Raw genomic sequence first — 144179 nt, forward strand, 5'->3', positions numbered from 1 at the left:
ATTATTTTAAATATATCTAGTCAATGACAGAGTTCAAGCATATTCATCTAAAATAATTCTGTATTTTCAGCTTCAGAATCATGAATATTGTTATTCTGGTGTCTCTATTGTCCTGTGCTTTGGGTGTCCAGCACCAAGTCCAAGCCTGTTCATTTACACACACAATGAAATACTAAATGTAACATTTTAAATCAACAGTGCATTTTTTGTTAACCTTTAAGTTAACCTGCGATTAAGTATCGTATCGTGAGTTCAGTATCCTGATATGTATCGAATCGTGACATGAGGGTCTCGTTACACCTCTAATATCAACATTAAGAGAATCTTGCCAGAAAGTAAACCAACGTTATCTGTTAGCTAGGATTGTGTCATTCCGGGTTGCAGTGACAGAGAGCGAGTAAACTGGGTTTTTTAGCATTTCATCACCCACATCTGAAGCGAATGCAACCTGAACCCATCCCAACCTCGCATTACATACACAACTGCAGCTAGAGGTTTGCAATCAATTAGCATGTCTGCATCGCGACTCGCAGAGCCAGAAAGCGTGGAGGAGGACGAATATCTGAGGGAAGATCTAATGCTCTGCTAAGCGAAGCTGAAGAAGGATCAGGCAGAAATGGGCCTAGCAATCTCCTCGCATCAGCTTCAGTGTGACGTGACAATCAGAGGATCCTAACGAGAGGATTTCACGCTTGGGCTCCTCGGCCCCGCTCATACACACTCATGCTCTGTTGACGCTCGGGGCATCGGGTGCCATCTTGGGCACAACTCACATCTATTCCATCTGACTGCTCGCCGGGCCACACACTCATGCATATGGACACGCGAAGGCCCGGCGAAACGCTAGCATCCCGACACAGGCCTGCTTAAAACACTCGGGTTAAACAAGAGAAGAGTTGTGAGGAACAAGAGGAGGAAAAGGAGTTTTATGGCCAGTGGCGAGACGTTATCAGATAAGAATGAAAGCAATCGTTCCGGTTTCCAGCGTGGCTTTGTCGTCATCGTGCGAGAACGGTGGATGGAAGACAATAAAGGACGATTTCGCTTCGGAGACACGACTGCAGATTTATCTGAAACATCTGCAATGCAACAGGGAAGAAGAGCAACAATATAAACCCAGGCTGAGCGAGAAAGATCAAATAAACATCCAGTGAGGGAAGCGTTTCAGAGTTACAGTTACAACATGATCGCTGAAAATCTATTTGACTATGTCAGTAACAGATAAGATGGCCGATTTTGACTAATGTTGATTGAGCGTTTCGTTGTAGCAATAGTTTGTCTTTTGACCAAAATTTCAGTCCGATTAAAAGCATTTTAGTTCACGATAATGTTGTCTATAATAATTGAAGTCTCGGCTGCACATGAAGAGCACGAACTCAAAGCAGGTTATGAGATTTTGAGTCGTTTGGAGTCAATAATGTGATCAGGCACAACTAATCATCAGGTGCCAAATCAATATCTGCATCCACAAAGTATTAGCGACTGTTAAGATGCTAAACAGAAGTTCACCAGTAAACTGTGTATGCAAATGAAAACTGGAATACATTTGTTGTGGAAATAGCAGATTAATCTGAACCACTTTTCTAATTAGCTCACTTAAACGCATCATATATATATACTTTTCAGAGCTAATTAGAAAAGTGGTTCAGATCACTAGCTCTTTTAAGTAAATCCTTAATCAATGATTGGTTATTTTTCCAAGTCTCCATTGCTAGCGTATTGTTATCGTCTTGCAATGTTGCTTTTTTCCGGTCTTACTTACAGCATGTAAGAAAAATTATCATCACAATGGAACTTTTTCATCTCAGCTTCGTTACTGAACAAAAAGCCACTAATTAAAGCACGTTATACTGACTAAATTAACCCTGTTCTTTTGTCCATGGTTCTCACCGAGGCTCCGGTAGAACGTCATGCTTTGAGCAAAATCAGACGTTGAAACATTTTAATGAACGTCAGGGCAGATTTTATTCTCTCTCTCGTTTTAAAGTAATTCTGACCATATTTGTCCTCCATTTTGTCCTCCACAACAAATGCTTTATAATTTATTGCTGTATTTCAGTTGGTTAATTTTTTCTCCAATAAATGTGAAACACAGCACTGACAGCGGCAGACATCCGACATCCGACATCCCTGCCTCCGAAACCTCACTTCCTGACACTTTTATTGAGGCAAAATAGCCACACAAGAACTCGGACTATTCTTGTCCTCTCTCTCTCCCTCTCTCTCTCTCTCTCTCTCTCTCTCTCTCTCTTTTTCCCTCTCTCTCTCTCTCTCTTTTTCCCTCACACTCTCTCTCTCTTTCCCCCTCTCTCTCTCTCTTTTTCCCTCTCTCTCTCGCTCTCTTTTTCCCTCACACTCTCTCTCTCTCTCTCTTTCCCCCTCTCTCTCTCTCTCTCTCTTTTTCCCTCTCTCTCTCTCTCTCTCTCTCTCCCTCTCTCTCTCTCTCTCTCTCTCTCAATTCAATTCAGAAAGCTTTAGTGGCATGACAAAAATACATTTTGCATTAAACCAACGCATTGGATGAAAAATTAGGTTGTTACATTTACAGATGTTTTTGTTAATGAACATAAATTTACATTTGCATCCAAACTAAAAATTATTTAGAACATTTAGTACAGAAAATAATAATAATTAAATTAAATAAAGACAATATTATATATATACACACTTTTTTTCTTTTCCTTTAATTTTCATGGCTAGATATAGCAAAAATAATAATGATAACATAAAACAATAAAAAAAGGAAAGAAAAACAATCATCAAAACAATAAAAGAAAAAGAAATCATGTAAAAAAACTAACCTTAGAAATTGAACATTATCTACATGTGTGTAGGTCTGATGGGGTGTGTTTCTGGGCTGTGAGTGAGTGTGTGTTTATTGGATGTTTCTCTCTCTCTCTCTCTCTCTGTGATTAGTGTTAGGACTGACAGAGAGCAGTAGTCCTGCCCCGGCCAGAACAGTAGTCTGGAAAACTGAAAGATTCTTCTTTCAGCAACCTCGAAACCAGCCAATCACAGCGCTCCGGCCCCGGGGCTGGCCTCAACCAGCCAATCAGAAGAGCTTCTGTCTGTCACCTGACAGAATGTGCCTCTGTCCATCAAGCGAGTCATATATAGCCCATTCCAGCAGCCTGAGACAAGGCTGTGAGTGTGTATGTGTGTGTGTGTGTGCGTGTGTGGAACCGGCTGAAGACTCTGTGTACCTACAGTTTGCTTTGTGACCGACTGCGTGTGCTTGTGTGTGGGTTTCGGGAGCAAATGAAGTATGAGAGGGAGAAAAATGTATGCAAGAAAGACTGATTATTCTGGAAGTTAACTCATTCTGGAGGACTGGAGATTTTGGAGGCTACTTTTTGATAAGAAAAAAATCATTTTTGGTCACATTTTTTGATAAAATCGGCGTTCTGGAAACTGTGAGCTGGGCTCTGATGACCTTACAGTGAGTGGTAAGTACTTCAAGCTTATTTCACTTCCCAACCTCTTCTTTTTTCTCAGTTCTGTCCCTTTGTTGTGGCTCAAAAGTCGTTTCGAGTGTGACGCGCCGTGCGCTTTCACTCTGGCAGAGTTCATTCAGTGCATTCCACCGTTGTTTGCTTTTCTGTTATCTGAGTTCTGAATGAGGGCTTATGCTTTTCACACGCAAAGCTCCCGCGTCCAGACGGCCGTCTGAGAGACAAACCGTGATGATCCCTATTAGTTCCACTATAACCGCTGGGAAACACACCAGAGAGGTTTGGGAATGAACAGGATTCACAGTTGGAGAGTCGCGGGACGGTGCGTGTGGACGGTGCGATGTGTCCCGAGTGAGGTGTGTGTGTGCGTGCGTGTGCGTGTGTGAGGTGGGGGTTAAAGGAAGAAATCGAGACAAAAGCGTCCGACCCCCTCCAGACAGACTAGGTCAAGCTTCATCCAGACCCGGGGTCAGGCGTTTGCTGGGAGAGAGAGAGAGAGAGAAACACGGGGCGATCGAGGGGCCCCTGAAGGGTTAGAGGTCACCAGACTCTTGCTCTCGAAATACGAAGAGTTTGATGCCTCGTTTTCTCAGTGTTGTGGTTAGTTGTGGGACGCGAGGCGAAAAAAGGGTGCAGTGAGTTCACTTTAACTGCTAAAACTAGAGGGAGGGAAACGGTCTGTAATTATGACAAGGAGTCATAATTTGTGTTTTTTCTTTGTGCGTGTGAGCGTGGGAGTGTGTGTGCGTGTGCGTGTGGGTCACAAGGGTTGGAATGTATTGAGTGACAGCAAATGCTGTCTACGTATTTTTTTTCCCCTTCACACAATGCTTTTGTCCAAAGGTCTTAATCCATAAAGACTTCTTCTGGCGCATTATTGAGTCCTTAAAACATCACAAACTAGTTAAACGAGCAAATAGAAACAGCAACTTAATTTACACGGCACAATTAAAACAACACAAGTTGACCAATGTGCTTTACAATGTCACACAGGAAAAAGAAGAGAAAAAAAGCATCACGTAGGCAACACATTTATAATGAAATTGTCGCTGATTAAAAGCTATCGAAAACAGAAAGTGTTTTACTTTAAAATCCTGTTCACACAATGCTTTTGTCCAAAGGTCTTAATCCATAAAGACTTCTTCTGGCGCATTATCACATCACTAGTCCTTTAAAACACCACAAACTAGTTAAACGAGCAAATGTCTGAAGATATTTATTCCTGGATAATCACAGAAACCAGCAGCACCGGCGTGATTTTAATCTACAGAGGATCCAGTCTGTCGCAATAAAACGTGTTTATGTCCAAGAATGTCCTGCTCAGGATACAGACAATGTTTATGGCAGACGCTTTGAATTACCCAACATGTAGAGACTTGTTCAGTTACAGGCAGAAACAAACACAAACACACACACCACTCATTCATACGCAGACTATATGACGGATCCCGTCAAAGATCATATCAGCGCTTGACGTTCTTTGAATTAAGAAGAGACCCACGCTTGGGGGGAAAAAAGGATTCAGTCTCCAGCCAGCCGATACGAAGCTCTCGCACACACACACACACACACACACTCTGTGCGTGAGATTATCAGACAGTCGGGGGGATGGGAGTGTGTGGGACAGGATATGGAAGTCTTTGATGGCAGGAAGAGTTTCCTAATCAGACCCACCGACCAACGACTCGACCAGAGCAACATGCTGTAAAAGTGTCTCAGTAATGCACACACACACACACACACACATAAACAACAACCAAAAACGCTTTTTCATTCCCGCTTCTAATACGACGGCCTAATCCATCCGCAGGAATCCTGTCCGTCCCACTGATTAACACACCAGCCTATTGTGCTTCAGTCGACCTGCAGATTACAGGACCCGGTTTAACACACATCTGTTCGACGTTCCACTTCTCCGGGCGAACGTGAGAAAAACGTGCGCTCGCAGAAACGACATGGGGTTTGAAATTAACTTTTCGCACTCACCGGCCAATTTGGCGAATTTTTTAAGTTACCGGCCATTCAGAACTTCTCCTAGCCACAAAAAAGAAAGAGAAATAAACGAGATTAACTACGTCACAGCTATATTATAACATCTGGATTTCATACATTCATTTCTTATTCAAACAAAATCCTGTCAGCCAGCGTCTCCTCGTCTCCTCCCTTCCCATTTCATCCTCGTCACCAAAAATGTGTTTCAGGTGGACAGATCAATACAGTACAACGATCATTAAAAAATGCAGGATGTTGGAAAAATAATGTCTTTTCTGTTAAACAAAAGCTTTTCAATCTTCGCTTTTGCTTCAATGCAAATGAGCAAGCGTGCCGTTATTTGTTGCGCAGTGACGCGTGTGTTCAAGTAAGCCAGATATGAGCAGATTCTGCGCAATACGCCGTATTTAATATATCATGATGAGTCACGAGTTGAGGATTTGCACGAACTTCCCCAGCAAAGCGAGTAAATATAATAAGCAACACGCCAAATTGGCTCGTGATCTGACAACGTTACCCGCCACAGTTGATTTAACTCGCATTTGGTGTGTCGGCGGGTGTTAATTTCAGACCCTGGCTGTAAATACGGCAGAGATTGCGTCGCTCTTTCAAGTGTTACGTCGTTACGTCGCGCTGGAGGTGAAATTACGAGTTCACCATCATCTACGCGCTGTTTCGGTGGCCGTATAAGTCGTGTAATCCTTCAGTAGTTTACGGTCTTCTCACAGCACGGTCCTACACAAGCGTGTGAAGTCGTAAAGAAATACCTGTTCGGCCCTGTCTGAAGTGAGGAACAGTGCTCAGGCTTCCCTTCAGAAGACAAGAATGGTTTTTGTTGTTCAGTGCGACGATCCTCTTTTACGCCAAAGTGGTCTGAGCTGAGATTAATGAAATACACACAAACTGGGATTGTCTGGAAATCTAAACACGCAGATGTTATGGCATCGAGACCGTTACGGATGCAAACGTTTCTTCTGTGGAACAACAAAAGAAGATATTCTGGAAAAATGTCTCGTATTGTAAGGGCAAAAACAGTAACGCAAAGCCATTCTTTAGAAGAAACAAAGTGGACCGACTATACCTTAAAAGGGTTATTGAGTCAAAGTGAAACATTTTATCCAGGTATTTTGTATTTTGTCAGTGCTACAGGTTTACTACAATGAGAAAAGACAAAAGAAATGGATAGAAGTGTCTCAAATCACGGGAAAAATAGTGCCAGTCTGCTTCTAAAATCAATAAAAACAGTAAAAAAAATGGCACCTAGTTTGTTGACTGTTTCTTTGTGTACATCAAGTAGATCAAATCCATTTAGAAAAGACAAGTGATGTATGAAGATATTTTGGGAAAATGTCTCGTATTGTAAGGCCAAAAACAGTAACGCAAAGCCATTCTTTAGAGGAAATAAAGTGGGCCGACTATCTCTTAAAAGGGTTATTGGGGTCGAAGTAAAACATTTTATCCAGGTATTTTGTATTTTGTCAGTGCTACAGCTTTACTACAATGAGAAAAGACAAAAGAAATGGATAGAAGTGTCTCAAATCAGTCTCAATTATGGGAAAAATAGTGCCAGTTATCGCGCTAACTGCATCTCTGCTTCTAAAAATCAATAACAACGGTAAAAAAACGGCACCTAGTTTGTTGACTGTGATTGTGTACATCAAGTAGATCAAATCCATGTATAAAAGACGAGTGATTCAGAGTAAGACTAGGGAAGGGATTGAGTTGTGGAAGAGTGCAGCATCAGCTGTAGATAAGGACAGCCGGGACTGAAGTTTCTCCATAACGCATTACCGGCACACCTCACACTCGCAGAAGAGTGTGTGTGTGTGTGTGTGTGTGTGTGTGTGTGTGTAGACGAGATGAAACAGTGGAGCCGGGAGTGAAGATGCCAGCAGGAGAAGGGGAGTGTGTGTGATAATGCTCTTAACCGGCACAAAGGGAAGAGAGTCGGAGCGGTGGCCCGTCAAGCCGCTCGCTCGCTCTAATCCACTGAGCTTTAGTCGCTCTTTGAAATGTGAATGGAGAAGCCTCCTGATTTCTTTAAGATCAACCCACAGTCGTCGTCAGCATCTTTCCTCTAAACTCCAAACGCAGAGGAAACGCTTAACTTAAGTACTTTACGAGAGCCTCATTAGCAAAGTCGCGTTTATCGAGGTGTGCGTGCAAAAGTAATGTATGCAAACGACTTGAGCCGGGTGACCAGAGGCCTTTCACTAGAACGCAAGTCTGAGCGCGCTTTCATGTTTGATCGACGTCATTTGATAACCCACTTCTAGCCGAGAGATCATTATTGACACAAACGGTGATGTGGAAACACAGTAACTCGCTCACTCTTACAAAGGGATACATCAACGTTTAGTACGCGTTATTGCCCCACGGCTTGAGCGTATCAATTTTACTCTTTTCCACAGGCGCATTAGTGAGACGAGTGTGTGTGTGTGTGGTGATAAAGAGCAATCGGACGCGAGCGATGGAGATTAGCTTCAGTTTGAAGCAAACACTGTGGCAGCGTGGCGTCTATGGAACAGATTAAACCCGGATTAAACATCCAAATCGTGTGTGTGTGTGAAGCTTTTATTTGGCTCCGCACATCTTTGGGCAAACACTAATTTAACGGCGTATCACCTCATCAAGGTTATTTTACGCTTTATTAAACTTCAAATAAGAAGTATGAATGGGAAAAAAAAAAGAGTTTTGATTGAAAAGCGTGAAAAATGTAAGCTGAAATCAATAAGATAGTGTCACTAAAGTACGAAAAGAAATCATATGTGCATTTCCTGAAAGAAACAGCAAAAGTATCGCTTTAGGTTTTATGTACAGATAGCAAGACCAATCACAATTCAGTATGCAAATAGATGCAAAAAGTGCCAAGCGTAATACAGTTCGCCAAAGCTACGAAAAAGACGACCAGTCACATTCCGTATGCAAATGATGCGATGATGCGTTACATTCTAAACATTCTATGAACGTTCTGTACGTCAACGGGAAATGTTTAAACTTTTATCTCTTTTCTTAGAAGAAATAAGGCTGAAATGATATACATAAATTCGGATGTTCTGAACTAAACGTTATATTTAGGTTAATACTGAGGTTAATGTTTATGTTAAATATTAAAGGTTCAGGAGAAAGCCGAATGTTTGAGGAATATCAGTACAGCCTTTTTCGGTGCATTCCTCATTTCAAAGGTGTCTGTTTTTTGACACTTGCAATAAATAGGTCAGTGTCTAAGTCTCTCTCTCTCTCTCTCTGTCTCTGTGTGTGTTTTCTGCAGAACGGCCGTGAGTTTGACGGACGAAGAGATGCGCCGATGGAGGAGTGAAAGTCGTTCGGCTCCGACCCCGAACAATGACGGGAGCAGACAGACGCCATCATGGAAATGTCACGGCCAACATCAGAGACCCGACAGCCTCCTCTTTCATTCCCTTAATCCACAATCCCTCCTCTCCTCCCCATACATATTCAGCAGCTCACCATTCTAATGAGGGCTCGACCAGCGGGCTATGAAAGAGAGGAGAGATACGGGCGGGGGGTTTAAAAGAGAGGAGAGACCGTCTTTGAACTCCCAAAGAAAGAGAGAGATGAGGATGAATGGATGGATGGTGATGAGAAGGATGGAAAGAGTGATCAAATGCTCTTGGTTCTTTGCACAGCAGGGTTAGTTGTGTTCGATTTAAACGTCCGGTTACGTTTCATTTTAAGGCTGAAGTGTCATCTCTGGTTTTTGATGTATTCCGGTTTAAAGGGTTATTAGTTCACTCTAATTGAAAACTCTGCCATCCTTTACTCATGATGTCACCCTGTATGACATCATCTGTTCTAAAAGAAGTTTAGCATGATGTACGTGACCAGAGGTTTGGAACGGCATGAGACTAAAAGATGAGTAACTATTCATTTAATATGCATAGATGTTTTTTTTGTGTGTTTTTTTGGAAACCAGTTACATCATTTTTGCAGTTCTGTTTGGCATGAGTACAAGAAAAACTTAATATAAAATTATTATAGAGGGGAGATATTATAGATATAAATATTCTGAGCTAGAAGAAAAATGACAATTGGTGCTTTTGCCTAAATGTAGAGCAGAAATGAGTTAGTAGGTGACCAACTTTCTCTTTTTAATTACTGGAATCTGTATGATTAGGCAGATTTTATTCTTATTTCTATTCTAATTTTATTGAAATCAATCTAACAAATGCCAGTTACATATTTTCAAATAATTTAGTGAATCGTGAACTTTATTGTGTAAATTTGGTATTCATTTAAATTAACAAACTGTGTACATTTTATTTTCTATAATTAAATTAGTTATATATATATATATATATATATATATATATATATATATATATATATATATATATATATATATATATATATATATATATATCAAGTCACCGTTTGGATTTACATAAGCAAATTAAGAGTCTATAACTAGATCATTATTGCAGTGATTAATATGTTTCTATCATGTTGCAAAATTGATGTTCCTCTTGATGGAAAATAACATCACTATTTATTTTCCACTATAAATATTTATTTCCATCAATAGGTGCATCAGTTTTTGGTCCAGATCTTAAGTATTGATAAAGCAAGAGTCCAGCACTCTGTAAAGTCTCCTCCAGCACAACCCAAACACTCTCAATGAGTTTAAGGACAATTCATGTGTGAAAGTGATTCTTCAAGCTCATTCTTCCACAGTCCGAGCCGGACGAATCTTGACATTGTCTTCCTAGATGATGAGTCTTCCTACATGGTTGTTAAAGCTACACACTCCATCAGTTAGGGTTAGAAGAACTGTTGCCAAACATATAACATGCTAGAAACATAATAATCACTGCAATAATGATCCAGTCATAGACTCTTAAGCATTGGGCTTTTTAAATCCAAACAGTGACTTATTTTTCTAAAGATGGATAAAGGGATATAGATATATATCTGTATTTTATCTGCGATCACATTGGTTATAAATACATTGGTCAACATTTGAAGTGGATCAAAACATCTCATCAAAGTTATACATGAATTTTGAACAATACCCATTCTTGTCTTAGGACAACTTTGATTCGCTGTTTTGATCCACTTCGAAAATGTTGACTACTGTATATGTACTTTTTTTAAATGTATTTTTTCGACAATCAGTATCATCTAAAACGTCTCTATCAGTGGCTCCCCAGTTCAAAGCCACAAAGAGGAGACATCTTTAGCTGCGCCGACAGCAGTCTCAGGGCATATCTGCTCAAGTGAATGCGGCAGTGGTGTGAAATTGGTCATTTCCAGCACTCCTACACTCTTGTAAAAGTAGAAGAAGGTTCCTGAGGTCTATTTTCCCCTGCTCACACACACACACATCTAGCAGCGGGAGACCGGAAGAACAGCCTGAGAAACTCTGAGAGAAGGGGAAGTTCCCATTCCCATTCCCATTCCCGTTCCCATTCCCATTCGCCGCTTTACAAACCAGATGTTTCATGGCCTGGATCTGGTTATTGGAACAGAGCGATAGCGCCAAACGTAGAATGAGGGCACTTCAGTCTGACGCTGTAAGCGTGTTAATGTGTTTGCTTTTTTAATAGGAGACAGAGAGACTTTGAGACATTCGCTCACTCACGCGTGCAAGCAGTCCATTGGTCGTGTGTTCATTGCTGGTGTCAGCAGGTGTGTGTGAAAGGTGATAACTGAGTCTGCTCTGGGGTTCAGCGAGGTTGAGGGTTTCACCTGCTCACACACACACACACACACACACACACACACACACACACACACACACACGTAGGCCACCAGCCGTTAAACCGTTCCACTTAGCTGAAACCAGGTGCAATAACCCAACGCTAGAGCTCTTGGTTTCAGTGAAGATCTATTTGAAGTCAATATCTCAGTTGTATTCATTAACACAGCTTGGGCTGCATAATTAATGAGTGAATGTTTAGCGGGAGCAAGTGACTTTTACTTTTAGTTTCCAGTGAAGGATCCAGCACATTGTAGGCAGTGGCAAAGAATTGCAAACATGGAAAGAAAGATCTTTTTACCACAATACTGTTTAAAGAGTAGATGGACAAAGCACGATATGACGGGAAATGACGTCATATGAAGCAATCGAATCATCCTGAGAATTCTGGTTCCAGCCCTTATGGTTCAAAAGTTATTAGCATAAACATGAGTGAAACTTTGGACAGTTGGTGGCGCTAGAGGGATTGAGTTAGAGACTCCAAATTTGCTACGGTGACAGTTCAGACTGTCCTCTATCAGTGTGCCAAATTTCATAACTTTCCCGCAAGCGGTTCTATGGGCTGCCATACAGAAGAAGAAGAAGAATAACGCCAACGATTTCAATAGATGCACTTTCAGTCATTTTCCTAATAAGGTTCATTAGTTAACATTAGTTAAGAACCATAGTTAGCATGAACTAAGACTGAACAAAACTTCATCAGCATCTTAGTTAAAATGTTAAAATTTACTAACACGTTATTAAAATCAAAGGTTGTATATTTTAACATTAGTTAATGGACCGTGAACTAACATGAACAAACAATGAACAGCTAGATTTGTATTAACTAACATTGACAAAGATTAATAAATACTGTAACCAAATTCAACTAATGAACCTTATTGTAAAGTGTTACCAACATTTCTTTCTTCACTAGTGCCATAACGCTGGTGACGTCTCATGCCCATCATTACAAAAACTGCTTCCAAAAGAACCTTTCCTCTCCTTTCTTTGTCAAACCTCGCATGATATTCTAATCAGGGATTTTTTAAATCCCTCAACATCCTTAGCCCTCTTGATTCATGTGCCAGAAGAGTGTGTGTGTGTGTGTGTGGGGGGGGGGGGGGCATATAGTGCGTTTAAAAGTCGTCGGGATTGGTTGCGTAGTTTGAAGCAGCAGTCAAATGGGAGCGTGTATTAATAATGCATGCCTGCCTCAAAGAGCTCAGGAAACACAGACTGGGGTTCAGATCAGGGTAAAGAGAACGAGAGAGAGAGAGAGAGAGAGAGAGAGAGAGAGAGAGAGAGAGAGAGAGAGAGAGAGAGAGAGAGAGAGAGAGAGAGAGAGAGAGAGAGAGAGAGACACATCACTCAGGTTTAGTGGGTTTTTAACCTCACAGTTGTATTAAATCTCATGCTGTGATGTGTTTTCCTTATTCTAGTATTCAGATTTTTTTGTGTGTGTGATGAAAGCAGTTTTTTGTCATGTGCTGACATATTTTTAATGACTTCCAGGATGTTTGGGGCGAGACGTTAATACTATTAAATGTTTAACTTGCTAGTCAGTTGCAGGCGTGTATTAGGGGGCGGGGCATTCTCATTCTAAAGAGCATTTGATTGGACAAAAATCTGTGCAGTGCAGGATGAGTCATCTTTTTTTTTTTTTTTTTATACTTTTAGGAGTGAACTAGCATATAGATGCCCTTCAAGCTAATAGCTAAAATATATATATATATATATATATATATATATATATATATCATGAGGTCTTTAAAGGCAACATAATTTTTTTATCCAATCCATTTCTTTTTTTTTTTTTTGATGCTGTTGAATATCTTGTTTCTTTTGTTTCTCTATTACATGTTGCCTTTAATTCCATTCCAACGCAAAACTCTTCACCAAAGCGCATCTGGTGCTTCTAAGGAGGTAAATCCACACTAAAACATTCATTGTCCTACAAGATTTTCTGGTCCCTTGGTGAACATTCAACGCTGTCGGTGAGTTTTGAGCTTCTAAAATAAACCATTGACCGTTGACTGTACCCTGAGGGTGGCCAAAAAAAAACACAACGCAAATGAAGCTTCTGGAAAGAGAAGTATGGGTGTATTAGCCCACTAATGACTGCGATAAACATTCATTGCTGTCGGTGGGTTTCCAATGGACACAACTCACTGATCAATGAATGCAAACTGCGGTGCAAGAACCTCAGTCAGAAACTTGCTCGCTTCAGGAGCAGTGGAAGAAAGCCTGGGAAGAGTCATTTGCACGGTGTTATCGGGACAGCAGAAGGGGTCGGGTAAGCACACCACACAATCAATCGACACTATTCATCAGAGATAAAAGATATGCAATTCTAGACTTTAAGCAATATTAGACAAACAACAGTGCTAGTGTATTGAATATCAGCACGGTTGAGTTTCAGCGGTGGACAAGAAGCCAGTGCTTCAGGATCGCTCCAAGCAAACACAGATGCTCCAGTTTTCCAAAAGCCTTGCCTTGGGCAAAATCCCACAAATATGCTCCCGGTTTCACTCAGACTCTGCACCACTCAACATACTCAAAGACTATAGAATAACACAAGACACTCGTATTGTTTTGATTGGGGAAAAGTGCAACGCTCAATATGGCAGAATAAAGAAAACAGTTCGTATGCGTTTGTTTCGTATTGGCTCCGAATCGCGAGAAACGCAGAAAATCAAACCCGATCCGAATTTTTTTCGGAAAAGTTTCGGAGTCAGTGTGTAAACGTCATTGACTACGTTTACATGCAGCCAATAACCCGTTCAAAACCGGGATATTAGCAATAACCCGGTCGCGCACGGCCATGTAAACACCGGCAAAAACCCGGATATGCTCATATCCCGGTTTTTAAAAACCCGGATATTACCCCTGGGGTACCCCTTTTCTAACCCGAATATTTGGTCATGTAAACGCGTATCGGCATATCCCCATCAAAAGGAACATTGATTTGTGTACTGTGCATGTTCTATTCGCAAGGAATCTTGGTCTTTTGAGTAGAGACGGCGCATACAGAAACCCGCGTGCAGTATACCGGAAGTAAACAAGAAGTAGAGGTTAACATGGCGAGACGCAGCATAGCAACACACTTTTGGAGCGAGGAGGAAAGCGCAAACAAATGCGATCGCTATCTGCCCCGAACTATTCATTATCCGCGTGCTGCTGCTGTTGTTGTTGTCTTTGGATACAGGAAGAAGAATCGGAAATGACGCATATTGCGTCTTAAGGTTGTCCGTACGTCCAGACGCTAACCGTGCGTCGCCGTTTACATCGGGATATTCCCAACTGATTACAAATTCCTTGTATACAGGAGTAACTCTCTCTGCTCACGCATGTAAACGGGTTATTCCGAATGTTTCAGAAACCCAAATAGTGACCCTAACCCGACCATAACCCGGATATTGGCTGCATGTAAACGTAGTCATTGACAAAAATTGAGTTTTCTGTTATGAATTGAGCGTTTAGAAACTAAACTTCTGAGACAGTTGTCAGATTTCATTGCGGATTTTAAATATGGAATTTAATCGGAAGCTTGGCGAACGGTTTTGGAGAATTTTATGTTTCCCCATTCAAAGAGAAAGGAGAGATGGATGTCCGAGAGGCGTTTCAAAGATGGCCGCCGAGTGAAATGACTGGTCTTAAAGGGACTCTGACATACTCTGGTCTGGAACGTTGTGAAAATGGATAAATGAAGTGATACAAACGTTAAGGGGTGGGTAACTCTGGCCATCAAGATCCACTTTCCTGCAGAGTTAAGCTTCAACCCTAATCAAACACATCTGAACAAGCTAATCAAGGCTTCAGGATTACTAGGCTGTGTCCCAAATCCCTAAACCCTTAAACAGGGCACTATTTGAGGGAACAGCCGTTTGTAGTGGTGTCCGAAACCATAGTGGACGTTATGAAGTGCACTCATTCAATCCCACAATACACTGCAATAACAAGTGCACAACCGAAGAGAATAACAACCGCTAGAGATTACCCATAATCCATCCATTTTCCAAACCGCTGGTCCAATGTGGGTACAGCGTAATATCATACAGGTATACATTCCTTTTTAACTGATTATTAAATTGTTTAATTAAGGTTTATACATGCTAGTGTCATAAATCTTTACATTTCTAAGGGAGTTGCCAGTTTGCTAAGTTTCAAATGACTATTAATCGGCAAGCACAAACTATACAAAAGCAGGTATAGTTTTCAGTGTCCGAATTCACTCTCTTGTTTTCATTCACTCCTTCAAGTGGACTATATTAATGCAGAATTGTAGGGAATAGTGAATGAGGGTATATGGGGTTATTGTGAACACAGCCCTAGACAGATCCAGGCAGGGAGTTTGATCAGGGTTGCAGAAAAAGTGGATCTCGAGAGCCAGAGTTGCCCAACTATGCCCTAAACCATGGCAATCGCATACCTAGTGCTTAAAATCATTAACAATCACATAGGAACACCCTGGCAACCACCACAAACGTCTAGCAAGCAAGCCTCACATTAGTTTATTCTGAATAAGTTCCTTTCTTCAAGAATCTTCCCAAGATCTAAGAGAATAAATATCAGGATCCGGAAATGTTGCGAGCCAGATTCAAATGTGCTTTTCCAGAATGAGCAGCACGGCTTAACGTGCGCACAAACCTGCTGTTTTTGTAAAGGACTCCTCATGCTTCCCTCGGGTTATTTTGACTCAAAACTCTTTTCTTTTTTTTAAATTGAGTGTTCATCAGCGGGATCCAAGACCCTAGGACTTTTGTCGCACTTGAACCACGAATACAATAAATTAAAAAAAGTAACAAATCTTTCACTCGCGGGTCAATTTGACCCCCTTAGGAATGAATGGAATGCGAGGAATGCTTCAGTACACATAGAAAAACGTAAAAAATGCTCAAAATTCTAACTAAAAATGCTAAAACTTTACCAAAAAAATATTTTAGAATGTCTACATGTGTATCTGAATGCTGAAGAACTGACTTTAGGACCCAGCGGAACACCTCGTTCCTCCATAGAGAGCTATAAGGCCATCTAGAAGCTAGAGTCATGAAATATCATGTTATATATATATATTATTTTAATTTTTTTATTTTGCACAAGAGGTCGGCAAAGACACCCAATGTAAGATATTTTGAGCTGAATTAAAAGGGTTATGCATGAAATTGTGAGTTATTTTGAATTTAAGTTGAAAGAATGTGAGGAATGTGCTTAAATTACTATGAATTTATTATTTATTGATCAAATCTAGTAATTTAAAGGTAAATAAAATAAAATCTCCAAAAAAAATTGCATTAAAAAATAGAAAAAATATTATCAACATGAAATAAAATAAGCTTTCTGAACAAAAAAAACAAAAAAACAAAAATTTAAAAAAGTATAATTTTAGGGGCTTCAGGTCATTTTGACCCGCGAGGGAAAGATGTGTTACAAAGTGCGAGGGAAGGATGACGGTTAAAGACACTGACTTTGTCTGCAACCAAACACAAGACCGATTCAAAACACATGCAACAACGTTCTCAGTGTATTCTGTGTCCTAAACAGCACTATTGTCCGGTTTTGGCTGACCTCTAAATACGGTCCATCGGGCTAAAATAGATCTGGCCTGAAATAGATCGCGAAAACCCACTCCTGCAAAATAAATATATAAACGTAGCCAACAACAGTTCCCACTGAGGAGCAAAGCAACACCTTTTTCACACTCATCTCTGACCTTCCCACGCGAGCGGCGAGAGAATCCATCAGCGCGCTCGCTTCTTAAAAAGCTGGTTTCCCGCTTTTTCAGCAGGAAGAGAGATTGAATCATCTGGAAACAATCCCGACGTAATTGCCCTGTTTAGTTTGCTTTACGTGCTGGGAAATTTCTAACACATTGACATTTTCCAGCCAGCCTAAACCAAGCTTTTGTTTTATTTTTTCTTCTCCTCCCCGGTCTCGCTCTTTCTCTTCTCTATTTGTCTTTTACAGTGGAAAGTGTCTGAGGTGAAGGAGGAGTACGGCTGCGGCCCATATGGAGATTTTACTATGGTGACCAGACCGAACTGTGACTGAGAGAGACCTGACTCACAGGACTATAATAGCATTAAAACCCACAGAGAGAGAGAGAGAGTCTGACCACAGTCTTGGCCTCGCATTTCTTGCACCCTAAATTGGGCTTTTGCTGCAGAAAACTCACTTAGCAATAGTTAAAGTGATCCACAAATTCACCCTTGTGACTTTCTTTTGTGGAACATATTCAGACTGTGATGGTCAGTCTTTTCCATGCAATTATAACGAATGGGCACCGAAGCTTTAAAACAGGACGAAAAAGCATTAGCTTTAGAAATATTCTGAACTTAAGTGAACTTAAATCATAAGGGAAAACGAATGACCACGTTTTAATTTGTTATTCACTGATAATCTTCCCTTCCAGTGAGTCGGTGAGAAGAAAAATCATATTCAATATATCATATTCAAATTCAAAGGAAACATTTATTAACGTTGGTACATTGTAGCATTAGTACGTCTCTACCCTCTACTTTTCAGACACTTAATTGTATATTAATTGCATTCGGAATGAAAATGTATTTGAAAAAGGACCCACTTAAGTACATCTTTTTATGCTTTAAATGTAATATTAAACAACACACTACAGTTAAAATTATAATACAAGTACTTTACATGTTAGTCAACACATCCAAATAAGATGACAAAAGTTTATTAAAACAATGATTTAAAATGTACTTTAAACACCATTACAAAGTGCACTTGTCATGAAGTACACTTAAGTGTTAATATTAAGTCTATTATATTATCGGCAAGTAATTTTATTTAATTTTTTTAATTTATTTAAAAAGACTGAAGTACAATTCAAGTGCACATTCAATAGAATTAAGAACACATGGGTAACAACTTAAATTTCAGTTTCTCAAATCTTTCATATGGCTTCAGAAGACCACTGCACACAACGACCCCCTTTATAATACTTTTATTGCACTTTTGTGTCCATTTCAAAGCTTTTATAGGCATTCATTGTAACCGTATGGAAAAACATCTCTTGTGTTTCTGGAAGAAAGTCTTATGGGTTCATAAATTATGACAATTTTAAGTTTCAGGGTCAACGATTCCGTTAAATGTGAATTTGCAGTCCAGATCACTGAATATGGATGTGAACTACAGATAATCAGCATAACCGTCAAATTTATTTAGCGTTTTATGTAAACCGAACGGTTGAAGCATGCATTTCAAGCATGAAAATCTGTTTAGTGTAATTACAAATTGGGCTTCTGTTTCCAATAACTCGAGTATGATATGGGTTAATGAGATAATCACACGGCGGGATAGGAAATGCAGATCTGTCGCATAAATCCGTGACTCACGCTAGTTACGCCGCTAGTTCTCCCTCGCTGCGCGCGCTGATGCTACATGAAGAGACAGGAGAACAGTCTGACCCACTTCTGGATGACCGGGAAGCAATCCGGCAGTCAGACGCCACAAGACAACAGTGCATCAAGCATGAAGAGAAGAGAACACCGTACACAACAAACCGTCAACTGTTCTGCTAGCTTACGAAGTGAAACAAGGCCAGTAATGTCAAAAGGTTCTCATCTGTTGTCATAGCGACTCATTGTTTAATTGATTGGTTTCACCTGCTTCTTGTTTAGCTGTTTGGTTTCTGTGTATTTATAGCCCTCGGTTTGAGTTGTTCTTGGTTCGTTCTCGTTTATTTTCGGTCGGTTGTGTTTCTCCCGCCTGCCTTTATTCTCCTGTGTGTTTCTTATTTAGTTTGAATTGTTAAATAAAGTGACTGCTGTGATTAGATCCTGCCTCGGCTACTCTTCGTTTCTGAAACCAACTGTGACAGATTTATAAATCCTTTATATTTATAACTATATTTGTATATTTACATTTTATTAATATATAGGCTAGATTATGTCGAGCACCTAAACGCACAATATTAAAAACATAATAAATAAATGACATTTCAGACCCGTTTAATCACCTTTATGTTTACAACAACTTGCTGTAGGCTATTAGTAAATATGTACATTTTGATTAAAAACGAAATACATGCAAATAAAAGCTAGAATTTTCCCTATCGATTTTGGTTGACAATGTATTATTAAAAAGACTTTATTTCCTCATGTATATATGCTAAATAAAAGCTGCAATAATGACATCATTATCCTTTCTTTAACCACATCAGCTCTTGTGCATATTTTAGATTTTTTTTGTGAGAATTAGGCATTTCTGAACATAAGAACGCCCTACATTGGAGTAAATTGATAAAAATGTCTTATTTTACAGAAAACCCTCTCAATTTTAACACAGTGGTGGAATATTGCATATATTTTATTGTATTTTTTCACAATTTTAAGATAAACAAATAAAAAGTCAGAATTTGATTTTTATTTTATTTGTATTAATTTTTAGAACGTTTCCTTTAATTCCACTAGGTGGCAGTGAACAGAAAAAAATTATCTACTTGATATCTCCTACTAAACAAAAGTTACTAAAAATTTAAGCAAACTCTTCGAGGACACATTAAACTCTCCTCTTTTTATCACTTTAGTTAAAGTTTTCTTGCATTTTTTTTAAATACAAACTGCTAATATTTCTAGAAAATCCACTGGCTGGTTTTAAACCATTCAGTGTGACGTGTCTATATGCAGAGATACCACTACACTCCCTCTCTCACACAAGTTTAACGGGTAAAGAAAGCAGCGGCGTATGTGTGTGTGTGTGTGTGTGTGTATGTGTGTGTGTGAGGGGAGAGAGAGGGAAGGTATGTGTTATGTGAGGACAGCAGAGAAGCATGTGTTGGACTGGAGCCAGCTGTCTGCATCTGTGTGTGTGAGTTCACTGAGGGCACATGAGGAGCTCTGCACTGCCCTCTGCTGACACACACACACACACACTCACCTGCTGTCTTTACTGTACAGGGGACAGTGGAGCAAGATGTGTCGCCACTGTTGCAAACTGCTCACAGTTATAGGCAGATGCCCATGCATTTAGAACGAGAGAGATGCAGGTGGTTAGCATCTTTAAAAGGTAATCGTTGCATATCAACATACATTTTTTACAATTGTAAATTCTAACATTTATAATTTATCTTGGTATAAAACAAATAAATACGTAGGCTCTCTCAAGATTACTATAGTCAGATAAAACTAAAACCATAAAAACCTTGACATTCAATTTATTTGAACTCCAATAAAAAAATGTAAAAAAAAAAAATTTATATATATATATATATTTTTTTTTTTACCATTTTATTTAAGCTTTTTGCCAGGGCAACATTTCTCATTTTCATTAAGTTAATTAAAACTGATCAAAAAAGGTATAACAAGTATATAGCATTTATTTTAAATAATACAAATTAAAACAAACTAATATAAAAATTTATTCAAAATAATTCTAAAATAAGTAATATATAATATTTATATAATGAGTTAAAAAGTGTATATATACAGTATATATATAAAATGAGAAATGAAAAAAGTGTATGCAGTACTTGCAGAGTGAGTGAAAGTGTGTGTGTGACTGTGAGAGAGAGTGTGTGTGTGTGTGTGTGTGTGTGTGTGTGTGTGTGTGTGTGTGTGTGTGTGTGTGTGTGTGTGTGTGTGTGTGCGTGTGCGTGTGCGTGTGCTTGTGCGTTTGTGTGGAGTGTGTGTCTGAGTGTTTGTTTGTTTATGTGTGCGTGAGAGTGTCTGAGTGAGTGCGTGTGTGTGTGTGTGTGTGTGTGTTTCTTATCATGCACAGGTCACACAACACAACCCTTGTGTCAGACACATCATCCCGACAGCGACCCGCTCCACAAATCCACACAAAAACACCCGATGCCTCCGCGGCTTTGACACACACCCCGCGCGCTGACTGGCCCCCTTTCCCAATAATCCCATTGGTCACGCCAGCCACACACACTGGGGATTGGACGGGGAGCTGGAGTATCCATGGAAACCAGAGGGATGGATGGGGTAGTTGACAGGTTGCTCAGATTAAGGGCAGTGCGTTTCTTTATTCGGGGTTAAGGCCCTACACAACTCTATTAGCACTGAAACTAATGCTGAACTTACCCTGCACAACACACACACACACTCTCACACACACACAGGGTCAAACTGACTATTTATTTTGCAACTGGATTTGGATTATAGACCCGCCAGAATGAAGGGGGATGTGCAGTGACTAAAGCATCACTTTACACAGCGCTTCCCTAATCCGGGCCTGACGGATATCGGAATATAGTACAGTAATTACAGTTATTATCACTGTGCATTATGTTCGTTATATTGTGGAGAGGAGGCCAAGTTTAGGTGCTCAAAACGATCTATATAATTCTTGATTCTTATATAATAATAATAATAATAATAAAGTGTAAATATACAAATATAGTTATAAATATAAAGGATTCATTAAAAAAAAAACAATGTTTCTTATGCTGTCCATACAAATACTGATTTAGATGTCAGTATATCCATATTGTAAACTGCAACTTTGTCCAAAAATACTAAATGTCACCAGTCCAGGTTATCTTGCAGCAAGTCTTTCTCTACACAAGCTTGATAATATATCGCAGAGCATTATTAGACTTCTCATTACCTTTTATGTGATGCTTTAATTCAATTGAGCCATTAAATTGAAACTTTCTTATAAATGACTTTTTTTCAGAGCAATGCATAAACTATAAAAATGTTTGTAATTTTTTTTACAGGAAAATAACCTTATTCTTCCCTGATTCTCTGGTGCCATTCGGTCCGAGAAATTTTACGGTTTGCTTTTTTCACATTTTTTACTCCATCGGAATGGTACGAAATTTGGTAACGGTTTTGGCACTTATTGTGTATGAACACACAAAAATCATGGACATCATTCGAAAAGCTTAAATGGTCCTGATGAAACTAGTCACACTTGCATTGTTCGCAGTCATTGCAATGCATTGGAAATGAATGGGCAGCGAATTTCCTCTAGTGGAAGCGTTTGGTACTGCACCCGAACAAAAACATTAAACATTATAGTAAAAACATTTTTGGAAAGAATATATTTCATGGAAAATTTATATATATACATTATACATTTTTCATAATAATAATAAACAAACTTCTATAACTTTTTTTTTTCGTTTTCCACTTCAGCAATAATCTGCCAAGTGTCGTCTTTAAAGAGAGACCAAACTTCATTCTGTGCTCCGATTTACAACAGTTTCATTTTCAGGTCTATGCTCAAAAAGTGGTTAACAGGCAATAAATGGATCATAACTCTTGCAGAAATATCATTTAGTACCATAAAATCCCCTAAAAATACAAAATATTAAATAAAAAAGCGTCATCAAATTAAAATATAGCATATTAGTTTCATTAAAATAAAATAACACCACTCGAGCAACACCAGAGGGTTAATTGGTTAACTGTGAGTTACCTTACCATATATGCTGAAAATACTGTAAATGGTTTAACATAGATTTATATGTAATTTTACTGTAAAATAATTAGATTTTTTGTAAGTACAAACTATGAATTACCGTATAATTTACAGTGCAAAAACTGTAAAAGGACATTTCCCAGAAGTCCCTACGTGACAACACGTACAGGTATGATTAGATTTGAATAGTTTTGTTTCTTCTCATTTTTGTAATCAGTAATGTGCACTACGGTGTTTACTGCATTATGTGGCTTTATATGAACATTACATCACTAAATGAAACATATGGCTATAAGTTGTAAAATATACAAACACCAATATGCCATACAATCTTGTTAGTGTATTTTTTACAGTGCATTTCAGCCAATCACAGCTGTCATTTTAGTTGGTTTTAACTGTACTTTTTTTTACATTTTTTCAGTCAAACCAACATGAACGACATGCTGACGAGTTTAAACTACATTTTTTAATGATTTTAAAGTAAATTTGTAAAAGAACTGTTTGGTTATTCTATTATTGTTGACACTCTAATACGTCACTGGTCCAAAACAGAAAAGTAATGATCTATTTCAAAGTGTTATTTTGCTGCACATTGTTCACATTCTCATAAACCGGCCGAGAAAAGGTTCAACATTCAGAATATTTCCATCTTTTTGACCTGAACTGCATGCGGATGCGGATGCGAAGCTCACCATTAGGTAAGCCATTGATTGATTTATATTTTTAGCCCAGGACTAACTGTGGCAAACGCAACAACACACACTTTTCCTCGGAAGCACTTACTGTAAAAGCCTGGGAACTTGTAAACACGACTTTGTTCCCGGAGGACCGGTGAATGCCGGCAAACCCACAACTCTCAGAAACTGCAGAAAGTTTGAGGCTGTGTGAGTTAATCAGTGATGAAACGGACAGATCAGAGTTTTGGCATCTTTTTAGAGGTGGTTTTAGACGTAATATTAATGCGTTACAAATCTTAAGGTGAACATCAAACTGACACGATTTACTTTCTTAATGCACAGTGATCTGATTATAACTCGCTATAGTAACACTAGTTAAACTCACGTTCATTCTGCATCATCAGTGAGAGCGACTCTAGAGTCCTGTCTCTCGTGTTGCTGACGCCTCCGTCCCTCCACAGTTTCCCAGAGGTTTATGGGAAGCGTTCACACTGAGGTCAGCAACAGCTGAACTGAAAATGACCTTTCCCTCTTACAGCGGACAGACAAACAGATGGAGAGAGAGATGGAGAGAGAGAGAGAGAGAGAGATGGAGAGAGAGAGAGAGAGAGATGGAGATGGAGAGAGATGGAGAGAGAGAGAGAGAGAGAGAGAGAGATGGAGAGAGAGAGAGAGAGAGAGAGAGAGAGAGAGAGAGAGAGAGAGAGAGAGAGAGAGAGAGAGAGAGAGAGAGAGAGAGAGAGAGAGAGAGAGAGAGAGAGAGATTTGTATTCTGCAGCCAGGCCAGCAGATGGCGATGTCACTATATATATATATATATATAAAAACTGGCTTCTTCTAACATACAAAACATTCAACCAAAACTTTGTCATTTGAATGAATATGTAAACTCAAATGTAAAGGACAACGTTACAAATAAATCATATCATGTTCATCATCATGTTCAAATCACAGTGATTTCAGAATTAAAATTAAAATTTACATATAGAAACAACCAAGCAAAACTTTATGAAAAATATTAATCCAAGTAGCATGACTGGACAGTAAGTAGATTGTATTAATATTCATGGAGCCAGAAACATGATCACAAAGGTCAGAGTTCAAAAATACACAATCCTGGAATTCAACACAAAAGCTGTGTCTGAAATCGCTCCCTATCCACTATATAGTGCACTATTTAGGGTGTCGGCCATTTTGTAGTGGTGTCCGAATTCTGAGTGAACGACATCATTCCCTACATTCGTTCACTACTTTTACCCACAATCCTCTCTGAATTCGAGTGTACATCCGATGTACACTTGCTGAGACACTATTTCCCACAATCCAACACGATAAGGCGATAGAGCGCGAATGAAAAATAAACAAAAATGTCACCATGGCAACGGCGCACGCGAGATAGAAAACAATCATTTATAAGACCAGACGCCTGGTTATTTATTTATATATATACCGTTATATCTATATTTGAATAAACAAATGTGCTGTGTAGTGTTTTGTTCTCTTTTATTTTCACATATAAATGTAAAAAGTAAATAAATATGATAAGCAAGTGTTTTTATTATCTTTTTTTTATCAAATAACGCAATAAACGTGAAAAATACATACATACAATTGTTACATACAATTCATACAGCCAAAAAAGGAAATATTAAAGATGGGTAGGTAATGTTTATGACGAAATTGTCCGAGCTCTCTGGCGCGTGATAATTATGTCAGCGTCCGAATTCGCTCACTCATTTTCGTTCACTCTTTGCTGATGTAGTGCACTCAACTGCCATTCACTATGTAGGGATTAGTGAATGAGTGAACGAGTGAGCGGTTTCAGACACAGCTAAAGTCACTCTTATGTTCAATAATGTTCTATAGAGCTTCCGTAGCTCCGCCCCTTTCAGCCCTACTCATGTTCTCTCTTCCGGTTTGTAAGATCTTACAGATTTATGAAATCTTCCCGGTCTACTGACATTTGCTATGACAAACATTACAATGCTCATGATAACTTTCCTTAACTCTACAGTAAGTGAATCCACTTCACCAGCTGCTTATACTCTTTGACACGCGATGCCATAGAAATAAACACAGTTCAAGCACAGATGTCTCTCTGGCGCATACGGTTCTATATAGAACTCTAGGGTTCTCGACTCAGTTTTAAAGAACACTTCATGCCAAAAAGGTTCTATATAAGAAGAAACGTCTCAAAAGATTGCATAATACTTTCATGTTTAACGGGTTATTTCAATTTTTTCTAGTGACAAAGTACGTTTACGAGTTAATTCATAATATTTAATTAAAATAAAAAAATTATTAAAACACAATTAATTAAAACTAAATTCCTACAATGATTCCATGATGGAAGTCTCAGAAGGTTCTATATGTGAAGTGTCTGACGGAGCCGGTTCTTCTGAGAGCTGGATCATGCTGACCTCGGGTTACACAGGCGTCGCTCACATCAAATGCTTTCGTACATTCTGTCTGATATGATGCTGGACACGCAATTATATCTCACAATCCTGGTGTGGTTCGACGACTGGAAGAACAAAAACTACCTCTGATGGAGTAACTGAAACTATCGTACTTTTGCCATATATGATTACATTTCAACAGAGAACTGTTTTTAGATCATATATACATACATACATATATAGTTCTTGAAACAATTCTGCTGCCTTTGGTTTCCGACAGAGCAACTGTGTTCAAAGACATTCATTGGATTGCATTCACCTCAGCAACTTCAGTAACTACAAGTACGGCAACCACAGACATTCATCTCTGCACATATATGTGTTAACCGAGGAACAGTGTGTTGCTCGCAGTGGCAGGACGCCCTCTGCTGGACACTTGATGTTCACACACTATCACCTGGATAGTAGACTGAGATTTAGACTCAGAAAGTCTAAAAGGACATTTGAACTCTTTTGTAATGAAACTATGAGCACAGCCAGAGGCTTTTCATTCAGAAGAATAAAAATGAACTACAATTTCTTCATTTTCAAATGAAATTGACCTTACCTATCCCATGCTCCTCTGCATCCAGAAGATCACCACAACAACCTGCATTGAAGAGAAAAATCTTAATATTACATTTAGTTATTAGACACAGACTGTGCCTCACACACACACACACACACTCACATCAAACAGACAAACAGTGTGAAATATCCTAGTGTGAAAAAGCACTGCAACATGAGCGGTCATCAGCATCCACTCCTCTATAGTGGGCTGTGATGTTAAAGGGACCGTTAGCATGGCATTGGCTCTGTATATAACTATATAACTTCTTCAGACAGCAGAGAGTCTCCACAACATGAGCGCTTCTCTATCAGACAGAACAAACAACTGAATATTACAGCTCTAATCTCCCCTAGGCGTGGGTAAGTAACGCGTCCCGTCTCTCACTCACACCGCAGTTGCTGGGTCGTGGGGGGAAACACTCAACCACCCCTTTAAAGGAACAATCACAATTTTTCTTCCACGTTTTAATTTTAACAGTAAAGCTCTGTTGCGCAGCACTTTGATTGACAAAAAAAATGTGTTTTCATATGATTAAAAGATAAATTAAATTAATGTTTTTATGCCTTAATTTGCCACAAAAAAAAAAACATTTCATAGAAATTAAAAAAAAAAAATGAATTCATCAAGTAATTAGACAAGCTTTTTGGTTATTTAAATTTAATTAAACTATTAAAAAAATGAATTCATCAAATAATTAGACAAGCTTTTTGGTTATTTAAATTGAATTAAACCATTAAAATGGAATCCAGAAAAAAAGAGGAGGGAAAAACGTATTTCACTCATAGTGAATAAATTGTTATTTATTGTTAAAATAAATACTCATAATTGTTTTGTCAAGTTAATAAATTGTTGTTAAATTGTAAAAGTTTGAATTTGAGAAAAAATTTACATAATGGCAACCTGTTACACCGAGAACAATTACGTCGCATCCACCTCTAGGCTCTAGATTATGAGTTTATGTACACTTTGTCAAATAATGACTATGAAGATATTTGACAGAGGCCCTAATTAGTAAAGATTGGTTTGAATGGCTGTAGCCCTATTGATTGACTGTTTCAGAACCAGTGACTGTATTTGACATGGAGGGTCTCCTGGGACATGTGATACAGTTACAGCTCAGAAGGAGGACTCTGGGGGTTTGGAGGACAAAGAGAAACCGACTCACAGAATTCACTTCACACAGGCTAGTTTCCCTCTCCAGCACCTTCAGCTTCATTCCCAGAAGAGAAAAGAAAAGAAAAGAAAAGAAAAGAAAAGAAAAGAAAAGAAAAGAAAAGAAAAGAAAAGAAAAGAAAAGAAAAGAAAAAGAAAAAAGAAAAGAAAAGAAAAGAAAAGAGAAAGAAAAGAGAAAGAAAAGAGAAAGAAAAGAAAAGAAAAAGGAAGAAAAGAAAAAAGAAAAAAGAAAAAAGAAAAGAAAAGAGAAAGAAAAGAAAAGAAAAGAAAAGAGAAAGAAAAGAGAAAGAAAAGAAAAGAAAAAGGAAGAAAAGAAAAAAGAAAAAAGAAAGAAAGAAAGAAAGAAAGAAAGAAAGAAAGAAAGAAAGAAAGAAAGAAAGAAAGAAAGAAAGAAAGAAAGAAAGAAAGAAAGAAAAGGTGGCATTCATCTGATGTGCTATTAGGCATATTTTGGAAATCACAGACAAATCTTGATGTAATTTGGCATAACAATATGCAAATGGTTTATTTGAAATCATTAATTATCTAGTCAGGATTGACAAGAAGCCATTGATCAGACTATAATCCAGTAAAAAAACAAAATGACATTAAAGTAATTGATCCATTCTAGCATCATTTATCAGCCTTATGTCTTTCCAAACCCATATGATTTAATACGCGGGACACAAAAGAGCTTCAGCAGAATGTCCACGCTGCTCTTTTCCATATAGCAATACATAATATACCACCATAATATATCCACATAACATCCATAATAATTTGACTTTAGGTTCGATTTTTTGACCGTTTTCAGTGGTTATGAGGAGCAATATGAGAGAGAAATTTGGTAATCATTGTTTAGGTACATTAAACCGCGTCATGTCATATTGTCAACATGGTTTCTGAAGCAGAATAGTGGGTCATATGTCTAATGCTTTTTGAAAACTTAAGGCTTTCTTCTTCATAAAACGAGTCGGACATCATCACATTTTTGTATACATTTTTATTTATTTTCATTAGTAATCTTAGCTACAGGACATCGTATTTCAAACCATGGCCTGCGAAAAAGAGAGAAATAAAATGCGTCGTTGTACCCAGCACTTCTGAAAATGCACTTCCGAATGGGTCTCTGTACCCAGCACATCTCAAACCAAACTGACGCCCATGCAGCTATTGAGTAAAGTAAGGTTAGAGAAGGCTCTGATGATGATGATATCTAACAATGCACGTACTTCAAAAAATATAACGAGTAAAGAAGGCATTACTACTAATTACCACCATAGTGAATGTTTTTCACAGTCAGTAATTCATACTGTAACATTCTTTTTTTCGTTGTTTCAAGTTTCAGTTTGTTTTAAATAACAAACCTTTTCACCCGAAGGAAAACTCGAAGTGCTATTATAAGACATCCTGTCATAGCTTTTTGGTACATAACGGCTACCGTAGATGCAACGCGCATTTGAAAAAGTGAGGCGCTGGAGAGCATTATTCGTTTGAATGCAAAATACAATTTCACCACTAGATGGGAGAAATTCCTACACAGAGTCCCTTTAAAGGGATACTCCACTTTTTTCGGAAATAAGCTCATTTTACATCTCCCCCAGAGTTAAACAGTTGAGTTTTACCGTTTTAGAATCCATTCAGCCGAACTCCGGGTCTGACGGTACCACTTTTAGCATAGCTTAGCACAGATCATTGATTCTGATGAGTCCAGTAGCATTTCTTTCAAAATGACCAAAGAGTTTCAATATTTTTCCTATTTAAAACTTGACTCTTCTGTAGTTAAACCGTGTACTAAGATCGACGGAAAATGAAAAGTTGCGATTTTCTAAGCCTATATGGCTAGGAACTACTCTCATTCCTGCGTAATAATCAAGGAACTGTGCGGCTGTACCATGGGTGCAGCAGGCGTAATGATATGACGCAGCGCCTGAAAATAGTCCCCAGCTCGGTAACTTCTTCCAACGTGACCGGGACTAAGTTTGTCTAACCTATTAGACCTATTTTCAGGCGCTGCGTCATATCATTACGCCTGCTGCACCCATGGTACAGCCGCACAGTTCCTTGATTATTACGCCGGAATGAGAGTAGTTCCTAGTCATATAGGCTTAGAAAATCGCAACTTTTCATTTTCCGTCGATCTTAGTACACGGTTTAACTACAGAAGAGTCAAGTTTTAAATAGGAAAAATATTGAAACTCTTTGGTCATTTTGAAAGAAATGCTACTGGACTCATCAGAATCAATGATCTGTGCTAAGCTATGCTAAAAGTGGTACCGTCAGACCCGGAGTTCGGCTGAATGGATTCTAAAACGGTAAAACTCAACTGTTTAACTCTGGGGGAGTTGTAAAATGAGCATATTTCCGAAAAAAGTGGAGTATCCCTTTAAAGAAACTCTTGACCTTAAATAAAATGTTACAAAATGTGTGCAGTGTCAAAGTGTAAACGTAGAACAATCAAGGTGAACTTTGAGGTAGATCTGTAATAACATCTGTAATAAGTAGCGGTGTAACGGCTCACAAAACACACGGTTCGATACGACACACTGGTTACACTCGCGGTTAGGTACATTTTCGATACAGCAAAAAGAAAGAAATTTCCTTGTTTAAAAAAAAAAAAAAAAGAATTAATGAAAGAAAAATATTTTAAAATAAGTGTGAGTTTTCCTACATCTTGAAACTTTCAGTTTTATAAATGGGGGTAATATATTTGAAGGATGAACAAATAATGTTTTGGTCAACGCATTAAAAAAAACATTTAAATATGATAATATTTGAGTTTTGAATGCTGGAAAAAGATGCATGACATAGCCTCAGTGTTCAGTAAATCCATTGTGAATGTTGCTGATCTGTGGACTTAAAGCCTATAACTAGTTCATGGCACAGTGTTTCTCCTGGCTTTCACGTCAGCGCTGTTTGATCCGTTAATAACAGAAAAAATGTCATGTTTCTCACTAGATCTCGCAGCGATGTTATTACTTCAGTGGAGAACTCAAATGCTTTCTGTACTGGATCTCAGGCGGTGTGTAGTAACAGTGTCGCTTGATCAAGATCGGCTCGCGCTGCACTCACTGACATTGATGGTCCAAACTGATAAACGGTCCATGAAGCACAAAATAATAGCGCAGTTTCGTTCCGCTTTCATTACGCTTGCCATTTGATGTATGGCAACGTTGTGCTGTTCGCGCCTATGGTTCGCGCCAGCGATGCGCGCGCATTTGAATGAAAATATTGAGCGCTATATCGATTTTTTTTTATATCGTGTACCGTCGATAATTATCTAGCTCAACCGTAAGTTTATCAAGCGACGAGAATACTTTGTGCGCAAAATAAATAAATAAATAAATAAATAAATAAATAAACAACTTTATTCAACTATTCATGTTCCTCAGTGTGGGACCCATCTGCCTCATCTTCTCAGGTCTCGCGCATGTGTCGTGACGCTCAGAGGCCCACACAGAGGAAAATGAATAGGGCCTAGTTGAATAAAGTCGTTATTTTGGGGGGGTTTTGCGCACAAAAAGTATTCTCGTCGCTTGATAAACTTATGGTTGAGCCACTGTAGTCATACTATTTTAACAATGTCTTTACTAACTTTTCTGGACCGGCAGATGAAATTACCTAGAAGCTTATGGGGGAGTGCGACAGCTCTCAGATTTCATCAAAAATATCTTAATTTGTGTTTTCCGAAGACGAACGAAAGTCTTACGGGGTTGGAACAACAGGAGGGAGAGTAATTACTGACAGAATTTTTATTTTTGGGTGAAGTAATACCCTGGTAATCCAGAGTTCTCGCGAGAAGACAAGTTGAATTTGCTCAGCGAGTTACTCTGGCGTCGAGTAATGATGCTCATTAAATATGCCCCTCGATCCGAGCTGCACCAATCACATCGGGTTATCTGATATAGGCGGGCCAGAGGCGAGATGACGACAGCGCTGTGACGTCGAAGTCATTAGTAAACATTGCAAGATGGCTATGGATGAACACCAGTTGTTTGAAATGGCTTTGGCCGCTACAATGAACGAGTTAGACTTGGCTTTTTATCTAAAAGAGGAACAGAAGACGGCGCTCGAATCATTCCTTTGCAAGAAGGGCGTTTTTGCTGTTTTGCCGACCGGATACGATAAGAGTCTAATCTACCAGTTAGCTCCGCTGGTAGCTGGGGTTTATTGTTGTGATTGGTCGTAGTGTTATCCAATTGCGTGCAGTGAGATTTTTAAATGCATGCTTGGTGCCGCCCCTCGAGCAAAATGTCCGCTTTGGCGAATATTTACATAATGACAGTCAGTTACGGCTGAAGTGAATAAACAGTTGGGAAAGAAATCGGATGCGTGTCACTATATTAGATCCGTGCATTCAGTCTTAAAGCCTAATGCAAATCCCTGCTGCCGTCTGTCATTAAAGCCCCACTGAAGTGCCTTGGATCGCGCAGCTTTGTTTGATGCGTTGATGTAATCTCCACTGAAACAGGAAGCTAAGGCGGGACATATTGAATGGCTCCTCCCCTTTTTCAAACAGCCAATAGCGTTTAGTTTATATCACAGACTGACAGCACCATGGAAGCAAATCCGAGCACTGATGATACTTTGGATTCAATACTAGAAGTGTGAATAAATTCTAGCCATTTCATTCCTAACCAACGTACAGTTGGAAAACTTCATGAAACTCGAGCGTTTGAGTAACTGAACACACTTCTCAAACCCATATCGCTCCATGATAAGCTTTTTCATAACCGTGAGGCTAACATGTTCACACTAAAAGCTAAAAAAAAAAAAAAAACTTACATTTTGATTTCAGGAGGCCTTTAATGTTCAACTAAAGACAAAATCACTCACTGCTCTTGAGTGAATAACTTTAGTAGTTTTAAGAAGAATCAGAGTAGGCCTATATTTAATTCATACAATGAAGACTATGCAGTGTTTTGAAGTTTAACTCAGTGTTAAATTACGAATTTGACAACTGATTGTTTAATGCAAAACTGTTTTCATTTGTGCAAAAGGGCTGCGCATTGTGTGCAATATATCGAAATTATCGAAATATCGCGATATGCATATCGCAACAGCTTTCAATAACTGGGGTCATGAACTAAAGACAAAGAGAAAATCACTCACTGCTCTCGGCTGAATAACTTTTGTAGCTTTAATAAGAATTATTTAGCCTAATTCATACAGTGAAAACTAAGCAGTGTTTTATTTTTACTTTTGATTATTCAGTTTGTGTTGTTAAATAACCCTAATGTAGGATAACCTGAACCCCGTGGTTTACACTGATGTTAAAATAACACTTCTTATATACTGTATTATGTTCACTGTCAGAAGTTTAGGGATGTTTTCTTGTCACAAAAATAATGTGAAACACATATGTAGGTTAAATAATTTTAAATATATTTTAAAGATAATTTAAGTTTATTTTACACACTTTGAGCATCTCGCATCTCGCATTTTTCTTCAATATCGTGCAGCCCCTAGTGAGTCCATAGGCTTGTTCCAGTCTGGATATTCTTGATAGTACATCTCAAAATTGGGAAGGTCGTGATTCAGATTCATTGTTTGTTATAAGATTGTGATATGAAATTTTGGGAAAATGCCCACCCCTACAGTGAAAGTGAATGGGGAGAGCGTCCTTTCAAAATCGTTCAATCTTTCTGAAGTCATGGCTGAATATAAAATCTTACAAATAATGAGACTTAATAGTTAAAAATTCCCCTCAGCCAAAACTCTCAAATTTCATCCGTGTCCACATATATATTTTTCATATATTTTCTCTTTTGGGCAATATTACTGCAAAGCATAATGGTACAATCCAGTCATGTCCTTTGAATGCAACTTCAATCAAAACAGATGAAAAATTGGTTTCAGGCTTCACTGTGAATCTTCTGGGATGGTGTGGTTCAGATAAGGAGGCTGATTAGATAAAGCTGCACAAATTCCTGATTGATCCTAGAATTTGCTGGATGGGGGTGCAGGTTTCCCCAAGTTCAAAAGTTCACATTTTACAAGCACTTAAAGACCAGTGACCCATGTCCAAATAAAACCTTTCCTGTTGTTGACTCCTCTCCTCCTCAAATCTCTCCTCCAGTATAACATTTCACAGAAAACACATCTACTGTAAATACTGTAAACAGTACTCTGAATAGACAATATCATTGGTAATGGTCATTTTAAATCAAAAGGGAAAAGCACACTTAAAGAATTCTTAAGTTAAGAAATTAAACTGAATTAATCAAATCAAAACAATCAACATGATACTGATACGTTTGATTTAAAAGAAGAACCGTCTCACCATTGTCTGTCGTCCGAGAATGTTTCCTAGACAACTCAATCCCGTGTATTTTGTCCTCCATATCTCTTGGATCCCTTTCCATTTATGCCAGGAATAAAATGAGCAAGTTCACAGCTTGCAGGATCAGGTCAAACTTCCATCATTCTCTGTAAGCGTGCTCGCGCGTGTGGGCGTGGTTATGGGCGTGGTTATCAGTCCTCCGCATCCAATCACCGCCGCCCGTGAGTGACGTACCAGGACCACACGCTGCTTACAGGGATGGGTTCAGAAAATTTCATTAAAAGGAAAACAAATGTTATAATTAAATTAAACAATTTTGATATATGGATGTATTATTCCAATGAAATTAATAATAAAACTTTTATTGTACAACTTTTTATTATTTGGGGAAAATGTCATATAGCCTACACAAGAAGAAATTTGCTCAGGATCCAAGCCAAATTGTATTCATTTTCTTCAGGAGACTAAGGATTACTGCACCAGTCTGGAGAACATTGTCAATAAGCAAGAAACACTTGTCATAAATTTTTATAAATATACAGGTTTTTTATTTTTATTAATTAATCAATTTGTACACTCTGGCATGTTTGTTTGTTTTTTATTTTGTTTTGTTCGTTGGATAATAAAAAAATAAAAAAATAAAAAAATAAAAAACATTCACAGGGTTTGTATACTATATTATATACTACGTTCGTTGGATAAAAAAATAAAATAATTCCAGATAAAACACACACACACACACACACACATTCACAGGGTTTCCGCGGGGCATTAAACAGTAGCCTAGCCAATTAAAAGTCTTTAAATGGATTTTGCAATAATTAAGGCCTTAAATGGCATTAAAAAGCATTAAATTGTAATCCTACAGGCATTAAAAAGTTGTATCGTTTTGAAGAAAAATGTATATTATCAATTTATTTGAATATAGCCTTCATAAGGCTAATCATTTTTTTTTTTTTTTTGCTATAGTGTTATAAACACGCGGAACCAGTTTGGTGATTGCCTCCAGCCTGAGCAAAGTTGCTGACGCGAGTCATTTTGAATAGCAGGAACAACAGGAATAAAACTAGACCAGAAAACTGGGAAAGTGCAAGGAACAATTTAGGACTTGGTTGCAGCCCGTTGGTGGTCAAAATAAAGAAGGATTTTGCAGCGTTCGTAAAAAGGTATTTAAATTGGTATTTAAATTGGGTAGCTACAATGGGAATCAACGCGGTAAAATCTTATGCAGTCTGACAGCCACAAATCGACGGTGTAGTAACTTTCTCTCATCAGCTTGACATCCGCTGTTGAAGCTCACTTTGCGTTTTTTGTGCAGATGATTTGTTGAGATGCAATGTTTTGTCACAGCACTGTCTCTTTTGACTGACGTAAGTGGTATAATTGTTAATTACTGTATGTGTACGTGGCTTAAAAAACGATATATATATATATATATATATATATTAGGGCTGTCAACATTAACGCGTTAATGCATTAGATTGTTTTTTTGTCCAGTTTAACGTGTTAAAATATGAACGCAAAATGCAGCATTCGTCAATTTTTGTCATCCTTTGGGTAGCGTTACATTATATGATCCCGCTCTTATTCATGTAAATGCTTTTAAACGCGCTGCCTGTGAATGTCCTGTCTATGTGACACACACACACACACACAGAGAAAGAGGCGTGCCAGTATTGTGTGCACAGACTGTGTGCCAGAAAACGGTCCTCTTTCGCGCTTGAACGAACAATAACACACAATTATGCCAAAATGTCTGTTTTGTGAGTATCCTCATAACATTAGAGCAGTCTTAAATTATTTAAATAAAGTCCTAAATGAACGTAAAAGAGTTGAGGCGCGTGTTAGATCCGTGTTTCTGTCAGCAGCGGCTGCTCTTAAAGGGACAGCAGCCGATAAAGCTTTCTGTCAGTAAAGTTAATCACAGAACAAAGGCACCAGAGAAAATGACTCACTGCTATTGACTAAAGAACTCTTGTAGCTTTAATAAGTTAGTCTATATTTAATCTATAATTTATGCTGTGCAGACTGTTTGATAACTTTATTCAATTTTTGTATACTTCCTACCCGTTAGACAGGAAGGGCAAAGGTAAATATTACATTTATTATAGGTTTATGTGAGGATTGTTTGTTAAGTTCACTTAAATTAAGTTGTCATATTTTTTTTTAAGCTTAATGTTAAAAAATTGATAGCTTTCAGTTACACTGTAATGTTGGATGGCTATTATTAATGTTTAAAATTAGGGGGGAGAAATAATTTTTATCCAGATATCAATAGCTGTATTAGTATCAGTGAGACTGGCCTTTATGTTGTCTTAACATTCATTTGTAGATTAACTGTGAAATTATTACATTATAATATATAAACTAATATAAACCTTAACAAATTATATATATATATATATAATATCCATGGTTAGTCATGGGTCGTGTATGGCATTAAAAAGGAAAAAAATGGCATTAAAAAGGCATTAAATTTAAATTGAAGATACCTGCAGAAACCCTGCATTCAGATGAAGAGAAAGATTAGGTTACTCCAAGAGGTCAATTCTATTGGGGCGCCTTTGTAATAATATTTAATGTTGGGGCATTCCAGTTGAAGGTTGTGTGTGAAGGTGAGAGATTTCTGGACTGACTTTTGTGATGTCTTGACTAAGATTACTCAAATTTCATTACCTGTTGACCCAGAATTTTGCTTGCTGGGGAACTTTATGAAAATTGATAAACCACTTAAAAAAATTCAAATAAGATTTTTGGAAATAGCCCTGGCAGTGGCCAGGAAGTGTATTGCTGTCACATCTAAGTCGGATTCCCCTCTATCCATAACTAAATGGTATTTAGAAATGAATAACTGTGTGCCTTTAGAAAAAATAACATATAACCTTAGAAAGGGATACAACACCTTTATTAAAATTTGGCCCTATCTAGATTATGTGTTATTTGAATGTGACTAACCTTGAAACATTGTATACCTACTTTAAAATAATGGAGCATCCTTTTGGGGAGGGGGGATAGGGGGTTGTTTGTTTGTGTTTGTTCTTGTTCTTGTAAACTGAAAATTCCGTCACAGAGAAGGCTCTTTCACCCGTAGTTTTAGTCTGCAAGAAGGCTGTTTAAGGAAGCAAAGAGTTGGCGGGGCGGAGGGATCGAGAGGGCCTTTATAGCGTAATTAAATCATACATATATGATGGTGCAGTTCCTTGTACAGCTTTATATGTTAAAATAAGAGTTTTAAAATCAATGCGTGGACCGGAAGCCGATGCAGGTTCCTGGAGATGGTCCTCACTGCAGAACATGAAATCCACCTTACATATACCTAAACCTACCCATCTCCACCCCCTGATCCCTAAACCCACCCCTAAACCTACCAATCTCCACCCCTTAGATGTGATCCAACCCCGCCCCCTGGATCTTGTGGACTGCATTGAGGTGCTACTGGGTTCCTAAGCTCCCCAGAGATATGCTGACGAGGAGTAAGTGTAAGAACACGTGCAGCTGAGTTCTGGATGTGTTGCAGGCGCTTAATAGACTTTGCAGGTAGGCCAAGATAAAGCTCATTACAATAATCAACCCTACACTGTAAAACTAAAAGGTGCCTGGAGGAACCTTCTGGGGTTCTCACTTTGCCACACCAGCGGAACCGTCTGCAGATCCTCTAGGACCCTTTAAAAAGGGGCGGTTCTCTGAGGAACCACACAGGGTTCCTGAGGAACTCTTATATAAGGCACTGTGTGGAACCACTTTGGGTGCCTCCAGGAACCAAATTTCTTTTCTTTTTTTTAATTTAATTTCATGTTGTTACTATGGTTACCATTGACTTCTATTATAATAAACAAACTGAACCAAATACAAAATAAGAATTGTTTAGATCCATTTTAATACATACACTTCCATGCACTTGGGAAAAAAGCTAGTAATAGATTAATATCAATGAATACACACAAAAAAAGTATAATACATAAGCAACATGAATAATCAACCATATACAATAGGCTATACAAGAAAAGACATCTCAACAAAATGCATGGAAACACATGTTCCATGTAATAAATCAATGTAAATTTTTAAATAAAACATGTCCATCTTCATTTAACTTTAAAGCATTTGTGTTTCAGTCCGCTTGTTAAGTCTGACGTCCCTGTTTCCAAGTCCAAAAGCTCTATCAGATGCCCAAAACACACAACAAACAGTGCTAATATACACTCATTGTGCTGTAATATTCCTGAAAAGTATGATCCTAACCTTTATCTCTATTCCGGAATCTCAGATGGTTTAGTTATTCAGCTATTTTGAATCATAAAATGTTGAAGTCTGCGGATGCCGTGAGACTGGAGACTGTAATGTACACTATGGCTTTTGAAAAGCTTAAATGTGTGACTTGAATCAACAGTGCTATTAAATGGTTGTTGAGTATTCTCACTAGAAACAAGATAGAGGAAGTAGAAGTAGAGGCTTCGACCAGGAAACAGTATTCCTTATATGTCACAACCAGCAGAAAACATTTTCCATTTTAACAGAGTTAACGTGCAGTAAAATTATCTGTTGTTCTGTGAATGTTCACTGGTGAATTCTAGTCATTTCAATAAGAATCCACATGATCAGCAATTTTGTGTGTGGTCTAAAATTTCACTATGGGACCAAGGTGGTCACTGGAAATCTCTGGATTTGACCAACAGAAAGCTGCTTGAAAGTGACTCATGTGTGAGCTGTGCTTCATCACTACACTGCTGACAATGGTCAATGGACCTTTTTGCCTGTGTAATTTCATGAAATTCACAAATGTGACCGCACCTTTACTCGCTGCAACATAAAATGCAATCAGTAATAAAATCTTCACAAGGGACATGTGAGGTACTTAAAGGGATACTTCAGGATTTAGCATTAAGCTTTGTATTAGTTGAAAACCTGTAGTATTTTCGAATTACCGTGCTTTCCGCCCTCATATCCCCCTGAGACGAGAGATTTATGTATTTTTTGTCTGGAAAAAATCCTCCGATGACACAAGAATCGTCATTTTGTGTCATCTGAGGATTTTTTGGCCAGAGGCTAAAGACTACAGCCAGAAGTAGGAGCTGTCCCGCATGTGTTCAACCCGCCCATAGGAGGGTGGGATCTCACTCACAGAATGTACACATAGTGTCAGCCGGGTTTTCTTTGGAAGCTAAGCTAACGGGTTCTTGTTCTGTGGAGAAAGCTGAGTAGTAGGGGTTACCATCCTCTTTTTCCCAGACATGTCTGGCCGTCGAGATCGTCCAAAATGTCGGGGATTCGGCTTTTGCTTTCTGCAGTCGCCATTCATTGTTTACATACACACCTTTTGTTTCAATCTAACTGAATCCATTCCGATTTTTGAATCTGAATGTAGTGTTTACATGAACGCTAAACAAGTGATCGGTTGATGTGCGTTTTAACATTGATAAGAAAATTCCCGCTCCTCCGTGAGAGATACGAGACCGGTGCGTCTCAGTAATCACACCACCGGCCTCTCATCATTCTCCCGCGGCCCTCAGCCTCGTCCTGCTCGCCACAGTAAACATGATGAATGGCGACTGTAGAACGCAAAAGCCGAATCCCGGACATTTTGGGCGATCTCGAAATCCCGGGCAGACTCGTCACGGAGACTCACTAGTAGCTTAGCCTTGTTGTTTTAAACTGCGCTCTCTTACCGGTAGGCGTGGCTTGGGAGTGGCCTCCTAGGGCAGCGAAGCAAGTGCATTCTGGGAGTTGTTGTCTTTCATCCACATAAGCCAAAAATACAATTTCTGGCTTTTCTCAGTCTAGAAAGCTCCAAATTCAAAAATAATTTCACATTTCTTTTACATAAATGACCCATTTCAAATACACATTCATCTTTCCAGAGGTGAAGTATCCCTTTAAGGAGTTAGAAAAGTGAAAAGATGCAGCAGCTTTATTTTCCGTTTGTTTTTCCTCTTTTCTGGTGGATGGTCCAGGCACTTCAGTGATTTTCAGGTCTACAGGAGGATTTTTATTCTTGTTCAAACTTGTATTTCAGCTTACCGAGGTCCCTGCAAAGAACAAAATGTACTGTTAGTAATGTTATTAAAGTGATAGTTGTGAACTTAAAATATTTTTTTCAGCCTTGTGACATTTCAAACCTGTTTGACTTTCTGTCTGTGGAACCCAAAAGCAGATCTCAGGCATAATGCAACCCCAGTCACCGCTCGCTTTCACTGCATGAAACGAGCAGAAAAAAAAATCATTCATTAAACCATTCTTATGTACACTTGTCTAGTTCAATTCAATGCCTATAGCAAGGCGACTCTGACGCGAGAACCAGTCGGGACGCTTGGTGCCCTGGTGCGTCATAGCCCGCCAATATGGCCGTGGTCAGAGACTATATATTGGCGAGACTCTCCTAGGTACTCCAGATTTTACTCCTTCAGCGACTTCTCCACTTCGCTGACCTCCGGAATACAGAAGCATCTTGCCGCCGTCGAAACGCCATTCAGCGGGACAGAGCTTCTGAGGACGCTGGCTTCTTCGCCACCTTCAGCAAGCCGTGTCGCTGTGCCATCCGGCACGCATATCTTTTTTACTGCCTTTCGTGTGTTCGCCGCTGCATTCACACTCTAAAAGAGTAGATTTTCGAAGGCGTTTTTGCAAATGCCTCGCACCACCTGCGCCTCATGTAGAGGCCCACTCGTCGGTGGAGGCCGCCACATTCTGTGCGCTTCCTGCCTGGGCCGCGACCACACCGAAGCTGCACTCGCTAAGGGCAGCTGCCCGGAATGTGACGATATGGATCTTTCCACCCTGCGAGCGTGGCTCGCCAGCTTCACCGACGACGACCCGCTCCCCGCCCCTCTGCTCGAGCCGCGCAAGAAGAAGCGCCTCTCACAGAGGGAGCCTGAGCGAGCTGAGACGAGCGAGCTCACGCCGGCCCAGTCCCCGTGTGCCTCGGTCTCTCTCCAGCGTTCTCCCTCGCCAGTCCTGTTTACACAGGCCGACCAACGCCCCTCTCTGCTATCATTCGGACGAGGAGGAAGAGGATAAGGACAGCCTTTCCCTTGCAGCTTCGGACTGTGATGACTGGGCGGGGTCCGTTTCCAGCCCTCCGCCATTTACTGTATATAGCGTTTTCACAGACCTATGGCCACCAAAGCGCTTTACATATAGCCTCACATTCAACCATTCACTCACTCATTCATACACCGACGGCGGTGTCAGCCATGCAAGGCGCCATCCAGCTCGTTGGAAGCAGCTGGGGTTAGGTGTTTTGCTCATGGCATTTGCTCTCGACACTTGGTCAGGTGGAACCAGGGATTGAACCACCAACCTTCCGGTTTGTAGATAACCTACATGAACCACTGAGCCACTGCCGCCCCTCACAAGACACAAGCCAGCGTCGACTCTGAACTTCTTCGCGTGCTAACTAAGGCCGTGGCAGACCTCGGGCTCGACTGGTCTCCACCCGAGCAACCATCACACAGCAGGCTTGACGAATGGTTCCTGCAGGGGCGCCGGCAGAACCCCCAGCATAGCCTCGAAGCCTTGCCGCGTTACATCCGCCCTCGCTGGTCGCGCTTACGCCCGCCGCGGGACAAGCAGCATCGGCGCTTCATACGATGGCTGTGCTGTGATAGTCTTCCAGGCCAAACTTCTCCGTTACCTGGATGAGTCTGGACCTGATTCGGACGCTTTTAAAGACTTACGCAGCGCCACCGACCTGGCCCTGCGAGCGACGAAATCCACAGCCCAAGCCATCGGCAGGAGCATGGCCAACCTGACGGTGCTCGAGCGGCACCTATGGTTGAACCTCACAGATACGAAGGATGCGGACAGGGCTGCTTTCTTGGACTCTCCCGTCTCTACTTCCGGTCTCTTCGGCCCGGCTGTCAGGAGCTTCTCTGAGCGTTACACAGAGGCGCAGAAAGCATCGCAGGCGATGCGCCACTTCCTCCCCAAGCGCTCCAGCTCAGCGTCGAGTCACCAGAACAGGAGGAAGCCTCCTCCTCAGCAGCCCAAGTCAGCGCCGCCGGTCACCCAGCCCCGCCCAGCGGCTGAAGTCCGTCGCCGCTCCCGCTCTGCTAGACGCGCTCCATTCCCTGAGAGGCGGGGACCCCGACCCAAGATTGTGTTGGACCCCGAACCGCGTAAGTTCACGCGTGGCGATATGGTCACTTATGAATCAGGGCGAGTCACGGCTGCATCAAAGCCCTAACTCTCTGGAAAGCGACCGACTGGTATCGGTCTGGCGTGAGATTGGGTGTGATCTCGCGGAGAAAAACAATCTCGACAGATGCCTCCATCTTAGGCTGGGGGGCCCTTTACGAGGGCAGGCCCATCTCTGGTCTATGGTCAGACCCGGAGAAGCGCCTACATATAAACTGTCTAGAGATGAAGGCCGTAGTCTTAGCTTTAAAAGCCTTTCTCCCATACTTAAAAGACCACCACGTCCTGGTCCGGATGGACAACAGGGCAGTGGTGTCATACATAAACCGCCAGGGTGGTATCAAGTCACACAACCTGCACTGCATTGGCTGAGAATCTCATTCTCTGGTCCCAGCGCAACCTGCGCTCGCTAAGGGCGACACATGTACCAGGCGTTCTGAACCAGGGTGCGGATACGTTATCCAGACGCAACGTTCTCCCAGGAGAATGGTCTCTTCACCCACAATCGGTTCAGCTGCTATGGGATGTCCTCGGCAGGGCGGAGGTCGACCTCTTCGCCTCAGAAGACAACGCTCACTGCCTAATATTTTTTACAAAGAACAGGGACGCAACACTGGGACGCTCACCTATGACTGGCCGAGCCACCCTCTGTACGCATTCCCTCCTGTCACGATGCTACCACAGGTCATCGAAAGGACCAGGGAGTGCAGGTGTGCAGTGCTGTTAGTAGCCCCCCTCTGGAGAACCCAGTGTTCTTACAGATGCTGGAAACAGCCCGATGGCCGATTCCCCTGAGGAGAGACCTCCTCACACAGGCGAAGGGAACGATTTCGCACCCCCATCCAGATTTATGGGCCCTCCATGCATGGCCCCTCAACGGGTACCCGGGCATCTCCCGGATAAAGTGCTAAAAACCATTTCAGAGGCGAGAGCGCCCTCAACGAGGCGCTTGTATGCTCAGAAATGGGCGGTGTTTGCTGGCTGGTGCGCTGCACAAAACGTAGACCCTCAGACATGTGAAGTACCAAGTGTGCTCACATTTTTGCAAGAGCTGCTGGATGCGGGGCGCACCCCCTCCACGCTCAAAGTCTATGTGGTGGCCACAACAGCGTTTCACGCTCCGATAGCCAACAAACCGCTGGGAAGAAACGAACTCATTGTGCGTTTTCTCAAGTGCACTAGAAGGTTAAACCCTCCGCGCCCCCCGTCTGTTCCAATCTGGGACCTCTCTAAGGTTCTGGAAGCCATGAAAGGTCCCCCATTCGAGCTGCTTAGGTCAATAGACCTGAAGTCGCTCTCGCTCAAAACTGCTTTTCTGCTGGCGCTTGCCTCAGTCAAGTGGGTAGGTGACCTACAAGCGCTATCCATAAGTGCTTCCTGCCTGGAATTCGGGCCAAACGACTCGTAGGTCGTCCTTAAACCGAGGCACGGTTATGTCCCTAAAGTGCTCTCCACTCCATTTAGAACACAGGTCATTTCCCTGGCGGCTCTCTCCTCGCCAGATGATGAGAGTGGTGCGCATTTATGCCCTGTAAGGGGTCTCAGAATTTATCTGGAGTGCTCTGCCCCGTTTAGGCAGTCAGAGCAGCTCTTCATATGCTTTGGCGGTCGCACTAAGGGTTTGGCTGCTACAAAGCAAAGACTGTCGCGCTGGATAGTAGATGCTATCGCACTAGCTTACAAATCCAAGGGCCTTCCTTGCCCCTTGGGCATCAGAGCTCAGAGTCCAGTGAAATACCAATTGAGGATATTTGTGCGGCGGCTGGCTGGGCATCGCCGTCCACATTTGTGAAGTTTTATAACTTGGAGGTACACGCCTTACAGGCCAAGGTTCTCTCAGTGTAAAAGTGTTAAGCACCCCCACAAAATCTTAGGGTTCATACACACCTGGCGCTGCTTTAGCTGGCCACCATGTATCCCTTATACCATGAACTAAGGTTCCTAGTTATCCAATATATAAAGCCTGTTTTCACTGGCTTATATTAGGATCATGCTTCACTGTGATTCATACATATGCTTGGTCACGGTAGAGCGAAGTTAGCACGCACAGTGTTTTGCAAGGGGTTCCCATAGCGTAAGCTAGCCTTACACAATACAAGAGACCTCTCGAAAGGGAACTACTTGGTTACTAACGTAACCTCAGTTACCTGAGATGAGGGAACGAGTATTGCGTAGCCTGCCGTGCTACTGTGCTTGGATCAGGGGATCGCTTCAGTCGTTTAAACCTGGAGTACCTAGGCGAGTCTCTCCAATATATAGCCTCTGACCACACCCATATTGGCGGGCTATGACGCGCCAGGTCGCCAAGCGTCCCAAATGGTTCTCGCGTCAGAGCCGCCTCGCCATAGGTTCGTGCAGTTGCCACTCTCGCGCTCAGTTGTGCTCGCAGTGCAGCTGCAATGCATTTTAAAAGTTTAATTTCAGTATTCTCGAGAAAAGGAGGTTTTCCCATAGCGTAAGCTAGCCTTATGCAATACTCGTTCCCTCATCTCAGGGAACTGAGGTTACGTTAGTAACCAAGTAGTTATGATTTGTGTTGTAAGTCTTCTGAAGCCATATAATAGGCTAGCTTTTTTGTCTAAAAAGAATAAACTTGAAGTTATAATTCAGAGTTCAAATGTCTTATATTCAAATGCAAATGATTAAGGAATGCATAGCATTATTGGCTCCAAACCTGTGATATTATTTTTCTGAGTAACATGAATGAGATTTGAGAGCATGAGGGAAGATTTTCAGAGAATAACTGATTAAAAAACACAAGTACACAGTCAAACAATACAATTTCACACAGAAAAGTTCATAGTAATAAAGTACTTGCATGTGGTGACTGTAATTCAATGTTGCCTCTGAAATGTTCAGATTATTTTAGAAATGTAATGGTTGTTCTGGGGAAACAAAAGAACAAAGCTAATTATATCCATTCACAACATAATATTTATTGGCCAGTAAATGGCTTTAAAATGGCATTTGAGAGAATGAGGGCACCTGTAAGTAAACAAAAACCGACCAAACTAACATTATATTAGCCTAACCACTTAATCAGGAATCAGCTAAATTATTTATATCAGCAATTTGAAGACACAGTTGTACACAATACATTGAATTGAATGGCTAAAACAATTTAAGACAATAAGTCAATGATTTCCATTTGTTCATTAGATTAGTTAGCATCGCGGCTAAAACCTTCATACCCATACCACATAGCCTACTGTGCAATAAACAAGTGGTTAACACTGTAAAAACGTAGTGTATAATAGTGAGTGTGACCTGTACGTTTCAGTGAATGATGAGATATAATATTTTGCTAAATAAAAAGATCCTGCCAGAAGAATTGCGCAATAAATGTATTTATTTTTCCGTCTGTATTGTCAGTGGGCTTTTGTGAGGTTTTACGCATGCGCCGTAAAGGTAAATTTAGCGGTTTCAGGAATTTTACACAACTTTATCATCCACACTGAAACGTCGGGAAAACGGCACATTTTTCTGCAGGAAATGCCTTCATTCTTCAATGTAACAATAGCTTGCCCAGAAACCAGTGTTTGCCAGAAAAAGCTGCAGCTCTTTTAATGTCGCTGTCTGCCTCTTGACAGCCCTGGCCAGTTTTCTCTTTGTCTTTTCATTGATTTTAGAGGGACACCCTGTTCTTGATATTGCCGTTGTTGTGTCATACTTTCTCCACTAGTTGATGACTGTCTTCATTTTCTATCTAATGTCTGGGAAATGTTTTGTAACCCTCACCTGAGCGATACCTTTCAGCAAAGAGACCCCATCGATGCTTTGTAAGCTTTTTGTGGCTATTGTAGCAGCAACCAAGATGATGTCAGAAAAATTCTTACAAGAACAGCTGCTATTTATTAGAGTTAATCAGAGTCACTTCAGGTGAAAACAAGTGTAACTGCACAAAAATGTTGATGATTAAAAAATAAAACAGCTTGATGATTAGTTTCATCCGAACAGTCAGCCCCCCTTAAAGGGTGTGCACATTTATGCTGTTGGGTTGGGTTTTATTCTTATCTCTCTTATCTGAAATGTGTCACTTTGATTTTCAGTGGCATTGCTTAAGGCCTGTGGTGAAAGTCAAGCTTTTAAAGTTGTTTTTAATATGCTTTTAAGACTAACCATGTGTAAATTCATAAGTCGACACCATTGCTGAGTATTTTCTCCTTAAAACTGCAGTGAACCAAAGACAGTCTCAAAAACACGCTTTGAAATCACCTTGTAACCAATCAGATCAACGTGTGATCGTCAACCAGTGGATCTCTGAGCTGAGTGAGTGAAGGCGGGGCTCATTTGCATATTCATAGAACCACGTATACTATTTTAAGGATTTTCTTTTTTTAAATATGTCATTTTGGTGATCAAATATGAGTTTTAAGGGTTAAAATGATCAACTACAGGGGGACTTTAAGTTGTAATTTTTACATTCAAGGTGCAAAAGTCATTTTTTTACATCACAAAAAACAGCCGTTTTAATTACAACTGCACCACACAAAATCAAACACACAACACTCACCCTGTGGCTCCACCACCTTCATGTAAAGCCAGCAGATCTTCCCCTCTGCATGGGCTCTGAGCACACAAAATATAAAATACCCTGTGGCTGCTGGGAAAGGAAGATTTGGGTGGAAAGAAATATTGAATTTCAATACAGTTTAAAAAAAACCCACATAAAACATAAAGACATTAAAAAAAATAAAGTATTTAAAAATAACTTCTGAAAGCAGTTGTTACTCGGCTTTACTTTGAAAGTATTAAAGCTGTTACGTAACGGATGTCACCAAATTACAAAAACACTATTATCCTCCATTTTAACACACAGTATTTGTAAATACTCTCCAATTTTCTTTTTAAACAGCAATATATTAATTTCACAGTTCTTTCACAATGTTTCTTCAGGTCCATACTGAATATTTTGCAGTGCCAACAATAAATGCAGTCACTCAACTGTGGCTGATAATCTCAGTTATCGAAGCTCTGAGACATGCTTTCAGATCCTCAGTTCTCATCTTGCTGGATCTGTCTGCTGCTTTTGACACACCAGATCCTCCTGTCAACCCTCGAGATGAAAGGCATCTCAGGATCAAGTCTTACCTCTCAGTCTGTCCTTCAGGGTGTCTTGGAGGGGTGAGGTCATCTCATTACCGGAGTGCCTCAGGGCTCAGTTCTGGGACCGCTTCTCTTCTCAATCTACATGTCTGTGATTCAGAAACATGGTCTTTCATATCACTGTTATGCTGACGACACACAACTCTACCTCTTATTCCAGCCTGGTGATCCGACGGGAGCTGCTCGCATCGCATCGCGGCCTGCCTGACAGACATTTCTAGCTGGATGAAAGACCACCACCTAAACCTTGTAAAGACAGAACTGCTTGTGGTCCCAGCACAGGTGTAAAGTCCAGGTTCATAAAGTAAAAGTCCTCCTCAGTATTTTGTTCCAATCACCTGGATATGCTAATTAGCACAGTTTTTCAGCCAGGAGATAGAACTAAGTAGTGAAATCAGCTGGCTGAGTTCATGGGTGGAATAAACATATGGCAGGACTTTTACTTTCTGACCCCTGGACTTTACACCTCTGGGTCGCAGCCAACTTAACACTTCATCACAACTTCTCCATTCAGCTGGGTTCATAAACCATAACTCCCTCCATGACCGACAGGAACCTTGGACAGACAGGTTAAACTTCACAGACCTGTCCTGCAGGTTTGCCTAATACAACATCAGAAAGACCAGGCCCCATATCAGAGCTACACAGCTCCTTGTCCGTGCGCTTGTTCTGTCCAGACTGGACTGTTGTAATGCTCTCCTGGCTGGTCTTCCAGCATCACTGTCAAACGTCTGCAACTGACCCAGATGCTGCAGCAGCAAGATCGTTATCAAGTCGAAGAGACACGCATCACTCTCCACTACTCATAAAATTGCACTGGCTGCCAATTGCCGCTCGTATCAAATTCAAGGCACTGATGTTTTCCTACAGAACAACCACTGGCTCTGCAGAGTCTGCACCCCTATACCTAAACTCACCACTTCAGACGCTTGTGTTCTGCAAGTGAACAGCGCATTGTGGTGCCATCATCCCAAAGAGGCACAAAATCACTTTTACGGACCTTCACCTGCCTAACTCAACCAGAGTCTTTAGCCATTTTCAAGAAACGGCTGAAGACACATCTTTTGCATCAACAATTTACAATTTATATGATATATCATTTAATTAATACGTTTTTTATTTTATTCAAGCAATTAAAAAAACAACAACTTTGGTTTAGCATCTCAAACGTGGGGGAATAACATTATATAAAAAAAAAAATGTGTGCTTCGTGAAAGACGCTTTAAGTAATGAATATTCATTGGCCAAGCCAAGCCAAGCCCCGCCCCTCAGAATGAGCCAATGGGCGCAGAGGTTTGATGTCATCTCGAGGAAGTGTTCGCTCGTGTATATATGACAGCTGTAGAGGGACTGTTGAAACCTGTTAGCCTTTGATCCGTCCAGAAACATATAGCGATGGAAGTATTAATATTCTACATCCAGAGTCACAGGGGATAACGCCTGCTGTACTGCTAGCCTTATAGTGGGCTAAACATCAGCTGGTTTTTTTGTTTTTTTTGAAAGGATCGGGATCGAGCCCGTGTGAGGTACAGTACTGTTTCTCTCATTAGCGGCTAACTCATTAAACCTGTGCTTAAATGCTTTTATTTCATAACTCTTCTGTCAAACTGAACCGTTTATAACGATAGCGGTTTGTGGCTCGTGTATGATTGTGGCCATCGCAGGTGTATGTATTGTTTTTGAGTCGGATCACGACAAAAATGCTGTCTAGACGAGCTTAGAAACAAGATTTTCCACTAAAGAACAATCAGTGTGTAAACTTTAATAGTATAATGAAGACTCAGTTTATTGGGTCATTCCGTGTCAACTCAACCAGAGCCAGAGCCAGAGTTCACCAGGTGCAGTGTTTGATCTGGTGAAAGAAAGACATAAATGAAGAAGAAGAGACAAAATATTAAATGTCATGGATGTATATTTGCTGAGTAATTCACTATTTTGTAGAAGGGGTTAAAATGACAATTTTCACATGAGATGTGGAGGGTTTTTACCCCCAAATTACAAGGGTTAAAAATGACTTAAAGGGACAGTTCACCCAAAAATGACAATTCTGTCATAATTAACTCATTAAATTCCATAGTATTTTTTTTTCTTCCTGCTATGGAAGTCAATGGGTGTTGTAAACTGTTTACATTCTTCACTCCATTTGTGTTCAGCAGAAGAAAGAAATTCATACAGGTTTGGAAAAACTTGAGTAAAAAATGACAGAATATAAATTTTTGGCTGAACTTTCCCTTTAAGAAAGATGGCAGCAGCATTACTTGATTTCATACACAGAGAATGGTTGGTCTATTAGTAAAATCTGCTGACTTTAGCAATCTTTGTTATATAACAGTGACAGTTCAAAAATGGGGGGAAAAGCACTTCTTGTGTGTTTGCATGTCTGTAACTCAGGAATTATTTAAGATCTCTTAATATACTTTTAGATTGTAACTCTTAACAAACTTTTCTTTTGTAATCTTATATTTTAAGGCTCAATGTGGTTAATTTCAAGAGATATGAATGATTGGCTCCATGATTAAATTGGTAAATTGTACACATTTTCAGTGCTCAAAAACCACATGTGGATCATTTTGCATACAGCTGATGCTTTTTTCTTTTAAAGAGGAAAATATGAAGAACTAATAATGTTGAAGATAGAAATGTAGGCCTATCTCGTTTTTAACTATCAACATAATTGCTAATTGCCAGACTACCTGTAGGAGTGGTCTGAGTTTGAAACTGTGGCGCTGTTTGCATGAATGTTGGTGCGTTCAAGTCATGTCGAAACATTGTACTTACAAGTTGGACGTAAATACGAATGTGAAGCTCAGGCTTTTCTTTAAGCCCCGATCTTTACAAGTTGGGGTGTGTCAGTGAGAAATGTGATGGAATATCACAATACTTACAGATATTTAGCAGTGATGTTGCCAGGCTTTTTTATTTACAACAAAATCAGCTAATTCCCTGCACAGAATATAGCAGCATTGTAATATAGCAATATAATATGTAACGATAAACTTTACAGTGGCTTTAATAAACTAATTAAAAAAAGAAACCCGATGCACATTCTTTTTAATTCATTATTTTTTTAGAAATAGAGTTTAAAATCATTGCTGTATTTTTGCGTAGTTAATAAGAGAAGGTACAAAAGTGACCTCGACGAAAGTGACTTGAAATGCGCCTGATGGCGTAAACACGACTTCCCACCTCGTAAATATCAATTTCCAGGAGGACTTCACTGTAAAAAAAATGATTGTTGGCTTAACTTAAAAATGTAAGTTACCTGGTTGCCGTAAAATTGAGTTTATTGAAATTAATTTTTTTTGTTATTACAATGAAGGAGATTGGTTTAATTAACAGAAACTCAAAATATTGTGTTATCTGAAACGCATTCAGTATCTAAGTTGGTTTGACAAAAGAAAAAAAGTCCTCAAAAGAGTCTGCCTTCATGCAAATAAACAGATCATACAATAAACTCGCTCTGCCGTGCTTATTAGCACCAAATTAATAGAAAACACAGTGCATGTTTGCGATGACGTAAGATGAACACAAATGCACCAGGGTTCAATAGAGTCAAGTTTTAATCGGGGACCATTGTGCTCGGACTCTGACCACAACAGCAAACGTGTCCGGTGTGAAAGCTTCCTGAATCTGCAAGTGTTCCCAGCTCAAAATAATAATACTTGCACAAAATACCACAGAGAGAGCAACTATTTGACTTTTTGACCTTAAGAACTTGCTTGGTGACAGTTTCAACATTCAGGTCATTGTATTGCAGGTGCGCGGAACATAGACCATTTCAGGACGTGGAACATTGTTGCTCTCTGTTAAGTGTTGGTTTGTTTTATTTCCTGAATGCGGCATGTGTCATGTTAGTGTGTGTAAGTCTGGGAGAATCTTGGCACTGTGAGACTGTGTCTTTCTGTGTGTATGCAGTGTATTTGTGAACTGATGCTCATATTTTGTCTTTTTGTTCCAACTTTGCCATCCAGATGGAGAATTCTGGCGAGTCTAAATGGACACTAAAGTCAGATGCGAGCTCAGAGCCTTTTCCCAAGTGTTGCTCAGCCTGTGATAGCACTGAGGAGCCTTTCCGTGGGAAAGTCTTCCGGAACAGGACTAAAACCAGGAGTATGTCTATGCCATCAGCACATTGCTCCGCTAAGTTCAGGTAATGGAAGACTGCCTGTCAGGGTAAAGACTTAAAGGGGATCTATTATGCAAAAAATACGCCATAGATAGTTTATTATAGCTTGTCAAATTTGCACTCAATTTTGGGCGTTAGCAAAAACAGAATAGTCCAGTCATTTTATGAAAAAAGGTTGAACAAATTGCAACAGAAGCAAACTCAACTGATTTTGCATCCTCAATATGTCCTGAGTAAGGAAAAAAAAAGCCCCGAAGAATCCCATTAGGGGAAAGTTTCGAAAAAGACCCAAATATAGCCTATTCATACGCCTATTCATTCTTCTTCTCACGTAAATAGGGTAAAACTTTTAACCTTTAGATATCACCATGAAAATTACTGAGTTGATTACTTGCATCAAGACAAACAAAAAATGCATTACCAGTTTTTTTTTAATTGTTTGTTAACATGGACAAACGGTGCATAATCTAATTACGTATGTGCTAATTTGCATAAATACAAGGGAAAATCAAAACAAAATAAAGTTAAAACTTGTTTTGAACAATTTCTTTGTCATCTGCAGGTTGATTTTAAGCAGGGCAAGAAAAATAAATCAGATTTTTTTGTGATTTGTTTTTAGGCCATATCGCCCAGCCCTAATTTATGGGGATTATAAAAAAAAAAGAAAAAAAAAAGGAGTGGGTGGATTTGACATCACCAATTCATTCTTCAATTCCGCTGGAAGTATATCAGGGGCCTTTAGACTCAAAGTGCCTTTAATCGTGTCTGTTAGTAAATATATTTCAGTTGAGAAGGTGCTAGTGCTGTTTTATTGGAAAAGAAACACAGTCCTGACCTGATTCAACTGCAAGTTACTTCAGGCAAAACTATTTAAAAGCCAAGGACATGGGAGAACTATATGGATGGTCTGCAGTATACAGCTTTCCGAAATACACAACCTATAGCTAGGACAGTGAAACACCTGTTTGGATGATGTATTACAGTGTCACTGTCAGTTTCCTGGTAAGAGCCTGATCTATAGCCTGATCTCAACAATTGTGTATAAATCATTTCATCCAACACACGATTGCCTTATCTTACCACATAGTTTACACAACTAGTCTTTCCACACTTGCAACACTTCTGCTTTACAAGATGTTGTACTAGTTCTGCACTGTGATATTGAATGTCATGTTGGGTAAAGGGGAAGATTGCTTTTTTTACTTTCTTTATAGAAAACTTTTTACTTTTCCCTATACTCCATATATACCACTGCAGTCTTCCAAAAGTTTAATGCACCATTTTTAAAAGTTCATAACTAGTATAGACTGGGGGAATACTGTATATATTATCATTATTTTTATTTTATTTTACAGAACAACAGATATAGACATAGTCCTCTTTCATTTTAATGCATGTTCTCACTGTGCATTGTGTTTCTAGAGCCACCAGTTTGCGATGGGACCATAGTGCTTGGGCCCGGTATCGCTGCCTGCAGCTATATTATATGCTTAAAATTAGAGGTCCATGCTATAGTCATGTTTGTCATCTTTCTGTTCTTTTAAAGGAGGACACAGTCACTTCATGGACCAAGCCCTGTCACCACATTCGGGCCCAAAGCCTGCATGCTGAAGAACCCTAAAGCTGTCATGTGAGTCGTTTTACTACGGTTGCCTTTAACTGCAGATGCCGAGGTTAAATAATTGTGAAGAGTGTTGACTATAGTAAGCATAAAAGGTTGCAGCACTGAGACTGTAGCCCAGCACAGTCATGTCTGTTATGACCACGAATGCAATGATCTCACAAATTCACACCATAACAAACACAAATGTAAATAAGAGTTTCATTGTGAAGTGTAAACCGCATCATTGATTATAATGGGGGTTTTGGCGAGAGCTGCACTGAACGGAAGTGCTTTTCGTAACGGATCATTTTCATTTCTACTAAGAGGAAGAGTTTTGATGGTTTAGTCACTGGCTTGATTTATGTCCAGTTTCACAGACAAGGCTTAAGCCTATAGAAGGTTTGCGTTGACGTCACTTTCCCGCAGGAACACACTCCCTCAGCCGGACTGAGTGGCAGAAGAGCTGCTGAGTGACTGGAGTTAATAGAGGAAACTGCGAAAACACGAGTAAAACAAACGATTATCATTTTAAACTAAAGCTCGATATAGTGTTTCTTACCAAAGATTCAGTGATCCACGGATATTGACATGCCGCCAGGAATCGTGTTTACTGACATTTATATGAGCCTGATTTCGACGCCGGGGAAATAAAGCAAATTTGCCGGTGAACGCTTTATATAAATACAATATAGATCTAAATCCTTGTGATCACTGACGTCAATGTTATATACATCATCATATCGTCCAGCCCTAAAACTTGTATAGTTATTTGTCAGTATTTATTTAAAAACATCCAATTGTGGCGAATATATGATGGTAAATATTTAATTGATGATAAAAGCTGTCAATACAATATATAACAATACAATATATAGGGTATGATTTTACCCTTAAATTCAGCATATTGACACCAAATGAAACCTGCAAATCCACCTTTCTCTGCCTGGATCCAGTTGTTTCTGTGAATCGCAGCTTCTCTGCTCTGTAGCTTTCGGCAGTCTGTAGAAATATACCTCAGATTTCCTGTCAAATCTAGTTGTACAGTCAATCTCAAAGCTCCTTCCCGTTTTAGATGTATATGTGTGTTTTTTGCGGCATTCACGCTGAAAACTAATGCTGCCGCTCAGTGTTTGTGCCACTCAGTGTGTGTAACCGCAGTCACTCCGGCCGACGGTGACGTCACACACGCACACCCTCTATTCTCAGACTAAAAAGCATGTTTGAGAGATCTTAACTGAAAGCAACTTGCATTGACATATTGCACAACAGTAATGTTTTTTCTAAGACACGTTTATAAAAGCTACTTAAATATCCTAATTTAACTAAGGCCTAATCCTGACTTAATCTATCTAAGGCTTGTGTGTGAAACCAGGTCATAGTGATGCTTAAACAGCATTAAACGATTATGCGACTAAGAACGTCTGACTGTGCACGAGTCTTTGCGTATCAAAAATCTCTTATCACAGATGAGATTACACATTAGAATTAACATTGTTTCTTACATGTTGCGGCGTTACTATCAGGACCATCTTTCTCTCAGAGTCTGTTTGCAAAGCCTGTGCCAAATTGTGGCTTGTGTACCAAATAATCCACAGTGAAATGAGCAGTTACAGAAATAATAATACTCTACTTTGACATTTACATAATTGAAAATAAACAGCCGCTCTTCTAATGCCTTAGGATCCTTAATGTCATTTTTAATTGCAGTGATTTAGACTGAGTAATTCTCCTGTCTGTCCTTATAACTGCATTTACAATGCGATGATGTAGCTGTTGTTACTCACTCGGCTGATCTCTATTATGTCATAAAAACACAAGGAAGTAAATGAGTCAGCCTGGTTTCAATAAGATCTGTTCTTGGACTTACAAGGAAGTCAGTTTTAATAGTATGTTTTGTGTGTTTTACAGCACAAGGATCAGTTGCATGGAAAAAAAAACCCCTCTTTAATCTTTAACATATTTAAATATTCTTTCATCACCCACTGAACTTCAAATGTTAAAGGGTTAGTTCACCCAAAAATGAAAATTCTGTCAGTAATTACTCACCCTCATGTTGTTCCAACCATGTAAGTCTTTCGTTCATCTTCGGAACACAAATTAAGATATTTTTGATGAAATCTGACAGAATTTTGACTCCTCCATAGGCTTCCAGTGTGACCGAAACTCACCGGCCCAGAATAGTTATTAAAACATCGTTAAAATAGTCCAAGTAACTACAGTGGCACTACATTAAGTTTATCATGCGACGAGAATACTTTTTGTGCGCAAAAACAAACAAAAATAACGACTTTATTCCACTTTTCATTTCCTTCTCTCTGGGCCTCGTAGTGTTTTTGCGCTGGGCGTCTGTGTTGCACGTCATCACGCATCACACACATGACCGGCGTCGGCCAATAGTGAGCCTACGTGGTGACGTGTAACACAGACGCGCTGCGCAAAAACACTACGCGAACCAACTAGAGGTCGAGAGAGAAGGAAATGAATAGTGGAATAAAGTCGTTATTTTTGTTTGTTTTTGCGCACAAAAAGTATTCTCGTCGCCTGATATACTTAAGATTGAGCCACTGGAGTCACTTGGACTATATTAACGATCTCTTTAATAACTTTTCTGGGCCAGCAAGTTTCGGTCACATAGAAGCCTATGGAGGAGTGAAACATGGCTCAGATTTCATCAAAAATAGCTTAATTTGTGTTCCGAAGATGAACGAAGGTCTTACGCGGTTGGAACAACATGAGGGTGAGTAATTACTGACAGAATTTTAATTTTTGGGTGAACTAACCCTTTAAATGTAACAACACTATATGTAGGGGTGTAACAATATATCGCAATACAAAAATGCAAAGTGTATTGCAAGTTTTCAGAGTTTTAGTGTCAGTACTACATTAAACTACTATATATAATGTTTAATATAATGTATAATAATGCAATGGGGGAATATTTGCGGGTCCTGATAATGATAATGCCAAATATATTATGTTACCAGTAAATGTGTCCTACATTATTTTAAATATATCTAGTCAGTGACAGAGTTCAAGCATATTCATCTAAAATAATTCAGTATTTTCAGCTTCAGAATCATGAATATGTTTATTCTGGTGTCTCTATTGTCCTGTGCTTTGGGTTTCCAGCACCAAGTCCAAGTCTATTCATTTACACACACAATGAAATACCAAATTTAGCATTTTAAATCAACAGTACATTTTTTTTTGTTTACCTTTTAGCATACTGTATGTCTTGGAGTATCGTGATATGTATCGAATCGTGATACGAGGGTATCTTTACACCCCTACTCTATTGACAAAAGTGTGTTGTTCACATCTATTCACTCAGGCATATACAAGATCCAGCCAGTCAGAGGTTGACATGGAACAAGCCACCCAAAAGTGTCCTTATTATAAAGAAAATCAGAGACGCCAGTCTGCTGCAGCCTTTCAAAGATCTCTGCGTTTTTCTGACACAGGTGAGAAGACGGAATAAAAAAGAGAAAATGCAGATGTGGCCGTGTAGAGTGTGCATCAAAGGGAAAAGATGGTTCAGTGGAAAGCAGTGCTGATGATGATCTGCAGTTAATAGAGCTTCCCTCACAATATTGCGATCTTCGTGGCCATTAAATAGATGCAGAAACTGTTTCAGCTACGCACTGGTACGGCGGTATTTAAAAAATTCATATTGTACGTGGAATATAGAATAGACTGGATGAACCGGTGTGCCAGCCAGCAATACTGTGTAATATGTACATTCCTAAAGGCCACATCTGTTTGTAAATTTTTGGCTAATTTGAATGAGCATCTTTGGTATGTCATTGATTGCATTAACAAAAATGCTTTTGTAAAGTGTTTTTATTTTATTCAAATCAGTTGAGCAAAATCAAAGCATAATGTTCATAATGCCCTTTTCTGTTTGTTCTCTGCATCAATGGCTTCTAGCAAAAAAATATGATTGTTTATGTGGAGAGAAAAGTCATTGAAGATCCAGCCATTGCTAATGAGAGCTTTGTCTCCGTCAAGAAGAACTTTTGCACTTTTAGAGAAGGTGAGGATTTATCCAAAAGTACTTTGTTATACCTTGTGTAATTTTTTTGTGTGTGCGCTTCAGTGTGTGAATACATAATAGAATATTATCAAATTGTGTGCTGTCAGTTGAATATATTTCCATGACTTTTACACAACCACGTAATGTGCTACTTTAAAACTGTTACAATTATTTTAGAGTCCCTCTGTAGTCAATCATTTTATCCTTTAAAACTCATATTTGATCACCAAAATTACATAGTAAATTTTTTTCTTTCTTAAAATATCTTGAATGTAACTCGACACCCTTGCCTCATTTAGTATGCGCGGTTCTATGAATATGCAAATGAGCCCCGCCTCCACTCACTCACTCAGCTCAGAGATCCACTGGTTGACGATCACACGTTGATCTGATTGGTTACAAGGTAGATTGTGACGTCAGAAACACCAACGATTTCAAAGCGTGTTTTTGAGACTGTCTTTGGTTCACTGCAGTTTTAAGGAGGAAATACTCAGCAATGCTGTCGACTTATGAATTTACACATGCTTTGTCTTAAAGCATATTAAAAACACCACATAGACATATAAACAACGTTAGAAACTTGATTTTCACCACAGGGGGACTTTAAACAGTTAATTCAAAGTAGTTAAACTACAGTATGATCGATCTTGAATTGACAGAAATAGGCAGCTACGTTTAGTTGACGACTGTTCTCCAATATTAAAAGGGATACTGGAGGGATCCAGGGGTGGTGTGGCGCAATGGATAAGACACATGCCTTTGGTGTGAGAGACCCGGGTTCGAATCCACTGTGAGACACCAATGTGTCCCTGAGCAAGACACTTAACCCCTAGTTGCTCCAGAGGCATGCAACCTCTGACATATATAGCAATTGTAAGTCGCTTTGGATAAAAGCGTCAGCTAAATGAATAAATGTAAATGTAATGTAATGGATACTCCACTTTTTTTGGAAACAGGCTCATTTTACAACTCCCCCACAGTTAAACAGTTGAGTTTTATCATTTTCGAATCCATTCAGCCGATCTCCGGGTCTCGCAATACCACTTTTAGCATAGCTTAGCATAGATCATTGAATCGGACAGGACCATTAGCATCTCTCTCAAAAAAAGAATAATCAAAATAATCAAGAAACCTTGCTGCCGTACCATGAGTCCAGCAGGCTTAATATGACGCAGCGCCTGAAAATAGTCCCCATACTCTGTAACTTCCAACGTGACCGGGACTAAGTTTATCTAACCTATTAGACCTATTTTCAGGCGCTGCGTCATATCATTACGCCTGCTGCACTCATGGTACGGCAGCAAAGTTTCTTGATTATTACGCAGGAATGAGAGTATAGTTCCTAGCCATGTCAGCCTAGAAAATCGCAACTTTTCATTTTCCGTCGGTCTTAGTACACGATGTAACTACAGAAGAGTCAAGTTTTAAATAGGAAAAATATCGAAACTCTTTGGTCATTTTTTTGAGAGAGATGCTAATGGTCTTGTCCGATTCAATGATCTATGCTAAGCTATGCTAAAAGTGGTACCGCCAGACCCGGAGTTCGGCTGAATGGATTCGAAAACGGTAAAACTCAACTGTTTAACTCTGGGGGAGTTGTAAAATGAGCCTATTTCCAAAAAAAGTGGAGTATCCCTTTAAGGGAAACCATTGCAGTGATTATAAAATCTGCTTGGGACTTAAAAACTGAAGTGTTCCTGAATAAAGATGTAATGTGTAAAATTTACATGTGACCTGTTGACATGTTTCATAGATTATGATGATATTTCCAATTGTGTCGACTTCATCATTTGCTTGGGAGGAGATGGGACTTTGCTGTATGCTTCCTCTCTTTTCCAGGTTTGAAAATATTTTAGTGTTTTCCTTTCCAAATGCCTTTCAAAAGCATCATTTATGCAGTTTGGAATGCAGTATATTTTGATGTGAGTGAGTGAGTGAGTGAGTGAGTGAGTGAGTGAGTGAGTGAGTGAGTGAGTGAGTGAGTGAGTGAGTGAGTGAGTGAGTGAGTGAGTGAGTGAGTGAGTGAGTGAGTGAGTGAGTGAGTGAGTCTTTTTCTGCAAACACGCACTCATTGTAAATCTAAATCTTAAACACATCAGTGAGTGGTTGAGTGAGTGAGTGTGTGTGTGAGAGAGAGAGTGTGTGTTAGTGTGTTTTTCTGCAAACACTCACTCATAAAACCTTAAACACATCACGAGTTGACATAAATGGAATTGTCACTCTTTGTTAATCATAATCTCACATTATGTTTATGTTGCCAGAGATTGCAAACTCAAATTGAACTTCTTGACTTCTGTAGTTTTGTTACTGCAAATTGCTGTCACTGTGAACACCCTTTAAAAGCCTAAATATAAATGTGTGTGTGTGTGTGTAGGAGAGTGTGCCTCCTGTCATGGCCTTCCATTTGGGTTCTCTGGGATTTCTTACACCATTTAACTTCGACACATACCAATCTCAGGTCAACCAGGTTATAGAAGGTAAGTCATTACACAGTAAGAGGACATCTGGTTTTTCGCAGTTTATATTTGTCACACTTTTCTCACGTTCCAGGTTGTCAAAACGGTCTTTCCCATCTAGGTTCTTTCAATAATCTTTATTTATAGGAATGCTATTGCTCTTGTGTTACAGTAGTGAGGTAAATTGCTTTATGAAAACTGCTTTACCTGGGACCAACAATAGACATCAGTTCAATCTAATAGATTTTAGAGTGATTGTAAAAGTTCAGCATGTAAAATCAAATGGTTACACTTTATTTCGATGGTCCACTTTAGACATTCTACTGACTAGAAGTAACTTTGCAACTACTAACAGTCTAGTAATACTCTAATGAGTGTCAGTTGACATGTAGTTGCAAAGTTACTTCTAGTTAGTAGAATGTCTAAAGTGGACTCTTGAAATAAAGTGCAACTGATCAAATTCCTTATTATGGCTTGTTTGGGTTCACGCCGCCCCTCTTTTCATGAAAACCATAGCTGTGTTTCAAAATCTAGTTCGCTGTCTACCTAGACAGCTGACAGCATTGTTTTCATGCAGTGTAGACATGTAATGGTTGTATGTGTAGAGGATTTATGCAGTGTTTTCTTGTTCTGTTTGTAGGAAATGCTGCGATTATTTTACGCAGTCGTCTGGAAGTGAAGGTAGTGAAAGAGTGCAGAGAGAAGGGACCTGTGGAGGAATCGAGTCTAATCATCACTAACGGAGACTCTGAACCCAAACACAAAACTATGCAGTATCAAGTGAGTGCCACATTTCCTGTAATGATGCAGGGAATTACACTTCTTTTCCAGTATTCTCGTTACACTAACTGTTCAGTAGCTTCTTGCATTACATATTGGATTTTTCATTTTAAATGTCCCTACTAAATTAAAATGATTGTCCTTTCAATGTTTGCATGTCCGTCATCAAGCAAACCATTTAAAAGGGTCATAACATGGATTTTTTTATTATTTTAATAGAGATTTTAATTGTTCCTTGAGGTTTACTTAAAATGTTAATAAAGCTTTGGGGGGGGGGGGTTTGCACCAAAAACAAATGTATATGAGGAAAACTATTATTTTCAACCCTCAGTCTGAAATTATCTGTTTTTATTGGCTAACGTCATTGCACAGGAAACAGTATCAACGCCCACTCACTATTGATAAAACATTATCCATATAAAACATTTGCAGACAAAGCATTATAAAATCATTTATCTGCGGTTTATGATTCACGTTCATCATAAGACTACTCTTATGTTGTGAAGATACTCGACAAAAAGACATTTTGGCATAATTGTGTGTGTTATTGTTCGTTCAAGCTTGAAAGAGAACTGTATTCTGGCATGCTGTTTTGTGCGCACGCACGATCTTTCTGTGTGTCACAGTCAGGACATTCACAGGCAGCGCGTTCATTTTGGCATACATGTGCGTTGTTCGTTCTACCGCGAAAGAGAACTTGATACTGATGCGTGTGTGTGTGTGTGTGTGTGTGTGTGTGTGTGTGTGTGTGTGTGTCAGGAGGACATTCACTGACAGCGCGTTCTTTTTTGTCTTATCACGCATGAATGGTTTAAAAGCATTTGCATAAATAAGAGCGGGATCATGTAACACTATAGCCAAAGGATGCCAAAAATGAACAGATGCTGCATTAATTGCGTTAACAGCGCTAATTTGTTTATTTAATATAAAATCGCAGCATTTTGCCTCATATAATCGCGTAGGCTTGACATCGCGATTGCGATACGATTAATCGTGCAGCACTAATCTGAGCACACATCTGTACACTGTATCAGTGTAGACAGCATCAGTTATTATAATCTGAACACACATCTGTACACTGTATCAGTGTAGACAGCATCAGTTATTATAATCTGAACACACATCTGTACACTGTATCAGTGTAGACAGCATCAGTTATTATAATCTGAACACACATCTGTACACTGTATCAGTGTAGACAGCATCAGTTATTATAATCTAAGCACACATCTGTACACTGTATCAGTGTAGACAGCATCAGTTATTATAATCTGAACACACATCTGTACACTGTATCAGTGTAGACCGCATCAATTATTATAATCTGAACACACATCTGTACACTGTATCAGTGTAGACAGCATCAGTTATTATAATCTAAGCACACATCTGTACACTGTATCAGTGTAGACAGCATCAGTTATTATAATCTCAACACACATCTGTACACTGTATCAGTGTAGACAGCATCAGTTATTATAATCTCAACACACATCTGTACACTGTATCAGTGTAGACAGCATTAGTTATTATAATCTGAACACACATCTGTACACTGTATCAGTGTAGACAGCATCAGTTATTATAATCTGAACACACATCTGTACACTGTATCAGTGTAGACAGCATCAGTTATTATAATCTCAACACACATCTGTATACTGTATCAGTGTAGACAGCATCAGTTATTATAATCTGAACACACATCTGTATACTGTATCAGTGTAGACAGCATCAGTTATTATAATCTAAGCACACATCTGTACACTGTATCAGTGTAGACAGCATCAGTTATTATAATCTGAACACACATCTGTACACTATCAGTGTAGACAGCATCAGTTATTATAATCTGAACACACATCTGTATACTGTATCAGTGTAGACAGCATCAGTTATTATAATCTGAGCACACATCTGTACACTGTATCAGTGTAGACAGCATCAGTTATTATAATCTGAACACACATCTGTACACTCAGTGTAGACAGCATCAGTTATTATAATCTGAACACACATCTGTATACTGTATCAGTGTAGACAGCATCAGTTATTATAATCTAAGCACACATCTGTACACTGTATCAGTGTAGACAGCATCAGTTATTATAATCTGAACACACATCTGTACACTATCAGTGTAGACAGCATCAGTTATTATAATCTGAACACACATCTGTATACTGTATCAGTGTAGACAGCATCAGTTATTATAATCTGAGCACACATCTGTACACTGTATCAGTGTAGACAGCATCAGTTATTATAATCTGAACACACATCTGTACACTCAGTGTAGACAGCATCAGTTATTATAATCTGAACACACATCTGTACACTCAGTGTAGACAGCATCAGTTATTATAATCTGAACACACATCTGTATACTGTATCAGTGTAGACAGCATCAGTTATTATAATCTGAACACACATCTGTACACTGTATCAGTGTAGACAGCATCAGTTATTATAATCTCAACACACATCTGTACACTGTATCAGTGTAGACAGCATCAGTTATTATAATCTGAACACACATCTGTACACTATCAGTGTAGACAGCATCAGTTATTATAATCTGAACACACATCTGTACACTGTATCAGTGTAGACAGCATCAGTTATTATAATCTGAACACACATCTGTACACTCAGTGTAGACAGCATCAGTTATTATAATCTGAACACACATCTGTACACTGTATCAGTGTAGACAGCATCAGTTATTATAATCTGAACACACATCTGTATACTGTATCAGTGTAGACAGCATCAGTTATTATAATCTGAGCACACATCTGTACACTGTATCAGTGTAGACAGCATCAGTTATTATAATCTGAACACACATCTGTACACTCAGTGTAGACAGCATCAGTTATTATAATCTGAACACACATCTGTACACTCAGTGTAGACAGCATCAGTTATTATAATCTGAACACACATCTGTATACTGTATCAGTGTAGACAGCATCAGTTATTATAATCTGAACACACATCTGTACACTGTATCAGTGTAGACAGCATCAGTTATTATAATCTCAACACACATCTGTACACTGTATCAGTGTAGACAGCATCAGTTATTATAATCTGAACACACATCTGTACACTATCAGTGTAGACAGCATCAGTTATTATAATCTGAACACACATCTGTACACTGTATCAGTGTAGACAGCATCAGTTATTATAATCTGAACACACATCTGTACACTCAGTGTAGACAGCATCAGTTATTATAATCTGAACACACATCTGTACACTGTATCAGTGTAGACAGCATCAGTTATTATAATCTCAACACACATCTGTACACTGTATCAGTGTAGACAGCATCAGTTATTATAATCTGAGCACACATCTGTACACTGTATCAGTGTAGACAGCATCAGTTATTATAATCTGAACACACATCTGTACACTCAGTGTAGACAGCATCAGTTATTATAATCTGAGCACACATCTGTACACTGTATCAGTGTAGACAGCATCAGTTATTATAATCTCAACACACATCTGTACACTGTATCAGTGTAGACAGCATCAGTTATTATAATCTGAACACACATCTGTACACTGTATCAGTGTAGACAGCATCAGTTATTATAATCTCAACACACATCTGTACACTGTATCAGTGTAGACAGCATCAGTTATTATAATCTGAACACACATCTGTATACTGTATCAGTGTAGACAGCATCAGTTATTATAATCTGAACACACATCTGTACACTCAGTGTAGACAGCATCAGTTATTATAATCTGAGCACACATCTGTACACTGTATCAGTGTAGACAGCATCAGTTATTATAATCTGAGCACACATCTGTACACTGTATCAGTGTAGACAGCATCAGTTATTATAATCTGAGCACACATCTGTACACTGTATCAGTGTAGACAGCATCAGTTATTATAATCTGAGCACACATCTGTACACTGTATCAGTGTAGACCGCATCAGTTATTATAATCTGAACACACATCTGTATACTGTATCAGTGTAGACAGCATCAGTTATTATAATCTGAACACACATCTGTACACTATCAGTGTAGACAGCATCAGTTATTATAATCTGAGCACACATCTGTACACTGTATCAGTGTAGACAGCATCAGTTATTATAATCTGAACACACATCTGTACACTGTATCAGTGTAGACAGCATCAGTTATTATAATCTGAACACACATCTGTACACTGTATCAGTGTAGACAGCATCAGTTATTATAATCTCAACACACATCTGTACACTGTATCAGTGTAGACAGCATCAGTTATTATAATCTGAACACACATCTGTACACTATCAGTGTAGACAGCATCAGTTATTATAATCTCAACACACATCTGTACACTGTATCAGTGTAGACAGCATCAGTTATTATAATCTGAGCACACATCTGTACACTGTATCAGTGTAGACAGCATCAGTCATTATAATCGAAGCACACATCTGTATACTGTATCAGTGTAGACAGCATCAGTTATTATAATCTGAACACACATCTGTACACTGTATCAGTGTAGACAGCATCAGTTATTATAATCTGAACACACATCTGTACACTATCAGTGTAGACAGCATCAGTTATTATAATCTGAACACACATCTGTACACTGTATCAGTGTAGACAGCATCAGTTATTATAATCTGAACACACATCTGTACACTCAGTGTAGACAGCATCAGTTATTATAATCTGAACACACATCTGTACACTGTATCAGTGTAGACAGCATCAGTTATTATAATCTCAACACACATCTGTACACTGTATCAGTGTAGACAGCATCAGTTATTATAATCTGAGCACACATCTGTACACTGTATCAGTGTAGACAGCATCAGTTATTATAATCTGAACACACATCTGTATACTGTATCAGTGTAGACAGCATCAGTTATTATAATCTGAACACACATCTGTACACTCAGTGTAGACAGCATCAGTTATTATAATCTGAGCACACATCTGTACACTGTATCAGTGTAGACAGCATCAGTTATTATAATCTGAGCACACATCTGTACACTGTATCAGTGTAGACAGCATCAGTTATTATAATCTGAACACACATCTGTACACTATCAGTGTAGACCGCATCAGTTATTATAATCTGAACACACATCTGTACACTGTATCAGTGTAGACAGCATCAGTTATTATAATCTGAACACACATCTGTACACTATCAGTGTAGACAGCATCAGTTATTATAATCTGAGCACACATCTGTACACTGGATCAGTGTAGACAGCATCAGTTATTATAATCTGAACACACATCTGTACACTGTATCAGTGTAGACAGCATCAGTTATTATAATCTGAACACACATCTGTACACTGTATCAGTGTAGACAGCATCAGTTATTATAATCTCAACACACATCTGTACACTGTATCAGTGTAGACAGCATCAGTTATTATAATCTGAACACACATCTGTATACTGTATCAGTGTAGACAGCTTCAGTCATTATAATCTAAGCACACATCTGTACACTGTATCAGTGTAGACAGCATCAGTTATTATAATCTGAACACACATCTGTATACTGTATCAGTGTAGACAGCATCAGTTATTATAATCTCAACACACATCTGTACACTGTATCAGTGTAGACAGCATCAGTTATTATAATCTCAACACACATCTGTACACTGTATCAGTGTAGACAGCATCAGTTATTATAATCTGAACACACATCTGTATACTGTATCAGTGTAGACAGCTTCAGTCATTATAATCTAAGCACACATCTGTACACTGTATCAGTGTAGACAGCATCAGTTATTATAATCTGAACACACATCTGTATACTGTATCAGTGTAGACAGCTTCAGTCATTATAATCTAAGCACACATCTGTACACTGTATCAGTGTAGACAGCATCAGTTATTATAATCTCAACACACATCTGTACACTGTATCAGTGTAGACAGCATCAGTTATTATAATCTCAACACACATCTGTACACTGTATCAGTGTAGACAGCATCAGTTATTATAATCTGAACACACATCTGTATACTGTATCAGTGTAGACAGCTTCAGTCATTATAATCTAAGCACACATCTGTACACTGTATCAGTGTAGACAGCATCAGTTATTATAATCTCAACACACATCTGTACACTGTATCAGTGTAGACAGCATCAGTTATTATAATCTGAACACACATCTGTATACTGTATCAGTGTAGACAGCATCAGTCATTATAATCTAAACACACATCTGTATACTGTATCAGTGTAGACAGCATCAGTTATTATAATCTGAACACACATCTGTATACTGTATCAGTGTAGACAGCTTCAGTCATTATAATCTAAGCACACATCTGTACACTGTATCAGTGTAGACAGCATCAGTTATTATAATCTGAACACACATCTGTACACTGTATCAGTGTAGACAGCATCAGTTATTATAATCTGAACACACATCTGTATACTGTATCAGTGTAGACAGCTTCAGTCATTATAATCTAAGCACACATCTGTACACTGTATCAGTGTAGACAGCATCAGTTATTATAATCTCAACACACATCTGTACACTGTATCAGTGTAGACAGCATCAGTTATTATAATCTGAACACACATCTGTATACTGTATCAGTGTAGACAGCTTCAGTCATTATAATCTAAGCACACATCTGTACACTGTATCAGTGTAGACAGCATCAGTTATTATAATCTGAACACACATCTGTACACTATCAGTGTAGACCGCATCAGTTATTATAATCTGAACACACATCTGTACACTGTATCAGTGTAGACAGCATCAGTTATTATAATCTGAACACACATCTGTACACTATCAGTGTAGACAGCATCAGTTATTATAATCTGAGCACACATCTGTACACTGTATCAGTGTAGACAGCATCAGTTATTATAATCTGAACACACATCTGTACACTGTATCAGTGTAGACAGCATCAGTTATTATAATCTGAACACACATCTGTACACTGTATCAGTGTAGACAGCATCAGTTATTATAATCTCAACACACATCTGTACACTGTATCAGTGTAGACAGCATCAGTTATTATAATCTGAACACACATCTGTATACTGTATCAGTGTAGACAGCTTCAGTCATTATAATCTAAGCACACATCTGTACACTGTATCAGTGTAGACAGCATCAGTTATTATAATCTGAACACACATCTGTATACTGTATCAGTGTAGACAGCATCAGTTATTATAATCTCAACACACATCTGTACACTGTATCAGTGTAGACAGCATCAGTTATTATAATCTCAACACACATCTGTACACTGTATCAGTGTAGACAGCATCAGTTATTATAATCTGAACACACATCTGTATACTGTATCAGTGTAGACAGCTTCAGTCATTATAATCTAAGCACACATCTGTACACTGTATCAGTGTAGACAGCATCAGTTATTATAATCTGAACACACATCTGTATACTGTATCAGTGTAGACAGCATCAGTTATTATAATCTCAACACACATCTGTACACTGTATCAGTGTAGACAGCATCAGTTATTATAATCTCAACACACATCTGTACACTGTATCAGTGTAGACAGCATCAGTTATTATAATCTGAACACACATCTGTATACTGTATCAGTGTAGACAGCTTCAGTCATTATAATCTAAGCACACATCTGTACACTGTATCAGTGTAGACAGCATCAGTTATTATAATCTCAACACACATCTGTACACTGTATCAGTGTAAACAGCATCAGTTATTATAATCTCAACACACATCTGTACACTGTATCAGTGTAGACAGCATCAGTTATTATAATCTGAACACACATCTGTATACTGTATCAGTGTAGACAGCTTCAGTCATTATAATCTAAGCACACATCTGTACACTGTATCAGTGTAGACAGCATCAGTTATTATAATCTGAACACACATCTGTACACTATCAGTGTAGACAGCATCAGTTATTATAATCTGAGCACACATCTGTATACTGTATCAGTGTAGACAGCTTCAGTCATTATAATCTAAGCACACATCTGTACACTGTATCAGTGTAGACAGCATCAGTTATTATAATCTCAACACACATCTGTACACTGTATCAGTGTAGACAGCATCAGTTATTATAATCTCAACACACATCTGTACACTGTATCAGTGTAGACAGTGTCAGTCAGTGTAGACAGTGATAGTGCGATGATGTAAAACGATTCGTCGATGTCTTGCTCTCGAGGCAGTCATATGCAAATGTGTTTGCCCGTGTGACCTCACAAATCCTGCAATATAAAAATGAGCCGTTTTTGGAGCTTTAAATGCTTTGTTTATTATGAGGAGGGCTTTTTAAGCTATGAAACTTGCAGGATGTTTTAATGGTACAAAGACCTATTATATATCAAAAGATCAAGGCAAATTAGATTTCTCATGTTATGACCCATTTGCATGCAATACAAAACACCAACATTACACTAAAATAGTGCAATAAACATTAATTTAACAACATAAAATGTAACACAATACCCTAATGCACATCACTGATAACAAAAAACTAAGAATAAATGATATTATGCAAAAAGTATGCAAAAAGCTGTTATTGTCCTACATGTAACAACAACATGGTGTGGTCTTGTAACATTACAGACATTGAGATTGCTTTCTTTAATAATCAGCGACGCTGCCTGCACTGCAAACAAGAAATTTTGCACGCTTACATTGCACAGTAAAGTAAATAAAATAAAAGCAGTACTTTTGTAACAAATTCAATGCAGTAGTTTGCTCTGTGCAGTTCTCCTTTTCTTATGCAGAAATGATGTGTGTGACTGATAGTATCATGTACTGAAAGGTCATTTAGCATATTTACTTGTTGAATATCTCTGTCAGAAGGGCTAATATTAACAACTACCGTGTATGTCCATGTCACTAAGAAATGTCTGGTGTATATGACCCTTAATAATAAAAGGCTTTCTCAATAGTTACTTGTCTTTCAGGCAGCCAACTGACTAATTGATTTTAAAGGGGACCTATTATGGCCAAGATGTAATATAAGTCTCGGGCGTCCCCAGAATGTGTATGTGAAGTTTCAGCTTCACAGATCATTTATTATACCATGCCCTAAAAATGCTACTTTTTGTGTGAAAGCAAAAACGTGCTGTTTTGTGTGCATGTGTGTATCTTTAAATGCAAATGAGCTGCTTCTCCCGCCCCCTTTCCAGAAGAGGGCGGGGCCTTTACAGCTCATGCTTCGGATACTCCACAAAGCACGTTTACATAGAAAAGCAATGGACAAGTGAGATGGAAAAGCGTGTTCTGTGTTCATGGATACAGGATCGTGGGCGGGGTCTGTTACATCGCGGCGACACCATGTATAGAAAACGCAAACGACTCATTTTGAGTCACTGTTTATGATTTATGGACAATATAATAAAAGGAGTGGGTGGATTTTTACCATTATAGGGTGGTTGTGTACACACTGCTGACACACATTTATGTTCAAACACCATGTAAAAGTGATTTTTGCACAATGGGTCCCCTTAATCCTTAATCTGGTATCATGTTAATATAACCAACTTGAACAATGATTTTCTTTACTTCAGAATGTTTGCTTTTTGGGCAGTTATTCACTTGTGTTTTATTTGTTGCTTTCAGATATTTTCATGTGTAAAGCTGTTGTGTTATTTCCTGTAAATAATGAATCTGTCTTCCTCTGTCAGGTGCTGAATGAAGTTGTTGTAGACCGAGGTCCATCGTCCTACCTCTCTAATTTGGACTTGTTTCTGGATGGTCACCTGATCACCACCGTTCAGGGAGATGGTTAGTGTGAACCAGTGTAATCCAGTGAATTACTCATGTCGTGACAGTCTATCAGTCCTTTATACTGCAAAAAACATCAGTTTTATGTCCTTTCAGTTTGTTTCCTGTACAAATTAATTTACGTTTAAATTGCCAAATTATGCTATTTTAAAGGTCCCTAGTTTTGTTTTGGAGTCTCCTACAATAGGTTTACAAGCATCCAAGGTCAAAAAACACTCATCATTTCCATTGAAGCATCAGCTCTTTTCTCACAGTGTCTGAAACGGTCAATCAAGGATTCAGTTTCTCTAAACCCCGCCTCTCTGAGAGCTGCTCTGCTCTGATTGGTCAGATGGCCCAGTCTGTTGTGATTGGTTGACTACTTACAATGCGTATCGGAAACCAAACTCCCACTAGCATATCTGAATTTCAGCTCCTCCTCAGCACTTGATACACAGAAATACGGTTTTATAGTTGTTTTTTTTATCTGTACATTTTAGAAATTCTTTTTGCATAAAGGCTCTTCCTGACAACAAGCGAGTCACTGTTAAACTCAATTCATGTGCAAGCAGACGGAGCGCAAAAGAAAGGAAGCACAATAATTCTGACTAAAATATACAGTTTGCTAAGATATTTCTTATCCAAAAGTGGAAGCACTTTAAACCTCTTCCTCCATTTTGCACCATAAACCGCGGTACGAAGAGTTCACAGCAATATTGATAGACTTTTTTTAAAGACAGAGCCAAAGACTTCATGATCTTTACATCACCTTAAAACATATAGTTTTTCCGTTTCACTTTATGTATGCTTATCTGTTTCTGTACGTGTTCTCTATACTTGCTGTCATGTTATTTGTTACTGCATTTGTAAAGTGACCTTGAGTTTGCAGAAAAGCGCTTTATAAAGTAAACTTATTGTTAGTTTTTCACCCCTTCTGTACCAAAAACATACCGGACAAAAAATAAGCATGTTTAGCATTCACACCAATATGCTGATAACTCACAAAAATCAGCATATTGGAATAACCTGTTGTCCCAGTTTGCATGCAAACTAATAACCTGACAATGCAAGTAAACTGTGTTACATAATCACATAAACATCATAAACATAATCATTCATGTATCTGACTCAGAGTATTCCAATTGTTATGCGTGTTGTGATTTTAAATAAAGGGTTAAAAACACTCGTGTTCCAACATGTCGGCTCAAGGAAGGAGGAGGCGGGAACCAGCAAATGAAACTTTAATCACAAAATAAACCGACACAACGAAACAAAAGTAAAGCAGCAGCCCCTCACAGACGACTCACAACTTTATGTAATTGCTAGTATTTTTGTCTGGTTTCCAGTCCAAATATCTAAAAATTCTTAAATCAAGATGCATTTACTAGATAGTTAAAATTAGATAAGATATTATGTCTTTGTTTTCTGTGGGAATTAATCAAAATTGAATGAGTTTTTGCTAAAAAACAAGCAAAATGATCTGTCCATGGGGTAAGAAAAATAGTCTTAATATTCAAACAGAAACAAGATTATTTTTCTTACCCCATGGACAGATCATTTTGCTTGTTTTTTAGCAAATAGTTCCCCAGAAAATAAGACATAATATCTTATGGCATTTTACTACCTTAGTAAATGCCTCTTGATTTTTAAGAATGTTTTGGATATTTGGACTGAAAACAAGACAAAAATACTAAGAAAAGCATTTTTTGCAGTGTAGATGTTCTCTTTGTCAAGTAGGTCAATTTGATCTCATTTTACAAACCGACCACAGATTAGGATTAGTTAGGCTATCTGTTTAGCCTTTTTTTTCTGTTCCAAAAATAATAATTAAGGTAAATTAATTAATCAACTCCAAATGAGTGAAAACGATTTGTATTGTTTTAAAATGAGATGTATTATTACTCACATCATCACTATGCCTCCTTTTCATGTATTTGAAAACATGAAGCCTACTGTTTTAAACATTATTATTTTTAAGCAGTAAATTTTCCTTTTACTGCTTACAGGTATAGTGGAGGATTTTCCTGAATTTTAGAAAAGAACCGTCCTCTCCACTTTTTGAAAAAATGCACATGCGCAACACTCTACCTGCTCCCGAGAGGGAACGCCTATTAAACGTGTGCACGAGAGAGCATGCACGAGCCTAGTTCTCCTCGTGCACGCTCTGTCGGCATGGCTCATAGAAGCCTACTTTCCAAAAGAAGATTTGCACTTTTTCCACTATGTCAGACTCACCACCGGACAAATTGAGATGTTTATCGTGTCTGCGCGGTGCGTGACTTGTGCCAGGGCTAGCATCGCTAATCATAGCTTGCATTAACTTTTACTAGCAGTGATTTTAAATGGATTTCTCCCAATAGCATGCCAAACTTTACCTGTCGAGTAGAAACTTCACGACTGAGGCATCAGTGGGAAGCCCAACCTGTGCTTTTAGCGCACGCCAGCGTGTGAAATATTCTCCCAAAAACACTCTGGTCTTGTTTCTTTCTTCAGAGGCCTTTCTCTTCTTGTCATACAATTCGTAGACACTTTTTCTCTTGCGACCCTCAGACATTTCGAAAAAACCCGGTGAGAACGGCGAGCTTCAATGAATGGCTGAAACCGTAGCGCAACACACATATACACCTGAAAGTGCGCATGCGCAGAAAGCGAAAACTACCTAGGGACGAGCACGTACGACGTCCTTATGTAAACATATCACCAGAATGATTGACAACTAGGAGGACCAATAGTCTTGATGATCCACCCGGAAAAAGAAAATCCTCCGCAATACTTTAAGGTAAAAGTAAAAAAAAAAGAAAAAATGATCTTTTTTTTTTTTCTTACTTTAATTCATGCAGATGTGGAAAATATGGCATGCTTTAGTTTAGATGGAGGATTTCTGTCCTCTGGTGGAAAACAAAGGGCCCTATTGTACACCGGTGCAATGTGTTTATGCTAGTTCCAGCCTGAAGCAGTTTTCATTTTTTACATTGTTTAAATAGCAAATGCATTTGCACCTATTTGTGTGCCCGTGGGCGGCTGGTCTGAACACCAGGTGTGTGTTCAGGTGCATTGTTGGTGTGTTGCTATTTTGAGGAACTGAAATAGACTGAGCCATTGACCGACTGTAACCTGGTCTAAAGTCAATGGCGCGTATGATAATTAAATAAATAAATGTGCTGTTATGTACATGCGTGGAGCATCTCAGCGGCTCAGTTTACAAACTCCATCTCTGCATATGCTGTGAGTTTGCGTTACTTATAACATTCATCTGGGAACACAAAATGTGCCATTTCATCAGAATTGTAAGGTGAATCATTTATAAACCTACGCCAGCACAGGAGAATACATCAGTATGTTTCTAAATTGTTCATCGCGATTTCAAAATAAAAGTTTAAACCTTTGCTCTGAGTTTGCACGTTTTGATGTCCACATGTTGTTTTTTCTTTCATAAGTATCAGAAGTGGCCAAATCTTAAAGATTTCGAACGAATCTTGAATATGACTCGAGAACAACGAGTTGACTCAGAGAGTGATTCGTTCATTTTGTGTTGAACGTGCATGCGCAACATCCTATAGGTTCTGTACAGAAAACAGAAATGATTAGTTCACCTCTCGAGTCTTCGAGTCGTTCGTTCTATTGTTGTATTGGATACCACAACTGCCAACCTTCCTTACAAACAACAAGCTTTTAGTTATTTATCGTTTATTATTGGAGTTATGTGATGCGTTTCTGGTCTTAAATTGTAGCTTTTTTATTTCTTATAATTGATAAATTTGTGAATTTCTGTCATGATGGTGATGGTTCTTTTCCATAACATTTGAATATGGTTATAAAGAGATGGTTAATGCTTTAAACTTTATCCGTATGATGGAGAAAGTGTTGTGTTTGTTGCAAGATACTGAGCCGGGAAGAGGTCACATGACAAAAGAACGAACGACTCGGACCTGAAGACTCGAGAGGTGAACTAATCATTTCTGTTTCCGGCACAGACTGTATAGCTTCAGACTGGGGATGTGACGGGACAAAACAAAAGGGCGAACGACTCGGACCGGGACGTGCAGGTGAATTAACACCTTGGCTGTATTATAGTGTTTTCTTATTTGAAATGTGATTAACGTTTCATAAGCAGATGCGTTGGGGAATTTGGCTATTAACATGTAACATTTTAATTGTATTCTGCTGAAATTAACGAAATGACTTGAAAAAAGATTCATTCATTTTGATGAACGAGATTCAAAGATCCGAGTCTGTAAAATTATCCGAACTTCCCATCACTAGTAACAACAATGACCAGGCCGCTGGCGCCCTCTGCAGGCATTTGTTATAATGCGTAATGTACATAAGTTGATTATATTTATATTATGTATATTACATAATGTATTTTATTTTAAGTAGGGCTGTCAACGTTGTCGCGTTAATTTTTTCCAGTTTAACGCGTTGAAAATATTTAACGCAGTTAACGCAGCATCCGTTTCTTCTGTCATCCGTTGGCTAGCGTTACATTATATGACCACTCTCCTATTCATGCAAATGCTTTTAAACTATTCAAGCGCAACAAATAAAAAGAGGACGCGCTGCCTGTGAATGTCCTCTTTATGTGACACACATATGACCCACAGAAAGACGCGCGCCAGTATCATAGACTGTAAAAAATATGGACGTAGTGTCCGTGACGTGACCCGTATCAAGTTCGAGTTCAAGTTCAAGTTACTTTATTTGTACCCGAAGGTAGATTTTGTTTGCAGTGGAGTCCTCAAACACACATATGGAAAACAAAGGAGCACATATCACACATCATTCAACTTAAAGGGATACTCCACTTTAAAATGAAAATTCTGTCATCATATACTCACCCTCATGTTGTTTCAAACCTGTATGAATTTCTTTCTTCTGCTGAACAGAAAGGAAGATATTTAGAAGAATGTCAGTAACCAGACAGTTTCTGGTCTCATTGACTTCCATAGTATATTTTTTTCCTACTATGGAAGTCAATGAGACCAGAAACTGTCTGGTTACTGACATTCTTCTAAATATCTTCCTTTCTGTTCAGCAGTTATGCGTGAGTATATGATGACAGAATTTTCATTTTAAAGTGGAGTATCCCTTTAAGACAGTAAAAATTAGGAAATGGCAACAATTAAAAAAAAACAATTAAAAACAAAAAGTTCTTACTGGTCCAGAGTAAATGAATACATACATACAAGCAAAGTAAACACCTGTGCAAAATATAGCTATGACTTATTCATCAGTGTAATGGCAGCAGGGACACAACTGTTTTTGTGCCTTTCTGTTCTACACCTGGGGATTATAAACCTACGCCCAGAGGGTAGAAGCTGAAACTCTGTGTGCAATGGATGAGAACTGTCGTTTAAGATTGAACTAGTTATGCGCTGTAACTGTTTTGTGCACAAGGTCTCCACATTACGCTGTGGCTCACCAATCAGCCTGCTAGTCCACTTTACTATTTGGTTGAGTGACTTTTTATTTTTCAAAGAGAGGTTCCCAAACCAGGCTGCTAGCGCAAATGATAAAACTGATTCAATAAAAGCGTGGTAAAAGAGGGTCATGATGGATTTGTCAGTGTGACTCAGTTTCCTCAAACAGAACAAACGCTGATGCCCTTTTTTACACACAACTTCACAGTTAGTTTCAAATGTGAGTTTGGAGTCTATTATCGTCCCCAGGTATTTATACGATTGGACACATTGAACAGTTGTGTTCTGTATGTAAGCCCAAAGTGGGCGGAGCCGGCCGTCGCCATCTTGGCCCCGCGTCACTCCCGGATAACCGTAAATGTGCAGCGAGGCGGATTAGCTGAGGTGCCGTGATGCTAACAGACAGCAGACAAATGCTAGTAGTGACATCAGCGGCAATCCACCTGTCACTCAAGTGGCCACGCCCTTAATTATGCAGAACTTTAAGGCTTTAATATAATTTAAACGGATGAGTTATAAAAATATTCACCCCCCTCACAGTCGTCATGAAGGGCAAAATTAGCTATATAGACCAAAACCACTTTTTGCACCAGGCTGTAAACACATTTCTTTCTGCTGTAAAGTTTGGCATTTTAACATGAGGGTCTATGGGATTGACTCTCTTCTGCAGCCGGTCTCTAGTGGCCAGCCGATGAACTGCAGTTTAAGTCACTTCAGTGTTGGATTGAAGAGAGAGACCGGAAGTTGCCGGTTGGTCAGAATCAAGTTATCTTTCGCGCTTGAACGGACTTGCCGTTATGCCAAACTGTCAGTTTTGTCGAGTATCCTCATAAGAGCAGCCTTAAATGAGTTAACCAAAGTCTTAAATGAACGTAAAGAGTTTTGAGAGAATGAGTATGAGATCAGCAGCGGCTGCTCTTAAAGTGACAGGAGCCACTAATTCTGTCTGTTGATTTAGCGTGCTTGTTTATTTAGCTACTCACTTATTTAATAATTTACTTGATTCTATCACAGGTAATGACGTATGCAAAATCTAAATCTCTGTCCGCAATTGTTGATAAAGGACATTTTTGCACAATATTGGAAATATTTACATTATAAACCATGAAGGCGAGTCAGCGGATATCACACAAGCAATGTGCAAACTTTGCTCTAGAGTTATGGCGGTGGAGAAGTCTGAAACCCCAGTCAATTATTCACTACAGAAGGAGAAAAGTAAAAACGTGACGCTGCATTAACGGTGCACATTCTCTCAGAGACGATGCGAGCTGAATCTGCTTTAACGTGCTGTTTACAGTATATAACTGTCTTCATTTATTTTCTTAATATTTCTCTTGTGGACCAAAAGTAGTGAAAAATGAAAGAGAAGTACTTCGTTTTAAACAAGTTGTTTTTGAAATGAGGAGTAAGCTAATCTTACGCGTCTTAAATTTTCCTCGCAGCTCGTCGGTTATGGGGTGATGCGCTATCAGATTATTGTGGGGAAATCTAATTGTAGCTAATAGCCTATTAGTTTAATAATAAAAGTAATAATGATAATTTATTGGGCCTACATTAATTGGAAATGTCAAATCTTCTTGATAAGGCCGATAGCTGATGCTGATCATCTTCTGATCATCGTCTATCATCCACTACGCCACTGAGAACCGTGTAGAAATTAATCAAGGGTGTCGAGTTACATTCAAGCTATTTAAAGGCATGAAGAATTTTTTTTCAAGGAAAAAACGTTTAAATATGTCACAACTGTTCATGTTCACTTAAAGTCCCCCTGTAGTCAATAATTGTATCGCTTAAAACTCATCTTTGATCACCAAAATTACATTTTAAATGTTTTTTCCTTGAAAAATGCCTTAAAATATCTTGAATGTAACTCGACACCCTTGCCTCATTTAGTATACGCGGTTCTATGAATATGCAAATAAGCCCCGCCTCCACTCACTCACTCAGCTCAGAGATCCACTCAGCCAAAGTAAACGCTGCACAATGGTATCGCTCTTTACAACGTCGGACACATAACGGTAATTATTATGATTGATTAGCCCTTTTGCTTGACTTATCAAACAGCTAATAATGTGTTGCTAATGTAACCATGTTCCCGTTCGCATCTCAGAGTGACACAGCAGCCTTATAAACATCAGTATCCTTAGACATGCTTTGAACAACTCAGAACATCAGTGGAGAAAGGTATATAATTCATCATAAAATCATAATATACATCTCATACATAATTCACCCGCTATATTGCTGAATGTACCTGATTTTACATATCAACAGAAATATGCCGGGATAACCTGCTTCTCTCGAGACTACCCTGCTAGTTCACTGTTAATGATATGCGAAAGCCCGCCGGCACCTTGACCTGATTGGTTACAAGGTAGTTTGTGACGTCAGAAACACCAGCGATTTCAAACCGTGTCTATGTGATGTTGTCGACACCATTGCTGAGTATTTTCTCCTTAAAACTGCAGTGAACCAAAGACAGTCTCAAAAACACACTTTGAAATCGCTGGTGTTTCTGACGTCACAAACTACCTTGTAACCAATCAGATCAACGTGTGATCGTCAACCAGTGGATCTATGAGCTGGTGTGACAGAGGAGGCGGGGCTAATTTGCATATTCATAGAACCGCGTATACTAAATGAGGCAAGGGTGTCCACGAGTTACATTCAAGATATTGTAAGGTGTAAAAAATAAAATTTCAAGAAAAAAACGCTTAAATATGACAATTTTGGTGATCAAAGATGAGTTTTAAGGGATACAATTATTGACTACAGGAGGACTTTAAGCCGTTTATGACTCGTTAACATGACCACACCTAAGCATAATCGGGTTAAGAACGTGCATGTAAATGCGCTTGGAGACTTGAAAACAAAGGTAGAGACCAAACCATCATCATCTGTTTAGATATTTTTACTGAAAAACCGGAAATTCATGTTCAGAGATTCTCCTTTCTAAACATTTAGTCTTTAAAGAAGATAAAAGCATCACTGCTCTCTCTCTGCCCTGTCTCAGGTGTGATCGTGTCGACTCCCACTGGAAGCACCGCATACGCAGTAGCAGCAGGAGCTTCGATGATCCACCCGAACGTCCCTGCCATCATGATCACGCCGATCTGCCCACACTCCCTGTCCTTCAGACCCATCGTGGTGCCGGCCGGCGTGAAGCTCAAGGTGTGTTTACTCCCTGTCAGACGGGAAATCACATGAACATGACGTTACTATGGGTTTATGTGAGGATTGGAAGGGCACATAAATATGACATTTATTATGGGTTTATGTGAGGATTGTTTTAAGTTCACTTAAAAAAAGTTGTTATTTTTTTTTGAAGCCTAATAAATGTTAAAAAATCTATAGCTTTCAATGACACTGTAATGTTGAATGGCTATAATTCATGTTTAAAACTGGGGGAAAAAATCATTTTCATAGAGACATCGTGTAGCTCAGTGATCCTGGCCTTCATTCAGAAAAAGATGCCATTAAACAAGCATTTAAAATATTTGTCTTTATGTTCTCTCTACATTCATTTGGAGATTAACTATGAAATTATTACATTATAAAATATATTTAAAAAGTGATTTTAATTGCGATTAATCACAGAAAAGAAATGTGTGATTAATCTAGTAAAACATTTTTTATCGATTGACCGCACTTATTTTAAGCAGTGTTGCTCAATAAAACCATACGATTACTTGCTTTTATTACTTTATTTAAACCAATTATTGCCCCGTTGTTATGCTTCTTTTAAGTCATTTTAAGGCCTTAGGTCCACAGCCTCTGCTCGTGGGCTTTGACTGCATGAGGACCTTCACTGAACCCTGATGTGCTTTCAGATTATGCTGACCCGTGATGCCAGAAACACGGCCTGGGTGTCTCTCGATGGAAGGAAACGCCAGGAGATCGCGTATGGGGACAGGTACGGGACTTCAGCTTCCACATTAATGCTTTCAACACGGGGTGTCGACATGCACATCCCACAAAAGAAGAACAGGATCTACACAAATCATTTCACTTTAAGAAGTGTTTCTCAACATTGCAACACTGCATATTTAAGCAGCTCCTGACGAACACAATATTTATTATTTGAGTTATTTAACCATGTTTTACTGTCTCTGGACAGTCCATCAAACACATTCAAATGTACAAATTCCCGTAATTTCATATGTACAAGCACTGTATGCGATTCACCAACTTTTTTTCAGCTGAACCCCTTTGACCTAACATGTTCACTTCAAGAACGCCCTGAGATGTTAAGTTAAAGTCCCCCTGTAGTCAATCATTTTATCCCTCAAAACTCATCTTTGATCACCAAAATGACATATTTAAATGTTTTTTCCTTGAAAAAAAATTCACATGCAAATGAGCCCCGCCTCCACTCAGCTCAGAGATCCACTGGTTGACGATCACACATTGATCTGATTGGTTACAAGGTAGTTTGTGACGTCAGAAACACCAGCGATTTCAAAGCGTGTTTTTGAGACTGTCTTTGGTTCAACTACCTTGTAACCAATCAGATCAACGTGTGATCGTCAACCAGTGAGTGGAGGCGGGGCTCATTTGCATATTAATAGAAGCACATATACTAAATGAGGCAAGGGTGTCGAGTTACATTCAAGATATTTTAAGGCATGAAGAATTTTTTTCAAGAAAAAAAACATTTAAATAATACATAATTTTGGTGATCAAAGATGAGTTTTAAGGAATAAAATTGACTATAGGGGGACTTTAAATGGATTACGTTACTAACTACAATTTGTGTCATGTAATTTGTAATCTGTAACCAACTACAATTTGTATGTAATCTACCCAGCAATGTTGATTAGCATGGACAAGATGCCTTTTACAGTGCAATGCATAAGTGAATACACCCATGCTAAAGTTGACTAAAAAGAGGAATAAAAAATCATATTTTGGAAATTGAACTTAATGCCTTAATTTAAAAAATGAGGAAAAATCCAACCTTTAAGGACACCAATTTTCTTTGTGAATGAATAATGTATCGTAAATAAATAAATGTTCTTCCTTAAAATACATGGTGCATAAGTGAGTACACCCCTATGTTAAATTCCCATAGAGGCAGGCAGATTTTTATTTTTAAGTATTTTTTTATTTATTTTTTTTAGGATACTATGCATCCTGATAAAGTTCCCTTGGCCTTTGGAATTAAAATAGCCCCACATCATCACATAGCCTTCACCATACCTAGAGATTGGCATGGTCTTATTTCAGTTAGCCTAAAAGCTAGTTTGATTTGCATTGAGAGATGATCTTATGGAAAGTACCCCATGCCAATCTCTAGGTATGGTGAAGGCTATGTGATGATGTGGGGCTATTTTAATTCCAAAGGCCAAGGGAACTTTATCAGGATGCATAGTATCCTAAATTAAAAAAAATAAAAATACTTAAAATAAAAAATCTGCCTGCCTCTATGGGAATTTAACATAGGGGTGTACTCACTTATGCACCATGTATTTTAAGGAAGAACATTTATTTATTTACGATACATTATTCATTCACAAAGAAAATTGGTGTCCTTAAAGGTTGGATTTTTCCTCATTTTTTAAATTAAGGCATTAAGTTCAATTTCCAAAATATGATTTTTTATTCCTCTTTTTAGTCAACTTTAGCATGGGTGTATTCACTTATGCATTGCACTGTATGTCTTTTGCATCACGTCTGGTTAGGGTATGATGTAAGCATGCATGTCAAAGCAGACTGGCGTGTGCTTCCTCGTAAACCTGATGCATGATTTTCCTCTCTGCCCTCTAGCATCACCATCACGTCTTCATGCTTCCCTGTTCCTTCCATCTGTTTCCGAGATCCGGTGAACGACTGGTTCGAGAGTCTGGCTCAATGTTTACACTGGAACGTTCGCAAGAAACAGAGTCATCTGAGTTCTGAGGAGGAAGAGTTCTGAACACATTCCCAACACTATTACTCAACACACGACTTTTAACAGTATCTTCATTAAAACAAACCACTCCCATTTCAGCTCATTATTACAACATTATATTTTGCTCAAAAAAACAACTATTTTTAGGACCATTAAGACTTTTTGCCCCAAAACTTTCCGAGTGTGTAATTCTGATGATTTTCGGTACTGTAATAGCCATTATTATTGAATGACAGTGGAAAATTACTGCAAAACAATGATTGTTTTATTTAAATATGCATAAAAGAAAGACAGTACAACTACTACAGCCATGATGTATAAATACTTAAGAGGTTACATTTTTTTATTATTATTTGTTGGTAATGCAATTATTTTGCATTATGGTAATGAGAATTTTTGGGGAAAGTGTGAAAAATTATGAAGGCATCATTTATTTCGTTTTCTTCAAGTTTTGGGTGAAATGTGACCCCAATATGCGTGACCACATATTGGCACATTTACTTTTTAATCGTCATCTGTTCATTCCATTATAACTTTGGGTAAAGTATCATGTATTGTCAGTTTTTGGCTGACAAGGTCCTTTTAAAGCAATAACTGAATTTCAATAGATTATATTGTGCCTTATAGAGCATTGCATCAAAGTCTGTAATTTGGGGGAAATGTATTTATGGCATATTTAGAATGTATCATACCATCTTGGTTATTGATATATTACATATCTGAGCTTGAATATTCATTGGCTATTTTTCTTTTTTTCCACTGGATTTTGTCCCGTTGTAGTCTTACAGACCAACAAGCAGCCGGATTAACTATCAATTCACCAATGGGTTTCTTAAAAACTACAACAGGGAAAGTGAACACTACAGAAAAAGAGTCCATTATGTGTGTGTCAGTTTTTTTTCCAGTTCTGTTATGAAGGTATTTAAAGATGGACAGAAGCAAATCAATAACCATAGCACTTATGAAGGGGGTGATGTTTTTTAATTTTCCTTCAATAGGCTATTAAATTGAAATGTAAGCTTTTTATGAGATATAAAACATTTTGTAACAGCTTCACAATTAATCATTGAGCGTTTACTCTGTTTACATCATATCTGACCTCTGCTTCTGTGTTATACCACACCCTGTCAGAAGCCAGGTTTTATTTACTGTTAGAACTTTTTATTATTAAAAAGAACATTTTCATAGCAAAAAAAATAAAAATCTGTTTATCCTTCTCGTCTCTTTATGTTTTCAAAGGTTGGTTTTATAGCTGGTAATTGTGTATTTGCAATAACAAATTTGTAAAGTGACAGTAATATATTTTTAATGCACTTGAGACATAACTGCATCTTTTACAAATTTAGAGAGACAAGAATGCGTTGTAGTTGATAGACTGATATATTTCTCTTTTTTTTTGCACTTTTATTGTGACACCATTAAACTCATTATTTTTCATAATTTACATTCATAGATAAGACAATAAAACTACACTTTATCACTGGCTTTCTCTTAGTGGTCAATTAAGAAAAATTGTGTCTTGCATTATCTTTGCTTGCCTACTTCGGCCCTGTCCCAAATAGCACACTTCACATGCACTTACAGTCTTGTGGACTTAATGATCGGAAATATCCCACTTCCCACTTATGAAGTCATGATTACGAGTTCATCGCATTAAAATTTTGACTTCAGAGGTCATTCTGACTCATCCATGTCCAATTTTTTTAACTAGGAAACCAGTATTTATGATAATTCCGGTAGCATGTGAAGGCAGCATTAATGTTCTTAATGTTGGATGGTGTCCCATTTGTCATTTTAGGCTTAAAAAGTGTGCTTGCGAGCGTCCTCTTTGCGCCCTTGATGTGCACTTTTGCCGAGATCCGCCTTCCCGACTGTCAAAGCGTCATACGTCAACGTCATCAAAGTGTAGAAGATCGCGAGGGCTTAGGGTGCCATTTGGGACAGGGCCACTAACTTTTTTTTTTTTTCAGGGCCACTAACTTCCCTCTGTCTCGTTTACTCGATGTATGTCATTGGTTGCGTTGCACGAGCGCCCACTACTGGCGGAACCCTTGAAATGTGCTTAAATGAAACTATAACTTGATTTACAATAAACTTATCAGTCAGCCTGAGGTAGCTACAAGTATTATGCGGTTAAATGTCAAAATAGCTCTAGTTGTGTGGGGTGGGGGTCAGTTAAGCACGATCTGCTGTGACGTCACAATCATGGTGCACTGTGGTCTATGGATCTGTCTGAAATGTACATGTTGGCTGCATCTGAAATCACACTTCCCCACTATAGTAGGCGAAAAACAATAGGCCTATGTGATAAAAGAAGTATGTCTGAATTCACAGTGCTCATAAAACATTAGGTGAAAAGCACCCGGATGATCCGATGAGGCCACAGGAGAGGATTTATGAATGACAGTGAAGCGACGCTGGTAGATCACATGATAATAGGCTTGTTTGAGATGAGCAAAATCTGCGCAGAATCGATCACCGGTGATCACCGCGAGATGCATGCCGGTTAGAAATGTGTCCGAGTGCGGTCCGCCTTGCTCTGATGTCATGCTGACGTATGTCAAAAATCTCTCGCGAGCGCAAGGCGGCCGTGTCGGATTCTGCAGTTGGGCGCAGTTGCTCTCCACCGACTGCGCTGATCAAAAGCATGATGGGAAACGACTTAATGATGACAGCTTAATGCTCATTGGTTTAAACAACTGTGATGTATTGTTGTCTTTTAAAATGTTTGATTTTAAAACTCTAATATCATGTTTTATGTGTATAGCCTATGTTATGTGTGAATATTCCCAAACTATCTGACAGTGCGATCTCTTTGGGTTATGCAATTTAATTTTTTATAAAATAAATAAAAACACATGTCTGTATTAAAGAAAAAAATATTGATAAACATGTATTTGGAATGGAATTAAATAACAAGTACTTTGGGTGTCTTGTTCATTTTATTTATTTTCATATAGAAGCAACAGAACTTAAATTCCATCCAGTTTATTGGCAACACTGTGCACGAGCGTGAATCCCGCGATATCCATCTTTGATCTCACAGGTGTCAGATCCACTGCGTGAAGAGAGAACTGTCCGGCTTGCCTGCTCTTTTTTCACTCCTCCTCTCACTGCAGCCGCCTACTCTCGACTACATTTCAGGCGAGGCAAGGCGCATCTCAAACAAGCCTGCTGTGTAACTATAGACTCTCGAACTTCCCCAAGCACTTCCCCTCGGGGGAATTCCGCCATTGTTGTGTTTCATTTTATACTTACAAAATGTGTAAAAGAAATGTGTCAAGAACTTGCTGTTGAATTCTGTCATTTTGAAACTTCTCCTCAGGGGAATCCATGCCACCATTTTGACCTGCGGTCAACTTCGTCCAGTGGACGAGGGAAGTGTATTTGGACAGACCCTCGACCACTTGATTTTGACAGAGGGAGTCGACTCAACATGTAGGCTACACTTTCATGCAGATATAGACCATAATGACCTTATTTTACCCCCAGCCCACACAACTCTAGTGAGCTATTTTGACATTTAACCTAATTTAATAGGCATAAACTGACTGTTTTTTACACATAGTTCGTTTATTGTAAAATTTTCGTTTGTGTAATTTTTTTACATTTTCTCAAAAAGCCCACATACAGGCCTACAGTATAGAATGAAACAAATTCATAAGGGGAAAAAACTATAAATAATAAATAATTTCCAGTGTGGATTTCAAGTGATCAAGGCTTTATAGTCCAGTCATTTTAAGCCAAAATGGGGGTCAACCTTGAACAAATTGCAACAGAAGCAAACTCAACTGATTTTGTATCCTCAATATGTCCTGAGTAAGGAAAAAAAAGTCCAGAAGAATCCCATTAGGGGAAAGTTTAAAAGACCCAAATATAGCCTATTCATTATTAACAAACAAAAAATGTATAACAAGTTTTTTGAAATTGTTTGTTAACATGGACAAACGGTGTATAATCTAATTACAGGAAGAAGTACTTTAGAAACCATGGCCTTTATTAATTTTTAAGAGATTTGGGGCTGGGTCCGTGGGACTGTTTCTGGGGGATGAGTCTGAGGGAAGAACAGGAGACAAGGGTAAGGAGAATTCAGCAGACAAAAGGTAGGCAAAATAAAAAGTGAATCCCCAGAAACAGTCCCAAACCCCATCTCTGCAATAATAATGAATAAAGGCTGGTTTCTAAAGTACTTCTTCCTGCCTCTATGTATTAATGTCCATGGGTAGCCTAAATGGGTTCCATTCAGACCTTAACATTAAGTATTTTACTGTTATATGTCAACAAGATTCAACAAGACATTTTAACCTGGCTATACCCAATGTTTAGATCTGTTGTGGTATGCAAATTAGCACATACTTAGATTATGCACCGTTTGTCCATGTTAACAAACAATTAAAAAAAACTTGTAATACATTTTTTGTTTGTCTTGATGTAAGTAATCAACTCAGTAATTTTCATGGTGATATCTAAAGGTTAACATTTTTACCCTATTCACGTAAGAAGAAGAATGAATAGGCGTATGAATAGGCTATATTTGGGTCTTTTTCGAAACTTTCCCCTAATGAGATTCTTCAGAGCTTTTTTTTTTTTCTTACTCAGGACATATTGAGGATACAAAATCAGTTGAGTTTGCTTCTGTTGCAATTTGTTCAACCTTTTTTCATAAAATGACTGGACTATTAGTGCGTTACATTTAAACACATTTCAAGGGTTCCGCCAGTAGTGGGCGCTCGTGCAACGTAACCAATGACGTACATCCATAGTGAACGAGAGGACAAAAAGTAATTGCTTATTCAAAACCTCTATGTTCAAAACAAGTATTCACTCAAGAGAGTATATGCGATTTCGGACGAGGGGTCGAGGGTCAGTCCAAATAAAGTTCCCTCGCCCACTTGACGAAGTTGAACGCACTTCAAAACGCAGCCTGTGAGTGTTTACTGTGCCATTTGGACAGGGCCTATAAGCTCTTCCTTCTTCCTTGTTCCTGCACTCTTTCATGAAATAGGCATTGTTTCACAGAAGAAAGGGTCATGGCTGTACAAAGATTACACTGCTTTATTATGCAATCATGAGGTAGTTGTTTTTTTTACACTAAGTTTCCTTATGTCACTTTAACTTTCCTCTATTATCTCTTGAAGCAACAATAGATTGACAGGGAGATTTCTCTGGTCTAGACAAAGAAAGAATGCCAGCAGGAAGTCTTAGAACATTTAATAAAAACATAACTAATGAATGATCTATTTAAGTGATTTCTCTGGTGCACACATTTTTGCTTCATTCAAATATACATTCACTAAACATATAATGTAAGTGATTTGAAAAAAGTGAAAAATGCAAAAGATAAAAACAAATCCAGATTCCGTCAAATTACTGTAAAATACAGTTTTGTACAACTAGGCTACATGCAATAAACTATAAAAATGCAGAGCATATTTTACAGCCAAATTAACTGATCAAATAAATTGTCAAAATACATTTAAAACAACAACATTTCAGATTATTCTCAATAAATGTAGGGCTTTTATTAAAGTTGCTCTGTATATACAGTAATTTACCTTTAGGATAGCCTATTTCTTTCATGTACAATAACTAAAATAATAAGTTTATAGCTGTTTATGCCAAAATATTGGGTTCTATATGTGGCAAGACTCGAGTGGAGGGTAAAGTGACTCACTATTAAATTAATCTGGTGGAGAGCCAGGGAAATAACTCCGGATAAGGACACACAGGTATGTTTTACCATTTGAAGACAGAGATGACGTGAGGAACAATACAAAAATACACTTTATTATAAAATCAACAGCGCCAATAAAATTCTCGCTCTCTGGAATTTCCCAACATGACAAATATAAATCTCCAGGGCCAGGCGTAGTGGGAACAAGGCAGGCCGGCTGCAACTCAGGAGATCGCCCAAACCTCAAATCACAACAGATCAAACACATTACTCAAAATAGGGAAACATGAAACATGCACATATTGCAGTCCAGAAACGACTGTACAGCGTGCGCTCTTATATTGCACAGCATTTGAAAGAGAATGATATGAGCCTGCAAGTTGCAACCATTCAGAGATTGCTGTATGAGAGAGTGCCGTGTGAAATCAGCCTTACAAAGATCTCCTCAGCACAGGGCCGTAACCATCATAGACATCACTAGAAATGGCCAAATTGACCCCACCAATATTTGATATTGGCCCTGTCCCAAATGGCACCCTAAGCACTCACGGTCTTCCTACGAGTCTGCGCTTTCGTGACGTAACGCAAAAGTGCGCATCAAGGGCACATATCGAAATGGGACGCTCGTGGGCATCCTTCTAAAAACCTGAAATGACAAATGGGACACCCTACATGGTACACCCTACCCCCATGGACTTCACAGACACGCGCACACATCAGCCATTGTAAGTCCACAAGACCGAAAGTGCATGTGAAGTGTGCATTTGGGACAGGGCCTGCGACGCTTTAGTTTTAAAGTCCCCATGAAAGAATTTTTGGGGGGGCTTTTAGTATGAATATGTTAGCCTTGCTGTTATCTATAAGCTAGTGTGCTCCTAAACAATGACACAATTTGCCTTTAGAAGATGGTGGACAGAATGCTGTATTTTAAAGCGATATGGAGGAGATTATGAGGAAACTGCTGATCAACGGCTCTGGCTGAGCTGTGATATAAAACGAAACGCTATTGGTTATTTCTAAAAAAAAAGGGGAGGAGCTGTTCGACATGCCCCGCCCTGTCTTCCTGTTTCAGTGGAAATTAACGTCAACACACTGAATAATGCTGTGCGTTTAAAGGCACTTCAGTGGGCCTTAAAGATCAGTTCACACTACTATAAAGATAAAGATATTACTGTATTCGTTTCCACACCAGCGGATAGTATCGTTCTGTTTATTATAAGCGCTCGCTTATGTAAATTCCCTTAATTCCCCTTTAGAACTTATTTAATTCCTTTATGGAAAATGTACATTTAAATACAGAAATGCATTGTCATTTTGCATATTGCATTTCTGATTGAATATTGCTACCCATATGCTTCCATAATAGAAGACATGATGGGCCGGTTTCACAAAGCTATTTTAGACCGGTCTATAGTGTTAGACAAGTCTAAAATGTGCTCATAGACTAGTCTAATGCAAGTTAAGACTGTTTCACAAAAATAAAGGCTGACTAATAAAGGTCTAAGACTCTATGTTACCTTGGCAACCAGCAGTAACAATCAGTTACATCACAAACAGCCAAAAGCAAAGGGAAAATGGCTCATAATTTAAACATTTCTTCTTGATACTTCATTCTCCGCTAAATTTCCCAAGTAAAATGTCCTTGTAACTGTAATACTCCTCCAACAAACACATATTTCCCGCTGGGGTAAACTGCACTGAGTGGTTGAATGCGCTTACTCGATCCGCCATGTTTTTTGTTTTGAAAAGTGTCTTAATTTACCCAGAATGCATTGCGGTGTAGTCCTACTTAAGATAGTCAGAGTCTTCAGTGCTTTATTGTGCAACGGTCTGATTTTGATGTCTATCTTAAGTCTTACTATCTACTATATCTAAGCCATAGTCAAAGTCTATCTTCGTGAAACCGGCCCCTGGGTTACAAGACAAGAAGCAGCAGCAGCAACACCTCCAGTTCGGCAGGGGACGGTAATTCACCTCTAGGTTGTTTGACGATCGCCAATAGACGCTAGAAGAAGAGTTTTGCTCCTGTAGTCCTAAAACAAACATGGCGGCGCCAACGCCGGAGGATTCGTCCAGCACACACGTGGAGAAAAAGAGCAAGCAAAAGGTAAACATGATCAATCTCTACTCTGGCTACAACAGCTCTCGCTTTTCACTAAGATGTGAGAAGTCTATAGACATAGTCTACATTTATTTTTTTTATATCGGATAGTCAAAGTAAAAGTAAGATGTTGTCATCATGGCAAAAATACGTCGCTTCTTGATTTTCACGGCTTTATAATATTATACTCGTAATTTCTTCTTGAGCTTTTTGATAGAATGTAAGAGTAAATCTATCGTTTGAAAAGTGTATAGTGTGGTTGATTGGTATAATGTGTGGTAATATCAAGGTACTCTGATATACCATAGTACTGAATAAATAGCATATTACCTATTATTTTAATACATCTCTTCTGTAATGAGCATGTTTTGAATTAATATTCATTCAGAAAAAAAAATCCTAATTGAGTAATGATGTTCTTGAAAACATAAGTATCATATTATCTATACTATATTATTTACATATTTCAATACACCTCTTCTGTAATGAGCATGTTTTGAATTAATATTCATTAAGAAAAAATCCGTATTGAGTTCTTGAAAACATAATCTTAAGAAGTTTGAAGTAAACACAGCATTATTTCCCAGAAAAAGAAAATCTTAAAATATTGTCACTGCTTATTAATATTTGGAAACCGTTAATCCACTGAAACAAAAGCCACCAAAACATTTGCAGACACTCATTACTTTCTGTATTTCTAAGACCTTCTAGATTTTTTGGTTTACCCTTTATTTTAAGGTGTCCGGTTACAGTGTGTAATAATAATTAACTTACTTACAATAGGGTTTGGTTAAGTTGCATGTAATTATTATGCATAATTTATCGATATTACATGTAATGTGTAACAAGGACACTGAAAAATAAAAGGTTGCCAAATGTTATCATGGACAGTCTTATTTATTAACCCACCAACGTGAATATTGTTTACCATTCAGGGACAATTGTTGTCATGGTCATCTGCATTTATTTCCCATGGAAGACATTTGTTCCTGATTATAAACGTAAAATAAAGAAAACATTTCTGAATGTGTTTGTCTTTTCCTCGCTCAGCTTTCGAAACGCTATTGGGAGGAAACAAAAAACGCAGACCAGAAGAAACCCGAGGAAGAACCGAGTAAAGATGTGCAGAACCAGAGTGAAGCAACAGTAAAAGAAAGGTCATTAAAAAGGAAGAAAGGTGAAAGTGACCAACCAGTGGTAAGAGTTTGTCTTTCCATTCAGTGACTTTACTTTACTAGTATGCTATGTATGAATGTTGCTAGTATGCTAATCAGATCAACGCCTCTTCTCACGGCTTGACATGAGCTGTTTTGTTCAGCAGACGCTGTGACTAGTGGTTTTCCAAAGTTACTGGCCACTCAGCATTCTCACTGGCCACAATTCTGACATCGATATCATGTCAAAACATTTGAGAACAACTGCTTTAAGCATGAAATTTGCTTATTTTGCACCATTATCGTGGTTATTAAGTGATTTAATTAACAATCACCAACGTCCTAACTTAATCACACCCTTTGTTTTAACTCCACCTAGAAGTTTTTGCTTCAATTGTGTCCTAATATGAACAGTCAAGAAGTCAATATTTCAGCAGCCCTTCTCATCGGATCATATTGTGTATTTAGAAAGAGGACCCTTTTCCCGGTCAGGCTCCGATACCAACAGAACGGCTCCAGAAGTTTCAGAGAGGAGAGAAACACAAAGCGGTGAGTCCCGATTTATACTTGTGACATTGTCCAAATGCGTTCCTGTATATTTTAACTAGTGGTCGACCGATATTGGTTTTTTGATGGCCGATGCTGATATTTTTATTATATACTTTATTTATTTTAATCAATATTTTATAAATTTTAAATAAATTAGAAAACAAATCTTTAAAATAAACATGCTTATACTTTAGATGGCAACTTCTTGAATCTGTAATCCTATTACAGTATTTTTCACTAATAAAGTAATTGTTTAAAAATATATGAGTATGTGAATAAAAAGGAAGTAAACATGTAACAGGGCACTCAGTAATCTGGTAATATCGTGCGCACTGGTAATCATATTTGTTCAAATAAAGACAAGGTAACGCTAATATTTCATACAGCACACAGTGAAACCGATATGAGTATGACACAGTGGCCAACTGGATATGGCACAGCATATTTTAAAATGAAGGATTTAAAGTTTTTCGATGGCGTCTCCTGAAGCTGATCTTGTGTTCGCATTCACTCACTTCACACGGGCCGACCGTCACTCGCAGTCACACGTTTATCAGGCTACAAATGCACACTTCACACAATATCACAGCTGGACTCCATTAAATCTGCAAGGTTTGTGAAATGAAATGTTTATTAGATATTCAGAGATTTGTTTAAATGATGTAGACGCGCATTTGCTGAATGTTGACAGTAAATGAGAAAGTATTTTAGCCTGATTGTTTGCCTTTTCTGTTACAAATAATATAAAAGCAACACTTTACTTTTTCGCATACCATTTCCTTTCTTTGTTTACCAGTTCTGTCTAACAAAGCATTAGATATGACTGACAGAGATCGTAAACTAATGAAGACGGAGAATGTGAGTGAGCTCTGTGTGATCTCATCGGCCTTGGCGATATATCGGTCGACCACTAATTTTAACACTTGTTTTGAGTCTATTCGGCATATAGAAATGGATGCAAGTTGCTGTTAGGGGTGGGAATTATGATCAAAATCTTATATCACTTTATGAGAATTGAGGTTTTTTTGTTGTTGCTGTAAATAATATTTTCAGTGAACTTTCATACATTTCAATACCAATTTCAATACCACAGGAATAAGATATTTACCTCAAAATATACTGATAACCATCTGCACACCCTAATGGACATTACTGATGACACAGATGTAAAAGTCAGTAAAATCACGTGAGATCACGCATGGACTTCTGGGAATGTCCTTATACTGATTTTCACAGTAAATTATACAGTTTCTAGTCTTTCAGTTTGTTCCGTCACGTCAGCGTTTCATTCACCAAACCTGCATACGTCATTGCTTGTGTGGGGATTAGATTCGCTGTTTAGGATCGCAGTCTTAAGGCGAGACACTACAGGTGAATAGGGTAACATTTGTAACTAGCAGGTATCACCATGAACCTTTCCCAGTTGATTACCTACATTAAAGGAGAACTCCGGTCAATTTTAACATTGAGCTAATTTTTTTTGTACATTTGGAGTGCTGTCAGTACAGAGAACAACGACAAAAATCGGTGTTGCCTACACCGTGTTATCCTCTTTTTTAAATTTGCACCCTGTTGACTTCAATGGGGCAATGTTTAAACCTGCTTTTAGCCTCTTAACATCCTTGATGTGTCATTACAAGTGCACAGGTCATGTGAGTGATTCCTTCTGAGTGAACGCAGGTGAATCTGACTGCAGTAGATGTGAAAGATATGAATAAAAATTATGTTTATTCAGCCAGCATTCATTCGAAGTCCACAGTAGTCGATTGTCGAGTTCACGCGCGTGATCATAGGTACTAAACCTATGCGTGTGAACTCGACAATCGACTACTGTGGACTTCGACCGAAAACAGGATGTAAATACAGGTATGTGCGCTGGCTGAATTAACATCATTTTTTATATATTTCTTTCACATCTACTGCAGTCAGATTCACCCGCGTTCACTCAGAAGGAATCACTCACATGACCTGTGCACTTGTAATGACACATCAAGGATGTTAAGAGGCTAAAAGGAGGTTTAAAACTTGCCCCATTGAAGTCAACAGGGTGCAAATTTAAAAAAGAGGATAACACGGTGTAGGCAACACCGATTTTTGTCGTTGTTCTCTGTACTGACAGCCCTCCAAATGTACAAAAAAATGAGCTCAATGTTAAAATTGACCGGAGTTCTCCTTTAAGATGAGAAAAAAATGTATTACAAGTTTTCTGTAATTTAATGTTTAAATAGGCAAATTAGGCAATATCTAATTAAATATGCGCTAATTTGCATATATTAAAAAAAAAAACGAAATCTTGAGTATTGGATAAAGCCAGGTTAAAAATTATTTTTTCATTGTGTTCACATATTAGATGGGAAAAAAATTACAGAGGGATTTGTGGATATCTACTTCTGTTATCCTGTAAATCAGAATATACTGTCAATAGCCTTAAAAAAATGATTTTCGCCATGTTTTTTGGAATAAAATGTTATATAAATCAGGCTAGGAATAATATATTTACAAATCCCTCTGTAAATGTCTTCATAATATAACTAGGTACAAGACTGGAGAGTTTGGTGTATATCGGTGCTGCTGAAGTGGAGATTTCAGACTTGGAGAATGAGAGAAAGGTCATTTTGAGAAAACGGGCTTTAAAGATTTATCATCAGCCAATGAGATTGCGCATTCAGCCCTTTTACTTTCACGATTGGTTGCTGATAAAAAGGAAATGACCATATTTGGATCCGACAGCATTGTACAGGAGAGAGAGAGCTTTCCAGCGGTGTGTGTGATGACAGGGAGCCGACAGCGATCGCGGAGCAGCGTGTTGATTAAGAACGCCAACTTTTGTTGAATTTATGAGAAATCTACAGACGCAAACAGTCAAAGTGGAGTAAAATAAAGACCTAAATGTGTATTTCGGACTTTTTTTCACCACAAGTCTAAAAGAAGACGATGTTTTTGCCTGCCGTGTCTCGCCTTAAACTTAAATACAGAACGACACGACCAGCCGATGTTCTTGGCAGATTTTGTGAGATTCACCCCAATAACCCTTGACACATTATCTGAATCTTTACATAAGGACTAGGGATGTATGAGATATCATATCGGCCACACAAACGATGTGTTCATTTTCAATGTTATTGTTATCGGCCTGATAAGAAAATTTGGCCGATATATTAAAGCTGATAAATAAAGTATTATTTCCTCCAGCTGAGACACTTCAGATGCGCACTGTTCAACATAATGGTTTTGAATTGCTTGAAATATGATTGAAATCACTTCAAAAAAGGAAAATACAGTTCAGTGCAACATGTGCAGCGCAAGTCTGTCATATCAGCTGCATAAAATTATAATAAGAACATTATAATTGTGTGCTTGGGACATGGCTTTTAATGATGAGACTTTTGTTTTTGTAATCCAAAATTTGGATTTAAGTGTATCGTCCAATATATCGGTTATCGGCTTTTAAATGTAAAGAGTTATCGGTATCGGTTTCATATCGGTGCATCCCTAATAAGGACTGTGTTTTGGGTGTTCACGCTCTTTCTGTCTGTGATGTCAGCCCGCAGGAGCCGGGAGAAAGCTGAAAGAGGCCATTGTGTTCTCGGAGTCCGTGTCTGAACTCGCTCAGAAACAGGCCGCACGATACGACCTCCTACTTCCAGAGGATTCTGGGTAATGTAGTTCACATATTGTGCCAGATGAAAAGAAGAATGACACTATGACAAACACCCACATGATGACACCTAAATGACCACGATTTAGCCGTGTCTATTAAAAATACAGTCCTTTCAACCACACACACAGTATCGTTATTTCCATTACAAGTATTCAAATTAGCACGGACGTACTGGGATAAAAGTTTATAGTTTGGATATAAACACAATCAAAATAGAGCAAATCACCTTTTGAAAGAAACTTAGCGCGTCAGATTACGATTGTGTCGATTACATCACTACACCAGTAGGTGGCGACAAGTGACTAAAAATGTATTTGTCATTGAATCATTCAAGAAATTCGTTCAGAAATGCGGATTCATCCAGTATAAGTATTTATGAGTGAGTCATTGAATCATTCATTCAAACCGATTTTTAAAATACTTTTAGTACATTACGTGTTATTTTGTTTGGTTGTCTGTTCAGAATCGTGATCTGTGTTTGAATCAAAGAAATCGTAAATCTCAATTTATCCAGAATCGTGCAGCTCTACTTTAATTTATATATTTAGCATCAAACTAATTATATAATCTTTTAAACATTTTAAACTTTTTAAAGTCCCCCTGTGGTGAAAATCCAGCTTTTAATGTTGTTTATGTGTCTATGTGGTGTTTTTAATATGCTTTAAGACAAACCATGTGTAAAGTCATGTAGAGTGGAGGCGGGGCTAATTTGCATATTCATAGAACCATGTATACTAATGAGGCAAGGGTGTCGAGTTACATTCAAGCTGTTTTAAGGGATATAATTATTGACTACAGGGAGACTTTAAGATTATTGGCCAGTAGGTGGCGATATGCACAATGTAAATCGCCATTAAACAACAATACTGTATTATGACATGCTGGAACCAATAACCATGCGTAAGAAAGATTTGGCTTAATCAACCGAGAGTTTGGGATTTATGTGACGGCAAGTTGACCCTGCTTTCTGTTATTTCCCCCAGAAGCCTCAAACATTCAAGTTTACAAATGGCAGTGGCTGCTCTTGGATAGAAAAGATTAGCTTGGACATTTGGTTAAACTACTGTTTGTGTGTTTGTATTCTTCATATATTCATAAATGTACACACATAGAGCTCATGTCTGTCTGCTTGTCTTCAGCTTCCTGGAAGGAGACGAGGGTGAAGACACAAGTACAATCTCTCAAGATGACATCGCAGATGCTGTTGACATCACTTCTGGATCAAAGGTGAACTATTTTAGCACGTTTGAACACTAGAAACTGCAGCGAGACCAATAATAAACAGTAGAGTTTGTTGACGGCCCCCTTCACACGTACAGTCTTTACTGGTAAAATACCGTTTAGAGATTGTTACTGAACCAGACTTTTTCTAAAATACCAGATTTTCCAGTATGAAAAGTTGTAACATTACCAGTATGATGCTATGTGTTATGCCTGGCTCACACTACAGGAGTTTTAGGCCGATTTATCCCCGATTTTCCCCTCCCGAGAATCGGAGAAAAAAATCTTGTTGATGACCTCGATCGGTTCCGATGTTCGGCGCAGTTTTTCTGGTAATGTGAGGCGTTCACAGATCGAATCTTGCATCTGATAAAATCTGATAAAAAATAAAAAACATTGGAATGCAGTTTAAAAACAGATTAAATACAGGAATAAAAGTTACAGTACGGTGAATTAATTAAGAATAAGCAACGTTAAAAAGATAGGTCTTCAGTCGTGATTTAAAAGAACTGAGAGTTGTTGCGGACTTACAGCTATCTGGGAGTTTGTTCCAGATATGTGGAGCATAAAAACTGAATGCTGCTTCCCTCTTTTTGGTTCTGATTCTGGGGACAGCAAGCAGACCTAACCCAGATGAGCTGAGAGGTCTGGGTTGCTCATAGCTTACAAGCAGATCCGAAATGTATCTCGGTCCTAAGCCGTTTAGTGATTTGTAAACCAGCAGAAGTACTTTAAAATCAATTCTTTGTGGCACAGGAAGCCAGTGTAAAGACCTCAAAACTGGAGTGATGTGATCCATCCTCCTGGTCCCTGGCAGCAGCATTCTGGATCAGCTGCAGCTGTCTGCTAGATTATTTTGGGAGGCCTGTAAAGACATAGTGTCAAATCGGGAGATTTCGTCTCAGCCCTAGCTTTGAATAGTTTTTCTATTATACGTAAACTTGCGCTTGATGGACGTTAGCCGAGATTCATCATCACTGCGGCTCTGCTGTTGGATATTATTGTGTGACATCTTGTGTTTTTAAGAGCAAAAGTGCATTCTGTGTGATCAGACCCTTTACGCCTGTCACTCAGAAGCAAAAAAAACGGTCAAATTGGACAGAAAGCGTCTGAAACGAAGACAACAGTGAGGCATTTAAAGGTCATTACCGAGGTTTAGCGGTATTCTGGTGCTGATGTGTAAATGGTCGCTTAATGGTAAAAGGACTGAATGTCAATGCTTGTGTGAACAGCATAATAAAGTGTGTTTACCAGAAAAGTCAATCTGGTAATTTCACACTAAAGTTAACATGTTTAATGTTTAAAAGGTGGTAATGAATTTCACAGATGGAGGATTTTGCGTTTGCTTTGAGATTAATATTAGCATTAGCATCACTGGTCAAAGTTTGCAATAAGGTGTTTTGAAAGAAGAGTCTGTTACTCTTCTGTTTGTGTCCTCAGACTAAAGCCGTTCATAAGTGTGTCAGATCAGTCCCTGCGGCCTCGTCCCCGGATTCACAGATAAAAGCTTGAACATGAATGCTCTTTTCTGCTTGGATGTTCCAGTGAGGAATCTATTGGTTGTTGTGCATATTTTTGGACCATATTTAATTCAGATCATCGAGCCACATGCAGCAGTGTTGCGAAAGATCTAGAGAAATGAATCAAAGCAAATGGATTTACTTCTTTAGAAATCTAGAAACAAATCTTTGCTGCTATACATTTGTTAAATATGATAGAAAGTGAACAAGCATGTTTAAATAGTGGTGTAAAATATTAAACCGATTTTACAGACCTACAGGTTTTTAGCAGCTACACATTTGATATGTTCTACTTGGTGTTTCTTGTTCTCTCCCCACAGTACTTCAACCTGCATCTCTCCCAGTTCGGCCCATATAGGCTTGACTACAGCAGGAATGGACGGTATGTGCTAGAGGTTTAAGAGTTCAGAACTGATGGATCACTACATGTACTTGTGTTAAAAGGCTCAGTAACAACTAAGAATGTCTGATATGATGAAAGGGAGAAACCTTTAGAAATATATGTTTCAAACATGCCGAGTTAAAACTTGTTTATTAATAAATGTTGGGAAAAAACACTCTTTATGCGTTTATAAAATTAAAAACCCAGATGGATTATCTAAAAGAAGTCATTTACTCTTATTTGTTTGTCTAATATGTAAAAAAAAACGCACAACGTTTCTTGTCTTGTCACTTCAGTTATGAATTACATGAATCATGTAAATCGTGCCATTTTCAATTCAAATGCAAAATTTGATATAAACAGTTGAGTAGTTTACATCACTGGATATCACTGTCGATCATTAAACATTTCTATCATAAAACATGAACAAATTTGTATTTTTATATGCATGAAATTGGAAAAAAATGTCTTAAAGGATGAGTTTGACACCTCAGTATTTAAATTATTGTACCTGTTTTTATTCCTTCTTAATGTACATTGTTTATATCACTGTACCTTGTCTAATAATATTCAGACAGTTTCGTTGGGAGATTGTTTGATTAAACTCGTAATCATATAAAGTGTGAACAGAAGTAGATTTCTCGTCTCACTCACATTTACACGTACATTTTGGAACCTACTAATTACATTTCTGTGTGAATCTATAAATAGGTTAAACACATTAACTGACAAAAGTCTGCCATTAATTGTCTTTTTTTCCAGACAACCCTGTTTTTTCCCCCTTGAATATCAGTTTTCTTGAGATTTTACTATTTAACCACCATAATTAATCTTATTAATTAAAGTAAACATTTAATCAGATTTTTGAGAAGAAAAAAATTGCTCTTTTTCTTTATGATCTCAGGACATTTACTTCAATATACCATGAACATTTTAATCCAGAAATTTAAATCGTGTTCATTATAGAAGAGGTTTATTTAAATTGCACAAATTTAAGTATATGTATATGTATATCCATACCAACTATATCTGTCTGCCACAGGCATCTGCTATTGGGTGGAAGGAAAGGTCATGTGGCCTGTATCGACTGGCAGTCCAAAGACCTGATGTGTGAGATGAATGTCATGGAAACGGTGAATGACGTCAAGTAAGTGCACATTCATGAAGACGCATCTCTTAATTTTAAGCTTTGCTTTGAAAATAATATATTTTTAGATTTTCTTTTGCTTGGCTGGCTAAAACATTTTTTTTAGCACTAAGCAAGCAACCTCTGCCAAACTCTTGTCTTCGGCACATGAAGAGCAGTGCCAGGTTTGAGTCCAGCTGATTTCTGCTTGTGAGCCTCATTTCTGTAATCTCTGGAAAATCAGAGGGAGTTTTTGGGTGCGGCAGCTTGAGTTAATTGTCTCTTTCCATCTATAAATATACTTGAACATATCAGCCTGGCGGCAGCTTGCAGTCTTCGGGACGTGGTAGTAGGCCGGGTGATAAAACTTAAAATTATAATATATATATATTGCTGAAGATATTTCTACCAGTTTAAATATTTTTGTGTCATGGTTATACCACTTTCCAGCAATGCTGAATCTTCAGAAACAAGAATAACATTTTCCCAATTTGTCATTTTGCGGTCTTAATCAGGACAATCTTCATGACTTCTTTTTTTTTTTTACTGTATTTTCTTTTTTTGCAGTGATTCCAGTTATAATATAAGCAATTCAAAACCGTCATGTTGAACAGTGCACATCTGAAGTGTCTCAGCTGGAGGAAATAATACATTATTTAGCCTATCGGCTTCAATATATCGGCCAGATTTCCTTATCTGGCCGAGAGCGTTATCATTAAAAATGAACACACATCGTCTGATATCGTGCATCCCTTTTTTTTTAATGCTTTTTTTTGTGCATCCCAGATTTTAGACATTATTGCTTCATTCACCCACCCCATCTGATCCGCCTCCTCAGCCAAAGCAAAGCAGCATAACAAAAACCCTGATTGCATTCAAGCTTTTTTCTGGGCGTCTCTTGAGGCAGAACAGGCTGAGTTTGTAGAAATCCTGGAGGAAGTTCTTTGTATTGGACTGACACATTTGAAATTAAGTCAGTCCAGATTCAGTTTATTTAGGGTTTTTATCACTGTACCCCTGTGCTTCAGTAATGAGTAATGTCTCAGTCTGGTCTCATTTAAAGCTCACTCTCTGTGCTCCTCCAGGTGGCTTCATACGGAGGCCATGTTTGCTGTGGCACAGAAGAAATGGCTCTACATCTATGACTCTAAAGGTGTGGAGCTCCACTGCGTGAAGAAGTTCAACGACGTCTTGAAAATGCAGTTTCTGCCCTACCACTTCCTACTCGCCACTGCGGTGCGTCAACAAATGCTTTTGGACAAACTTTTAACTTTTTTAACGCTTTGTTAACCTTCCAAATAGGAGTGACTGTGCACTGTTCTTTTACAAGTAATGATAAAGTTGTTCAATTGTCAATGTACAACAGAGTCAATGCAGGCTATTCCAGAGATTAGGAGCCGAATGTGAGAAAGCTCGTCCTCTTCAAGTAGACTTCGATATCCTCGGTACGATGAAAAGTCCAGAGTTTTGTGTCCTTGAAGAGCATGACAGAAGATTGGTTAAATACAAATAAGCTAGTCTGTTTAGGGCCTTACAAGTGAGCAGAAATATTTATAATCCATATGGATGAGTCCAATATAAAATTAGGGTGATATGATCATATTTCCTTGACCTGGTAAGAATTCTAGCAGCTTTTTTGGACTAAATGTAGTGTGTTTATTGAAGATGCAGGACGACCACCTAGTAGTGCATTACAACAGTCCAGTCGTTGCTGTCTCATATTGCACCCTGATCTTTAAAGAGGACCTATTATGCCCTTTTACAAAGTCTTGAATATGTTTCTGGGCTCTACTAGAACAGATTCATTATTTCCTCATATTCTCCATTGTTGCGGCTCCTCTCTTCCCATGCTGCGTTCCAGTCCACTTTTAGACACGCACTTGCGAACTTCCCTAAGCACTTCCCCTTGGGGGAATCCCTGCCGCCATTTTGAAGTGCGTTCCACTTCGTGAAGTGGACGAGGGAAGTTTATATGGACAGACCCTCGTTCCCTCGATTTTGACCGAGGGAGCGAGTCTGCTTCAAATGTACACTTCAGGCACCTATATGTCCCACAATGCAGTACGATTGTGACGTCACCACATATCTCATCTAATCACCACCACAACAGACAACTCTATGATATATTAATTATATATATTTTTTGTTTAAAACAACCCAAACACACATAAACATTTGGATGCTGCATTAAACAAATTCTTAAAGGAAAAAAAAAATTGTAAATAATAAATCAACTCCACAGCTGATTCCAAGTGATCAAGGGCTTAGGACGTTCCAGTTCAGCCCATTGCAGTTTCCGCCAGTAGTGGGCACTCGCAATGACGTACATCCGAGTGAACGAGACGGAGGGAAGTTTGCGAGTGAAGGGCATGACAGTTTTGGACTGGAACGCAGCACCAGTCTGTCAGTAACGCTCTGTTTAGTTCCTGTCTCTATGAAGCCCCTCCTTCTGAAAAGCACACTGTGCTCTGATTGGTCGGCTGGAGCGGTGTGTTGTGATTGGTCGAGCGCTTCGAGTGTGTTTGGGAAATGTCCCGTCCTTTACCATAACCGCCAGTTTAACACACTAACTCACTCAACCAGGCCCCGCCCCTTTATTCTGCGTATGAATTATTTCAGGAATGCACCGATATGAAAATTTTCTTATACCGATAATTCTTTATATTTGAAAGCCGATAACCGATAAATTGGCCGATAAATCTAAATCCAAATTTGTATATACATTTTGAGAGTCTGATTACAAAAACAAAGTCTCGCCATTAAAAGTCATGTCCCAAACACACAATTATAACATTCTCATTATAATTTTATGTAGCCGATATGACAGACGTTGCTCATGTTGCACTGAACTGTATTTTCCTTTTTTGAAGTGATTCTAATCATATTTCAAGCATATTTCAGTGCGCATCTGAAGTGTCTCAGCTGGAGGAAATAATCCAGTATTTATTGGTTTTAATATATCGGACAAATTTTCTTATCGGTCCGATAATGATAACATTATAAATGATCATATATATCGGCCGATACCAATATGGTGCATCCCTAAATTATTTAAATGAGGAATATTGTGACGTGTTCGTTCCCGGAAGAAAACGCAAGACTCCGATGGAGGCGTTTCAGACAATCTTGTGTATGAAAAAGAGATCTTTCCCATTTGTATTTCAAGCTGTATTCCTTACAGGTTTTCCATATGTCACTATAATAATGTTTTGACCTTTCAGAGTGCCACGGGGTTTCTGCAGTATCTGGATGTGTCGGTTGGTAAAGAGGTCGCAGCCATCGGCACTAAACTGGGGCGTCTAGATGTGATGGCGCAGAATCCCTATAATGCAGTGGTTCACTTGGGTCACCCGAACGGCACCGTGAGTCTGTGGTCGCCCAACCAGAGAGAGCCGCTTGTGAAGATGCTGTGCCATCGGGGTGCTGTGCGTTCCTTAACCGTGGACAAAACCGGCATGTGAGTCTCACTATATACTGGGGGAGTTCACTTCAGCGCCTGACTCGAGGAGTTATACTAATCTGTTTGTTGACTCTTAGTCTCGGTTCATTTGTTTATATATTAAGTTCATTTATGTTCGCGCTCCAGTTCACGGAGACCGAGACTGCAGAAAGCACATCCGGTTTGGTTTCTTTATTTTACAAAAGCACAATGTTTTGTTGTTATTGTAAGTTTACTCTAATAAAAGTAGACCCTTAACAGTTTCGAATGATGCATTACTCGTACTTACCTGTATGACAAACAACAGAGTACGGTTTATACAGATCACCTTATCCTGGGGGAATTTAATTCAAGAAATTATACACATCTGGTTGTTGCATCTTTAAAAAAACAAACAAAAGAAAAACAAATTGTGCAATGGCAATACACCAGTTCTTGTGCTGTCTGTGGGTATAGTCAAGTCACCTTTATTTATTTAGTGCTTTTTACTATATAGATTGTTTCAAAGCAGCTTTACAGTGATAATAGGAAAGTAGCAGAGATTGTTTTGGCTTTACAGCAGATCTAGAAGAAAGTCGTTGTCCAGCTTAAGTCAGATTTCAATTGATTCATTTCCGTTTGTAAAAATCATTGGTTATCAACTTAGGGGCCGCTAACACGACACTTTTAATGCGCTCTGGCTGTTAATTTACACGAAAACGGTTTTGGTTTGGTGTGTTGAATCCATATGAAGTTTTGGTGGCCTGAGAACACAAACTTTTGAAGTAGGTTTCAAAGTGCAAGTTATAGAAAACAAGGTATAGAAAACTCTAGAAATGTTATGCCAATTTTTCAGAAAAAAAAATCCCACTAATCATAGCTTTAAAAGTTTCATGAACTTTTCCTGCAACATCTCATTGTGTGTCTAATATTTTTCAGATGCGTTCTGTCCATGTGTTCTTCACCACTGTGACGTGACTATCAGATACTTTCAGTGTCAATTTTAATTATAGCATCGATTATTATTGATTTACTTGTTGCAGCACTGGACCATACCTTACAAGACCCTTCGTTTATACCAATAAAATGTCATATTTGTTTATTGCAGGCACATGGTGACGTCAGGTCTGGACCGGAAGCTGAAGGTGTATGACATCCGAGCGTTTAAACCCCTTCACTCCTGTTTCCTCCCAGCTGGAGCCTCTTGCCTGTCTCTGAGCCAGAAAGGACTGCTAAGCGCTGCTACTGGAGATGTTGTACAGGTAGTGTACATGTACAGTGATACACACACAAGATCATCATCCACGGTCCTAACCCAACCCTTAACAATAACCTATCCCTGAAATCAGACCAGCGCATATTCAGTTGCAATTATACCAAAACAAATCACTCTTAAGTCAAGTCATCTTTATTCATGTAGCGCTTTATACAATACTTAATAATTCAAAGCAGCTTCACAATAATAAACAGGGAAATAACAGAATCAAATTCTGCTGTAAAGCAGCTCTAAAAAGACAGTAGTGTCATTCTTCAGCTCAATTGTGTTTCTAGTGTTCGAGTGTTGATTCAGTTCAGTTCAATAACTGTACATTTCAACAATAATGAAACGAGTTAATTTCAGCTATAAGCAACTCTACTGAAGACAAGTGTTATTCACTGAGTCTGTTCAATGTTCATTCAGATCAACAACAGTGCCGATGTCGCAAACTTCATCAATTATGCCATATTATTCTAGTGTTATTGCAGTCGAATCGATAATATTACTGAATGTTAAAGTCCCCCTATAGTCAATAATTTTATCCCTTAAAACTCATCTTTGATCAACAAAATTACATATTGAAACGTTTTTTCCTTGAAAAAACCCTAATGCCTTAAAATATCTTGAATGTAACTCGACACCCTTGCCTCATGTAGTATACGCAATTCTATGAATATGCAAATGAGCCCCGCCTCCACTCACTCACACCAGCTCAGAGATCCACAAAAAAAAACTGGAATCACCAAAACACGAGAATGATTCTGATTTTATTCCGTCGTGTAAGTGGCGATTGAATAATGTCCTGACGCTGTTGAGGCTCGCGCAGACAAATGGAAACAAATAAGCGCAGCTCACACACAAAACTCAGTTAACATACTGTGGTAAAAATTCTAAATTGAGTTTTTATATTTATAATATATGATACAGTTAAGCAACATTACACGATCAAGAGCGCTGTTTTCCTGAATACCATCATGATTGAAAGTGACACTGATTTCATACAAAAGTTCAATTAACAAGAAGTTAATATAACATTTTAGATGTAATATTGAGTGTTTTTGTAATATTTCAGCAGCGAAAATAGATCCAAACAAAGATCACAGCAGAACCACAGCGCATCTCACAGCATCTCACTTCATTACTGAATGATCCAGCGCTTTGAACTAATCGGTTGAGCGAAAGATTCAATGACTCACTCATAAACTGCCTCGTTCTTCAATGAATCAGCCGTTTGAATCAATGACTCACTCATTAAGACGGATTAGCTGGTGGTTTAGTTTCATGTTTAAATCCAATAATTTGTTCCTCAACATTTCTTATTTGTATATTCAAAAAATATTTAAAACAATTTTATAACATTATTTAACGCAGTTGTAATTTTTGAATGTCAATTATTTCATTTGATTGGTAACAGCCATATAGCTTCTCAATATACTAATTACATTTATTGATCAAATTTAAGAATTTGAAATGAAAGATGAAGATGAAAGATGAAGCATATATTTAATATCATTAGGGAATGCCCTTTTTAAAGGTAAAAAATGCCTTCGGGGTAAATATCACAAGCATGCGGATTTAAATGTCAAAGCTGATTGAACACTGATGTGAATTAGAGGATGACACGGGAGTGGATTTTCACTCCTGTCCCGTCCCACTCCCATAGAAAGAAATCTTGTCCCGTCCCACTCCCAGACCAAAGTTTAAAAAATAATCCCATCCCATCCCGCTCCTGGTAAATTGACTCCCAGTCCCATCCCGCTCCTGTTTAAACTGACTCCCGCTCCTGTACCGCTCCCATATATTTTTTTCTTCAATTAGTGTTTAGTTAATACATACAGGGGTGCAAACACATGTATGGTCAAAAAAGAGAGAGGTAATCGAAGCCCTCGTCCCGCGGCAAATATCCAGATACTACATTGCCACCATCCCCAACCCACCCCTATAGGCACATAGAGTCAAATGAAATTTAGAAAAACTATCTTGCACTTCTTCTTGCTTTACTGCTACTTCCTGAAAACAATTTCACCTGATGATTTGAATAGCTCTTTTTGTAAAGAATGAATAATTCTAGGATGATTGGGGTAATTGTGTAGGGTAGGCCTAGTGCATCTGCATAGAAACTAATAAACAAAATACAAATATAAATACAATAAAACACAAATACATGAGAAATAAAGCAGTGCTTTATGTTTTTCAGGTAAATGAACTGTATTAAATATTAATACAGTTTATCTTTTGACAAAACATGATTTTTCTCTTTCTCTTTTGTTGTTTGATTAACTTTGGGGACACAAACAGCTGCAGGTATATTGGGTGCTGTCCCTTTAAGACGAATGCACATATCTAATACCGGTAATGACACGCATCCGTTTTATTTTGACTTGCGTTTACGGGGAAACTCGTTGAGACGGACACTGGCTTATTTTTTCGTGCACATGTCTGTTCAAACACAAATAGATAAGACAGAAAAGGGAATTCGGTGTTCACGAACTTCACGTGCTGTCTGCGACTGCGTGGCTCTGTGCGCCGACAGACCATCTACATTTGGATGTTAAACATAATATATATAGCCTGATACAACAAAGACAACGTCGGCAGAATATTTCGTTCTGTAGGCCTATTGACAGGGGCAATATTTGAAAATCGATAATTAGGCCTATTTTTTAAATTGCAATTATATATGCATTTGTCAAAACCGAGAGACTTTCAAGCATCAAAATGTAATTTATTAATATGTATTTGCGCCTTCAATTTTGTCTGAAAACTTCCAACACTCTTGCGTGTCGTGTGAAAAATAGGCGTCGGTTGCGGTTCTATTTCTAGCACGCGGTTTCGGCGCGGCTCGAGAAGTGTGTGTGTCACGCAGGTATTGTGCTCTAACACAAGCTCTAACCAGTTAACATGAAAGCCGACATAAAAACGGACACTCCACGCCACGCAGAGAGAAATGTGATGCAGTGGCAGATCCAGAGTGAGACAGAAACACTAGTGGTTCACGCTTGCGCACATAATGCTGGTTTGGCGCGCAGTGTTCTGATTCGCTTATTTCCTATTTAATTGTTGGTGGACGCAATCCAGAATTACTGTTGGTTAAATTATAATCAGTTTTCAGTTATTTTTTAATTGCGTTACATTGTAGGCATATTAAAAGGAAACTACAAAATGGTGCATTTACTTTTTTCTTTTTTTGTCATCTTTGCTATTGGTTAATTCCCGCTCCCGTCTGCTCCCGTTAACCATTTATCCTGTACCGTCCAAATCCCGTGATTAATAGCAAAGATGACTCCCATCCTGCAGGAATCCCACGGGAATCCCGTGACCCATGGGATTCCCGAAAAAATGTCAGCCTCTAATGTGAATATTGCTTCAGAATAAATTATATTTACACCAAAAAAGAAAAAGGGGGAAAAAAATCCAGACAAGCAATTTTTTACTTGAGCGAGTGAATGACCAATTTATTGTTGAGCCCTGGAGACATTCCTTTATTTCTGATTTACAGGACAAAACAGCATGTAACATAAGACAGTACTGAATTCTTTTCAATATGTTATATATAGAAAATAATATGAACGAGATAAAGAAACAGCTGCGCATACACATCATTTGCAGTTATGAATGTTACACAACAATTCAGTATTGTAATATTAGAATACTTTCTCAATTGTAACATTGAAACAAGCTTTCTCTATAAAGCTGCTTTGAAACAATATCTATTGTGAAATACATATACGCTATACAAATGAACTTGAATTGGATTAATATTATAATGCTGCTATTAAGCCTCGTTCAGACCGCACTCGTTTTGAGCTACTTTCATATGTGGTTTGAAATCAACTCAACTCACCTTTTATTTATAAAGCACTTTCAAAACCATTAGAATGGACCAAAGTGCTGTCCATAAATAGTTAATAACTCTAAAATACATAGAAACATAAAATAACATCAAAACATGACACCAAGAAAAACATACAACCAATCACTCGCAGTTCTCAGACCTAATCAAACGCCAAACGCTTGATAAAATAAGTAAATCCCACTCAAGTTGCATTTCTGGAAATACATTTCAGTCTAACCGGATTTTGTGTGGTTTATGTAAGTTTCTTTTAAAACGTAAACATGTCAGATGTTCCTATACAGGAAACATGCATGTAAACATGCAAGGTTGTGTTGTTGCAAAAGTGACAAACTACCAGACAACAATATATGGAGACATGTTTTGAGACCAACTAAAGAGTGTCATGGGCACACAAATCAGATCTGAACGTTGCGATACACCGTGTGGACAGTCAATACCTTAAATCAGATTACAATCTGGACTGACAGTGTGAACTTGGTCTTACAGTTGTCTGTATGCATCCACAGGTCTATAAGAACGCTTGTGGAAGCAGCACTTTATCCAAACCCTACATGGCTCACCGCCTTCGAGGGCAGGTTTGTGGGCTTGCGTACTGCCCGTTTGAGGATGTTCTGGGAATCGGACATGATCAGGGCTTCACCAGCATGATTGTACCAGGTAAGACACAAATACATCAAAGTTCACTCAAAGGACATGTTCACTCCTTCATACCTGCATGTAGAGTCAGCTGTTTCATGAGCTCTGTTCCCAAACCTAGTGACGCTTACACTGCATTGTAAAGCCCTGTTCGCACTGCCAGAGAAACACAGCAACATGACATTAATGCGAATGAGCAGCAGTTTTGGGGAGATAAGTCAGATAATGTAGTGTTTCACAGAATTATTTTAGTGTTAAGATTTCAGTATATTGCAGAACTCATGACTTGGGCCCTGTTTACACCTGTATTAAGATGTGTTTTGGTCGATCGGATCACGAGTGGACGACTCTAAATACAGGAGTAAACGGGTCTAAAACGCTTTGAGCTCGTCCAGAGTCCTCCACTTCCAGAGTTAGTTGAAAACACATTCGACCGGATTGCTTTCGTAGTGTAAACGCTCATGTGATCGAATGTGTTCAAACAGCCACTAAAGACTGTCTTCTCTCCGTCTACTGGTCTAATGCAGGAACATTATGAGAAGAGCGATAGTCAAACGGGATTTAAACTCTGTCGACTGAAGACTCAAGTTTGGTTTGAAGATGAAAAACGTATGAAGCTCAATGTTCTCTCATCATTCCTGATTTCTAACACACACTCACAGCGTTCGGCTGATCTCGCGTCTGTCAGAGCAGAAACTGAAGCTGATGTTCTCCGTGTGTTTCTCCGCCGTCTCCGGTCACGTTCATATGTAAATATCGAGAGCTTATTTCATCCATTAGATCACAAGATCTGAAAAACCCAAACATTTCCTCACCCATAGACCCTCCCCTCGAAGAAATCAGGACAGAAGTGTTTGAAAGTGGACAGAAGAGACGGATTAAAACACCAGGTGTAAACGGGAATGTGTTTCCCTCGTCTACTTGTGATCCAATCGTCCCTTAAATGCAAATGAGATGCTGCTCCCGGCACAGAGGGCGGAGCTTCAAGAGCTCGTTCTCAGCAGAGCCATATATAGCCCTTTGTTGCGAGGCGGGGTTTATGTAAATTCTAGGGTTGGTGATGTCACTTCACTCACTTCAGACTAGAAATCCTTCAGTATTCGATAATATATACCGCAATAATGAAACGTGCACGATACTGTTATCGTGGGCACTTCAAAATACTGTGAATAATTATTTATTCCAAATAAATAAAAAATTTAGAGTGAATTTAAAGAATACTTTACCCTTCAATCATTTAAAATGCACAAAAGAAATAACCAATAGTGTTTAGTTTATCTCACAGCTCGGCCAGAGCCGCTGACCAGCAGTTTCCTCATAATCTCTACAGTTTCTCCTCATAATCTCCTCAATATCACTTTAAATACAGCGTTCTGTGCAGAACTCAAATGATGTCTGAGATGTTTCCTGGTCTAACTCGATCACGTGATCCGCTCTGTGTTTCGTGTCTCTGGACCGGAGCTCACGAGAAACCAGACGGTTTAATGTCATTAGTTCAGACTTTGATCCATTGGCAAAAGAGAAGTTTAAGCCCATAAAAAAGAAGAGATCAGGACAGAAGTGTTTGAAAGTGGACAGAAGAGACGGATTAAAACACCAGGTGTAAACGGGAATGTTTCCCTCGTCTACTTGTGATCCAATCATCCCTTAAATGCAAATGAGTTGCTGCTCCCGGCACAGAGGGCGGAGCTTCAAGAGCTCGTTCTCAGCAGAGCCATATATAGCCCTTGTTTGCGAGGCGGGGTTTATGTAAATTCTAGGGTTGGTGATGTCACTAACCCGGGAGGAATGTTTGTTGTAGTCCTTTAAAAGCGATTTCTTTAAAAGCAAATATCTCCCTTTGCTTTGAACTTTGAGCGTTGTAACTTTGCAGATGTTGTTTATGCTCAAACAGCAACATTACACACTAACTAAAGTTAGAAAAGTGAAATCATAATCAACCACCCCTTTAATATCAGGTGTAAACGAGGCCTGAAAGTCACAAAAAATGTACAGGTCACATTTCACTTCAAAAAAGGAGAATGCAAGCTCTTGAATGTCTCTCAAGGTGCAGGAGAACCGAACTTTGATGCCCTGGACACAAACCCGTACCGCAGCTTCAAGCAGAGACAGGAGTGGGAGGTCAAGGCCCTGCTGGAGAAGGTGCAGCCTGAGCTGATCGGCTTGGACCCGGGACAGCTGGGTAAAGTGGACCACGCCAGCTTTGAGCAGAGGCACAAGGAACGGGTTGAGGCTTTGGTAAGTTCAGCACTGGTAACCCAGCACAAATACATATGTGACCCTGGACCACAAAACCAGTCACATGGGTCAAATTTTTAAAATTGAGATTTATACATCATCTGAAAGCTGAATAAATAAGCTTTCCATTGATATATCAAAAATCAAAACATTGAGAAAATCTCCTTTAAAGTTGTGCATTTATGTTGGCGATTGTGCTGCATTCACTCACAAAAATAAATGTTTTATATATTTACGGTAGGAAATTTACTAAATATCTTCATGAAACATGATCTTTACTTAATATCCTAATGATTTTTGGCATAAATGAAAAATCGGTAATTTTGACCCGTACAATGTATTGTTGGCTATTGCCACAAATATCCCCGTGCGACATGTGACCGGTTTTGTGATCCAGGGTCACTAATGGGCGAGATTGCAGTAAGCTGGAACATCCAATTAGTAGTGGGTGATTTTACCAATATTTTCACAATATCAGAACATCTAATTTCACGATAAAGAGATGTATCACGATTTGTTTTTATTTATGTTATAAAATATATATGGAGCCACTAGAGGGACATGTAGGGAAAGAAATGAGACGTGAGGAAAAATGTTTTATGTCTATGCTTTTGCGTTCCCCCGAGAAACTCAAAATGCAAGAACATTTAAATATAGGGTTTCCGCGGGGTCTTAAAAAGTCTAAAATTCTGACCTTTAAATTTAAGGCCTTAAAAAGTCTTAAAAACGGCCAGATTTTCATCCTAGGTCTTAAATTTCATTTAGTCAGGTCTAAAAAAGTGTTTACCCTCGTTCATTTCCAGAAACGCTGGCCGCATAAAGTTATTACAAAGTAGCAAAAAAGTATCGAGTCGTAGCCTACAAAGCGGAGCTCTAGAGCAGGGGTCTCCAACACGCCGCTCGCGTGCTCCAGTCGCTCGTGGCCTGATCTGAGCTAGCTCGCCAGAGGCCGTTCACATGTCGCGTCTTTTGTGTGCTCAAGTTTGTTCAAATGTAGGTTTATCTTTGTATAAAACCTTTTTTGTCAACTTTATTTGAACTTGTACAGTACCAGTCAAAAGTTTGGAAACACTACTATTTTTAATGTTTTTGAAATAAGTCTCTTATGCTCATCAAGCCTGCAGTAAAAAAAAAACAAAAAAAACAGTAATATTATGAAATATTATTACTATTTAAAATAATGTTTTTTTTAAATATATTTTAAAATTTAATTTATTTTTGTGATGCAAAGCTGAATTTTCATCAGCAAGTACTCCAGTCTTTGGTGTCTTATGATCCTTCAGAAATCATTCTAATATGATAATTTGATACTCAGTTATTATCAATGATGGAAACAGTTGTGCTGTTTAATATATTTTTTTGGAATACTTTTTTCAGGATTCATTGATGAGTAAAACGTTAACAGCATTTATTCATAAAAACAGCATTTATTCAAAATAAAAACATTTCTAAAAATATAAATCGTTACCATCACCGTTTATCAACTTAACGCATTCTTGTTGAATTAAAGTACTAATTTCTTTAAAAAAAAAAAGTTATTTTTCCCAAACTTTTGAACGGTAGTGTATATTGTTACAAAAGATTTCTATTCTAAATAAATACAGTTCTTTTTAACTATTTATTCATCAAATAATCCTGAAAAAAGTATCTCAGGTTATAAAAAAATATTAAGCAGCACAACTGTTTCCAACATTGATCATAAATCAGCATATTAGAATGATTTCTGAAGGATCATAAGACACCAAAGACTGGAGTACTTGCTGATGAAAATTCAGCTTTGCATCACAAAAATAAATTTACATTTTAAAGTATATTAAAAAAGAGAACCGAGAAAGAATTATTTTAAATTGTAATAATATTTCATAATATTACTGTTTTTTTTTTGCTTGATGAGCATAAGAGACTTCTTTCAAAAACATTAAAAATAGTAATGTTTCCAAACTTCTGACTGGTACTGTACATGTTAGTAGATAACATGTTGCAAGACACTCTTTTAAAATCTGGCCATCATTTTTAATGGTATTTTAATGTTTACGTAAACAAAAAGTGCATATTGATGCTAATCAATTTGTTATTTGCTGTTTTTCGACATAAAACTTGTTGAATTGACTTCATTCTGTAGTATTAGTACTTTTTGAACAGGATTCTGTGATAACCGTGATAATTTTGGTCACTTTAATCATCTCATCATTTCCTCTCTAGTTATGATCAACTATGATCAACTAAAATCAACAATAATTGTGTTTTTACAGTATAATATGCAAAAGTAAAATTTTCTATTAAAAAAAAGTCTACCTCTCTCACACACACACATCAGATAATCCTAGATAGATAGATAGATAGATAGATAGATAGATAGATAGATAGATAGATAGATACTCTAATGATCCTGAGGTAACTATCTAACTTGGATAATGCGTCGTGTAGGTCTTAAATTTCAATCTTTATGGTCTTAAAATGTCTTAAAAAGCTCTTAAATTTGACTTACTGAAAAGTGCAGAAACCCTGTAAATATGAATTTTTTCCTCTCATCTCTTTTTTTTTTTCACCATGTCCCTCTAGGGGCTTCGTAAAAATATGAAGCAAATTAAAAACAATAGTACAAAGATACATATTTATTTAACATGTATTAAGAAATACTGCAATAATCAAATGTAAAAAAAAAAATACTGCATAGTATGAATGAAATATAAATTGATTCTTATTAAAGCTAGAAAAGTTATTCAGTCAAGAGCAGTGAGTGATTTTCTCTTTGTGGTTTAGTTAACATTAATGACAGTTTTCAGCTTGTTTACGCTCACTTCAGACTAGACATGTATCAGTATTCGGTCATATATATCGCAATAATGAAACGTGCACGATACTGTTATCGTGGGCACTTCAAAATACTGTGAATAATTATTTATTCCAAATAAATATAAAATTTAGAGTGAATTTAAAGAATACTTTACCCTTCAACCATTTAAAATGCACAAAAGAAATAACCAATAGTGTTTAGTTTATATCACAGCTCGGCCAGAGCCGCTGACCAGCAGTTTCTCCTCATAATCTCTACAGTTTCTCCTCATAATCTCCTCCATATCACTTTAAATACAGCGTTCTGTGCAGAACTCAAATGATGTCTGAGATGTTTCCTGGTCTAACTCGATCACGTGATCCGCTCTGTGTTTCGTGTCTCTGGACCGGAGCTCACGAGAAACCAGACGGTTTGATGTCATTAGTTCAGACTTTGTCTTGTCTTTATTTCAGGGCTATGATCCATTGGCAAAAGAGAAGTTTAAGCCCATAAAAAAGAAGAAAGGAAGAAGTTCGGCTGGTTCTGTGGAGAAAAGAAAGAGGAAAGTCGCCCATGAGGATCAGAGGGTATTTACTTTTTACTTTTTCTTTTTGTCTCTCAGTCTGTCGTCTTTCATGTTCAAGCTCAAGAGCACCTGACAATGTTTGTATTAGTGGTGTTTGATACTGATCATGTTTGAGGTTTGTTAAAATCATTAATCCCAAGGAAAGGAGGAGAGGTAACGTTAACCAAGCAGATTCAAATGTTGGCTTGTTGACAACAGGTGAAAAATATAGAGCGTAACAGGCCAGAATATCATAGACTTGAGGGATTTGTACAGTTAAAGGTCTAATTTACCCACAAATCCTCTCTCAGTATAGTGTTTCTCTTTTGCTCTTTGCTCACATCACTTCCTCTCTCGTGTGATTCTGCAGGATATAATTCGACAATCTGTACAAGAGAAAATGGAAAGACAGAAAGAGCTGGAAGAGAAGTCCAAGGAGAAGAGAGACTTGGGAATGAAGTCGACTCTTGACCGTTTCAGGAAGTAGCGGACGATCCCCGACCGCTGGGAACATGAGGACTAATGCAAAGCAGAACAGACATTTTTATAACAGAACCTCTGGCTGTCATTTCTACTGTTCCTTGATTGTGTACAAAACAAAGCTATTTGCTTGTTTAATAAAACACCTAGAATATCTATAAGAAATTGCACATGTATTTATCTTTAAAGACCCAGGAATAGTTAAATGCTTTCCACCCACACTTGCTTTTTGCAAAAGTTTCTTATCCACACTGAAATCATCTTAATGCGTAGGCCAAAAACATAATAAGATCTCACTGAGATGATGGCGAGAGGCCAGACGTAAAGTTCTCATGCTATTCTGTTCTGATCATTTTCTTAGCAAAATATCTGTGTTCGGGTCGCACTCCATGTCTGGTCTAAAACACAATCACCCTTATGTTCTGACGCAGGACAGCAGTTGAGTGTAAATCTTTTGTCGTCTTTGCAGGATATACAATTTGAAGATTGTATGAAGTAACATTTGTCTTTATCAACACTGACAGTGAACAGCTCATAGCAGTATAAACATCTCTTTGGGTACAATATGCATCACATGACTAAACGTCATTGTTAGGGTTTGGTATAGTTTGAATTTTAACGATTCCGATTCTTATCGATTCCTAATTTCAATTCTAAATAAAGGTTAAAAAAAAAATGTATATCATTCACATTTATTCTGTCTGATTGCAAAACATTTCATTGTAGCTGAATACCATGACCAAAAATCAACAGAGGAACAGAGGTTTAAAAACACCACAGCAAAAACAACTAGCATAACTAATATTAAAGGGATAGTCCAGTATTTGGCATTAAGCTTTGTATTACCGGTAGTAGAAAACCTGTAGTATTTTCGAATTACCGTGCTTTCCACCCTCATATCCCTCTGAGATGAGAGATTTATGTATTTTTTATCTGGAAAAAATCTTCCGATGACGCAAAAATCGTCATTTTGCGTCATCAGAGGATTTTTTGGCCAGAGGCGAGAGACTACAGCCAGTAGTAGGAGCTGTCCCGCATGTGTTCAACCCGCCCATAGGAGGGAGGGATCTCACTCACAGAATGTACACACAGTTCAGCCAGAGCCCGTCTACGGAGAGCCTGCCCACTCTCTATTAAGCCCTATTGTACCGAATTTTGGTTGTAGTACCACCAGAGTTCCACTGGGGGCGATCGCCATGAGTGCAGAATGAATGGGAGTCAATGGGGCTAGACAGCTAAATTTGTCTCTTTCACCCGATTGCCGTTGAGAAATCTCAGATCTGATTGTAGATTTTCCAAGTTCAACATGGGTTTTAGGTCGAAAGTTGAATGAACGAGTACTTATGTCCTTTCGATTTCTTACAGGTTGAGTTGTTGTTGTTGCCTATAACACGCTAGCATTCTGCTAATGAACGCTGATTGGTCAGTGAAGGACTGATTACGACCAGAGATACCGCTTGATGGCATCGTGGCATCCGAAGCAGGACCAGAAACAAACAAAACAAAAACTCTTCTAGCACATGTATTTACCTGTGTCAGCTGTGTGTGTTTACTGTGTGTGTTTACCTGTGTCAGCTGTGTGTGTTTACCTGTGTCAGCTGTGTTGTCGATGCCTCGAGAGAAAAGAAAGTGCAGAGCGCGAATGCACCAAAGTGACTGAAGGATTGCCGTAAATCAGTATATCTGGTCGTACGATGTGTATGACGTCATTAATGTTTTAAAAGACTTTTTAAAGCAAATAAGTGACTCTAAAAAATCTAACACCCAGCAATGTGTAATTTCTTTGCATCTCCTTTCGAATACAATATTCAAATTACTAGACAAAAAATTATATCCTGAGAAAAGTGGATTTTGATGGGTATACTGCCATAGACCTCCATTCATTCTGCACTCGTCCTGTGAGCGCCCTCATGTGGAGCCAGAGTGGAACTGCAACCAGTTCAGACGCCGGAAGTTTACTGAGAGTGGAAGTTCTCCCCTTATTAGACATTCTCTGTCCTTATGCATCGCTTTCTGTCAGGACTTTTACATGCTTTTCCCAAATCACGGAAGTGACGTCGACGTCCGGGTTAGCGGTAGCATTAGCCATCAGGCAAGTGTTATTTAAATAAACACCTGATGTACTTACAAACTTTCCAATGCCTCATTTTATGAGTACAGAACCTATTTGTACAACTGTAGAAGTTTGGTGCCATTCTGGGCATTATTAGTGCGGTAATTTACCAGATACATCATAGGATCCATTAGCGCCTGCACTAACGGCTGATATCTCTAAATAAGCTCTAACTTTAATAATGTTCAACCAAGGGAAAAAAGACTTCTGGGGGGTGTTTGGCTCGAGGACATGGTGCAAAGGACCCTAGGTTTATTTTACTCCGAACCATCCCTTTAAGACATAACCGACTGTTTACAGGGATATTTAGCCATATTTTTGTGTGTATTTGTCTGTTCAAGTGCACAAAACACGGAAGAGGACTCAGTTCAGTATCACACACTAAACCGAATGAGAGGCGGCTTTCTGTGAGTGCGCTTTGGATGTGAAAACAGAAAACAGCCTGCGGGTCTTCATGCGCTTGAATGGTTTAATATCATTTTTCCAGTATATCTGCATTAGCGTAGACGTGTCTGAATCAAATCTTGCCATGGTTCAGTGCTATGCCCCCTCCTTTTCTCAACATGCAGAACTTCACTGGAAACAATCATAAAGACATGTCTGGCTTCAGCTCAATCTTGCACCACAACATCACTGTTCAATAGGGGTCAACAACACTAATGCCGAACATGACAGCAAGAAACCAGTTGAGCTTTACAACCCACAGCGGCCCAGTCAGGTTCACACTGTTCACAAGCATTCCTGTTTCTGCAGTCTGTGCAGATCTTCATCCAAGCTCTTGACATTTTCAAGATTAGATTATTCCTGCAATTCCCTGTTGGCTGATCTTCCAGCCGGCGTGACTCTACACATCCAGTCTTCAATCACAGTCACCAACTCTTGGCCTCACTCCACTGACTACCTTAAGGTTGCCAACTGTCCCGAATTAGGCGGGACGTCCCGTATTTTTGGCCTAATTTATTTGTCCCGTGCGTGACCTCCCGTGTCCCGTTTTTTGGCAAGCTGATAAACCACTGACTGATACAACAGCAGCAGTGCTGACCACGACACTTGAGAATGATCACCGACACCTGTCATCATCCAATCACAGCTTTTTTTAATCACTGTTTTGAGACAAATCATTGTTTGATTTGTGAACATCCTCTGCCGTCTGGTCGCTTCCGCTTCAAGCCGGACTCGTCTCGTGCTAACGGTAATTTCCTTTCACTGTCCACGTTTTGATTTCGGCTAATCAATTTTGGCGAATGCAAACAACGTGATTATTGTTCATGAGTCTAACATCCAGCCACGCAAGAAAACATGTAATCTACCTGAGGGAATAATATGCTCAAAAAACATTTCTGATTATTATTGTTTTAAAGCTTTTAGAAAGTACATAGAAAGCTTTTGTAACATTACTGTCACTTTTGATTAATGTAATGCATCCTTGCTGAATAAAAGTAGGCAATTACTTTCTTTATTTTTTTCCCCAAAAAATAATCTTACTAACCCCAAACTTTTGAACTGTAAGCCTAGTGTATAATGTTAAAAAAGCTTTCTATTTTAGATAAATGCTGTTATTTTGAACGATGGTTTGTTTGTAATGTGACTTTTTTCATGTATGACATTAAAATTATTTTTAGAATTAAATACATAAATAGGTTAAGCAATACAAATGTGTTTATGTCTGATAACCTTTTAAACACTGAAATGACGTACACTGTGTGATACAGTACAAACATTTTGAGTGTCCCTCATTTTCCTATAAAGAACCACAATTGTCCCGCATTTTCCTTTTCTGAAGTTGGCAACCTAGAAATCTAGACGCACCCTAGCGGCAGCAACATTTATTTTGCAGCCAGTGTGGTCTAGCAACTCTCCGTTGACTTTCGAGCTGGAAAAACCAGGGGGGCAGGGTTTCATAAAATATTGAAGCTTCCCCGGGCGCCGCCATTGATTAGCGGACCATCACCTGCTGTTAGCATTCCATTGACTCCCATTCATTTTGGCGTCACTTTGACAGCGAATAACTTTACATCTGAGGCGTTTAAAGACTCCATTTGTCCATTATTTATTTCTAAAGAAACACGAAAATGTATATAAGGCTCCATTACCTTGTATCTTACGTTATGGCCCCGTAGAAGCAGTTTTTGTAAAAATAGGCTAACGATTGCGTCATAACCACGCGACTCTCTGTCGCACAGTATAGAGATTACCGTATGGACAGGAGGAGAAGCTCGCGGGCAATCGGGGGACGTGGAGGCAAAATGACAAAGTAATTAATCTGAATACTTAGCAAGAGTTTCTCCTGCTCCAGCTCATGGACAGCTCCTACTCACACTCTCCGTCTCTGCAAGTTTCGGAAGGGAATGATTCAGATTTCTCTTGGCACAGCTACTAGAAGACAGACGGGTTGCTCACGTCACATCTACGTCATCAAGCTCAGTTTGAGTCTGCGCAGTACGCTCAGCCATCAGGAAGAGAGAGCTTCTAATTGACTTCACTTTTCTCCGTTGAATCCAGTGCGGTCGCTGTGTCCAGTTTATATACTGTCTATGGGAAAAACCAAACTCAGGTCAGGCCAATCACATCGTGTATAGAGTAGGACATCGTGTATCCTCTGTATTGAAAACCTGCCAGCCTCCGCCTGATCTGCCGAGACTGAGAAAATTGTCATTTTAAAATGAACTAGAAATTAACAAATCAAATGCAACCTTTATTAGTATCGTAAAGCAACTTTCAGTATGTGCCAACCCAGCTAACAATTTTTGGTTCCCATAACGTTAGTTTTTGGTACCCAGAACATTCTCAGAATGTTAGTTTATGGTTCCCAGAACGTTATTTTTATGGTAACCACCCAGCAACGTTCTGGGAACGTTATTTTATTGTTACATAAAAATAAAACCAAAAAAGAACGTTCCCCTAACGTAAGTATTTGGTTCCCAAAAAAATAACCCAAAAATAACATTAGGGGAACGGTCTGTGTTAACTGGGAAAGAGAATCCAAAAATCGAAATGCGTGCTTGAAAACATGTAAACACTGTTTTGTTTTTTCCTTCTTTTGGTTGCCTCCCAATTCGCCTACTTATACTACGCCCTAAAAGTATATATTTTTGTTGAGAAAAAGTGCATACTTTTGAGTGTGTAGCAGAAGAGTATACTAGACAAGTTTTGGGACGTACTCAGACATCCCACCCTGCGTAAACTCATTTCCGGATGGTTTTACCTCGACAAACTGACTGTTAAATAGGGTTCCCACGAGTAATTATTACGCTATTAATCATGGCCATGACATATTATCACTATCCCACCCATGTTTTTTTTTTACAGTCTATGTATCCCACCAGTTAATATGATGGGGCCACGATGAAACTATGTGAACCGAACATGTCCCCTCCCGCTCACCGTAATAATCTGCCAATGAATGGCACTTTGTGAACACTAGAGGGAGCCACAGTTATTAGTGATGTAAAGCTGGGCGAGGCCTCAGTTCCTCACAGCGGAAGATGGCGTTCACAACAGATGCTTTTCAGTGCCTTGCAGTAAAATACAGTGTTACTAATACAGCTGATTGACTTGTGTTCTTTTTAAAATGTCATTACTATAGTAATAACAATAAATTATAATAACATGCAACTAACCCTATCACTATAGTAAGTACATGTTAATTAATATTACTCAGTACCTAAACTAAATGTGTAATTACAATGTAACAAAGACACCTTGAAATAAAGTGTAACCCTGCATTCATACGACACAAGATATCAGTTGACTCCAAATGAAAACGCTGTAAATACACAAACAAGTATTCATGACTTCAATGAGCTCATTGTTTCTGCCTTAAATTATTGCATTGTTTAAATTAAGACATTTTTAGCTAACTATGATTTTGTATATGCACATTTCTGACATACATAACTTGGACAGTTTCCTCTGATAACAGATCACTCTAAACTGTAATGTGGACTCATGTATTTTCTGTAAAGCTGCTTTGAGACGATGTGTGTATTGTGAAAAGCGCCATTCAAATAAATGTGAATTGAATTGTATGAATTAAATTTTAATAATTTTTCACAGTGAAATGTTTAAACCAATTCTTTGCATTAAATTGTAAATCTGCATCATACTGGTAACCATGTAAAAATTATTTTTCCAACTTGTAAATGAAACAATTTCAGGTTTTTGCAAGAAAAACAGGTTTTCAACTTCAAATTTTCACATTTCTTTGTGAAATTTCCCTTGCAGTTTCCGAACAGCAAGACATAGGCTCGTAATGATTAACCAAGATAATCTTGCTATAAATATATAACACAAACCACTGTATTCTGTGTACAGCAGAGTGACTTCCTTCTTTTGTGGCTCACTAATGACCTTTGGTCCATATTAAAGTCTTCTATTGATTGGGAAGATGCGAAACCCTCCCCCTAAAACCAATAAGCATCCAGAGTTCAACAAGGCCTTCAGGAAAGGAAAAGACAAACGCTCAGTCAGGCTACAAAATGTGCCGTCCTAAGCTTAGTTAGTTTGCATAGCACATTTAAATACAACATGAGTTGGCCAAAGTGCTTTCCATTAAAACAAGATTCCAACAGCATACATAGCAAAAAATACAAAAAACAGTAAACACCAAACCAAAGGACAATTAAAATGCAAGACAACAGTAAAACGTAAAAGCCTGAGTAAGTAAATGCTCCCTCAAACGTGATTTATAAAAAAAAAACAGTGTATGACAACATCTAATATCCAAAGGCGGGTTATTCCAGATTTAATTGCCGCAACTGAAAAGGCACGATCCCTTTTGCACTTTAGGCCTTGTCGTCTGATAGACCTGGATAAGATCCGACATGTATTCGGGAGCGAGGCCACGCAAGGCCGTACAAACAAACAGTGAAACCTTAAACAACATGGGCCGAGTTCCCAGTTCCCAGTATGACCAACCGGTTTCATAATATTATTTTAACTATAAAATGTGCTTCTGTAGCAATCTGTGCCTGTGTATTGTCATACATATTCATAATGTCAATGGCAGCAGACATTGTCATTTGGTAAAACCGAAATATATTAAAATTGAGTAATATTGTTTTTAATAAGGAACTACAATAATACAAATATAAAGCAGATTAGGCTTTTTTTCTACATTTCCCCTTTTCTCATTTCTCTGTGCAATGTTATCCTTGAACATGTTGGAGGGTTTAAAGTAGTCCAATAAAATGAATACATTTATGAGATCTGTGATAATGTTATTTTATATTCTTCCGTGTTACACACTATATACACTATCTCAACATCAATGTCAGATCAGATTTTTTCATGAATAATTAACTGCAAATTACTAATTTTATTGAAAAAAATGACAAAAGCAGTGTTAATAGATTGCAAAAAACACTTAATCTCATTGTTAACACTTAGTAAAATTAAAAAATGGTTTCAAAATTAATTATATCCCCATTACATATTTATTTACACTTTTAAAACCCTTATTCATCAATGACCCGTGTATCTATGCAGTGAAACGGTGTGTGTTCTGCGTGAGTCTCCAGGGTCTCATCAGCATTCACTGCATGTGGAGAGATGGGCGGGGGACAGTCCATTAGCATTAGCATCAGAGCTCATATCCTGCTAGCGTTTCCCTAGAGAGACCAGAGCGCTTTAAACCAGTCTCAACCCCCACAGCACATCTCAAACCAGCATAATACACACCGAGAGAGAACTCAACTCAACCCAGCATAACACACACCGACCACTGCGAGAGAACTCAACTCAACCCAGCATAACACACACACTGTGTATCAACCCAACCCGTTTACAGCGCGTCGAGGACGACTTCTGCGATTCATTCCAGCTCATCAGAAGAGAGTTGAATATGAAAGGTGATATTCTGTGGATGATTGACTTGCATGTCAATGATTTACTACAATAGAGGAGCATTACTCTCCTCATACATATGCAAACCCCCTCCTGCCATCTGTATGTTTCCTCCAGATCCTGATCTCCATCTGCTCCAGTGCTGGATTGATCACTATATGAGGATCAATTTAGTGCAAAGAAGCTGCATATACAGTTGTGGTCGAAATGACTCAGCCCCCATTGCAAATCGGGTTTACTGGCACGTTTACAGACGTTCAGCTGTTTGCAATCAACTAATCAAACAAAAGTGACTGAAATAGCTCAACACAACAAATGTTTCAAGCGGTTTCCCTAATTTTATTCCTCACAACAGCACAAATCTGCAGATTCATCAAATTCATCTCTTGACTATAATATAACCCTGATATAATATATTTTTTGAATCATTTTAATGTTACAATAGATTTCTATTTCAAATAAATGTTGTTTTTGTAACTTTCTATTCATCAAAGAATCCTGAAAAAAAAATGTATCGCGGTTTAAACAATGATATGAAGCGGCACAACTGTTTTCAGCAGTGATAATAATAATCATAAATGTTTCTTGAGCATCAAATCATCATATTAGAGTGATTTCTGAAGGATCATGTGACACTGAAGACTGGAGTGATGAAAATTCAGCTTTGATCACAGGAATAAATTACACTTTACTATATATTCACATAGAAAACAGATATTTTAAATTGTAATATTATTTCACAATATTACTGATTTTACTGTATTTTTGATCAAATAAATGCAGTCTTGGTGAGCAGAAGAGACTCTTTCAAAATCATATTCAATAGGCCACTGAAAAATATCTATAAAATAGCTTTATATTAACAGGATATTTGTGTGCGATGTATTTTATGCTTATTACTGTATTACATTATCAGCTTAGCAACATGCTAAGTTTCTAGTTATTGTCTCATTTATCACATTAGTAAATATGTTTTTTCCTTTACATCTGTGGACTTAAAAATAACAGGGCAAAAGAATGATCTCATGGTTTGAGCCTGAGCCAGAGCTGTATAAAGAGAGTCTTGAGGTCACTGAGTTGTGTGTGTGTGAGAACAGCTGACTGTGGGAGTGGAGATGAAGTGTGTGTGACTCAGGATCCTGTGGGGGGAAGGGCAGCCGAGACACAAAGACCAACATGTTAAAGGAGCAGTTCCTCAATAATGAACATCTGACGCAGCGGCTCATAACACTGCAGTTAATGCCTTATACCGTATATATATATATATCCAGCGCTGGATTACTGATCATGACGTATCGATCGTGTGGATCGGGATCATGATATCCTGTGGGATCTGGTGAATTTCCCATCAGTCGAAGCTCAGCGAGAAACAGCTGTTCATATGAGAGATATTCTGTGCTGAGATCTTATTCATGAGTACTGAAGAACTGCAGCCTCTGCTTTACCACACACACACACACACACACACACACACACACACACACACACACACACACACACACACACACACGCTCTCTTTCTCACTCACACAAACACACTCTCTCTCTCTCTCTCTCTCTCTCGCGCTCACACACACACACACACACACACACACACACACACACTCTCTCTCTCTCACACACACAAACAGACACACACACACACTCTCTCTCTCTCTCTCTCTCACACACACACACACACACACACACACACACACACACACACACACACACACACACACACACACACACACACAAACACACTCATGCACACACACTCACACATTGACAGACACACTCTTACACCCACGCACTCAGACACTAACACACACTCACACAAACACACACACTAACACACACGTGCACACCCTCACTCTTACACACACACAGACACACACTAACACACAAAAACACACATACACACACACACTAACATAGACACACATTGAGAGACACACACAAATACACACTCATTCACACACACACAGGTTATTGCCCCGCCCTCGTCATAGAGAAGAGAAGAGAAGAGAAGAGAAGAGAAGAGAAGAGAAGAGAAGAGAAGAGAAGAGAAGAGAAGAGAAGAGAAGAGAAGAGAAGAGAAGAGAAGAGAAGAGAAGAGAAGAGAAGAGAAGAGAAGAGAAGAGAAGATTCATCATTACCAGGAACAATAATGATGCGCACGGATAAATCATTAAGAATAAACACTGCAATAGCCCATAAAAAAACGAGAATTGTCCATTTTGATTTAATGGTTACTAAGTATATTCAGTTTATTATTTATGTAATAAGTAATCTTTTTAAATGTAGGCTAAAGTGTCCATTTTTCACAAGAGTATTTCTGCTTTGCCAATGCAAACACTAATGCTAATGCTATACTCTCCTCCTCATTAGTGTTCACAGTTTTAGCATCTAATAACCCTTCTAATATTTGATGATAATGACCAGATAGATTTTCAGAAGAATGATGCCGGGAACACAGGATTTATCATCCAGCACATGAGATCCATAAACCCTGTGTTGAATGCTTGCTTTAGCGAGCACGTGGTGCACTGGACCCACAGAGACTGCAGACTATAACACCAAACCCATCACTGAAACACAGACTGCAGTGCTGTCTGATGCTGTTATCCGGCTTCGGTTATGATTCTCTAATGCTGTTATCCGGCATCGGTTATGATGCACAAACAAAACAGAGTAACAACTTAAATGTGCAGCTTTGACTCCCCTGTGGCATAAATAATTGCTTATGTAAAAAAATGCTTATTATGCGACAGCTGGATGAAAGGAGAAGTGGTGAAAGAAGAAAAGACTCGAGTCCTTCCTCTTTTGCACTCATGTTATTGTGAAAGAGAATTGAGCTTAATTGCGTTGAGTGAAACGATGAAATAAAACGCCACTTAATTGAACTTAACTAGACTTTCGTGACTGCTTCTAACAATGTCTAATGAGACGTTTTGCTTTAAATTTAAATCATTATGTTATAATGACGTAGACATATTTTGATGACTATGAGGCGTGAAGAGAGACAGGGTGTGGAAGATTAATAAGTCTTCATAATGTCTCTAATGTTATTATGCTAAGATGGACACTGAGTGAAAGTCAATGTGAATCTCTGTTTGCAACACATTTTCCTTCTGTAATGTCACATATTTCCAAATGAAACTAAGATATTTAACCAGGAAGAAAAATGTGTGACACTAGTGGGGGAAAATAATACTAAAATGTATTTGCAATACATTTATTTTATGCTAAGTATACTACAAATATATTTATGTGCATATTTATATACCCTGCAACTGTACTGTTAGTGTAATAAACTGATATACTTAAAGTCTGCTAAACTGGAACAACTAATTTTGAATTATGTACTTTAGTTTTCCAGAAATAGAGCTGAAGTTCAACTAAAGATATACTGAAGTATATTTGATTGTGCTAAAGTGAAACTATTGCACGTACACTTTTTAAATACTGATATTATACAGAGATCATACTATCCTCACTAATAGTGATATTAAAACTATATTAATCATTAATACTGATATTAATATTAAGAAAGGTGCATTGTGCAATAAAGAAGTGCTCCAAATGAAGTTTAATTATAATATTTATATCAGTAAGTCTCAAGCGATATGTTATTAGTTTTGAAGTGTAGTTCGTATGAAATAAATGTATTTTAAATAGATTCTGGCATAGGTTTTTTACCAGTGGACTTCGATCTGGCTATTATTGGTAAACATTACTGAAATGACTAGGTGACTTTAATAGAGAAGGAAAGTCATTTCCGAGGAGGATCAAGTTTTCACATTTTGATTAAAGTCGTGATAAAGTGTTAGTAGCAACAGATCTTTTGTTCTGTATTGGGAAGGACATCTGAGTGTGATGGACTCATACAGGGCAAGGATTTGATGCTCTGCATGGGTTGTTGATTAAATTGCACTCAAACATGAATGCGAACTGGTTTTCAATTGAACGGATAGTTCAAAATTAAAGCCAGCCTAAAATTAAAATACACCCTAAAATTAAAATTCAGTCATCATTTAATGCCGTTCTAATGTCGTATGCCCTTCTTTCTTTTATCATTAATGAAAGCAGGTTAATTAGGCTCCTGTCACTTTAAGAACTAATACACGGATCCAATATACTGTTACACGTGTGTTTTCTTTCTCAACTGTGTACGTTTACTCAAGACATAACTCACTGTGTTTACGTGAATACTCTCCAAAAGGGCATTTAGACTGCGGTAAACCTCGGGATAAACAGAGAGACTAATATTAGCGTAGACGCCATCCTTCTTATGATGTAACGAGTACATCAAGATTTATGGGAAGTGTTCCCGGTTCCGGCTGACCTGATCTATGCAGCCTAACACTGAATTATAGAAGTCTATAGTGTATTATGTGTATCCTAGGTCAAAGAGATGTGTTTTTAGTCTAGCTTTGAACTGACAGAGTGTGTCTGCTTCCCGGACAATGGTAGGAAGACTGTTCCAGAGTTTTGGTGCTAAATAGGAGAAGGATCTACCGCCAGCAGTCAATTTTGATATTCTAGGTATTATCAACTGGCCGGAGATCGCAATAGACGTGAAGGACTATAATGCGTTAAGAGCTCGCTCAAGTACTGCGGAGCTAAACCATTTAGTGCTTTATAAGTAATCAGCAATATTTTAAAATGTATACAATGTTTAATAGGGAGCCAATGCAGTGTTGACAGAAGACCGGGCTAATATGCTCATACTTCCTGGTTCTGGTAAGAACTCGAGCTGCTGCGTTTTGGACCAGCTGTAGTTTGTTTATTAAGCGTGCAGGGCAACCACCCAAAAGGCAAATTTTGTGCCTTCACATTTAGGCGTGTATCTGAAGCACATTTGCTGATATGTGCTGATAAGCCGCCTGGGGAACAGTGTCTCTTTTGCGTCTTAATGCGTTTTTAATAACAAACACGTTCCTGCTTTTTTTTTTTTTTCATATCGTAAATCACTATATGGGATCATTCTGTGATACTTTTGTCTCTTTATTTTAAAAGCTTGATGCTGGTCGCTATTCACTGCCATTATCTGGACGAGCGCGAGCAGGACATTTTCTTTAAAAAAAAAATCCTTTTGTGGTCCATAAAAGAAAAGAGGGCATACGGCATTAGAACAACCCCAGGGTGAGTAAATTATATAACTTAATTTTCATTTTAGGGTGAACTCTCCCTGTAAGCTGACTAGAGAGAGATCTGTTGTTTCTCTGCGAAGTTATGACATTTAGATTAAATAATATGAGATCAAAAACAATTGTATAAAACAAAAAAAACATTTACATGCACAAATTGTTTACAGAAAGATCTTTAACATGCTTTAACAAAACAAATATGGTGAATTTTACATTCATATCGACTATGTTGAATGAACACTGATTCTGCTGAACACAAGTCTAATATATTGGTAACACTTTACAATAAGGTTAATTAGTTTAATACATTAGTTAACATAAACTAAGAATGAACAATACTTATTTAGCATTTATTAATCTTAGTTAATATTAATTTCAACATTTACTAATATGTTATTAAAATCAAAGGTTGTATATTTTAACATTAGCTAATGCACTGTGAACTAACATGAACAGCTGTAATTATATTAACTAACATTAACAAAGATGAATAAATACAGTAACAAATGTATTGCTCATTGTTAGCTCATGTTACATTATCTAATGTTAACTAATGAACCTTATTGTAAAGTGTTACCAATATATTAGATCTCACAAATATGATAGACATCATAAAAATGAAAATATATCTATTTACAAACATGTATGCACATATAATGCCTTTGTTTGTTCTCACTTTTCATCTCCACCCTCTTTTACTCACACCTTCCCTGGGAAACGAGCTCTTCATATTTCTTACTGCTTATTATATTATAGGCCTGTTCCTCATTCTTTATCCTTCTCTCGCCAACGTGCAAAAGCATCCCAATGTGTTCAACATAAGAAAAAAGTCTTATGAGTTTGGAATAGTGGCAACGATTAATCGCATCCAAAATAAAAGTTTTTGTGTGTACTATGTATAATTGTTTTGTATATATATAAACACACATGCATGTATATATTTAAGAAAAATGTATTATTTATATATACAATATTTATGATTATATAGGCTATAATATAAATTATATATGAATATATATACAGTATGCAAATATTTCTTAAATATATTCATGCATATGTGTGTATTTATACAAAATAATTATACACAGTGCATATATTTTGTAAACACAAACTTTTATTTTTCCGCGATTAATCGTTGCCCAGCAAGTCATTTGGGTTTGGAAGGACAAGAGGGGCAAATAGATTTTGACCAAATTGCAAGCATGCCTTATATAAAACTGGAACTGATTAATACAGAAAAGCCTTCATGAAACTGCCGTGACTAACGTGACTAATCTGCAAGTATTCACTGTAATTAACCTATTTTAATCGTGAAACAATAGGAGTACATAAGTAGCCTCACTTCAAATGATCTGAATCCCAGAGTAGCATCTGCTTGTGTAACAGTATCTGCAGTCTTATCTGGCCAGCCGTCTGAAAACCCCGAGGACTTTACCCATGATGCAGCAGGACTGGGGCAAACCCTCATTCTCCAGGTTTAAGTCACAGCAACTGCGCCATGGCAGATTACATTACCATGCATTCCCTCTCCAGATTAGTTTTTAATAATACAACTGCACCCAAACCAGAGATGTGTCTGCCTGTGGAACATAAAACCCCAATACAATTACATTTCTCTCTTCTTCACTTACACACACACACACACACACACACACAAGACTTTGAAAGGGTTAGTTCACCCAAACATGAAAATTCTGTCTTTAATTACTCACGCTAATGTCTATCCAGACTTTTGTTCATCTTCGAAACACAAATGAAGATATTTTTTATTAAATCTGAGAGATTTCTGTTCCTCCATTGACAGGCTACGCAACTACCGCTTTCAAGCCCCAGAAAGGCAGCAAAGACATCATTACAGTAATCCAGTGGTTCTGATTTATGGTAAACTTAGAGATTGTTTGTAAATAAAGTGGTAAATTGTGTTTCTCGTGTCGCTTCATAAAATCGGGGTTAAACCACGGTATTCACATGGATTACGTTTATGTCTCTGAAAGTGGTAGTTGCATACAGTAGCTGTCAGTGGAGAGACAGAAGTCTCTCAGATTTCATCCAAAAGATCTTCATTTGTGTTCCGAAGACGAACGAAAGTCTTATGGGTTTGGATCGACATGAGGGCGAGTAATTAATGACAGAATTTTCATTTTTGGCTGAACTATCTCTTTAACTTTTCTTTATGTAGATTTGAGAAACCGAACTGGCACTACAAAGGGCTTCATGTTGCTAAAACATCACTATACATCTTCATCTCTGGCTCTGTGCTCTTGCTTCTAGTAGTAGCGCTCAATGATGAAACAAGTAGGGGTGTAGCGATACCCTCATGTCACGATTCGATACATATCACGATACTGAACTCACGATACGATATTATTGCGATACTCCAAGACATATGATAAAAGGTTAACAAAAAATGTACAGTTAATTAAAATGTTAAATTTGGTATTTCATTGTGTGTGTAAATGAATAGACTTGGACTTGGTGCTGGAAACCCAACGCACAGGACAATAGAGACACCAGAATAACAATATTCATGATTCTGAAGCTGATAATACAGAATTTTTTTAGATGAATATGCTTACGCTCTGTCACTGACTAGATATATTTAAAATAATGTAGGCCTAAAAAACATTTGGCATTATCAGGACAAACAAATATTACCCCATTGCATTATTATACATCATATTCAACATAATATATATATATAGTAGTTTAATATAATACTGACACTAAAACTCTGAAAACTTGAATTTTTTCTCACATAGTAATTTTCATTTTTGGTGAACTATACACAATAAATATGGTCACTATCCATGATACATATTGTTGCATTTTTGTATTGCGATTGTTACACCCCTAGAAACAAGTGCTCTATGTAGTAAACGCAGGACAAATTAACAGCAATGTATAGGCTAATCTTTTTATTTAGCACTTTGTGTACTGAGCTAATCTGTTTTTTGCTAAATTTATCTATTCAGCAAAGCTTATACATTTTTACATTCTTATACATTTTACTCGTTATGATATTTATGCTTTTTCTTTTTCTTTTTTTACCTGTAAATAGAATGTTAAATTTTACTTGCTGTTATTATACTAAGCCTGGGAACACATAACATTTCAGAGCCGTAAACAAAGAAGTGGTTTCGAAATGTACAGCTTCATTACAGGGCTTTGCTTCTGTGGTATGTCAACTATTCTCTTTCTTTCGTTTTTTTTTTAATATACAACACAGTGCTGCCGCAGAAAATCACACGTTAACATCAAATTTGATTGACAGTCGTTTAGGGCTAATCAGCATTCTCTGTCTCTACTGTGATTGGATAGAATGATAGTTGTGGGCGGGCTTTAGACAGACAGCTAATGGTGTTCTGATACATACTAACCTTGTGTGTCCGGGGGGCGGGGCTTGAGGAGTCTATTTATATGGGGGAAGTGTCTTTTCTCAACCAGTTGAAGAAAGAAAAAGGTTAGTTGCCTTCTGAAATCTTATTACCCAAGAGTCAAAATGAGGGAAATCGTGCATCTTCAAGCCGGACAGTGCGGTAACCAGATTGGAGCCAAGGTTTGTTTTTTTCATTTTTCATTTTTTTTATTATTATTATTAGATTTTTTTAATCGACATTTGCAGTTGTTGTTGGTTTAATATTTGGTATTAGTGTTTATAGAATAGAATATGTATTAATAATAAATAAAATAAAAAAAATCGAATAATTAATATTTTCTCTAATGTGCCGTATTGTTCACAGTCCAAAAGTCCAAACTACTCTGATCTCGTTTGAATGAAATCTAGGTCATACATGTGCTTCCTCGTTCGGGTTTATTTGGTTAGATTGAAACGATTAAAAGATTTTCAAAGATTATGTATTTTAGCAGTTGGCCAAAATGTATATAAATAAAAAAAATTCCATGTCAATTCTTCGTCTCGCCGGTGTCTGTCTGGGATCTTCCCTTTGTGAGATTCACTGCAGTGCGACAAAAGGAAGTGAACGTGTAAGCGCAGTCTAAATATAGCCATATCCCAGATTTTTTAAGGAAATAATCGCACTAAATATTACAAAAACAAAAATAGAATAGCACCGGCCTGTTAATTCGGATATTTATTTATTTATTTATTTATTTCCGAAATGTAGACGCCCAAAAAATCGATTAGGGTATGAGCGCACCGGAAATGGATTTCAGCCAACCGGTGCGCGTGGCGCGCGCGCGAGTTTTGCGCGGGAGGAATTCAAAGAAGATCATTTGTTAGTGACGTTGTAACACATTTTAACCGAAATTAAAATACATAAAAGCGCTTTATATGTAACAATTTTGTATACACCGTATGAGGCCTAAAAGCATGTTAATACGAAATATGCGTGGGAGTTTGTGAACAGTTGGCTGCTTTTGTTAAGCCCACTCGGTGAATATTTGAAAAGCATAGGTTTAAAGAAAGAAAGACTTTATTCACAACAGCGCCATCTTTAACATGTAACGGGGATGAAACCGAGGCTGTGAGGGATAGACATCTCTTCAGTCTGTTATTTAATGTTTTTTTTTTAATTGTTCTGCTTATAAAACACGACAAAACATATCTTTCCGAGAAATTTCTGTTGAAAAAAATGTAGTTTTGAAAATGTATAAGTGATCTACGAGCTTTATTAGGTTTACAGCAAATACCATTGAAAACACTAAGTCTATCCCTCACAGCCTCTCTTTCATACATGTCATAACGCCGCTCTGAATAAGGTCTATTTCAGTCCACAATATACAAAAACATTGTTGATTTTAAATCTGGCATGGATTACTGATAACATCGTTGTTAATTGTGGCCTGTAGTTTTAAGCACAATCTACTCAAGTCACTAATTATATTGTTTATTATATCCTGTAGTTCTGGGAGGTTATCAGTGATGAGCATGGTATTGATCCCACCGGCACATATCATGGTGACAGCGACCTCCAGCTCGACAGGATCAATGTCTATTACAATGAGGCATCAGGTACGTCCACATATCAATACTACTAAGAGAGGGTGCACATTATCATTTTTTTATTATGGGAAACATATTATGGTAAAATAGTTTTGTATTTTTAATGTATTAAGCCATATTAACCCTGTGTTTCATCATGTTTTAGGAGGCAAATACGTGCCCCGTGCTGTGTTGGTGGATTTGGAGCCTGGAACCATGGACTCCGTGAGGTCCGGACCCTTCGGCCAGGTCTTCAGGCCAGACAACTTTGTTTTTGGTGGGTATTGTTATTGATAGTGTTGTCACTATACTGGAATTTCCAACTTCGGTATGATACCTTGAAAAAATATCAATATTTCATACCATTTTTCGATACCACAGTTTTTTGGGGAATTTGGGTTGATTAAAATGCTAAATTTGGTGTTACATTGTGTGTGTAAATGAATAGGCTTTGACTTGGTGCTGGAAACCCAATGAACAGGACAATAGAGACACCAGAATAAACACAATGACTTTTTTTTTTTGTAATTTTGTTGTGATAGCTTACACACTGAACAGGGAGGTGAATCGTTGAACTAAATTGACCCCCTCCCCCCAAATTGCAAATGATAACACGTATAAATACAATAGAATGAAGAGACAAATGAAATAAACATGGCTTTAAGTTTTTCGGGTTTCCTAACACTAATTTGTGTAGCATTTCTTAACTGAATACTAAATTAATCAAATGTACAATAACACTGGATTGTTTTCATTTTTAAAAATTAAATACAGATTAATGCTTACAATTAATGTTACAAAACAAGTTTTCTCTTGGTCTTTTGTTCTTTAATTAACATGACAGACTGCAGCGGGTTTATTAGGATGCAGTCACGTCAAGATCCAATATACTGTTACACAACATCCGTTTTATCTCAACTATTTACGTTCCAAAACTGACTGTTCACCTAAATACTCTGCAAGACGGGGGTTTCAACATTTTTGTATGCATTTGACCATTTAATTGCAATAAGACATGAAAAAAAAGTGGCTTTATGCAACTGCAACTTCTATAGATCAGTGGTGCGCGCAAATGAAGTGGTGAAATTATGCGCAATACAAGCACTATTCAACCAGAGCGAATAAGACGAGTGAGTGACAGGAGGCGGGTGTGTGTCAATTCGCTGTCGTAGAGAAGAGATAGTGTATCAGTACTGCAGAAAAAGAGTATTAGGGCCGTTTCCGATATTTCAGTATCGATATATATCAAAATATCGATATTTTTGACAACACTAGTTATTAATTAAACGAAATGCCATATATTTGTTCAAAATGAGGATGTTTTAAATATTTTTTACAGGTCAGAGTGGTGCTGGAAACAACTGGGCTAAAGGCCACTACACGGAGGGAGCGGAGCTGGTGGACTCTGTCCTGGACGTGGTTCGTAAAGAAGCCGAAAGCTGCGACTGCCTGCAGGGCTTCCAGCTCACACACTCTCTGGGTGGAGGAACCGGCTCCGGAATGGGAACACTCCTCATCAGCAAGATCCGCGAGGAGTATCCCGACCGCATCATGAACACCTTCAGCGTAGTGCCCTCGCCTAAAGTGTCCGACACCGTGGTGGAGCCCTACAACGCCACACTCTCTGTGCATCAACTGGTTGAGAACACAGACGAGACCTATTGTATCGACAACGAAGCGTTGTACGACATCTGCTTCCGCACGCTTAAACTCACCACTCCTTCATACGGCGATCTGAACCATCTCGTGTCCGCTACTATGAGCGGCGTCACCACCTGCCTGCGTTTCCCCGGCCAGCTAAACGCCGATCTGCGCAAGCTAGCCGTGAACATGGTGCCTTTCCCTCGCCTCCACTTCTTCATGCCCGGCTTCGCTCCTCTCACCAGCAGGGGAAGCCAACAGTACCGTTCCCTGACCGTACCAGAGCTCACTCAGCAAATGTTCGACGCCAAGAACATGATGGCGGCTTGCGACCCACGCCACGGACGCTACCTCACAGTCGCCGCTATCTTCCGTGGCCGCATGTCCATGAAGGAGGTCGACGAGCAGATGCTCAACGTTCAGAACAAGAACAGCAGCTACTTCGTCGAATGGATCCCGAACAACGTCAAAACCGCCGTTTGCGACATCCCGCCGCGCGGGCTCAAAATGGCCGCCACCTTCATCGGGAACAGCACTGCCATCCAGGAGCTCTTCAAGCGCATTTCCGAGCAGTTCACCGCCATGTTCCGGCGCAAAGCTTTCCTCCACTGGTACACAGGAGAAGGCATGGATGAGATGGAGTTCACCGAGGCCGAGAGCAACATGAACGACCTGGTGTCCGAGTATCAGCAGTATCAGGACGCCACCGCGGAAGAGGAGGGCGAGTTTGAGGAGGAGGGAGAGGAAGAGCTGGCTTAGATCTCTCTTAATATACATGTCGTTTTCCAAGATGTATCATTTTGCTCTCGTACAAGGAAAAAAAATTCAGTTTTCTTCTTTTGTTCTTGTCTCTTGTTTGTACAGATGTCATTAAAAGGCCTTTTCTTCTGTTAAGATGTCTTCCTCTTTATTTAATTGCAGCAGTCAACATTTGAAGTGGATCGAACCCTTTCATCAAAGATATATATGAATTACAACAACACCCGTTCTTGTCTTAGGACAACTTTGATTACCTTTTTTGATCCACTTCAAATGTTTGTACACGTCATTAAAAGGCTTTTTCTTCCGTTAAGATGTCTTCCTCTTTATTTACTTAGTTTGCACTCAACAGAACCCATCCTTATTCTTTACTGGTCACAGATCCTTGTCAAACCTGTCGAGTTTGCCTCCAGACATCACTGGTTGAGTTAACATTAACAACAACATTATCATGCCAAAGTATATTTACGTTACCAGTCACAAGTTTTATAATCCTTCTTACATGATTAGGAGAATGTTAAACCCATGGTTCTACATGTTAACCTTGCAGTTACTAACATGAAATAGAAATGAACAGTGTTTTACCATATTTATTAATACATATTAATGCGTTTTAATTAACAGTGAAAAGGTTCTATTAGAATCGTTTATGGATATAGAAAAGTGCATGCCTTTTCTTAGTTCATGATACAAGTGTTAGGTTATCAAAACTAATAACACAACTGGTTTAGTTGTGTAGTGACCAGAAACGTTGAATATAGTATAATTTACTCATCTTCCTGTATGAACGACTTTATGAACACAAAAGAAGATATTCTGAAGAATGCAGGTAACCAATTTAGGAGATTGAGCAAACCCTTTAATATCAATGGGAGGTATGAGAAACGTTTCAGTCATGTAGGCTTACAGCAAAAAGATTAAACATAATATTAAGTCATAATTGGACACGGCTGTATACAATTAGCTGTTCTCACTAGAAACTTGATTTAAAAATGAAGGTTTATTCTTCGCAGTTACTTATACGGCATTATATAACAATTTGAGTTTATAGCTTTAAAACTAGTAATACTTAAATAATTATGTTATGATCTTACCACCATATATACATTGATGATTAGCGGCCGTTTCCGCCATATTGGAACGGTCAAAACCGGCCTGTGAACGTTCGAGAGCATGTTTACTGAGTGTCTGCAACCCTAGTTAGACGTATGTGTTCCAGGGGTGCCCAATCCTGCTCCTGCCGATCGACTGTCCTGCACACTTCATCTCCAACCCTGCTCAAACACACCTGAAGCAACCAATTAAGGTCTTCATTAGCGCTTGAAAATTAAAGACAGGTGTGTTTGATTAGGGTTAGAGATGAAGTGTGCAGGACAGTCGATCGGCATATCTATATATTAAATAGACTTCAGCAGATGATTTTGCTAAACTAACACAATGCAACAAGACAAATGCATTAGCTAACACAACATTAACAAGTTACCATAGTAAAAGTAAACACATTAAAAGTACCATAGTAAAAACATGTAGTAGGCTATTAAGGTAATACATTTAAAACACAAACCAACACATTATCACTTTTAAAAGGTTATCTCATTTCTTTCCTTCAGGAATTTAAAATTGAAATCAAACATGTGCAATGTTGTGGCATCATTGATTAGCCTACAGTGAGTGACGACACGCTGACCGTTGCAAGATGGCGGGCGCGCCGACGTGTCTGGACTGGAGCGGCATCTACGTATACAAACCTATGCTTACCACAACCAAGCGAATCACGAGTGTGTTTATTACAGTTTCTCAGCAGATGGCGCTGTTGTCTAAGTTTTCCTTTTCGTCCATACAAAGTAGGATACGATCCCAACACACAGCAAGAGCAGAGACCAGCAGCAAGCCCGCTTTACCTGGTCTTCAAGATTCTGCTTCTCGCCAAAACGAGTGATAAAACCTGACTGAGAGCAAAACACAAAGTTAGATATGTAATAACAATATTATTAAAAAAAAAAAAAAAAAAAACAACAACAACAACAACAACAAAACATAACCCTAACCCTAAAATAACAGCTGAATCCTCCCACGTGTACATTCAAGTTAAAAGAGCTCCCACTCTTACCTTAAAATTCAGGTGAATAAAATGTTTTTTTTTTTTTTTAAGTGCAGTTTACTACAGCACTAAATATTTTCTAATAAATAAACTGACAAATGTTTCAGTTACTCAATGCATATGATGGAGATAATAAATAAATAGAATAAACATGATCATAAAATATGTCACATGAGGGAAGCATTGAAAAGCCATGAATTTCTGACTAGATAAATCATGCTTGTTTTGCTCAAATCATGGCATTATTATTGTTTATTTGGTTCACCTAGTGCATACACCAGGGCCGGCCCGCGGCATAGGCGGTATAGGCAAATGCTAAGGGCGCCACGCATCCATAGGGGCGCCAGAATGAGTGAACGAGTGAATTTTTTTTTTTTTTTTTTTTTTTTTTTTATAATAGGCTACTATTTTAAAACCATTAATTCGAAATACTACCAAATAAAGCAAAAAAAAAAAAAAAAAAAAAAAAAAAAATTCCGGCTCTTCAATCTTCCCCCGCCCATCGAGTGCTTGAAGTGCGTCAGAAACAGAGCGCGCGCGCGATCAGTTGTTGGTAATTTGTTTTGTAGCGTGCCCGACGCCGCATCCAATGTGGACAGCACTGCTAAACACACAGCTCGTAGAAACGGGCCTGGCAGCTCGCGCCAGTTCTAGACACGGTGAAAGTTTCCTGATTGTGACGGAAGGCCGAATTTACATGACACATTATAAATGATCATAGTCTGCGATAGATACAGTGCCAAAAAGAAGAGAAGAGGATAAAGACAGAGGTAAAGAGATGTAGTGAATGAACAATTTATTGCATAGGAGTAAGATACTATAATTTCATGGCAGTTTTTTGTACCTTAAACTTAATGTTAGCAGCTGTTCTGAGTTCTGAGTCCCCAGACTGTGATTTTGTACAATCATGTCAGTTTTAAGACGCATTTTTTATTATCACTTTTTTTATTAATGTTTTACTCTACAGTTGTGCAGTTTTTGGGGGGATACAGTACAGGCCAAAAGTTTGGAAACATTACTATTTTTAATGTTTTTGAAAGAAGTTTCTTCTGCTCATCAAGCCTGCATTTATTTGATCAAAAATACAGAATTTTTTTTAAATATTGTGATACATTATTACAACTTAAAATAATTTGTTTTCAATTTATTATACTTTAAATGATCATTTATTTCTGTGATGCAAAGCTGAATTTTCAGCATCATTACTCCATTCTTCAGTGTCACATGTGACATCCGGTCTATCACATGATCCTTTAGAAATCATTCTAATATGATGATTTATTATGAGTGTTGATGCATGGGGCGCCAGGTAAAATCTTGCCTAGGGCAGCAAATTGGTCAGGGCCGGCCCTGGCATACACGTCCTAGAGGGAAAAGACAGTTACCAATGATGCAAATTGCTCCTACAGCTGCCATATTAAACTTTGATTTGTTGTTTTTTCATATTTTCTCTGCTAATAATAAAATTTTTTTTTTTAAATTATTGATAAAATATAGTAATTTAGATGTAAATAAAATAAAAATAAAAAACACAAAAAATCTCCCAAAAAAAATGCATTAAAAAAACTAGAATAAATATTATCAAAATGAAATGATATAAGCATTCTGGAGAGAAAAATGCCGCCACAAATAATACGTATAATTTTAGGGCTTCGGGTCATTTCGACACTTGAGGGAAGGGAACGCTACAGCTACATTTGGAATTTTTTACATTTTTTTCAAATGTAGCTGTAGCGTTCCCTTCCCTCAAGTGTCGAAATGACCCGAAGCCCTAAAATTATACGTATTATTTGCGGCGGCATTTTTCTCTCCAGAATGCTTATATCATTTCATTTTGATAATATTTATTCTAGTTTTTTTAATGCATTTTTTTTGGGAGATTTTTTGTGTTTTTTATTTTTATTTTATTTACATCTAAATTACTATATTTTATCAATAATTTAATAATATAATATAATTTAAGCACATTCTTCACGTTCTTTCAACTTCGATACAAAATAACCCCAATACCTGCAGAAACTTGTTTAAAAAGCACAAAAAGTCCCACATTGTGTGTCTCTGCCGACCTCTTGTGAGAGAAAAATTATATAATATGATATTTCATGACTCTTGCCACTAGATGGCCTTATAGCTCTATATGGAGCAAATGAGCTGTTTTTTTTTTTCTTCTGTTTTTTCCTCAGTATGCATTCAGGTATATATTTAGACATTATAAAATCATTTTTGGGAAAGTTTTAGCATTTTTAGCATTAGGTTTTTCTATTTATACTGAAGTGTCAGATATTGTAATAATTCTGATTTTAATTTAGAATGAAAAAATGCTGTTATAATTTCACCATTTATTTAGAATAAAAATATTCACCCCCCTCACAGTTGTCATGAAGGGCAAAATTAGTAATATAGACCAAAACCACTTTTTGCACCAGGCTGTAAACATATTTTGTTCTGCTGTAAAGTTGGGCATTTTAACATGGAGGTCTATGGGATTGACTCTCTTCTGCAGCCTATCGATGAATTGCACTTTCCCTCGCATTCTGTAACTAATCCTTCCCTTCGCGGGTCAATGACCCGAAGCCCGGGTTTCGGGCTTTTTTTTGTCCAGAAAACTTATTTTATTTCATTTTTATAATATGTTTGATTTATTTTTTTCTATTCCATTTAACTCACAATTTCATTCATAAACCTTTTAATTCAGCTCAAAATATCTTACATTGGGTGTCTTTGCCGACCTCTTGTGCAAAAAAAATAATATAACATGATATTTCATGACTCTTGCCACTAGATCTTACAGCTCTATATGGAGGAACGAGGTGTTCTGCTGGGTCCTAAAGTCAGTTCTTCAGCCTTCAGACACACATGTAGACATTATAAAATAGTTTTTTTGGTAAAGTTTTAGCATTTTTAGTTAGAATTTTGAGCATTTGTTGGTTTTTCTATGTACTGAAGCATTCCTCGCATTCCATTCATTCCTAAGGGGGCAAATTGACCCACAAGGGTTTGTTACTTTTTAAAATTTCAACCACAATACTCCTCGAATCCATTAATTTTTTTTTGTGTTTTTTGGTTCAAGTGCGACAAAAGTCATGGGGTCTTGGACCCCTCCGATGAACACTCAATTTTTTGGGGGAAGGATGAGGGTGTTGGATTCAAGAGAGAGAACAGAAGGTTGCCGTTTGGTCCTGATGCTTAAAGGTGCAGTCTGTAAGAATGACAACTAGTGGTCGAAATAGGTACTGCAGTCCAATTCAAAATATCGGAGATCGTCGTTTCCCCCGCCTCCTCAGACTCGACGGCGCTCACACAGGTCGCCAGTTTGAGCACACGCAACAGGAACCAGCGCAATGGACAATGAAAATTGCCAACGTGCAGTATCACAGACCAAAACAATAACACACATTCCAGCCTGGAAACGCACATTTCAAAGTAAAATAACTGGCTGTAGAAGTGCTTTTCAGAGAAACGAGTATGTGAACTTAGCATGTTTCCTCAATATATGCAAACATTTTAAGGTATTTTTATGCTTTAGTAGAGTGAAAAAGTTACATCCAGCACCTTTAACGAGAAGAGAAGATCTTTGCTCCTCGACACTTACCCATCCTCCTCGGTCCCTGATCTCGGGGCAGACGACTCTCTCTACGTAACTGCCCACACACTCCTGGATCTGGGGCAGGACCGCAGACATGCCCCTCTCCTGGCAGTGCAGAGCCAGCTGTCCCGCCAGAACGAACACGGACAGCACTGCGCTCCAGGCCAGCTCCCGGCGTCGAGAGGGGGCGAAGTGCTCGTCCAGGATCGACACCAGGGTCGCGCAGGCCGTTCGCTCCGTAACGTCCTGGAAAACACGAGGCCAGCGCCGAAAGAAGATCGGGAAGCGATTGATCAGCTCGTCTCCAGCGTGTCTCAGCGCGGCCGAGGCTCGGGACGGGGCCGGACCCAACGGGACGCCGGGTTTCACCGTCATATAGTTGATGTAGTCGTACGCCATCAAATAGGCCTCGCGCACCAGAGGGTCAGGACTGTTCAGGCCTCGGCCGATCACTGCGCTGTCCGACAAGACCATCACTTCAGATTATAACAGTCAAGGTCAATGTCCAACAGCGTCTCTCTTCAGCACACACTCATGTCAGACGTCAGACTTTCCGTTGATCGTCTACATAAACGGCCTGTTTGGATTATCCAGGTTCTTGGGAATAAAAAGAAAATTCAAGATCAGATGCTTCAGATTAAACCTCATGTCAGTGATTCTCAATCTTTTAGGCCTTGACCGGTTTGGCCTTCAGTCCATTGGAGTAAATGTAATTAGTTACTGTACTTAAGTTTCTTTTTGGCTACTTTGTAGTTTTACTGAGTATCAAATATATTTACAACTTTTACTCTCTTCTTTGACTACATTTTTAAGCCAGAAGCAGAGGACAATGTGTGTGCATTTATTGATAGATTATGATATCTGTGTAGTTCTTTGTCATAAATGCAGTTTACATAATATGATGCGGTTTCCCGTCCACTGTAAAATCTGGGTTTATTTATTTATTTTATGAAATTTCTTTTATCTAAATGACTTGAAACTTTGTGACCACCTACTCATGCTATACTTTACAAAATTGCAAAAAAATTGTCATAATATTAATTTTATAATAAATCCAAAAGCAAAACACGCGAAAAGAACTATGAAAGGGAGTGGAAATGGCATTTGAGCTCATGAGTGGTCCTCTGCTGCCATCTACTGGTTATAGTGGTCATTTCATGTCATTTTCACATGTTAAAAGTGTTTGTTTTCCACCCGGTCACAGAAATCCTCCACTAAAGCATGGCAAATTTCCCATGTTATCTCCATGAATGAAAATGATAAATGTAGATCTTTTCTGAAGTTAATTTTACTGCACAAATGTAAAAGTTAATAGTGTTTAAAACATTAGTGTTGATAGACATTCATGTTTATACCGGTATTGTGCCTGTTATGTGCTGTTCACTTTCACAAAGTTGCTCAAATATGTTACTTTGCACACTCTTCATATCACAGTCCTGCCAAGATGACAGAATTTACTCGCATTTGCTGTCCTGCGGCAATACATGAGAGTACTCGCGTTACAGACCAAACATATAATGGTGAGTGAGTCCGACCTGTACGCATCAGATATTTTGCTAAATAAAATGATCCTGCCAGAAGAATTGTGCGAAATTATATTTAAAAATCTTTAAAGGACATATGCATGCATTGTAGGTGTAAAAAATATATTTTTCAAGACTTTGAAGACTTCTTCAATAATTCTTTTTTACCTTTTACTTTAAACTATTTTACAGTCATTAAAGTTTGATCTTTTCAAAGTCATTTTCAAAGCCAACATGAACGCAAAGAGTACATTTCTAAGAACTTGGCAAGTGTATTTTAAACTAGATTTAAAAAAAATTGATTGATTGTTGAAACCATTGTTGCATTTGACCTTTCTATAAGCAGGCGTAACATTCAAGGAAATGAAACATCTTAACCTAGCAAAAACTGTTAGACCATCAGCAGAAGCCTTTCATTTAAACGTCCAGATTATTGCATTACTGCTCCGATCATCAGTGAAAGGAAACCTGACATTCACACACACTGCAGCGAAGGCCCAGCGACTCACCCTTGTTGGATCATGCCGTAACTAAACGGTTCGGATTAGTTAACAGCTGACCGAAGGACAATCACAACAGGAGATTCTCCAGAGTGAGCCGATGGTCTGTGAGATTTACATGTTGTTGTCCGACTCGGACTATATTTAGTTCCCTTGTCTGTAACAGATCCAGGAGCTCATTGCACACACAGTCCTGCGGGACACGACACCAGGACAGACTCGGGTACAGCTATAAATACTCAATGCAGGAACATCAGCCACTGGGCTATACAGTGTGTTTGTCTATAATCTAAAACTCAGAGTAATATCAGGCTGATGTGCATTGAAATTTAACAATAGGTAACACTTTAGGGTAACACTTTGACAGTGTCCTTGTTACATATGTTACATGTACTTACCATAGTAATAACAGTAAATTATGCATAATTACATGCAACTAACCCTCAACCAAAGCCTAATCCTACCTTAGCCCTATAGTAAGTATATGTAGTTGCTTAATATTACTCAGTACTTAAATATATAATTACACTGTAATAAAGTGTAACCCGCTTTAGAATACTGTTCCTTCATTAATGAAGAACTACAGAGGAACAAATGTGTAACACACTATTAACATTACTACTTTTAACTAACAAGAAACTCTGATTAACGAATTAGTGAGTAATAGCGCTCAGATGGTAGTCCTCAATTTGGGGAGAACCTATCAAAGTATGACCCCGTTTGGCCAATAGGTGGTGCTACAGCAAGCAAAAGTATGAAATTGCTCATAACTCCTAGACGGTTTGTCCTAGACTCAAGTGTCTTATATCCTTGTGATCCTTTGCTCAAGCCAGACATCCGATTTCGATTCCGGCAGGAAAAACGTTCTGCCATCTTGAATTTTGTCCAAAACCTACTTTTGCGAACTAGTCCCAGGTTTTTCACCCGATCGGAACCAAACCAGTGCAGAAAGATTCTCTGTAAACTGAATATCAATAATTATCGAAAAAAAGTTGAAATTTCGATTCACGGTCGCTAAGGGGGGCCAAAACATACGCTGTGGGCGGAGCCACTTTTCCTAAAATGGCTATAACCCGAGAAGCAAATGAGATAGCTTCACTAAATTCGGTACACATATGTACGGGCTCAATATTTGGCCACAGTAAAAAAAAATCGTGCTGATTGAACACTAGTTGGCGTTATAACATGAAAAAAAACTAAAAAGGGCTATGACCACCTGACCGTTAGTCCGATTGACTTGAAAATTGGTATGTAGTGTCTTGGTCCAAGGTGCCATATATGTCTATGAGGACATTGGCGTATCTCAAAAAGCATGGCCGCCATCGGCCAATGAAGTTTGAGCACCTATTAGACAAGGTTAACGGAGGCCGATCGGAACGAAACTCGGTGGGCATGTTCGACTCATGGCCCTAGAGGTCTGTAAGAATTTTGAAAGAAATCGGCCACTAGTTGGCGCTAACGAGATTTACGCCCTCTGTAATCACGTGGTGTTACACACATCCACACAATATGCATATCATTTGATAGATCTCCTCATCCTGAACTACTTTGCCTCAAGAACCACTGCTGTCAATAAAATTGTTCATTGAATATTCATGATTATGTCAAAAACCTACTTTTGCAAACTAGTCTTAGGTTTTTCACCCGATCGGAACCAAACCAGTCTAGGACAATACTCTGGACTCTCTAGATCAATAATTATCAAAAATGGCAAAATCCACTCGAAAGCCTATAAATCCTCAACGAAAACTCAGAACTTCACAAAAATTGGCGAGCATATGTGACATAACATTGTAAACAAGCATGCAAAATTTTGCTATAATGGTCAAAAAGCTTTAAAAAACATATTTCATATGGTAAATTGCCTGTATTGGCGGTAAATGGTCTTTTCCATCTATGATGTCAGTGGTTAAATGCTAGCCAAATAAAACTTTATGTCTTTTTATGCATGTGTGCTTAAAGGCCTTAAATGCTTGAACCCCGATAAATGCTGCTTGCAGCTTTAATTAATATTAATAATGCATAATGCATAATATAAGGTAACAGTAACCCATTAGTAATGAATCAAGTGTTACTACATCCTTCTAAAGGAACTACTAATTATTTGGATCAGTATTCTAAAGTGAAGATCATACTGATCCAAATAATTAGTAGTTCCTTTAGAAGGATGTAGTAACACTTGAGTCATTACTAGTGGGTTACCGTTACCTTATATTATAAATTATGCATTATTTATGTTAATTATGAACCTGTATAGTTCTCTGGGAGGTATGAAAAAATAGTTACTGATTAGCTAATAGTGAACTACCACATTCAACTGAGTTTCTTGTTAGTTAAAAGTAGTAATGTTAATAGTGTGTTACTCATTTGTTCCTGTGTAGTTCTTCATTAATGAAGGAACAGCTTCTAAAG

General features: G+C 38.4%; 5 protein-coding genes across 8 annotated transcripts in view; 3 read left to right on the forward strand and 2 right to left on the reverse strand.

Annotated features, from left to right (window-relative positions):
• The window catches only part of nr6a1a (nuclear receptor subfamily 6, group A, member 1a), a gene marked incomplete at its 3' end in the record, with an annotated part of 139762 nt that extends 105933 nt beyond the window's left edge, over window positions 1–33829 (reverse strand). Inside the window, exons 1-2 of the mRNA XM_084388797.1 lie at window positions 33664–33829; window positions 26226–26267 (exon numbers count right to left, since the gene is read on the reverse strand). Coding sequence (XP_084244923.1) covers window positions 26226–26267; window positions 33664–33745 — 124 coding nt within the window. The 5' untranslated portion in view covers window positions 33746–33829. The remainder of the gene's footprint in view (window positions 1–26225; window positions 26268–33663) is intronic.
• Window positions 33830–48185: 14356 nt separating this feature from the next.
• Window positions 48186–82497, forward strand: nadka (NAD kinase a). Of its 2 annotated transcripts, XM_084389462.1 has the most exons (13): window positions 48200–48428; window positions 50874–51052; window positions 52575–52658; window positions 55963–56092; window positions 56559–56664; window positions 58418–58503; window positions 59039–59141; window positions 59761–59900; window positions 69624–69723; window positions 73677–73748; window positions 78136–78293; window positions 78953–79035; window positions 80889–82497. In XM_084389462.1, the coding sequence occupies exons 2-13, from the start codon at window positions 50874–50876 to the stop codon at window positions 81034–81036; spliced, it is 1389 nt and encodes a 462-aa protein (XP_084245588.1). In that variant the 5' UTR covers window positions 48200–48428; the 3' UTR covers window positions 81037–82497. The 2 variants fall into 2 exon arrangements, with proteins under 2 accessions (XP_084245589.1, XP_084245588.1); XM_084389463.1 differs by lacking the exon at window positions 73677–73748 and having other exon boundaries at window positions 48186–48428.
• Window positions 82498–88506: 6009 nt separating this feature from the next.
• On the forward strand, window positions 88507–114293 carry wdr46 (WD repeat domain 46). The gene is made up of 14 exons (XM_084389836.1): window positions 88507–88793; window positions 89838–89984; window positions 90410–90490; window positions 94035–94147; window positions 95291–95378; window positions 97213–97274; window positions 98317–98421; window positions 99486–99636; window positions 101622–101857; window positions 102927–103080; window positions 107439–107589; window positions 109616–109806; window positions 113056–113169; window positions 113518–114293. Exons 1-14 carry the CDS (start codon window positions 88731–88733, stop codon window positions 113632–113634), a joined length of 1773 nt encoding a protein of 590 aa, XP_084245962.1. The 5' UTR covers window positions 88507–88730; the 3' UTR covers window positions 113635–114293.
• A 15822-nt stretch (window positions 114294–130115) lies between these two features.
• On the forward strand, window positions 130116–134192 carry tubb2b (tubulin, beta 2b). The gene is made up of 4 exons (XM_084389546.1): window positions 130116–130271; window positions 131579–131687; window positions 131824–131934; window positions 132997–134192. The coding sequence occupies exons 1-4, from the start codon at window positions 130215–130217 to the stop codon at window positions 134055–134057; spliced, it is 1338 nt and encodes a 445-aa protein (XP_084245672.1). The 5' UTR covers window positions 130116–130214; the 3' UTR covers window positions 134058–134192.
• Window positions 134193–134633: 441 nt separating this feature from the next.
• Window positions 134634–141988, reverse strand: bcl2l16 (BCL2 like 16). Of its 3 annotated transcripts, none has more exons than XM_084389549.1 (4): window positions 141777–141909; window positions 139751–140341; window positions 135465–136006; window positions 134634–135305 (listed from the first exon to the last, which is right to left on the reverse strand). In XM_084389549.1, exons 2-3 carry the CDS (start codon window positions 140216–140218, stop codon window positions 135875–135877), a joined length of 600 nt encoding a protein of 199 aa, XP_084245675.1. In that variant the 5' UTR covers window positions 140219–140341; window positions 141777–141909; the 3' UTR covers window positions 134634–135305; window positions 135465–135874. The 3 variants fall into 3 exon arrangements, with proteins under 3 accessions (XP_084245675.1, XP_084245674.1, XP_084245673.1); XM_084389548.1 differs by having other exon boundaries at window positions 134898–135310; window positions 141777–141974; XM_084389547.1 differs by lacking the exons at window positions 134634–135305; window positions 135465–136006 and having other exon boundaries at window positions 138808–140341; window positions 141777–141988.
• Between the last annotated feature and the right edge of the window lie 2191 nt (window positions 141989–144179).

This window comes from Rutilus rutilus (genome assembly GCF_951802725.1).
Source record: "Rutilus rutilus genome assembly, chromosome: 19".
In the NCBI taxonomy this organism is placed as follows: Eukaryota; Metazoa; Chordata; class Actinopteri; order Cypriniformes; family Leuciscidae; genus Rutilus; species Rutilus rutilus.

Excerpts from the sequence above, each read along its gene's own strand:
- wdr46 (XM_084389836.1), top strand. The coding sequence starts at position 88,731 with ATGGCGGCGCCAACGCCGGAGGATTCGTCCAGCACACACGTGGAGAAA. Across the intron at positions 98,422-99,485 it reads GAAACGGTGAATGACGTCAA|GTGGCTTCATACGGAGGCCA; the intron begins GTAAGTGCACAT and ends GTGCTCCTCCAG. Across the intron at positions 107,590-109,615 it reads CACCAGCATGATTGTACCAG|GTGCAGGAGAACCGAACTTT; the intron begins GTAAGACACAAA and ends ATGTCTCTCAAG.
- tubb2b (XM_084389546.1), top strand. The coding sequence starts at position 130,215 with ATGAGGGAAATCGTGCATCTTCAAGCCGGACAGTGCGGTAACCAGATT. Across the intron at positions 130,272-131,578 it reads GTAACCAGATTGGAGCCAAG|TTCTGGGAGGTTATCAGTGA; the intron begins GTTTGTTTTTTT and ends TATATCCTGTAG. Across the intron at positions 131,935-132,996 it reads GCCAGACAACTTTGTTTTTG|GTCAGAGTGGTGCTGGAAAC; the intron begins GTGGGTATTGTT and ends TATTTTTTACAG.
- nadka (XM_084389462.1), top strand. The coding sequence starts at position 50,874 with ATGGAGAATTCTGGCGAGTCTAAATGGACACTAAAGTCAGATGCGAGC. Across the intron at positions 51,053-52,574 it reads CATTGCTCCGCTAAGTTCAG|GAGGACACAGTCACTTCATG; the intron begins GTAATGGAAGAC and ends GTTCTTTTAAAG. Across the intron at positions 59,901-69,623 it reads ACAAAACTATGCAGTATCAA|GTGCTGAATGAAGTTGTTGT; the intron begins GTGAGTGCCACA and ends TTCCTCTGTCAG.
- bcl2l16 (XM_084389547.1), bottom strand. The coding sequence starts at position 140,218 with ATGGTCTTGTCGGACAGCGCAGTGATCGGCCGAGGCCTGAACAGTCCT.